The sequence below is a fragment of the Bradysia coprophila genome, unplaced genomic scaffold, assembly GCF_014529535.1.
Source record: "Bradysia coprophila strain Holo2 unplaced genomic scaffold, BU_Bcop_v1 contig_87, whole genome shotgun sequence".
In the NCBI taxonomy this organism is placed as follows: domain Eukaryota; kingdom Metazoa; phylum Arthropoda; class Insecta; order Diptera; family Sciaridae; genus Bradysia; species Bradysia coprophila.
The window spans coordinates 1680239-1824417 of NW_023504014.1; the positions used below are offsets into that span (position 1 = coordinate 1680239).

Genomic DNA, 144179 nt, shown 5'->3' on the forward strand with positions numbered 1-144179 from the left:
AAATTTCATCCGTTTTTCGTAATTTTTGTTTCATTTGGGAGGTAATCAAAGGCCGAATAGAATGTAGTTGAGAAAAAATTAAATTTGGGTCCTTGGACTAAGGCCACTACTAGGGCCCTATGTGTATTTTACATATAACTCGAGCAAATTTCATCCGTTTTTCGTAATTTTTGTTTCATTTGGGAGGTAATCAAAGGCCGAATAGAATGTATTTGAAAAAAAATTTAAATTTGGGTCCTCGGACTGAGGCCGATACTAGGCCCTTCAAAAAAATAAAATTTTAGGGCGATTTGAAATTTTTGTTTCATTTGAAAGGAACGTCGTACGGGGCTTCGTAATTGCGCTATGCGCAATTTGTAAGATGTACACATTACATAATAATTTTACTTTAACTACATTAACCGGCGCAATAGGCTTACGGTCAAAGTAGGGTGACAGACGCACTAGGGTCACGTACGCAATAGATATACGGGTTTGTACGGGGCTCAGTCGCAGCAAACGCTCCGACTGTTCTGATGGCTCGTTTGCACTCGATTTACTCGACTTTACTTAATTGACTCGGTAATGAAAACGTGATTAGGTAAAGTATTTGTTACGACGGACCCAATTAGCAGAACAGACCATTTTTTGTGGATATAATTTTACCAACTACTGCTAAACATTTATTTAAACGGTAAAGCGGATAGCAACAAACGTAATAGAAGCCACGGAATGGGCTCATAAAACTAAATGAAAGAAATGGCATTGTAACGTAATCTGTGCTTACGAGCTGAGATAAAAGGTAAAAACAAATTAAAAATAAGAAACACTCGTTTCGGGTGAATACAACCTTCTCATTACTGTTGTCGTAAAGCATTATGGGCAAATTGTTAAACAAACCTTTGCGACATTAAATATAGGAATCATCATTTCTAAACGTTCTCAGATAAAGAAAAACTCGAAATATAAATAACGAATAAGAAAAATTTACGTGTGCCACAAAAACAGGAATTAATATCCCTAAGAACATTTTTTCCGTAAAACATTAGCAATTAATTCCACCTGATGTTAGATTTCTCAAGAACGGTAGAACGGAAGAAAAAAAAAGTGTCCAGCATCTTTCTGGGCGCGTTGATTTATCGTCTCTCTTTTTTTCGCCAATAAACGTTTAGACAATTGTTTTGCGAGCTATGTAAAGATACTGATATATATTACATATAACCAGTGGTGTCAGTCAGCCAGCAGCCAACCGGTCGGCACGTTTTTAATTTTACCAAAATATTTTTTTTAATAACAAAATTAAAAGATTTTTTTAATTAAGTGCCAAATCAAGTGTTTGAAATTCTTTTTTAATTTTAATTGTCTCAAAGCGCCACTGATACTGTTGTAATTACACGCGCTAGCATTACAGAATGTCTCTCCCAGCAAACTCATTATTATCCTTAGGGTATTAAACGAACATATAATACTATACCAACCGCACTATGGAAACCGTATATAAACTGGCAGAGCTCATAAATAAGAGTAAACGAACAACCGAAGGAGGACACCAACAAGAAAATATTTTCGCTTTTCGCACAGTGTCATTTTCATTCTGAAGAGTGTTTTCAGAATATTTTACTCATCCTTCTTACGGCATAGAAGTGAAAACGCACACAGTCACATATAATATACCAACCATCCACATGGCACTTCAAGGATATATAAAATATACGAACGAATGTAATATCGCTATGTATGTAGTTTCTGTTGTTTTTATCAAAATTTATTGTTCAGAGGAAGCATTAAAAATTGTCCTGTATTATTTAAGATAAATGGCGGTTGTTATTGTTCATTAAATAACTTTTTAAAATTAGGCGCACCCAGCAAAACAAAATAATTTTAAGCGAAGACGAAACGGACGACTACATTTCGTTTAATTTTCTTCACTTTTTATTTACATTATGATATGATATCTGGGTCACAATTAAAATTAAATGAATATCACAGCTACCAGTTCGGTATGATGGTTATTTATTAAGTCTATTTAAATTAAGCTAAACGATATGGCTGGAAATTGTTATAACAAAAATAGGTGACGCAGCTATGCTTTAAATAAAAACTGTCATTCGAAGAAGATCCGTGAACAACGAGGGGGAAACTACCCGAGCGAATACTGGGACAGGTGCTATTTGCTATTGGTACCAAAATATTGACGTCTAATGGTGACTGTTCCGAGGAGAGAATTACGCGGGAAAATACTGGGAATGCGGGTGGTATTTCCTATACAGTGTTTAAGCAGAGAGTTTTTTGACCAATTAAGTGTAAGTGATCTCGGGGTATAGCAAGAGGCAAAATTTGATATGTTTGAATATGTCAAAGCAAGAGGCAAAATTTGAATTTGTTTTGTATTTTGCAAACAAAATTAAATTAAAATTTGGGAAAGACAAATTCAACCGAATGAAAGATTATAATTTACTATTCAATTGTTTTGAAGTCAAACACACTACATCTACATGCAATTAAAACGACGAAAACTCAAAATTGTTTTCACATGAAAACATACTGCCACGCAAATTCAAATTTTCAGCTCACTTTATTGTGACAGCTATACCCCGAGATCCTCTATTTCCTCTACTTAAACACCGTATAGACTGTTATGATCAGAGCGAGAAAACCGAAGACTAGTTATTATAACTTGCCTTGGGGTACTTGTCAAAGTATTTGCTTCTCTTTCAACGTGGTACGTTGAGAGCGAGAGAACAGAAGACCAGTTTTGTTTAACTTGCCTTGGGGTACATATCAAACTATCTTCTTCTCTTTCATCATAACACTCTATTGATGCCAATCATGCCAATATACACCAATAGACGTCAATAGTTACCAATAGACGCCAACAGCTACCAATAAACACTAAATACGTTTACTTCTGCTTTACTTTTCTGATTACCACACTCGACTGAAGCAACTGAACTTACAATCACTCGAAACGCGTCGACTACAGTTCGATGAATTTTTGCTCCATCGACTCAACCCTGAGCTCTGCACTCAACTTTAATCGCCCATCTCGAGTCACCCGCAACCAGCAAACTTTTTACCTACCGTTCAACAAAAATTCAAACATTCAGCGGAATTCCCCTTTGTATAGACTTCAGAGCAACCACAATGAATACTATTCTTCGATTGACATACTGGAACCGAATTTTTCTGTGTTTAAGAACCGAGTTAAGTCTCTCTATGAGATTTAAGAGTTACAGTTTGATCAATAGATTTAAGATCTTTTTCGCTTTATTTTTTTCTTTTCTTTGATTTTCGCACTAATCTCCTTTTGAGACTACGAATTTAATGATTTAATAACGACAACTTATATGTAAATCAACGGTTAATATGTAATTAGGGTAGTGGCCTGCATATTAATCGGAATAAACAAACAAACAAACAAACGCATGACATGTATACTTCACTTCGTACATGTACAACATAAAATCCTACGTGCTATTCGTGACTATAGGTCTGTTCCAAGTGCAACATCGAAATGTCAAACGTCATCCATACACAACATAACCAAACAATGTTGTTGACAAAATGTACGTGAAATCGTTGAAATCGTCTGTGGAAGACATTTGGAAGTAAACTGCACTTTGCACCTGCACTTGGAACAGATGTATTCGTGTGACTCGAAAGTTTATATGTCAGACACGTACGACACTTATGTCATAAGTGTCACACGTGGTGGATTTTTTTAGCAAGTGTATGTCGTGTATATAGGGTTAGGACTGATCAATATTCAATTATCGAAAAATACGAAAGAAATTCTGTCTCCTTCCAGCGCTAAAAATTGATGTCCTCTTCTTCATTTTAAAATTTCTTCCAATCGATTCAAACGCAATCTCAAGCTCAAGTCAGGCATCATTAGTATCACGTAGATATCCAACTTCAAATTATAATACGTAACAATATACCACCCTGGCGATCGGATTCGGCTTCGTTTGACGGTTATTTATCGCACTAGATGTCGATTGGCAACCCGACGCGAAGGCAATTTTCTCTAAAAAGCCAACGAAAGTTCTACTTTTCGTCACTGCGTTGAGAAAATAACTATTCAAATCAGGTCGAAATAAGTTGAATAAATAAACATTCGTGAATAAGGTATATGTTTATGTACCAGTCGTTATTCATACCAAAAATTCATCAGATTTTAGGCGATTTTAGTCTGCAAACCGCAAACCAACTTTTGGGAATGAAATACTGAATGCCTGTTAGCCACAATCTATTTTGCTGTGTATCTGAGTCTCTTTCTAACTTTATTTCGATCAATAAATGCCGAGACGATGTAACATGTTTTTGTTTTCAACTACGTTTTCATTTGAGGCCTACCAATATGGGCTTAATAATCTGGTTTATTGATCATTGAGGAAATAGCGATTTCGTTTATTTAATCCTCAGACAAACTCATTTTTCATTTAAATTTCACCTAATCTATCGAGTTCAACAAATGAATAAACGCATAGCACTGATGCAGAACGTAACCTCACATGCAGAAAATTGGAAATTGTAAACATATTTTTAATTAGCGCAACATTTTGACTTAAATCAATAATGCGTATGCTGGAGGTGGAGACAATGAGCTGAGAAACAGCATTATTTACGTATCTGTAGTGAACGGTGTATTTTAGATAATTTCGTGGGTTGTAGCCCGAACGAAGTGAGCAAAAATGCCTAAAATAAACCGTCTACAACAGATCCGTATACAACGTTTCATGCTGAAACCCTTGATTTCCACTTACTCTGTTTACGCTCCGTTTACTCTTCAAGCAATTAAAAGGGGGCGTGGTTAGCTAAGCAAAATGGTGTAAGTGGAAACCAAGCATAAATTTCGAGAAAAATTCCGAAAGTTATGCCTTAGGCATGAAAATTTATTTGGAAGTACAATCCACTGATGAATAAAAAGAAAATCCGTAACGAGAAATTTGTTTACATCTCCACTCTACATACAACCAATTTAGCCAATAGCGCACTGTAGCGAGATCGCTATTTCCTCCGCATCTGCTTCATACAAATTTTGATATTAGACCATACCTTATTTACAGTTCCATTGGTATACATATACTTCCTCGGTAAACACCACGATTAGTGATGAGAAATTCAGACAAAACCAATTTGAAAATTTCGCTCCCTACGTTCTATTGCGAAGTATGCCATCTGTTATCGAATTTTACACATTCGAAATTTGTCCATCTGTAAAATCGCATGCGCCGAAAATTCAAATCGAAAAACGCCATCTGATGATTTGACGAAACGATAGCCCTGCCACACTCGATACTGTTCGTTCTGTCAGAATCAGAATCCATTTTAATTTTCCGTGTATAAAAATTAGTTATTGCTGATAAAAAGTCTGAAAAAATTAGTTTATCTGGATGATAACGAACAATAATTTGTCATAAATTTGATGATAATAGGTTCCCACTACTTATTGTCGGGCAAATGCGTCAGATTTGTTATTACCATTGTGTTATTTGTATGATGAAGATCTCGTGATATCGGCTCTGAGGTCTAGGTTTTTAATGTGTGAGCAATTTTTAGAAAAGTGAAAGAAAAAAAAAATTTCTCGTTTTCATTTTGGTTTAAAAAGAAATCGAATTAAAAAAAAAAGTTTTTTCAAACCAAAAATTGCCCGTTTGTGTTCAAATTCGTATGATATTGCGGAATTAAATGTTTTTTTCTCGATTGTTGTTGATGTGAATTTTTTTTTTGTACGAAAGTCGTGAACAAATTTTTCCGATAAGAAAAATTCTTCTGTGAAAACCGAATTTTATTCGATATTGTGAGGACTTCACGGACACACACATACACACACTACACCACCAGCACCACCACCAGTCAGCCATTCTGCATGAAAGATAAAATTTATCGATAACCAAAATGGAGGAGCACAACTTCAAATTGATTCCAATTCTGCGATACTTTTCGCTTATTTTGCTATTTTTAGCTGCAACAGCACAATCAGGTATGTTACAATTGAGTATTTATTGCATTCGAATTCGATCCGTTTGTGTAAAATGAGTAAAACAAAACAAATTCTTTTTTTTTCTTCCAAATTTGATTGATTGTTCAATGGGAATTGATAACAAAATATTGATTTCGTTTTACTTGTAATTTTTTTGTCTGGTCACCTAAATCAAATTTAGAAGGACATATTGTCTTCTCGACTTGCATAGTTATTTACAATCGGATGATCGTAGTATGAAACACCTTAATGTATGAATGACCTCGACATTTTCTTTCCTCGGGAACCTATCCGTTACTCAGACATTTCGATGGGATATTTCTCACACTCAGAATTTTGTTTTTTTTTTCTATTTTCGTAAATCTATAAATTGAAACGCTCAGACTGTAGTCTCAAATTGATCGGCGATTTGATATTTGGTTGAATTAACATGCATTGTGTCACCGATTTTTCATCTAGACTGTCGTGATTTGGACACAACAACTTAGAACATATTTTATTGGTGCCGATTAGTACATTTTTTGGATTTTTTTTACCAGCCCTCTGTTCAAATGTCGTTCAAAACGAACCACTCGTTTTTTTGAATTTTTTAAGAAATCCAAATTTAGACAACGATTTATGATAAAATACTTCTATTGCCCAAAATCGCTTTTGTCTTTTACGACATTAGAACATTTTTCATGTTGAAGTGTTATACCAGTGGACACACATAAAAAAAAAATCATTTTCTCTATGACAGAGAGCGTGGCAATGATTTCATTCGACATTATATGACGTCATCGTGTATGAATGAATATTCGGAAACAAGGTTGAGATTCACTTCGCACTTTTTTTTTGTCTTTGAAACATTCAACTTTCTTTCTTCTATGTATTGCGATACTTTTCTACAAAAAAAATCTTTTGTTTGTTACAACACTTATATACACAATCAAACTGCCTCTGATGTGTCCGCAATTTTTGCCCTAATGTCGTTTTATTGTGCTATTATCGTGTGTTTTCAATTAATGGATTCAGCTTTTATGTTTGAAAGTCATTAACCCTTTGCACAATGTTAAAATAATGTGGTATCGCTGGCTCGTACGTGTGCCACATAAAAATAGGGATGAGTCACACCAGGCAAGAAAACTGTTTCTGGTTGAAACCAGATTTCTTTTTCATTGTCTATTCTAAAATGTCTGCTAAGAAAACAATCGAAAATGATTCATTTCGACTTTGAATACAGCAAATTCAATCAGTCCAGAACACCATAGGTTCAGCATGAACAAATTTAATTAAAATGAAAAATGGAATGATAATCAACGGGAGCCGGTTTTCACTTTTTCACTTGGTGTTGCTCAGTATATGAGCATTAAACGTGCTGGCTTTACGATTTAACAGATGGTGCAATTATTGTCTTCGCCCTAACATTAAATTCTGCAATGTTCTATGCTGAGATAAGGATTGAAAGGAAATGAAAGGTAAAATAGAAGCATCGAACATCGTTGTGCTTGTATGCCAATTACTTTTAATTGTTTGTATATGTACAGTGACGTCATACTTGAGCACACCTATTTCGTTATGTCTTTCCTCACGAATAAATGTATTTCTGGGTAGGTGTGCGTGCTAGCACTGTAATAGTTATGAATTGCTCATTGGTTTACAGAAAACAAATAGAGAATTAAAAACTGTGACGAAGACGCATATGTTCGGGAATTTCGTTTCTGAAATATTTTTCGATTATCGATATTTTGAAATTTCTGCTAATCGCAATACTCTATAGTCACCTGGTGATATTTTGTATCAAAAATACATTCCACTAGCCGATACCTTCACTTCCAGACACAAAACTTTTTCAATACTTCGGGATCACCATAATGTCGGGAATCGGCACCAGTTATGATTAAAAGGAAAAACGTACATATCCGACGTATAGTCATACGTATTGATCGTGACTACTAGTGTCACTCATATGTTTACACGTCGGACGTTAGCAGCATACGTGTCTGAAGTAAGAGAGAAGTGAAGCTGTCTGCCAGCCATTTTATACATACCTGACGTCTGTTGTTTTATCGGTGAATTCTTAAATATTTTGTAAAAGAGTTCAGCTACTGTTATGGAATATTATGTGCACTAACTGGCCAAGGTTACCTCGACTCAGCAACACCGGTTACAGTGTCTGCAATGGCTTCGTGGGCGACGTGGGTACACTTAAAAAGTCCATTCAAAAATGTTGAAAAAGTGGTTTCGGATGGATCGCCGACCGGGACAATGCCTAGTGTACTGGTAGTACTCGACCTCCTCTACAACCTCATGCCAAAAGCTAAAGTTAATAATTTGTCTGTCAGGAAATAAAAGTCAAAAACCAAAATGTCGAACTTTCGATGTTAGAAAACCTCGACAGACACACCTTTTGGACCATCGGTTTCTTTGGCAGTTTTGTAGAGTTTTTAACGCTCTACATCCTGCTAGAACATTGTTTTCAGAAATACTCTCTACTTTCCGAGTTATGACCATTTGAAAGTTAAAGTCGTCCGGTGGGACTTCTTCCCGGGCACCTTCGGATCCATCAACCATATGTCTGGACTTAGTTTTCAATGATCTACGTTTTCCGCACACAGGCTATCGCGACCCTTAAAATTCTCAAAATTCGATACGCCCTATGGCAGAGGCTGAGGCTCTCAAAGTATTTCGTCTTTATCAGATGAAAAACCTCAAAAGGTTAAAGACATTCTAACGGGCCACTGTTCGCTAAGTTATCATTTGAAACTCTGTTAGGTTTCAAGGATTGACCGAACTGTGAAGCAGAAGACTACCTCTGTCAGTGCCCTAGCATTCGTGATGAACCGTAAAACATTCCTGCAAATGACGTTCCACATGGAGCGTATATCCAAAGTATATTCTTAGTTACAGGAACAGGAAATATTCTTTTTTTAATTATTTATGAAAATCTGTTTAACAATTCTTCAATATTACAATTCTGCTGATAAACCCAAGATAGAACAACCAACTAATTTCCAAATCTCTTATCGAGCGTTGAAGAAGCGAAAGCATTTTCTTGTGCTTGGATCATCAAACCATAAACGGTTTATCGAAACATCGTCAATATGAAGAAAATATTGTCGATATATTGACACTCCACCGCCCGTCTTAAAAGGTAAATGAGCACAGGCAATTTCTCACGTTTTCTACCAAAATCGATAGAAAACAAAGATAAAAAAAATTTCTTTATCGGAAAATAGCTTGAAATTGAAAATTTTTACTACGAAATATAACAATTTCGAGTATATTTTGATACACACTTGCACATAGTTACTTACATATTGAATGGCATGGCATTGCCAATAACCATAAATTCATGTGACGATGCCACAACCTAATAAAATCGTCTTTTTCCATATTTTCATCTGCTTAAGTTTGTGCGTTTTTTTTTATGTTTAACCATTGAAAATCACCATCACACCCAGGATGTTTGTATGCCCCAATACATATTCTAACACAAAGTAATAAAAACATTGGTCTCAAGCATGACAGGCTAGTAAGTAATAAAAAAAAGCATTTTATTTTTCACGACAAGATTATATTGACGGGTGAACGTGCATTATCTAAAAAGGAGTTACGAGAGAGAGAAGAAAAAAAAATGTCGTAAAATAGATAAATTGTAAATATGGAGCTGGTTGGGTTTGTTATGTAACTTAATGGTCCGTTCCAGATAGAAAGTCGATACGAGATAAGAGAAATGAGCTTTTTTTCGGGCGGGTTTTATATTACAATTTGACTTAAAAACGTTTGTATACCATGAACACAAAAGGGCCAAAAATGTTAACGATAAAAAAAAGAACATTTTCGATGAGGCTTTCCATTTCGTTGATAGATTGGCGTTATTTTTTGCTATTCACAAAATTTCTATTGATTTCGACCGAACAATCGACGGACGGTTTGTTTTAAAATGACTTAAACAGTAAGCTCATAAAATTCTATATATTTTGGAATATACTCCACCCCCACTCAGCACCATGCTCTTCCGCAACACAATCAATCAAAAAAAAAAGTTCCCATAATTGTATTAAGATATTAACAATAAAAGTATCGGAATTTTGATACCATAATTCGCAAAACATTTTCATCTTCTCACCGCACAGACAATAAATATGGTATGTGAAAAGACATCCAAGCCAAAGTATTCCGAGACAAAACTAATAAATTTGAAAATGTATTTATACAAGCCTGATAAATTGCGGCAGGGAATTGTTATTGAAAACTTGAAATTGATGTTTAGTTTATACTTTCGGGTGATATATTTATATATATTGTGCTGTGTGGATATGTGTGTATTTATATCCAGATTTATACACCCAGAGCCGGGGAGAGTTTGCATTGTGTTGAAGGTAAATGGGAAACTTTTTAAACAATTTCAATTTAGCATTAAGAATTGAAATTGTAATGTATAACTTTTAATAGATTTGGAACAATGAATAAAACAGGTCGTATACCTTGTATGCCGCCTGTATACACAATATCGACTTTATGTTTATTTTATGTATTGGTTTTTATGGGGAAATCTGTGCTGTTTCAATTGAAGTTGATTGGAATTGGTATACTAAAAGTGTCTTTATTATATTATCGATTTTCCGATTTTCCGTTCCGAATAAAAGAGGAATCATCTACTTGCCAATTTGTTGTGTCAGCAGTCAGTTGAGTTAATAAATTTCTTGAATATCACCAATGTGTCATCCCCGTCCGTTGGCTGGGAAATTTAAATTTCCCGATGTCTAGGAAAAATCATTTTGTTTTATTGTTAATCATATCCGAGGGGCAGATAATCGTGTATTTTGAGTGCTAAAAAATTTTCGAAAGGAAATCGTCAAACAATTTTCTGATGATTTTCTGGGATTTTCTTTAATTTTCTCTTATTTTCGAGGATTGTTTTTTTGTCAATTTCGAAGGATTTTCAAACATTTTTACACCATTTTCTAAGACATTTCTTTGATTTTACAGGATTTTCTAATTGCCTTGACGAAAAGTCATGGGTCTTACGGATGACACTCAAAAATGTATGTCACACAATTTTCACTGCTATGATCACATGAAAATACATGACCAAAAAGCTTAAATACAGAAAATGTTTGTTCATTCCTTGATAACACGATAACTTGAGTAATCCGCCACGGATTTCCAAAAACTTTCCTCTTTTTTTGACGAAGAATTAAATTCCTGAGGTTAGGTTCGAAGGTGGGATATAACGGACGGACGCGAGATCTCTGAGATATTCTAAAAATATTCTTTAAAAAAATGTTCGTCTCGTAGCACGACAACTTGAGTAATCCTCAACAGATTTCCAGAAAAAATAACCACATTATCTGTCTATAATAGTCTCCTTATCATACGGAGTAATTTTCAACAGCTTTCCCAAAACTTTTTTATTCGATAAGAACCGAAATAACTTGGGTTAAGTTCGTAATGGAAAATACTGGAATAAGAATCTGTCGTTTATTCCGAAAAGACTTTTATGTGTGATTTATTTCTGTCTACGCTAGTGCTAGAGACAAAAAACAACGAGTGTGAACTTTGCGACCAGCAATCAAATAAAATGAGTGAACAATTTATGACAAACCGAGACAAAGATATTTTTGTCACAATTACAGAAATCTATTGAGAAAAAATCAGTCAGTCAGTGTTGAGTGTTTCCTGCCATTCCTAAGATTTTCTTTTGTATATAAAAAGATTAAAATTCTATATTAATCTATCCGTCGAACATAAGGAAACATACAACCAAGAAACATATATACCACATCATCTACTGGTTATCATGCTTCACATTCATGCATCGGTTTTCTTGCCATATTTTTCCTTTTTCTTAAAATATAAAAGCCATCATACTACACATCATCTGGTCGATACTCACGCTCTTGCTTATGAAAACACCAACCCCCTGCTTCAAAATAGCTGAAAGCTAAATTGCTCCATATACTTCAACATCTTTTTCAGTGATGCCTGCCTATACTTAAACTCATGTGTGTAGATCGTTGTTGCATGGAAAGGATGGAAAGTGGTGAACCTTTTCCATAGCGGAAAATACCTTCCATACACCAATTTTATAACGGTAAAGTCGCAGTGTGTAAACCAATTTTAATACTCAACTGGGCCAATACGTTGCCCGTGGCATAGTTAGGTATTTTCGTTAAAATTGAGACAATTTTGATGAAGCAAAGTTTGGTTTACCTCAAGATAATATAAATCATTACGTGCTTCTGTGCAATGTTTTGTGTTCATTTTTGCATTTACCGACCAGAAGCATGTAAAGTTTTGTACGTACGTCGTTCAAAATTTTTATTTTGACAATTGGAAATACCGTCCTTCCCTTCGGATGATTCTGTTCGTAATTTCCTGTCTAGATATGATTAGTCTAAGGTTTCAATAAACTGTCAAGTGAATTAAGATCTAAACGGCGCGGCGTTAGTGTATACTGTGTAGAGGCCTGTACAAATCATTCTGTTTAAATTTAAACAAATTTAAGTTCATTGTAATTGCCTGTACTAACACAATAAAACTCAGACTCAGATAATGAGTAAAAACCAAAAATAGAAGACGACAAATCGAAACAAACGCAAAATTACCATTTTTTCCTTGCAAATTTTTTTATGAATCATCCCCTATGGCAGTTCAACAGATGTACCTAATACTCCGTTGACGAAGCGCTGTTAAAAGTGCATTGCTGCCCACTGTAGCAAACAAATTCTCATTAACAAAGTCATTGTCATTTTATATTGTTCTAGCACATTAAATGTAGTCTCTCCAGACATTCAGGAAAACAAAATTCTGAGGACTGTCGCCATTAAGACGGTAGTTGTTCGACAAAATAAAAAAAAACCTTTGCTTCGTTGCACACTCCACAGAAGTCCTCTTATGTGAACCGAAAGTCAATTCAATCCGTGTTTTATCTTGAGTGAGGAAACGTCGAATGGAAACGATTTTTTTTTTTAATCGACTAATGTACACAGATCACGCAAGCTAAGCTGGAAACTCAAAACAAGAAACAAGAAATCGGAGCATACCATATCCTGGAACAAAATGTTGAACAGTTGAACAACTGAAATTGAAAATTTTTAATGGGAATATATGTTCCATTTACGACGGTCTATTTGCACATAATGGGGAAAAACAGAAAAGAAAAATGACAGAAGTGGTCGATTCGATGGTAGTTTTCTTTTATTTATTTCGTTTCTTTTTCCCAACAATGCGGTAATGTTTAGCAACACACCCACTTGTACGAGACATTATTTCTTTCATAGTTTTATGGCGTTTTTTGTTCTTCTCTCGTATTTTTGGAAATGTTGTCAGAAAATGATTTATTTGTTGGTGTGCAAGTTTTGTAAATGGTTTGTATTATGCCGTTTGATATGATTTGTTTAAGTGGACAGACTTGATGACGTCATTCAATTCAGCATGTGGAAATATACTTTGAACAGAAGAGTTTCACATTTTCGGTATTATTGCGTGTTGGCTTCGTGGCTGTGTAGTAAAGTTCATCGATCAAATATTTTTGTTTTTTATCCATTCATTCAACGCTATGTTAATGATGCTGCCATTTTCCATTTTTTCTAATTTTATTTTGAAGGTGTAGACAGAACGGTCTGATTTTTATCAAATTTATTCAATATTTCAACAGGTTTTGATATACCGAGCGCTACAGTTACTTTTTCATTTATGAGATAGTCAGACACAAGTTTCCTTGATGTTGCAGAACTTTGAATAAAAACTAAAATAGGTATAAAAAGTCAGAGTACGCGTGTTTAAAACGGAACAGATGAGATTTCTCGGAAATTAAGTCTAGTCTGTAACTGTACGAAATCATGGGATTGGATTCCAAAATTCATTACAGAGACAACACATTGTACCACTTGAGGGGCAAATAGTAAATAATTTGTCATTGTCAATCAAAGGACAATCCTTAAAGAATCCTTCAAAATTCTACCGAAGAAAATCATCAAATTCATAGAAAATTCTCAGGAAAATTCGCAAAATCTTTGAAAATTAAGGGCCCAGGAAAATCAAATAAAAAGAAGAAAATCCTTGAAATTTGAACAAATCCTTTGGAAATTCATCCGAAATAAGTAACAAATCATCTGAAAATCCTTGGAAAACAATAGGAAAATCCTTGAAAATCCCCAGAGAATTGTCTTTATAGAAAATCCTACTTCAACGAAAACGATAACTTTCTATTTTTCAACGAAACGAGTTTGGCCTGTCGAGATGAACTACACTCACTTAAAATCTTTTATCAATAAAACTGCCCAAGTCACTTTCCTATTGTTTTGTATTGTTTCAAACTCGAACATAAGTTAGTCGTTGTCTGCTCCAAGCTGCAAGAGTTTTTTTTTGTAGTTCTCTTTTCAGAGGAGGTGACATTTCTACATAGTCAATATATTCATGATCGATATTATCCTTAAAAAATCAATATCGTAATAATATCGTAATCCTGACGATACTGACTGGGTAGAAATGGCCCGCCACCTTTCATAAGAGGCTGTGCATAAGCGACGTCTACCGTATTTCGTAATTTTTTTTCGTTTAAAAAGCCAACACGAGTATGTGCAAAGAAAGCTTAGTATTTGAAAGAAACTATCGGATATTTCTAGAAAACTATTTTTTGTTTGTTACAAACTCGAACATAAGTTATTCGTTGTCTGCTTTAAGTGTTTATTGGTTGTTCTCTTTTCTTATCGAAAGCATTGGTTCTCGTAACCGTACTCAATTCGTTAATTTGTGTTCAATGACATCAAACTATATATTTATTTAAGGCTGAACGTATCGTGTTTAAAAATCGAAATTATCGATTTCTTTCACCGAATACAATAACCCAACATTATTTTCGAACGTTGTCCACCGACAAAGCACTACTATACAAAGAAAATGTGATACAAAACAAGCGAAAAAAGAAAGAAAGAAAATAAATTGGAAAATAGCCAAGCATTTCGTGTTCAGTTATAACTGAAGAGTTTTATGGCATGAAGTTGTTGGCCACGACATAGGTCATTTAATTAACAAAATCGAAATTGTGCATGTTTGTATGAAGTCGATTCATTAAATCGATGGTGTTGTACAATGAATGTGCACTTGTAGTACATCGGAGTAATGTTGAAATAAACTTGAATTTTGTCGCTGCATTGACAGAGTATGTAGGTGTACGTGCACTAACATCAAATAATCGTTTGTAACAACAAATTCAAATTTGGTCAAGGACATTGACGAAGCTGTTTTATCTTGAAATATCCTTATCTGATTCATTCATCTTCACAAATATTTATGAGTGGTCGTGATTGGGTCCCTGCTTAAAATCGAGTTATTCATTCTATCGATCCAACAGCAAACAATCCTTCCAAATACACAACTCAAAATCGGTTTTCTAATATCAAACAGCTTCTATGTCCAATTAGTTTGTTTGTACACGTCAATGATGAAATGAGTAATCAAATTCGTAATTCTACTAACATTGTGCTCATCATTTTGTCAAACTACCGCGCTTCACATGCAGTGCAATAGTTTTTTGTGGCATGACCTTCACCGCATGTGTTGAATTCGTCTCATAATTTCATTTTTCGAGTAAAATGGTAACCGACAAAAATCAATGGATGACATGTCGTTTAACTCACACGAAGGAGTTCTATTATTACCACCATGACCATTTATAAAAAATTATAGAATTCGAAACATGGAATTTAAATACGGTTCTGTGACGTTAATAGCAATTTGAAATTATTCATAATTATGGTATTGATGTATATTGATTATTGCATGGCAACGGCAGCACTCGAAATCAAGTAATTCTAAAAATAGTATTTACAATGACCGACCATACCTATATCTCTTTGCACGTATATAATGTTCGAACACATTAAATATTAGTCAGATAAAAACACACGTGAGGCTTAATGAGCAAGAAGCAAATATTCCTCAATGTCATTTTAATTATCACCTAATCAAGTGTAGCCAGCGAGACAAAAGTCGATGAAATGAAGCAAAAAATGGAAATATCTTCCTAGCAACTTCACTTATGATGTGCGAACTCATGACCTATTTTTGGTGAATATTCTTTTCTTGCATTCACCTCTCTCTTTCTCGACGGGTGCACCTATGTTCCATAAAATGATTACGTCATCAAACTATACTTCAGATACAGAAACCAGATACAGTATGCACATGCACCGGAAACAGCGCAACCGTGGTGTAAAAAGGATTTCACTTTGATCTGGAGATGTGTGCCCACATTCGGATAACAGGGGTTTTATTATGCACACAGACTTGCACACAGAAACGTGACATCGTTATGATTTTTAATTGTTTATCAACGGATGCGATTAGAAATGAACCGTAAAGTCGCTCGAATATTGTTTTATGTTGCGATTTTATCGTGTTCACCTTCGGTTACGGAGATTTTTTTTTATATTTTTTATATGGAACTGACCGTATAGAATCTACATTTTTTCCACTCAATGCAAAATATTTCTAACAAGCTGTTGTCGTAGGGTACGATTTGAACTACTTTTCATGGTATAAAAAGGAAATAATACCTAACACACGTTTCCAAGAATTTTGTATGTTAATTCCCTTTATTGGTATAAATCAGAAACTAATCTTGTATCTCCAGTTGACTCGCACCATATTTCCCATGGCCCGTTGAAACAGCCATGGGAGAATCACTCGAATCCCCCTGCCTAATACAAATTGAAAGCCAAATTTTAAAACACGAAATAGCAGTAGTTGGATCAGTGGGATTGTCTATTGTGATATTTTTAAAGGTTCTTGACGTTGAACTGTTATGTTAACTCTGCATTTTACACGACCCTACAATTCCCCGGCAATTTGCCACACAGACCGTTTGATTCAGAAATGATGAATGTATTCCGGGCTTTCGGATTTGAGCACAGCACATGTTGCCTGTGTGACATTAGGCGATATCTTGAGCTTATCTATGGCTTAAGCAATATCCATATGTAAGAGGTCTTCATAACCGTAAAATAGTCCATAAAACCAACATAGGTTTTTTATTATTTATGTGCGTGGTGAGTAAGGCACCTCAGATAAAATGTTAACGTAGGAAAGTACGTGTGCTTTCTGCGGGTAACTTTATGCAAATAAAAAAAAAATATTAAACTTCGAAATTGATCATAGTTTATGAAGTAGTTTTATGGAAAACAGCGAGGGTAAATAAAGAGATGCAATTTGTTATACAAACAGAAACGTTTTGTTACGCGAAATTGTTGTCTTCTAATATTGCATGCGATGCAATCAAGTCGTTAAACGTAAATCGAATGAAATTATGACTTGGATTGCTTAATAAGGAAAATTACGTCCTCAAACATCGACTGATTTTTTTCTTGAACTTTTGTACAGTAGACGTCAGCTTCAGCAGTTTTTCATTTGGTTCACTCATACAAAAAAAAGTGCTCTTTTAAACGATTTTACCACGAACGTTCGTGTAACTATTTCACCCGTATGAACAGTTTTCTTTGTATGTACGGACCATCTGAAGGCCAGCTGAGCCCAATTCATGTCTAAATTTCAATGACATCGGCTGTAGATAAATGGTGACTCATTTTAAATGCTGGTCACATTCTGTACCCGAACTGCAGTGAACATACAATCTCAACGAAAAATCACATAGTGATAGATGACTGATGCATTGTTATCTATTTGTTGTGATTTTTGGAACCGTCAGTATCTAAATTTTATATTTGCTGTCTAGTCTATCCCTGACTACTTTCCATTAACTAGAACAAGAATAATCTAGAAAAAACAAACTGAAAGTGATAATCATTTACGCATACAACCATGAAGATTTGAGTTACTTCTCGAAATGTAATGTGAGACGATTGGGTTTTATGTCAAACAAAGAAAATGTCGACGTCAACAATCGAGGACAAACAATTGAATGTTATGTGTTTTCTCAGACAAATAACAATGATGATGACGTTGATTTATTTATAATTTTGTTATCACATTGCACAACTCGATTTTATTTCATTCATTTTGTGTGTGTGTGTGTCGATTTCTGCTTATGATTTATTTTTTATCGTTTTAAGTTATGGTTTCTCCACATAGCTACAGTTAAACAAGACATTTTGATACTCATGACATAAACATTTTATTTTTCAATTTAATTTAATGTAATAATCAATTTAGTGTCCCATGCCAAAGGGGAAGAAGACAACAACAATTTTGAAATGAATTTCAAAAGACAAAAATAAATAAATTGTTAATCTAATCAGCACTAATCTTTAACCAACCATACTAAAATTGAATATATTCTAACCATTCGATAGCCCATAAAGCTAATAATATATACTCGGCAATATACTATGGCGATGCTGATGTTGATGTGGGTGAACCATTTTCAATCACATGCATAATATCAATATCCGACCCGATACAATGGCTGAAAGACGGCACTCCAATTAATATTCAAAGTAATCAACGTCATGTGAAAGATTATGTATTCATAGAGTCTGATAGTGACATCGAAGGTACATGCACATCAAAAACCATATTTTATAAAATATTTATTGATAAACGATCTCGTATGTACAGTAGTCATGTACACGGTAAATGTTCTGACTATAATGTTTGACATACGATGAACTTTACAATATTATGTTATGTCTGTTCGGCATGTTGTTAGCGCAGACAGTGGTGGAAGGTTTACGAAAATTATTTATTGAATTTATGGTAATCATTGCATAAATTGACTCGAATTTACACGAAAATTATTCATTTGTTATGGACTTATCGACTGATAAATCAAAATGTTTAAAATGTATTTACACCTTCCATCATCAGAATGCCGGTTGAGATCATCCGTACAGTACTGGTCGTTTGTTGAAATTGAAATTGTTTTATGATGGAAACAAAGAGCGGATTCTACGTCAATTTTAATTATTTTGTTTTAAACGAAAACAAAAAGCCCATGCCATTATCGCCGAAAAAAAAACCAAGCATCAACCACGGGTTCAATAATTTTCCGAACATTTTTCCCCTTGTTCCAATTGTTTGCTTTCATCCTCATTGTAAAAATGTGGCTATTTGAAAAACTAAAAGCATCGAACTAAAAGCTTTTCACATAAAATTCAAAAATGGGTTTTAACAATAGCATTTTTATTAAAATAGTTTCGATGTTGCTGCTACGTACAATAAAATTGTTGGGCAGTGAGTGGGAAAAAATCGGCTATAAAATATGCTTGAGATTGATGAAAACTGAAATGGCGGTTTTTTGCAACGGGTTTTTTTTAAACATCGATACACATTTCACCGGCCATTTTTTTATTTTTCCAAGCGAATATGTTTTTGTTTTTTTTGTCGGTTACATTCGGAAACGCATTCACTTAAATGTACACCATTTTCGAATATCCATTCGAGTTTTGTATGGCTTTACTTTCGGTTCCCATTCTAAACTATTAACCGGCGATTGGCAATTCTGAAACCCTAAATCATTTCTTACTGCTTTGCACACGTAAAAAGTGTCACTTTCGTATCCATAAGATGTTCTTTCTGTTATTCTCGGTTTCTCTGATTCTTCCTGTTTCGTAGGTTATGTTAAACGGCAAATAAGAGAAATCAGGGAATCAGAAAATAACAACAAGAACATCTTAGATACGATTTGTATCATACGAATTTGGCACATTTTACATGTACAAAACAGTATTCGATAGGGCGTATCGAATTTTGAGAATTTTAAGGGTCGCGATAGCCTGTGTGCGGAAAACGTAGATCATTGAAAACTAAGTCCAGGCATATGGTTGATGGATCCGAAGGTGCCCGGGAAGAAGTCCCACCGGACGACTTTAACTTTCAAATGGTCATAACTCGGAAAGTTAAGAGTATTTTTGAAAACAATGTTCTAGCAGGATGTAGAGCGTTGAAAACTCTACAAAACTGCCAAAGAAACCGATGGTCCAAAAGGTGTGTCTGTCGAGGTTTTCTAACATCGAAGGTTCGACATTTTGGTTTTTGACTTTTATTTCCTGAGAGACAAATTATTAACTTTAGCTTTTGGCATGAGGTTGTAGAGGAGGTCGAGTACTACCAGTACACTAGGCATTGTCCCGGTCGGCGATCCATCCGAAACCACTTTTTCAACATTTTTGAATGGACTTTTTAAGTGTACCCACGTCGCCCACGAAGCCATTGCAGACAATGTAACCGGTGTTGCTGAGTCGAGGTAACCTTGGCCAGTAAGTGCACATAATATTCCATAACAGTAGCTGAACTCTTTTACAAAATATTTAAGAATTCGATTTTTCGACATTTTTCGATATTTTTACAAAAGGTTGAACTTCGTGGTATACCGTGTCAATATAATGTGCTACATCGAGATCCCAAATATTTTGTAAAAGAGTTCAGCTACTGTTATGGAATATTATGTGCACTTACTGGCCAAGGTTACCTCGACTCAGCAACACCGGTTACATTGTCTGCAATGGCTTCGTGGGCGACGTGGGTACACTTAAAAAGTCCATTCAAAAATGTTGAAAAAGTGGTTTCGGATGGATCGCCGACCGGGACAATGCCTAGTGTACTGGTAGTACTCGACCTCCTCTACAACCTCATGCCAAAAGCTAAACTTAATAATTTGTCTCTCAGGAAATAAAAGTCAAAAACGAAAATGTCGAACCTTCGATGTTAGAAAACCTCGACAGACACACCTTTTGGACCATCGGTTTCTTTGGCAGTTTTGTAGAGTTTTTAACGCTCTACATCCTGCTAGAACATTGTTTTCAGAAATACTCTCAACTTTCCGAGTTATGACCATTTGAAAGTTAAAGTCGTCCGGGGGGACTTCTTCCCGGGCACCTTCGGATCCATCAACCATATGCCTGGAATTAGTTTTCAATGATCTGCGCCTGTGTGCGGAGGCTATCGCGGCCCTTAAAATTCTAAAAATTCGATACGCCCTAGTATTCGATTCAATTGAGAGTTTGCGCAAATGACGTCTAAATCATAAGTAAGTCAGTTATACATATGTCAAGTGGTTATAAGTCAACCACCTCTAAAGTGAAAGTTATTTATAAGTTCATATGATTATAGGTCAAAAGTATGAAAATCAAAAGTTTAGGTAAACTTTAGAAACCAACCTACAGTGACATCAACAATCCCAAAAATTTTGAAGACTAACCACAAAGACATGTAAAATCCAATGAAAGTCTAGAACACTTTCATTGGTAAAATCCATCAAAATTTTGACGTTCTTGGGTTGAGAAGAGTTGGAAATGGTCAACGAGGGAAAATCTTTTACTCATTGTGATTATTTTGACCTTAGGAATAAACTTGCTGACCACACTTTTTTATAATAGATATTCATCATGAAGAGCTTCAACTAACGACAGAGTCAGGACCATCATTTTTAGATGGAATTTTTCAGATCTTCTACATGAGCTGTGTTTCTGAGTTTAAATTAGGAAATTTGATGCAAAATTTGCTCCTCCTCCTCCTCCTTCTCAAGAACTTCAAGATTTTCATGGATTTTACATGTTTTTGTGGGTTATCTTCAATTGGGATTATTGATGTATTGATGGCACAGTAGGTTGGTTCCTAAAGTTTAATTGCTCTCCATGATCCACAATCTTCCAATCTCTATAGCTTTCGACTTTCATACTTTTAACCTATAAACTTATGTACTTACAACTTACACTTTACAGGTGGTTGACTTATAACCACCTACAGGTGGTTGACTTATAACCACCTACAGGTGGTTGACTTATAACCACCTGACCTATAACTTTGCACAAACTCTCTAACGTAATTTGATTTCATTGAACAAAAAAATGGAGTAATTTAGCCGTGTTGTCGAATGTGTTGATTCAATTTCATAGAACGAAAACACACAAACAAATGTAAACGTATCACATTTATGGTAGCTATGTTCTTCCTGGTGACATCTATTTAACATCTCGGTATAAACACCCTTTACTTCGATTGAACAAAAGTTGTTAATGTAACAAACTGCATTGGATGTAATAGACGCATTTAATGTCAAATGAAAGAAAAAGGAAGACAATCTTCGGTTTAGAGAAACTGATTCCAATGTTATTTCGACAAACCGTCCAACTGAGAAAAATTATTGAATTTAGACGAGTGCCGAAGGTAACAATTAAACGATTTCTTAATCGGCTGATATTTTCCTGATTAAGAGTAAATTGCTTAAAGTGTGTCACCAAATTTAAGTTTAAAATGTTTACGAAAATGAGTTGATGACAACACACCAACGATTAGCTAATAGTTCTACTCAATCAGCCTAACAGACTAGTAAATAGAAGTTTAACATTCAACAGAAACAAATCAATGAATTCATACCAATTTCGGAAATATCTCCGAACTTAGTCCAAGTCCAAAATTTAGAACCCGCCTCCTGTATGATAATGAACCCGCCTCTTTTCAATTGAAGTTCATACCTTCAACGGTAAAGGCGTGTCTAACCAAAGTGGAATGGGCATGTCTTTAAAATAGGCAGTACTCGACTCTTAATTCTGGACTGTCCAACTTTTTTCTACGACTCTTAATTCTGGACTGTCCAACTTTTTCCTACGACTCTTAATTCTGGACAGTCCAATTTATTTCTACGACTCTTAATTCTGGACTGTCCAACTTTTTTCTACGACTCTTAATTCTGGACTGTCCAACTTTTTTCTACGACTCTTAATTCTGGACTGTCCAACTTTTTCCTTCGACTCTTAATTCTGGACTGTCCAACTTTTTTCTACGACTCTTAATTCTGGACAGTCCAATTTATTTCGTACGAATCAATTCTGGACTGTCCAACTTTTTCCTTCGACTCTTAATTCTGGACAGTCCAACTTTTTCCTGTAGATTCTTTAGGCTAGTAACGCTAGTAACACAGTTCGCGAAAAATATCTGAAATATCGACACTATGCAAAATGTTTGGAAAGATGCGGCGCGAAGTTTTAAATGTTAAACTAAAAATTTTTGCTTTATGTGATTTATTGATTAGTAATCAGTTGAAGGTTAATATTTCTGGTTAATCTGGGAGTAGTGGTGCTCTTTCAAGTAAAACTGGAAAGATGTAGTGGTGCTCATCATTCGAGTAGTGGTGCCCGAGCCTCGCTTGTCCTTAGAAGTCGGCGCCCCTGCGTTACACAAAAGTGTCACACTTGCCAGCCAAAACATTAGTTCCCAAATAGTGATGTAACATTCTTCAGCTTCTTGTTTATCTTCGTTCCATACGTTCTAGGTTCTACCAGAATTAAGAGTCGTAGAAAAAAGTCGGACTGTCCAGAATTAAGAGTCGAAGGAAAAAGTCGGACTGTCCAGAATTAAGAGTCGTAGAAAAAAGTTGGACAGTCCAGAATTGATTCGTACGAAATAAGTTGGACAGTCCAGAATTAAGAGTCGTAGAAAAAAGTTGGACTGTCCAGAATTAAGAGTCGAGTACTACCTATTTTTAAGACACGCCCATTTAACTTTGGTTAGACACGCCTTTACCGTTGAAGGTATGAACTTCAATTGAAAAGAGGCGGGTTCATTATCATACAGGAGGCGGGTTCTAAATTTTGGACTTGGACTATCTTCGGACATGTATTTCGGAATCTCGACTCGACACATCTGTTTACTATGTTGAAATTCTATTTTCTCACTTTGGGTTTCGATGTTAACATTTTAATGCCAACTAATTTGATTTTCATTTACATTGTCTTATTTCTATTAAATCGAATCGTTGAACAAACTAAATGCTGACGTATAATTGATGTGCTGCTGAGCAAACATCATTCTACAAGAGAAGAAAGAACCTCGACGCTAATCAATCAATCTGAACGTTTATTAATTTGAATTTTGTGTGTTCATAGAAGTTATGGATTGATTTGTGCGAAATTATTGAAGGAAACGATTTGATGCATTAGTATCGAGTGAGTCCTTCGTGTTGTTGAAGAGGGAATTTATTTGTAAATAAAAATCCCTTACAACACTGTCGATCAATTTCAGTATCTCATAGCCTTTCTATTCCTCGTTCTATTCACTTTTCAACGGTTCACATTAGCAACCTATTTATGTCACCAGCGACACTAACCAGTAATTTCAAATTTGCAATATCTGCAATGAATAAATACAATTTTAACATAATCAGCGACCAGTACTGTGCTTCGATGTAATTTTAGTTTGTACATTGCTCATGGAAGTATATTTTCCTAAAACGAAATAAATCTAACTTAAAGGCTATGATAATAAAATTGAGGCAACAATAAGCGTTAAACGAGCCCAGCCAAGTCATGACGGTCGGTACCAATGTAATTCAATGCATTCCAACTATCATACATTGCGTGTGAATAAAAATCATAAATCAATGGCACCCGGAACATCGCATCATAACAAAGCACTTGTGGGCTTTAACAATACCAATGATTTACTAACAGACAGCATGGACAGTGACCAATCATTATTTCACACAACCACAAATCTACACCATCATCATCAGCATCATACAGTTCATCGTCAGTCCACAAATTTAAAACATCATTTGAACAAAGAGACTGATGATACAACAAAAAATGACAATAATTTAAGTGAATTTCCACCATATCCATTAACGTCTCCAACTGATTCGTATTCAAATATAAATCAGGACGAACACGATTCGGATAAATTCCACGCATTTACTAAATTTCGCAATAATGATGATGGCGTCACTGATAAAAGCTATAGCGCGACTGTAGATTCAAACGGTGATGATGTTTTTCACGGTACAACCGTATCCGAAGACGATTTCATCAAAGTAACAGATAAAAATGCGTCAATTAATCTAGACAATTTGTTCGATATAAATAAAAAATCGGTTTTAGCTAACGATTCTATCGATCTAGCTAACACTCGGCTGTTAACGGTTGACGAATTGGCTACTTTAAACAGCAACGATAAATCGTTTAGTCACGAAGATTTATTGAAAAAGGATTTTCGAAATGATGTTCAAACAAAAACTGATGAGAAAGATGAATGTATGGAATGTGTGATTAGTGGCGTTGTAGACGGACGAAATTTATCTCATAAATATGAAAATTATGATAATAAGGAGATGGATACGGTACCCGATACTGAACTACATATTCAAATGGGAAACAGTGAAACTACGAGTAATAGCTTGAATCACAACATTAATGGCGACATTCGCAAAATGGATAACGATATTTCTTCCACCACAGCTAGAGCCACGATGGGTGAGACAAGAACATAATTTGTTAGCAAACCTTTTGTCATGTTCCTGCTGCAAAAAAATTTGTTCTTTCATTTTTACAAACATTTTGAGTGATTTATAGGTAGTTGAGAGAGCTCGACTGTGTTGTATACACCATTTTCATCAAAAAATTGGAAATTTTTTTGCATTTTTCATTGATTTTATAGTTGGAAGAAACCAATCATTTACTCATCCCTATTGGATATTCACACTCATACATAACGTTGAAAATTCAATCTAAAATTTAAAATGGCTATTCTCTCTCTCATATAACTAAATAAAGTTACCATTGGTCCCCAAAGAATACTCATAACCCATTCACACATCCACATTATTATACATACTCCACAAACATTAGTAACACATTTTCTTTTACAATACAAAATGCTTACGTTAACAGTTATCGTAGAATATTGATTGGATGAAAAGCATTGTGTATCGTATGCAGTATGCATTGCCACAAATTCCGTTGAGATTTTGAATATATATAAAAGCATGTAAAACTAATTTTAAGTATAAGCTAGTGAATTGTTGGTTTTGGTATAGACTGCAAGTTGCAAATCCTCTGTGTTTTAAATGTGTAAACAAATCTGGTTCCTTAATTCGATTTGTCATTTGAATATTTACTTAAGCTGTTCGTGTACATTTTATTTACGCTTTTAATTTATTCGTGACGTTCCACATTCGTCTTTGTCTACTCCCTACACGCTACAAACATGTTCAAGTAAAAAGAAAACTTTTTAAATTGTAAATTGCATCGCTCTGGAGAAATAGGAGGGAAAATTGTCTGACTTTGTAAGGAGACTCCAAACAGAGTGACAATACAATACTACTACCACCTCTAATTTGCATATTCAAAACTAAAATTAGTTTATCCACAATTGAGGTGATGTCAGTCACTCCGAATTTTTCGTTCAGTTTTTTTTTTTGATTTTGTTGATTTAATTTGAAGGACTAGATTCTATACATTTACTTAGAATAACCCAATCTTGGTTGAATAAAATGTTTGGTTGATTTTATTGTTGGTAATAGTGTACCGACAGATTTTCGAAGAATGTCGTTGAACAGTCATTTGTGCGCTCTACTTTCTTGTATATCGACATCACAATTATTTTGTGAAAGAGTTCAGCTACTGTCATGGAATATTATGTATACTTATTGGCCAAGGTGTCCTCGACTCAACAGCACCGGTTGCAGTGTCTGCACTTGCTTCGTGGGCGACGTGGCCACTCTTAAAAATTCCATTCTAAAATGTAAAAAAGTGATTTCAAGTGTATATCCGATCGGGACATGCCTAGTGTACTGGCAGTGCTCGACCTCCTCTACCACCTCATACCTCAGGCTAAACAAAATCATTTGTCTCTCAGGAAATATAAGTTAAAAACCAAAAGGTCACATTTTCGATGTTAGACAATCTTGGCAGTGGCACCTTTTGGACCATCGGTTTCTTCGGTAGTTTTGTAGAGTTTTCAAAGCTCTACATTTCACTAGAACATTGTTTTCAAAAATGCTTTCAATTTTCCGAGTTATGACCATCGGAAACTTAAAGTCGTCCGGGGGGACTTCTTCCCGGGCTCCATCGGATCCATCAACCACATGCCCGGACACAGTTTTCGATGATCTACGTTTTCCGCACACAGGCTATGGCGGTCCTTAAAATTTGCAAAATTCGATACGCCCTATCGCAGAATGTTCTGTTCCGTTTGGTTTAAGAAAAAATCACACATTTTGTCACGACACATATCATATAAAGTAAAAAATCAGTCAGTGTCAGGAAGTGAATAAGTAAACGATAACACCTCTGCTGAAGTAGTTAAGAGAAAAATTCAGAAAAAAATCCATAAAGTCAGTTGAACATGGTAGAGAGAACCTACGACTGCAAATTTGATATAATATGAAAAGATTTTCTTTAGAAAGAAAACAGAAACGAAATATATTACCCGAAGAACATGAAAAGCTCATTAAAATGAGTATCTCATAATGTATGGATTTCTTGTACCATACAATATGCATAACAGAATGAAAAACAGTTCGGTTTATTCATTAAAAAAATATGAAACTTTTTCACAGTTCTGTTTGAACATTTTTTTGTGTTTGTCTTTGAACATATATATCCTTTCGTCGTCATTCCTAATTGGAATATGATGCAGCATGTCACTGATTGTGTTGCATGGAAACGAAATTAAAGTTTTGCCTACTTTAAAGTGAAATATTAAATTCTCGGCAAGTAATTAAGTCTTGGTGGAGGAAGTAGATGAAACATTTCAATAACTTATCATTTGCTCAGGAGCAATTTCACTTGTTTCACTTTCTACGTAATTGGGTCGTCATTTCAATAATTAAAAAGAAAATAATTACATTTCTGTTCAAATGGGGATTTTTTTAATAAACTTTTTAATTAGAAGAAAATGTGTATTCTAGTCGCTATACTTATTTAAACTAGCACAACGGACAATGTTACTGCACAGCATAACACTATACATAAGGGCCTATTTTAAAGATTTTTTTTTTAATTTTAGAAATTTGTTTAATTCTAGAATTTTTTTAGAATTCTCAAGAAAATTTTCTAAAATTTTCCACAGATTTCTTCTTCTTACTCGGTCTATTTTTGCTTACTTCTAGAAATCGTCGAAAATCTTAGAAAGAGTAGATCATAGACTTTTGAACTTCAACTACCAGCAAAAATAAAAATAAATTAAATTAATTATTGATTCCAAGGGCTCTCTAGGCATATAAACAAAACCTCACTAAAAATAGCTTTGAACGAACCTGGTCCAAAAAATCCCTCAAAACGTTTTCTTGAAAATAGGCTCTGCTTTCCATAGTCATTCACAGCACAACATCACGTTAGCTGTTGTTGCTGTAATTAAAAACTTTGATAGACAAGACAAGACAAGATGAACTTCTTAATTGTATAAAAGTGGAGAACATTAGTTTCTAACATCCTTATGTGAAGTAGAGGCGAACGTAAAGAAATCTCATTATAATTATTTGTCAAACTATAGATACAACTACTGCTTCGTTATATAGGTGTAGGTCGTTGAATAACGTTATTTGATCAAACCAATTTTCTATTATCCTATTCTCATAATAACGTTTGTTTCTACTGACTGGACATATTACCAAAACCGCTTTCATGGATATAACATTTCAACGTTACCACACAGCTGAAACAAACGATAATTAATATGCTCCAAATACTAAACCGTACCCTCCCATTGTGTTAAAACATAACATATCTAATTTTACATGCTCACTTCTGGTTATTACATCACATTTTCTTTAATATAATTGTCCGTTTTTTCGGCTGGTAAACGTACACACAAATATAATAATAATTGTGCGGATGCCTGTTTTTCGTTGTAAATGACATACACATAAATGCTTAGTTCGGGGTAAAATGCTATACCACATTCACGCAAATGAAGCATAACGCTTTGAATACCGAATATATATTAAAATATTTTCGTTGTATTGCCGTGTTTTTAAAGTCAACATTTTATAGCCAAACAAATAAAAAGGAATATTAAGCAAATACCGTTTAAACATGGATCCAATTTCGTTTATAGCGGTACTTTCGTGGAAAATTGATGTATTTTTGCCGGATTTTATCTTAGCATTTTATTGTTTAGATATTCTTCCATACATATGATTCCTGTACATAATGTAAACTTTGATACACGTGAATAACTTAGCATTCGTTCATTGGATCACAATAAAATAATTCCTGGAAACTGTAAATAATTGCACGAATTAGGCTTCATGCTAGTGACATTTAGCTCTTCTCTGCTTTATTATCCAGTATTGATGATAACTTCCCTTATTTCCATTATTTTTCGCCCCAACAAAAAACGTGGCTAGTTCTATTAACAATTTTTGTGTGTAGGAATCTAATAAAACACTGCTATTCCGTCATGTACGTGATCTAACCGCAGTTAGGCAACTTCAGTCGAATAAAGACTTTGAGGACGACGTTTTTTTTTCTCATACACATGTTTTATGAAAGGGGAAGACCGTCCACAAAACAAGGTGTCTCTTCACAAAATAAAAGAGAAACTTAACTTATGAACAACCAATTTTAAATACAACAGCTTAGTAACAAATTCTGAATTTTGTTTCATACATTCATTTAGGTCCTGCCACTTGGGTGCAGTGTCTATATTCGCGAAAATATTTTCAAAAATTTTCATACATTTTCTCAAAATTTCGTCATTTTCTCAAATTTCCACAGAAAACTTTTAGCGAAAATTCGCGAAAATTTGAGAAAATCACGAAAATTTGAGAAAATATTTTCGCGAATATAGGCAATGCTTGGGTCGGTCAGGTCACTCGACTGAAAAAGGATGTTCAATAGATTTTCGTATTTTTAATAATAATTCCATTCCCACACATAATCCCACACATATAAAGAGTAGCGACTCTCTTTACACGCATTCCGTTGTATATTCTGAATTGGGTCCTTAAAATTTAAAAAGCTAAAGGGCGCCGAGACCAGAGCCTAATATTTGGGAATTAATTCTCTAAATTCCCAAAATTCCCTAAAATTCTCAAAAATTCCCAAAAATTCCCTAAATTCCCAAAAATTCCCTAAATTCCCAAAAAATCCCTAAAATTCCCAAAAATTCCCAAAAAAAACAAGAAATATTTCAGAACATATTGAATATAATATATTCAGTAAATTGAGCTTAAGCGGCATATCGCCAAAACTGGAGGTGATGGTGATAGGGGAACAAGTGGTCTCCGATTTTAATGAGTGATAGATTCGTCTTCAATTCTAGAGAATCGTATCTTTCATTTTTTTCGAACATTTTTTTAAATTTTCGGTTAAAGTGTTCAAAGGTGAAAGCATGTCAGAGGGTACCGAAAACCTTTTTGCAGCTATAACTCAAAAATAATTATTTTAAGAGCAGTCTACACTCCGACCTTCTATGAAAATCATTTTCGATGATAACTTCTAATTAGAATATTTTTTGAAAAAAGTGGTTTCATCGTTTGGTGCCACAACATAGCCACCAGAATAAACCGTGAGCCTTTTTTAATAAAAGTTTAGTTTTGTTATAAAAACTTTTTCAATTTTTTTATAGAAATTAATTAAAAAAATCACTGCCATGATGAACTCACGTACGGAAACTCTAAAGAATCGAAATGTGATATTAGGTATCTGTCAGCTGATAGGAATATTTTATTTGTTAGTGTTGGTTTTTTGGTTATCTCGGTGATCACAATTAAAACAAACTGTCAACAAATAAAACATCCCAATTTGTTAAGTCACGAAATTGTTTTTTTTTCAAGCGAGAGATTTTTTGAAAATTGGAGCGGCTTTTTAAACTGAAATTAAGAATTTCAAATTCCACTTTTCCAATATCAATATACATTTTCAGTGTGTTTTTGATGTGTTCATTGAAATAAAAATAATATGGACAAAGGCTCGCGGTTTATTGTCAAAATTGATGCAGTCTACGCCGAGAAAACTCAAAAGTCCAAAAAATATCACAAAAAACACAAATTTTAGGAGTTTTGAGTTTTTTCTCAGTACAGTACATCAATCTGGACAATTCCAGTGGCTATCGAAACCTTATATGTTCTGGCACCAAACGATGAGGCCACTTTTTTCAAAAATAATTCGAATAAAAAGTTATCATCAAAAATGTATTTCATAGGGGGTCGGAGTGTAGATTGCTCTTAAATTATTGTAGTGTTGTACTAATGTCGGCTTTGGAGAGACCTACAAGTAGAGTATACGCCCTGGCTGGTGCAAGTACATCGACAAGAATTATATCTTTCAGAGCATAATATTTGGGAACCAAGTCTCAAAAGTTCACTAAAATTTAAAAAAAATCCAATTTTTTTTTTGCTTGTACAGTGAACGACATCTCAAATGTCTCACTGTCAAATTTTTCTGAGAATTTTATTGTGTCATTGCAAATTCACAATGACATTCTCTGAAAAAAATGACAGTGAGACATTTGAGATGTCGTTCACTGTACATAGTTTTTAAAGGTTTTTGAACTTTTTTTGATCTTTTACGAGCATTTAATTATAAAAATGCAAAGAAAAGAATTTTTTGGGAATTTTAGGGAATTTTTGGGAATTAATTCCCAAAATTCCCAAAATTCCCAAAAATTCCCAAAAATTCCCAAAAATTCCCTAAATTCCCAAAAATTCCCTAAAATTCCCTAAATTCCCAAAAATTCTCAAAAACGATTGCCAAATATTAGGCTCTGGCCGAGACCATAAAGAATTTTTACTAATTGTAAAAGAAATATGTGCTACCTTCGCTCTGGTCGCAAACTTGCTACTCATCTTCAGCTCGTGTTGGAGGCTGGAAACCTCTATTTTTCAATATTACTCAAAGAGGTAACAAGGAAGATATTTCATGAAAAAAAACTCCCCATTTTGCCACTACAATGGGATCCAACCACAAACGTAACGGTTGCGTCGCAACCTCAAAATTTTAATCCTTCCTTTTAAAAATACGGTAAGAATTACTCAAGTCAAGTTTAACTTGATAACAAGGAAAGAATGTCTATATAGACCCGAGTAAAAATGAAAGTCTCAAAGGTTCGAAAAGAGACGTCTCACGGTCTCAAATCCTTTGTGTTGTGAGACGTGAGACGTCTCTTTTCGAATCTTTGAGACTTTTATTTTTACTCGGGGAAGTACTCCCATCGTGCTGCTCCAATATTATTCATCATTATTTTCCGAATATAGAGCACACCCTGCCGAGCAGTAAAATACTTTTCGCAAAATCAAATCAACTCTCAATATTGACAAAAATGAGTACCTACTGATTGTCTAATTGGGTTATCTTTATTTTGATAAGCATCCACATTTATTACCATCATCATCAAACAAAATACATTTTATCAGTTTATACACAGATTAGGCTATGTGTACATAAGTTGTCATTTTTGAAATAAAATCTTAGCTCGTTTATTTGTCATCTGCAATAATATTTTACTTTAAACAAATTTAAGCTTCCATTATGTTTGCTGTTTGCATCTAGTAGCAGACGGAAAAGATATTTGTTTTCATGAAATCGTTTTTCCAAGATTATTTTATCATTTCAAAATTGCTCATTTGAATACATTTTGTACTTTTGATTTAAATAATAACAATTTAGAGAATTTTAGTCTTATCTTGATTGCTTGAAACCCGAAAACAAAATCGACATTTTTATTCTGATTGAAAATCTAATTCATTTTAAATTGTTTTTCGTTTCAGGTGCTGCAGACCTGATACCAAATTATGATAATGAACAATACAAACTTAAAGTATTTGACGAAACTAAAACAAAACCACTTATACTTAGCTGTAATATAACAACGCCAGGCAAACATAAATTAAGTTGGTGAGTATGTATTTGTGTAATGAATATTGTTGTTATTCGAGTTTTTTTTTTGTGTATACGTCACGTGCCTGTAAAGTGCCAAAGTCTCAGAATTTTAATTATCGCGATGAAAAACGAATGGGAAACGACAAATCAAATTCAATTAAATTTGTTTCATGTTTACAAGACCATCTAGGCTTTCTGATAGCACTGTTCTGCTGTTCTGCTGAGGAGCAGAAAACAATAATAAAGAATCATAAAACTTACTGACATATATTTCTGGCCAAGATATTCTTAAAATCGATACTTCACCATGAAGCCGTGATTGCTCATTTTTGGTCAAATGGAGAAAAATGTTGATCTGGTTGTGGTTGTTGCAAATTTCGAAGAAGAAAACAACAACAAAATATAGCCTTAATTAAGACAACACGAATATTACGGATAATATTCAGCTTTAGAAATACTAGAATCGAATTGGATTTGAAACAAAATTTGGTTAGAGCATCAGCCCGGCAAGTTGAAGGTTGTGAGTTCGTGTCTCACCCGTGCTCATCAAAATTTTTATTTCAAAATCCAATTCGATTCTAGTATTTCTAAAGCTGAAAATTAAAACGAATTCTTTTTCTAAATCCTTTGTCAACGAAATTCACAAACATATAACTCACAATTAACCAGCAGGGAGTAGCATACGGTATGGTTAGGGGTAACTTTATCATTTAGTTCTACGCTTGTAATGAATCCTTGAGAGTTCTAAATTTAATAAATCTTTTATTTTGTTACAAATCTTTTAGAGTTTACTTAGGCGAATAATTATAGATCCTTGGGTACAAGATATTGACAATTAAACGACTGCAATAAAAATGAAAGTTGAACTCGTCAACAAGAATATGTTACCTAGGATAAAAGTACCCTCTGTGCGAGACGGTATAAATTGTTGTGCAACAATGTTTGGTTCAAAATCGTCCCAAAAAAGGCAATCAAAATAAAACGAAATTCTCATCTAACTCCAACACTTATTTTCACAATTGCGACATCTTCATTTAAATAGCCGAAATACTCTTTTCACTCCAAATAAAAATTAAAAGAAAGTTTCTCCCGTTGAAGACTTACAGTCAACAATATCTCAAATGTCTCATATCTTATGATTTCCACGTTTTCAATGAATTCCACACATTCCACACAGCTCACACTCTGTATCAGTATGATCCGCTGTGGTTGCCAATGTTGTATATTATTAGGAGGTTGCGCGTGGTGACAAAAAATCAAAAAAAATGGTCGGGCAATTTGACAATTTTACAATTTGAAGACAAAAAGTGGTCGTTTTATTTACATGCGAAAAGACGACCAAGACATTGATTGTTGATGTTTTTGTAAACAACAATGCAAAGTCTTGGCTTACGTATTTTCTGCATACACATTTACACTTGTCTCCAAGTTGAATTTTCGACGATGTTCACGCGAATTAAGTTAAATTTGAACTCACAAAATTAAATTTGAAGAAAATTCAAAACTACATTAGAATCACAACACAACTGACTGACAGTTGCACAATGAAAAAAAAACTCATGTACCAAGGCATGTCCATTGAAAGGTGAGGGTAGATCCGTTTGCCAAATTCTTGTTGGAAGACAAGTTTAAATAAATGCATCTCTATTTTATCTGACAAAAATTTCACAACATTTTCATAGTGACAGTCATTAAAAGATTTCATTTGCACCATCCATAAGTTTTGTCAATTTCTAAAACAACACAGTTTTTACATTACGTTCTGCTTTCTTTGAAAATTCATAATGATAAAATAGCTTTGTTCCAAATAACTGTAAACACGAATTTTTTTCTGGCCGAACGAGCACGATTTCATCCATAGAGATCGGTTTTTATATTGATAAGGTTGTATCTCTATGGATGAAATTCGACAATCATATGGCCTTGGAATAAATCTATAGGATTGTCGTGTGACGTCTAATGAAACCAAATAAATTACCGCATCGACTTAGATTTTTACAGTGCCGCTTTTAGCTTTTGGGCGCCATCGGGCAATTGGAAAAATAGGCGCCAATTTAGTAAAGCTAAATTTTTTTAAGGACCTCGGGCGCCATTTTCTTCGGCTCCACTTCGGGCGCCACGGGCATTTACCCATTTGACCCATATGGAAAAGGCGGCACTGGATTTTTAATTAGATGGTCGAGCGCGATTCACTGTCACAGTAAACGAGAAAAAGAAATGACCGCAACTGTGGTATTATTTAAATTTAGGTGAATTCCTCGCAACTGTCACTTCTTTTTGCGTTAATGTCACAACAAAGAATTCAACTTACTTAAAACACACCAGCGAACATTTTTTTTTTGATTTAATGTCTTCCCTTCGCAACCTCCTAATAATATACAACCCTGGCAACCACAGCGGATCATACTGATACTGAGTGTGAGCTATGTGTAATATGTGGAATTCATTGAAAACATGGAAATCATAAAATATGAGACTTTTGAGATGTTGTGGACTGTAGGCGCCCAGGAAAGATTCCTTGTCTATTCTAAAAAGCAATTTCAATTATTCTATCAATCAGTTTTATCACTATTCCATAAAATTAACTAATTAGTTCGGCTTCATAAAGAAAATAACTTTTAAAAATAATATGGTGGAATTTCCACGACTTCACATCTATACCGTGTGATTATTATAATGAAAAAACGTGTCAGTTATTATCTTAACAAATCGGAACACTTTTCTCACTCAACTATCCCATTGCGCTAAAAATAATTTCCTCCTCTATAAATAAATGACGTATAGCTTTATGTTTATATACGGTTTATACATTACGAAAAACCACACTGAACAGAATATTGTCAGTTTTAGCAAGTGTTCATCGTTTATGTTACCTCAGCAGTAACCTAGACCAAACATTTACGTTGAATTGTGCTATATACTGCCGTGTGTGTATCATTGAAAAATTAATATAATGCTTGTTCCGTCATTAGACTGCTCTCGTATTGGGCTGATGGGGTAAACAGAATCTAAACAGAATCTTTCGTCTACCTACACATGCGATAAATAATGGCATTTATCGTGATGCCAGTCACCGTATGTAGTGTAGAATGTACACCAACTCTATGCGGAAATTTTAAATTTAATAACTTTGTGTTGCCAATGTGCACCAGTTATAGATTTTCATTTCATTTTAGACTTTACGAGCAAATTGATAAATTGAAATTCAATTAACATGCACTAAAGTATTAGCTGCCACAGTTTCAGGACTTTATTTATAGTGTGTGCCATAATGGACAGAATCTGTCGCACACACTCAGAGAGAGAGAGAGAGATGGAGAGAGCATGAATTTTTGAATTTAATTGGTTTTGGAAAAGATTGATGTGGACTGTTACATATCCTATAGTATGCGATAGGGACAGCGACAACGTTTGACGTTCAATTTGTCGATAAAAATAAAATTCACCCGATTTTCGCTGCAAAACTTCGATAAACTTTTCCAGGCCATAATAAATTCTCTCTACACGTCATTTCGTTTACATAATGATGGTCGATTTGATAGATTTATTTTGTAATAATCGTTTTCGTCGAATAATTCAGCCGCTTGAGGTTGTAAATAGACGTATTTATCGGAACCGCTATTTTAATCCAAAAAAAAACATAAGCTATCGCCGACCCGTACGAAACACCTATCCGTATCAAAAGCCTATAATATGCAACTCATCATCTCTATCACTTCATTCTCTTCTCTGATGAAAAACCATGAACCCTTAAAAAAAGATTTTTTAAACTCGGATTCGTTCTACTCAAGTTAGAGAACCCACAAACGGATAGACTGGTTTTTTTCGCTGATGTGGCATCTTACTCAGAGACACCAATTCGACGTGTTACAAACGTATGCGTAAACCTATATGACCCCAGTACTTGCTACGGGTCTAATAAAACGTTTGCTCTCATAGAAAACTGAATACTGAGAAAATATTAAAATCGTTTTTGCCCATGAATAACATCTCAACATCTTCCCGAAATCAGTTTGTTCAACATGATTATCATAACGTATAACATACCACTCATTATTGTCGACCAAATCATAATATTTGTCTTTGCTTTGCTCTAATATTCCTGCTCCAAAAAGCCCCTTAAGTTCAACCTTTTTAAATGCGAGATTAGCTTTTTTCCATTTACCTTTCATTCCACATGTTGAATTTGTAGACTAATTTCGGGAGATTTTGAATAATATTTCTTTTTTGTTATTTACATCCATAAACAACCGTTCATTTGCATTATTAGCAAGGAACAACATAATTAGAAACTGAAGAGTCCAACAATTTAATAACGTAACAACATACGCATTTTCTACTATACCTTTACTGGCTATGCTGATAAGCCAAAAGGTTAATGGCACACAGTACAAATAACGAAACCTTTACTTTAAGATAACCTTTACCCGTCCGAAGATATCCTTCCTTTAACAAACCAAACCCCGTACAAAATTTTCAAACTCTGTGAACATGGCAACATTTATGTAGATGTGTGTTGTATATTCAACCATCATTGCTTGAGGAACAGACCAAAAATATCCTAAATAAACGTTGTAGAACAAAGCGAAGGCATATTGTTATACTTACATCACAAAATGAATAGAGAGAGGCCTTGTTCGCTTGTATCATTATTTGTAAAAAAGCGAGGCAGATACAAAAAAAAAGCCATTTTCATGTAAAGAAGATGGAACATTGAAAGAGATTTTACCGGAAGAGTAAAACCTTGAACGGAATAGCGTATAGCAACTGAAAAGAAATGGTACTCGTTATGTATAATGTTCAAAAGTACAGTAACTTTGTAATTTATCACTATACTTCCCGCACAATGTATATAGCAAGGCTCAGGTGCTTGATTAAACAACAATTGACAAAAGATTTTATCCGGCTTAGATTTTCGGCTGATAGATAAAAGAACGTCTAAAGAACCAATCGCCGAAGACTCTAACTTTCTTTGCATTTTCCACTAAATTCAATTACTTCTGTCCTTCACGTTCGGGATTTGATTATCTTGACATAAAAGTGGGAACGAATCGAGGACAATTCGTTCGAACAGCACTTTATGATTCAGATCATACAAGTTTAAAATGGAGAATGTTAACTTTATTGGCTTGGAGCTATCCAATGAAGCTGTATGCTGCAACACCAGCATTGTTTTATGTATTATATGGCCAATTCCATGTCCTGTCCCGTTTTAAAATATCTCGAAATTTGGTATTGACACTTTGATCTCAAGTGAACTGAATTCAAAATTACCCAAGATGCTCCAAGGAAAATCAACTAGATTTCGAACTATTTTGGTTTGAAGTATCCGTTCGTCGCGGGACAGCTCGTGGATTGCTTCATATTATGTTCTATACACATCATCATTACAGACGAAAATTGAACTTTTCTTCATTTTATGTTTATTTGGATTTTTTATTGGATGCAACACCGTTTTGCTGGCTTCACTTCAGCTATGGTTTTCGAAATTGAAATGGCAATGTCGTTATAAACGATCCAGAAGCGATGTCAATTCGAACCGACAAGATATAGGAGATGCATGGCATGTGATGGATATATAATGTATGAATGTTGCAGGAGATCACATTGGAAAATTTTTGTGAAATTGGTTATTTGGTGGATTTGAAATAGAAAAATTGTGGATTTAAAGTGCAATAAGGGAACGTAATTGAAGTGAAGGTATTACATCGATGAGTCTGTCGGTGTCGGTGCAATTGATAGTGTAATAGCAAGCATTTCAAATTATATTCATTCAGTGAACGTGACCTATCTTCCATACACCATTCCGTAATATATTCAACCAATCATCAGTAGCTCGGTAACAACACGCAGCTAAACCTAAATAAACAGCAATGTATTACAGTTGAGTCAATCATCTTTTTTAGTATATTTATACACGTTATTCCGTTGGATTCGTATAGATAATAAAACAATTTGTTTTTAGGAAGATAAAGATCTCTGACATACATTCGCCGCATTTTCATTTTCTCTCTTTTTTTTCTGAATGACAATATTACCAAGGATAACGTAATTATCATTATGATGAGCAAGCATTTCTGTTATCTTTGTGTTACTCATATCTATCATGTTATTTGCCTAATATTCGAACACATTTTCCATAAAGTTATCCGTTTTCATTTGTTGGCAAAAGTTGATTATGTGTGCTACGTATTTTTGCACTTAACGATGCGGAATCATAGACGAAAAATGCGAGAAAAACTCTCTATTAAGGGGTTTTCTTTTCCATAAAAAATGGAAGATATCATTAAAATGATTTATCCATGCATGGCTAGTTCTTTATTCGTTTCTGAGGCATTACACAAACATATAGCGACTAATTGAAACAAACGAGGTAAAATTTTCCAGTTTATTTCGAATTCAAAGAGCTTTTTTTACAGTTATAACTCTCTGATATTTCAATTATTTCAATTATCACTACCTCTCGTTACTATGTACGTGTTGGATTAATCGGAAAGTAGGTACTCGAGTTTTTGTTACTATTGCAGATAAAGCTTTCGTAACTGAATGGTAGATAGTCTATAGATAAATTATTACAGTCACATTGGCTGGCGTGGCAAATTCAGTTTGCAGGAAAATGAAGTTTACATCGGAAATATCTGGTTTATGGTTAATGCTAACAATGGAATAGCTAACAACTAACTTTACATTTTGAATATTTTGCGAAACTTTTTTGTTCTGAACTAAAATTGAAAACTGTTTTGCTGGGCAAAAAATCTCTGTAATTACTCGAATGAATCTCAAAATATCGTAATCCGTTAAATTTCATATGGGGACTAGATGATATCTTTTTGGTTTTCATGGGTGTAACAACAGAAAATATACCGTACGCAACACGATCACTATTGTCAATCACGTTTGTGCCTTTGATAGCTTTAGTAAATCTCAACCGATTTTCAAAAATTATCTTTTGTAAAGAATTATCCAGTCCAGTATCAGTGGAAATTCAGAGTAAAGCAAAAATAGCGACTGTTATATAAGAAACGTATAATTCGAATGAAGTAAAATATTTGATACAAGATTGAATTGCCAACTAGATTCGTGTAGATCAAATTGATTTCCAACACCATCTCTCAATTTGATAGTCCCAATCTCTCCCGTAACTTGACAAACTGCTTCGGTGGTAATGGCTTCGTCATGATATCGGCCAATTGATCTTCGGACGGTACATATTCAATTCGTGTGTCTCCATCCAACAATGTCTGACGAATGAAATGGTATTTCGTATCTACATGTTTCATTCGCTTGTTATCCTTCGGTGTGTCAGCAATTCGAATGCACGATTGATTATCTTCATACAGTGTAGTGGGCTCATCACATTCGACTCGAATCTCTTTGAAAATGCTCGTTCATTTCATCGCTTTCTTCGTACTTCAAAGTGATCAGCTTCTTTCGTAGATACAACTGTCCAGCTACACTTTTTCGCTCGTAGACTGCCTTCAGTGCATCATACATTTCCTTGGCTCGCTTTTTATCTTGAACATATTCCAAGTGTGTGTCCGCGATACATTGAACCAGAATTGCCTTGCATTTCTTTTCTTCCTTCACACATTTGAGTTCGTCTTCGTCATCAATTGCTTGATGCATAAGCTCAGCCAAGTCATGCTCGATATAATCAGTCAGATTCTTTTCATCCAACAAAACATTTTCCCGAAACTTCCAGCTGTTCCAATTGGTCCAATCAAATTGGACGAATTTTCGGTATATGTTTTCTTCTGCCATTTTAATTTACTCAACTCGTTCTCTGGGCCCATAACCTATAGACTTATCCAGTCCAGTATCAGTGGAAATTCAGAGTAAAGCAAAAATAGCGACTGAGAAACGTATAATTCGAATGAAGTAAAATATTTGATACAAGATTGAATTGCCAACTAGATTCGTGTAGATCAAATTGATTTCCAACATTTTGTAACAGAACAGGAACGATATTATCGTTTTTTAGACGATAGTATCGTTTTTTTTACGATATTATCGTCCAAAAAAATTTCATCCAGGACGATAATATCGTCTAAAATCATAAATTTTAAAATATTTTCAGGACGATATTATCGTTTTCTTGACGATATTATCGTTTAAAAAAACGACGATATCGTTTTTAAACGATAATATCGTTTTTTTGGACGATACTATCGTTTTTTTGATGATACTATCGTCTAAAAAACGATATTATCGTTCAAAAAACGATAATATCGTTTTTTTGACGATAATATCGTCCTGGATGAAAATATCCGCTGGACGATATTATCGTTATTTTCTTTTTCTGAACAAATTTTTCGTTATTTTGGACGATATTATCGTCCTGGGAGATAATTTTTGGGACGATTGGTAATATCGTTTTTAATTAATTTTTTTTTTAATTTGAGACGATAATATCGTCCAGGACGTTTTGGACGATATTATCGTACAGAAAACGAAAATATCCATTAGATTTTCTAGAACGGTAATATCGTCCAGAAAACGATAATATCGTTTTTTGAACGATAATATCGACAATAAAACGATACTATCGTCCAGACAATATTTTAGAATTTTTCAATTTAGACGATATTATCGTCCTGGATGAAAATTTTTTGGGCGATAATATCGTTTTTTTGGACGATAGTATCGTCTAAAAAACGATAATATCGATTTATTATCGTTTTTTAGACGATAGTATCGTTTTTTAGACGATAATATCGTTTTTTAGACGATAATATCGTTCCTGACGATATTGACGGTGTGGAAATGTCCCGCCACCAGGTTTGTTGCCCGAGCCGAAGGCAAGGGCTTCCATTCCTCGTGGCAAAATAACAATCTCCAAACAATTACGTAAGGTATTTTACTTGCAAAACCATGTGAAAATGAAAATTATTGCAAGTGTCAACGGTGTGCCCCCTGCTGAAAGTACTATTTTGTGGTCGTCAGCTTTAGTTTGATGAAAATTCGAGGTGAAAATAGAAATTTTGTCCCCTAAATTGTCACTGTATTTTTGGTTTCAAAATTAATAAGACGAATTGGCGTCCCTTACTCTTTTAGATTTATTGGATTTATTGAAATTTACCTCTTTAATATAAACGAGGATGCTCAAAGTCAGAAAATTCTTTTTCATACCTAGTCGACGAAGTCGCACTTTTTCTCCGTCCAATATGAAAAATACTATTCGTACCACGGACTAAAAGTCTTTTTTAGCGAATTCGATTCCAGACTTCGCCTTCGGCTCTGTCTGGAAACCTCTCACACGCTAAAAAAGACTTTTAGTCCTAGGTACGAAATGTATACTAATTTACTGTTAAATGTAGAAATCAAAACGCGTTTTTTTTCTAATATTAGGATCAATTGATTTTGGTGAATAACTCTTGAAAAACTGACACACAATAACAGATGTTTCTACAATTCGACAATTGTCATATAGATAAAAAATAGTCACAGCCGTCAGTGAGTAAATGCATTAGAAACGTTTCAACGACAAGCTTGCAATAATTTGTTAATGTACCGAAAGTTAACTTTACTAAGACAGTAAACTCCCGAAATATAAACATCGAAATACGTCAGTTGGCGACCTGTCTCGTAATCTTTCAATGTCTTAAATTGTTGTATTGTCGTTTAGCAAATGCGATGACAAAAAAAAACAGTGAAAAAGAAAACCATTTTCCTTATTTAATTCAAGACATCTCGCAAATATATAAACCCATTATTAATCATCTACACAGGGATATGCAGAAAATCCATTTTTATTATACAATAATCTAGCTGAGACATAAAACCAGAAAACAAATGAAAATCTCTTCATATATAATTCGAAATGTACGAAATATTATATCTCTTGAAGCACACACGTAAATATATTTCAATTTCTATTATCCATTTATAACACACATGTACACACAACTGAGCTCATCGTTTCATAATAATATTCTCAAATATGTATTTCTGTTTCAGTTTCATTATAAATAGTACAGGCGTAATCCATCGTTAATGAAATTTCTATGTCATCAATATAATAAGCTTTGTTTTAGTTTTTTGAAACGATTCTTATTTTCTATATTATACACACTACTATGACTGTAATGGATCATATAGAGATGTATATATATATATAACGAACATCTTATACACACAGCTCAACAATATAAATGTTTGTTAGATGCGAGACGAAAATAAATTAATATAAATAACAATTTCTTTCATTGAAACAAATTAAACGTGTCAAAATGCGCTAAAATTATTGTCAAATAAATTTGAACCATTTAACAGTGACATTTTCTTAAACACACAAAAAAACAGAAGCAAAAACTCAGCCACAACATTGTGTATATATGATTCTAATTGAATTTGAAGGGATCTTTTCTCGGGAAAATTTAGTGGAAATGCAACGGAACGCCAGGATACATATCGTCGATGAAATATTCCGAAAGTAATTACAGTCGACGTCAGTGAAATTTAGACATGAATTTGCGTCAGCTGTTTTTCGCAGCTGGTCCACCCATACAAACAAAACTGCTCAAACGTCTTTACACGGTTTTACACGAACGCTCGTATAAGCTCTTTATATGAGTAGACCAGCTGAAGCAAATACAAGCTTCCATTCCTCTCTACTGTTAAGTGCATTTTAATCGAACTTTTAGAAGCTAGAAACTCAATACATACGAAATACCAAGTCGAATAAGAGTCCGGGCTGAGGTCTCGATTAGTCGGTTCCACCCAGTGTCGTCCTTATCATTTCGAAGCCAAGGACAATTTCTAAATGTATTTGTAAAGACGACTCATAAAAAAACCTATTTTGTGGACTCGGGCGCCAGATTTTTAGACGTAAGCGTTAAATGTCGGTGGGTGCCAAGGGCTTGTGTCCTTTTTTTGCGAAAATGGCTCCACCTGAAAAAAGTTTTGATAATTTTTAACATTTTAGAAACGGTGAACGAATTACGGTTGAATCAATTGAATCGGTTCATTGGTTTGCGGCTGTTGGCAGGGCTTACTTTAGAGAATTAAAATTCTGAAAATTCCGAAAATTCTGAAAAAGTTCCGAAAAATTCTGAAAAAATTCCGAAAAATTCTGAAAAAATTCCTAACAATTCCGAAATATTTTTTAGGAATTTTTTCAGAATTTTTCGGAACTTTTTCAGAATTTTCGGAATTTTCAGAATTTTAATTCTCTAAAGTAAGCCCTGGCTGTTGCATGTATTTCCATTCAGTCAGTTAGGCAAAAAGCCCAATGACATGACGGTGTGTTTTGTCTGTTGATACAAGATCTTTTACTTCATTTACAACATATTACCAAGTAAAACATCACACAATGACCAGACCAGACAATCATCATCTCTTTTTTTGGTCATCGTTGTTCAGTAGCGTTAAAAACACTACTTTGTTCGTTTTCTGTTTTTCTATGTAACAACATAGACAGACCGTATCAGGTTGAGCCTCCCGTTAATTAGATAGTCTTTCCGAAAAGTTAAAACCTTTCAATCGACGATCAATGGACTAACACTGCAGCTCGAAAAGTTGTAACACAGTTCGTGAATGTACCATTTTGCAGATTTTTTTGCAATTCAAAATATAATTCGTCTAATTATTGCCGGAAAAGTATTTTTTGTAGAAACCAGCACGCCAATGGTTTTCCAATTTAGTGACCTGCCTAATTTTAGATTTTTGTTTTCTTTCAGGTTACGAAATAATCAAGATGTTAGTAACGACCCCCAGCTAACAAGGCGTTATGAAATCATTGACGCAGAAAATAAACTTATCATTTCAAATCCGAAAGAAGAGGATGCTGGAAAGTTTACCTGTAGACTACCGGATACGGGTGAAGAGAAGGAGTTCAATGTGGCTGGTGAGTAATAAAATCACCACCAATGATTGAAATCGATCAACTGAATAATGAACGCAACAACTTGTTTATTTGCAGCGAAAATGTATTTCAAACAACTGAATCACAATCAAGCTTTTGTTGAAGGTGAAAAGATGAAACTTCATTGTATAGCTTACGGAACAGAACCGGAAATTAAATGGGTTATCGGTGAGTGAATCGTTTTTTTAAGAATAAACTTGTGCGTACCTCCTTCAAAGCGCCAGCTTCTTCTTCACTGATAAACGGAAGTACAATTGGAAATTGCTCTGTCGGAAGTTGTTCCCAAAGCATTACATGCCAATTCGATCTCAACGAAATTTTCGTTAGTTTACTTGTTTTGGTGAACATCAATTTCGTTCCTCATGCATCATGCAAACGCCCACTTTAGATTTACTATTTAGACTTCGCATCCGCCAAAACAATTTCTGACGATTGTGTCTTCAGTTAATGTCTTAACTTAGCAAACGTTTTGAGGGATTCTTTTGAAATCGGACGCATTTTCTAGTGGAATTTTTAATACCTAGAAAGTACTTCTCCCCAAGAAGCCAAAGCCACTTTCAAAAAAAAAATCCGAAGTTTGTTTGGCTGGTTAAAGGTGATCAAAAACCGAAAACTTGCACTTTTCTTACAAAAATTTCTCCAGTTACACGAGCCGTACAGGGTCGTCTAAGGTGTCATTAGAAAGGTAATCATATGTACTATTGAGCCGAATAGGGACTTATTGGCTTTGAAATTCATCCACACCGAAATATGTGCAGTTAAAGTTTTCAACCGAAGACTTACATTGTTCTCACAGAAGTTTCTCGAGGTACACGAAGCGTAAATGGTCGGGTTGGATGTTATTGGAAAGATAATTTTCGGGTCTTATGGGGTTTGGAAGCATCTACGATGAAATATGAGCAATTTATCATGTCAATTTCTATTTCATTGTAGATGGATTCAGACCACATATAACCCTATTTGGTGACGAATTTTGTGTTTAAAGGACCCCAAAGAGTTCTGGTGTATAACTTAGTTGTCACACAGCTTGAAAACGTTTAATTGGCGTCAAAATGAATGTGATAGAGCCAAATGAAGAATGCAAATAAAAATAAGATTTTGTTGGAGGCTCTGGGCTGTCTGGAATTGAAATTTGAATTTTTAACTAGTTAGGTCACAGCACCTTCATTTTGACACCAATTTTGATTTTCTACAACGTGTGACCGTTGTCCGATGTTCACTAGAAATTAACCTTGTTGGGGCCCTTCTAAAAGCTGAAAAACAAAAGTCGCAAAACAAATGTCTTTCACCTTGCATAATCTAACAACATCAGTCTGTACGAAACCCGATGAGACAAGCTACACAGCGTAATTAGTCTCAGGATGGCCCACCGAGTCTACTACCTTACTTTATTAGTAATTAACTGCATTGATGAACCTATCCGGTGGCGGGACATTTCCACACCGTCAATATCGTCAGGAACGATATTATCGTTTTTTTGGACGATACTATCGTCTAAAAAACGATACTATCGTCTAAAAAACGATAATATCGTCTAAAAAACGATAGTATCGTCCAAAAAACGATAATATCGATACTATCGTCCAAAAAAACGATAATATCGTTTTTTGGAAGATAGTATCGTCTCAAAAACGATATTATCGTTTTTTAGACGATACTATCGTCCAAAAAACGATATTATCGGCCAAAAATTTTTCATCCAGGACGATAATATCGTCTAAATTGAAAAATTCTAAAATATTGTCTGGACGATAGTATCGTTTTCTTGTCGATATTATTGTTCAAAAAACGATATTATCGTTTTCTGGACGATATTACCGTTCTAGAAAATCTAATGGATATTTTCGTTTTCTGTACGATAATATCGTCCAAAACGATAATATCGTCCTGGGCGATATTATCGTTTTCTTAAACGATAATATCGTCCAGGACGAGATACTATCGTTTAAAAAACGATAATATCGCCCAGGACGATATTATCGTTTAGTTTTTCGTGGTAATATTGTCCAGGACTCAATTTTACTCAGAGGTGCAGCAAGAACCGCATTCTCTTCCAAAATATCGAAAAACAATTGTCAGAGGAAACCACCTACACATCAGTGTTTAAAAAAGGCGTTTAGTTCGTCCCTAAATAATTCATCTTTTTACGAAATGAATACATAAAAAGCGTTTTAACACGCCGAGCGATCCGGCCCATTGCCCCGGAGCGAAGCGGAGGGCCGCAATGCGAGCCGGGTGCCGGAACAGTGTCGGAACCTAGGAGTTAATTTTTTTTTTCTCGCATCGTCTCATAATTAGTCTGTGTAATTTTTCTGTATAAAATTTAAATTTACGGAACCAAATGAACCAATTTTTAATATATATTTGCCGTCTATAAAAAGGTGTTTATCTACAAGATTTTGTGTTTCGTCTTCAACAACCATCCAGAACGATAATATCGCCCAGGACGATATTATCGTCTAGAATTTTTATTTTAAATAAATTAAAAACGATATTATCGTCCTGGACGATATTATCGTCTCAAATTTAAAAAAATAAATAAATTAAAAACGATATTATCGTTCTGGATGATACTATCGTTCTGGATGATACTATCGTCCAGAACGATATTATCATCCCAAAAATTATCGCACAGGACGATAATATCGTCCAAAATAACGATAAATTTGTTCAGAAAAAGAAAATAACGATAATATCGTCCAGCGGATATTTTCATCCAGGATCCAGGACGATATTATCGTCAAAAAAACGATATTATCGTTTTTTGAACGATAATATCGTTTTTTAGACGATAGTATCATCAAAAAAACGATAGTATCGTCCAAAAAAACGATATTATCGTTTAAAAACGATATTATCGTTTTTTTTAAACGATAATATCGTCAAGAAAACGATAATATCGTCCTGAAAATATTTTAAAATTTATAATTTTAGACGATATTATCGTCCTGGATGAAATTTTTTTGGACGATACTATCGTTTTTTAGACGATAGTATCGTCTAAAAAACGATACTATCGTTCCTGACGATATTGACCGTGTAGTTATGTCGCCTCATCACCTATCCAACAACATCATTTCACGCAAATGGAAAATTGTTTTGATCAAACTAAAAATTCTATTTTAGGTAACGAAACATATGATGTATCCCGAGGTCGAATCACTCTCACACCCGATGAGAGAAATATCAAGAATGCGTTTTTATTCATTGATCAGGTAGAGCTCGATGATCGCAAGACGTACAATTGCACCGGAACTAATGTAGCAATTAAGTATGGCAACGCTAATTATACCGAAGCGCACGAATACATCTACGTTCGGGTTAAGGGTAACATTTTTGAATAAACATTTGTTTGGCTGTGAATGGACACATTTTTAAAAACGTTTTTTTTTTGTACATTTTAGGAAAGCTTGCAGCTTTATGGCCTTTCTTGGGTATTTGTGCTGAGGTGTTTGTGTTATGTGCCATTATCTTAATTTATGAAAAGAGACGTAATAAGGCCGAATTAGACGAAAGCGATACAGATCAAAGTCCTGAACAGTGAGTACAAGCAAATTTGTGCTACAGAAACTTTAATTTCGTTTGTTTTTTGGGTAACATTTTACGAATTGCCTTTCTTCGGTTCAGTACAGCGTAATCAATTTAGTTCGATCGAAATATTCAAAATTCTGGGTGTCGCTACAGTCGCTGTACTAGCTGAAGATAGCAATTAGCTTGTGGGATTTTTCTTGCACCTCTTACGGATTTTAGCCTTTTTCCATTTGTTGTTTGTGCTAGACGCTATGAATTGACAGTTTTCTTCCATAGCATTCATTCTTCAACTATCGCTATTTTGTCAGACTAAATGCTCTTTTCTACACTAATATGTCTAAGAAAGTCCTTTAGTCAGTCGATGAACTGTTTTACGTCATGCAACCTTATATCACAGAGTATTTTTAACAACTACTTTTGAACTTAAATTTGTGATGACATTTCAAATCAAATTTCATCTAATATAATGCTCCCGCTCACTTCAATGATCGTTTTAATGTTTAAATATTGGAACGAGAGATGCAACATGATTCGGACTCCTATAAAAAATCAGTGAATTTCGAACGTACCAAAAACTATAATTTTATCAACGATTAACGATTGTTCGTTGATGATAACAGCAAGCCTCCAACAATGCGTCTTCCGATCGAAAATTGAAATGGAACCCTAAATTTTCGGAAGTGCACGGGTTGACTCAGTGGTTACGTACTAGCCTTCCACCTGAATAATCCAGCTTCGATTCCTTTGTGGTGGTTATTGTCGTCTAACATTTTTGAAAAAGGATTCCGGGGAAAAGATATGAGTGAAAATACAGGACTTAAAAAACACCCCACTGTATGCTTTTCAACAAAGCGAATAAGCAAGTCAAAACATTCAACAAAACATTCATCCTTCTTAAGAGGCATCGATGCTTTGCTGAAGAGTATACATTTGGGCGTTTTTTAAATACTTGATTTTAGTTCACTTTTGATGATATCTTTTCACCAGAATTCATTTTCAAAAATATAGGACCGCAATAACGACCACGAATGTATTAGCTTTCAAAAGAAAATAGATTTGGCTGAGAAAAACTGAGGCATCGATACTTAGCTAAAATTTGCATAAACTGCTCACGTTTCTCAGAGCCAGTCAAACTGATACAACCAAATGTATTTTCTGTTGAAAGCTACCACATTCGTGGTCGGAATCATCAAAAATGAAATACGAGACACGCAAATGTAGGCTAGAATTTTAGCTAAGTATTGATGCCTTTCTCAAGACTGCACTTGTAATTGGCCGTAAAAGGCTGTTTGTGACGTCTCTACACAAATCAAATCAAAATATAGTAAAATGGAACAAACGTAAAGAGATTCGCTACGCTTGATGTATGTGAATGAAACTCCTAACCGAGACTGATTTCGCTAAAAACTAACAATTCACTACATCCATCGTTTCTCCACAACACTTCTTACTAGGGCGTATCGAATTTTGAGAATTTTAAGGGTCGCGATAGCCTGTGTGCGGAAAACGTAGATCATTGAAAACTAAGTCCAGGCATATGGTTGATGGATCCGAAGGTGCCCGGGAAGAAGTCCCACCGGACGACTTTAACTTTCAAATGGTCATAACTCGGAAAGTTAAGAGTATTTTTGAAAACAATGTTCTAGCAGGATGTAGAGCGTTAAAAACTCTACAAAACTGCCAAAGAAACCGATGGTCCAAAAGGTGTGTCTGTCGAGGTTTTCTAACATCGAAAGTTCGACATTTTGGTTTTTGACTTTTATTTCCTGAGAGACAAATTATTAACTTTAGCTTTTGGCATGAGGTTGTAGAGGAGGTCGAGTACTACCAGTACACTAGGCATTGTCCCGGTCGGCGATCCATCCGAAACCACTTTTTCAACATTTTTGAATGGACTTTTTAAGTGTACCCACGTCGCCCACGAAGCCATTGCAGACACTGTAACCGGTGTTGCTGAGTCGAGGTAACCTTGGCCAGTAAGGGCACATAATATTCCATAACAGTAGCTGAACTCTTTTACAAAATATTTAAGAATTCGATTTTTCGACATTTTTCGATATTTTTACAAAAGGTTGAACTTCGTGGTATACCGTGTCAATATAATGTGCTACATCGAGATCCCAAATATTTTGTAAAAGAGTTCAGCTACTGTTATGGAATATTATGTGCACTTACTGGCCAAGGTTACCTCGACTCAGCAACACCGGTTACAGTGTCTGCACTGGCTTCGTGGGCGACGTGGGTACACTTAAAAAGTTCATTCATTAATGTTGAAAAAGCGGTTTCGGATGGATCGCCGACCGGGACAATGCCTAGTGTACTGGTAGTACTCGACCTCCTCTACAACCTCATGCCAAAAGCTAAACTTAATAATTTGTCTCTCAGGAAATAAAAGTCAAAAACGAAAATGTCGAACTTTCGATGTTAGAAAACCTCGACAGACACACCTTTTGGACCATCGGTTTCTTTGGCAGTTTTGTAGAGCTTTTAACGCTCTACATCCTGCTAGAACATTGTTTTCAGAAATACTCTCAACTTTCCGAGTTATGACCATTTGAAAGTTAAAGTCGTCCGGGGGGACTTCTTCCCGGGCACCTTCGGATCCATCAACCATATGCCTGGAATCAAGCCTGGAATTAGTTTTCAATGATCTACGTTTTCCGCACACAGGCTATCGCGGCCCTTAAAATTCTAAAAATTCGATACGCCCTACTTCTTACTAACAACAACAAAATGTGATACTGTGAACTGTCTATCAGTATATTGGATTGTTCCACTGTTTGTTTAGTCTGACTGATAGTATTTTAACGGCCAAATCATCCAGCAGCATGTTTTATTTTTTGCTTTCAGAAAAAATGATCAACGCGGCAAAGAAACCGAAATAAGACAGAGAAAATAAGTGAATTGATCGAAATAATAAAAAAATAAATAATTCAAATTGAACATAAGAAATGTGAACATAACAAACACGCAAATTTGTATAAATAAAGTAAAAAAGAAATGGAGATTAAAAGAAGAATTTAGAACGATTTTTTAAGGATGATGGAGAGGAAACGGAAAGAGTTCTAAAAATGAAAAGAAAAGAATATTTAATTTGTAAATTAAACTGAAAATGATTCACAAATTATGCGCCAAAACAAAACTTCAGTACTTAATAAAGAAACAGAATAGAAATTAATGATTAAAAACAAAACAAACAAAATATAATTAAATTTAGACACATACTCGGTCGGGCATTTGTTCTAAATGATGTTCAAATCAAAGATGTTATGCAATAGTTTGTCGATCAAATTTTCAGCCAATAAAAACAGCAAAAATCGGAAAACAAATTAACAATTCATCCCATAATGGAGTGTCCCTTACCCCAAATAAAAATTTTAATTTCAATTGCCACACTATGGATGTACCGAAAACCGGCACAGTTCAATCATATATGTTGCATTGTACTACACATCTTAATTCTTAGAATATAATTAGTGATTCGACGATGGGCGGTCAGACGGAAATGATTCCCTTTTTTTTAAAATAATTTAACCAACAACCATCAAAAACAATCAGATCGCTCATTATGCGGTCTGTACAGATTAAAAAAAAATCCAATCGTCCAAAAAACAAAACAACACAAACTGCGTTCACTTTGATTGAACTAAAGACTGCCTCTCGGTGTCTCGATGTCTCAATTTTCCATTCGGTTTCTCATTTTTCCATTCGTTTGGATTGTCAATTGTCAATAAATTGTAATTGAAATAGAGTCATTGGTACCTGTTCGGATGCACACCTGTGACAAATAGTTTATAACTATTCTAAACCAAATTCTTTGTAATTCGTTTAAAACTGCTTGGAACAGTAGAAGAAAAAAAAAACATTTATGCTTCATGCGTCGGAAAAAAAGAGTTTTCACATTTCAATCACTACTTTCGACGCCCTCAGCATCTAAAATCCATTACATAACTCTTGCGATAAAAATGAAAAGTCTCGTTTTCGTTTGTTTATTGATCTCGGCTACGCCTTGGATCGACAAAATTCACACGAAAACTCTACTTTTCATCTTTTTATTCCCAGTTTTATGTAAAAGACTATTCTACTATCGATGGTTCTAAATATTCATTATTGTAGTCTATCGTTCATTGAACTATTGTAACTTATAACCGTGAATCTTGTCTATTGAATCAGAAAATTGTGGCCCGAAACCAAATTTATTTCTCTCTAAAACAGCATATTCTATTCAAACGATAATTTCGTAATAATTCTCGAATTTCTATGTGAAAAAAAAACAACACAAAACTCTGTGTAGGCTTACAAAATTTGTTATTAGGATACACAATTTAACAAAAAAAAAAATTAAACAAATTTATGATAGAATGTATACATTAAATTAGTGAACCGCGGAGGAAAAATAATTTTCTAAAATTAAAAAACTTCATTTAAAAGAATTACATTAAAACATTGATTAACTGCAGTTCAACAGTAAGAAATTCTTCGTTAAAAAATTAATAATAATCGCGAATAACCAGCATTCTGGATCTGTTATAGACCGTTGATGATTTTCGATCGCGTCAAAGAAAGGATACCTTGCTTCCGTACATCTGCCTTTATTATTTTATTTTGCATTAAAATAGTCGCTTGAAATTTATAAATATTTTACTTATATCAAAACACAAAGCACATTATTTTATTCAATCCAAAAACCAAATTGTTACGAACTATATTTTCATTTTTCTATTTTAAAAAAGTGAACTAAGTTGAAATTTATAAAAAAAAACCTTTTTAGATCGTTCATTTCATTCTCTTTATTATTATTATTAGTAGCGCTTGGAACGCTGTTAAATTACTCTTTGTTCTATCATTGTTGACGAAATTTTTAGATTAATTTCATTTTGATTAAACATTTTTTTTTCTTCGAAAACGAAGGGATAACAAGTTTTTATTACACTTTTTTTTCGAAAAGAAGAAGAAAAAACCAACACATTGAGTATTATATTAAAAAAAATTGTTAAAACTTTAATTTTAGATATTGAAAAAGTAAAAGAAAAGAAAATTTTGTAATTTAATTTGTTTCGAATAAATTTTACTAAAATCAGAAAGACATTTTTTATTTAATTTAAGAGCAATCATTACTTGTGCCTTGACTCAAAACTCAAACATTTTTACCGTAAAAAGTAAACACAGTCTACGTACCAATACCCTCTCTAGCAAACAAACTTCGTTTTGACACTGTCAAAATACCACCTTATTCCTTTGTTTGTAGAATCATGCACTGTTGCCTAATTTCTAATTTTACATGTAAATGCAAAGGCTACGTTGCATTTTTACCCCCTTAATAAATAAAGTTAGGTTGCTGGAGAGGTATTGATATTACCGAAATTTATGTCACGACACACGGAAATTTGTTAGATGTCGCACATATTTCTTTTCAATTTTTTTCAAATTAGTTGTCAACTTTCATCCAGCTAACCTAAAAAATGTAAAAATTTCAAATAAATTTCTCGAATTTGAGGTTAGTTGGTTAGTTGGTTATTTGACATTAAAAAAGACCCATATTCTAACTGGTTTCAATTTGTCACGTGTTAGTATCAAGAATTCTCAACATGGTTCTAAAATAAAGCATTTTATGCTCAGAACTATCGTACTTTCTAGAAACGTCAAGTGTGTATCACTTACTGTGATAAGCCTTTGGCTTATAGATAATGCCGTTTCATTGCCTTTTTTCTAAAAATTTAACAAACTTATCGTTCACTGCCACAGTTTCAACGACCTTTTACTTTACTAAGTTCATTTCGGGATTAAAATTTCCAAAACAAATCTCTTAAGCTGAAATTGTGCAGTTGAATATTTAAAAAAAACGCGACGTATGGTACTTTCAATAACTTTCAATGAAATATGCTATTTGTGATGATGGATTTACATTAATTGCATTTTATGTAAGTCACAGCGACGGTATTTGTGTTCAAGGTTCAGGCTCAAGAAATCATTGTTCTTAATATATTTTGCTTAATCAACCTAATACCAATCATTCTTGGGTTTCTTTTTGTAAAGAAAATGACAGCTAATAAAACTGCAGTAGAAACATTTTTCATAACAAATCTAGTACTTCGCAGTCAACACATATTAAGTGGTTAAGATTTGAATAATTATTGATTCAGAACAAAAAAGCAGGAAAAAAGTTTCTAAAGTTAGTTTTGGTGGTTGTAACAAAGAAAGAATGCCCAATCAACACATCGACTAACAACTTTTTTGTGTTTCCAGGAAAAAGAAACGGATTGCTAGAAACTATGACTAAAAATGAAAATTACTTAAGTCATTCGACTAAACATTAAATAAATGAATCGTAATAAAAACTTAAATTAAAAGAAAAATAAAGTAAAATACCGTTGTTACCTAGTAATAGAGAAGAAAAACAAACAAACCAAGCTAATGAAAAGATTAAATTAACATTAAAAAATTAATAAACTTGTGTGCTGGCGATTTTTATTTCTTTCATAATATTCAATTGACGCATCTTTGCCACAATTAAGCGGATACTAATTAGAAAGCAAAACACATAAAAAATATATTCAAAGTTATCAAAGTTGGTAAAAACATTTTTTACTGTAAATATACTTGTACTTCTAACAAATTTCTCTGTTTTTTTTTTCTCGAACATAAATGTAATTGAAACAATTAAAAAATTGAATTTTAAATTTTCAGTGTTATCGGATTCGTAGCATTTTTTTAAACAAAATATTTTTACCAAAAAATGGAAGGAAGCTAAGAAAAGAAAATAATTTTGAATTTTCGTAATTTGGAGTTTCTGTTGATTTTTGTTTTAAATTACTTTCGATAACTTAACAAATCGAACAAATGTGTCTATAGAAACTCAAGAACTGATTTAAACATCACTGCCAATAGGATGACTCGGACACAATAAAATTTCATTCTAATGAAACAGTCTCACAATTTTACCCTTATCATTTCCCCGATTGTCATGTTATTTTGCTCGAGTTCATGCTCGATTCGATGAAATGAAGGAAGAGATAACATTGAAAATTTGGTTCTGTAAACGACGAAAAACTCTATCAATTTCCAGTCAATTAGAACATTTAATTAAAATGATATATGCGTCAAAAGCCCTCCATTTCATTATTCAATCACTACTGTCGACGTCCTCAGCATGTAAAATGTATACTCAGAAATACAACCATTTCTTTGACTGAAGTCTACTGGTTTTGTCAATTCGACCATGCATGCCTATGGTAAAAAATTTGATAGAGAAACTTTAAAGTGACATTCAAAGTTGAGGATTTTGTAAACGAAACGTTCAAGCAGGGAATAGGTGTCATTCGTTAGTTTTTGTTGTCCAAATGAAGATCACCTTCACGTAATTAATTTTTACCAATTTTTGAGTATAGTAAAGACATTCAAACGATTCCAGTTCCTAGACAATTTTTTACAGCCCATCGAGTAAAGTCCCCTCAATTCCTAATAGTTCCTGTGTTTTAGTTTTGATAAACTGAATCTATTTTAAACCGCAATATATATATGGATCAGACTAAAAATCAACAGAATCTCCAAAAAAATTTTTTTTTTTTTTACTTTAACCGAATCGTATAAAACTTATCGAAGCTTTGTTAACCAATTGTTATTTCAATATAAAATCATAATAAAATTTATATTTTTTCATAAAATATGATATTTTCTACCCAATATATTTGTATGTTTGTATAAATTATAAAAATTTGTTCTTCAAATGTTATAAAAAATGTAAATAAAAAAAATAATTAATTTAGAAAAGCAAAATGTCATTGATAACACTATCCTATGAAATGAACCTACTTCAAAAAATTTTCTTTAATAAACCAAAAACACATAAAATGCGTAATTGTATGGGCATGGGCGAAGAGAATATATAAAAACTAACTACTGAAATGGAGAATCAATTGAAGTTATACCTAATGAGAACCGAACAAAGCTTTTAAAAGTTTATATTTGTAATGACAAAAAAAAAATATTTAAAAAAAATGAAAATGAACTTGCATTGCAACATTAAATGAAAAGATATAAATTGATTTTAATTAGCCTATTACCCTTCACAACCGGCAATTTAATCATTTTTAAATTTGTTTCTTCTTTTAAGGTATACAAAACACAAAATATTTTACAATTTTTTTTTAACTACAGTTGGTATTAATTATATGAGAAGTTTGTTCCATCGTCGAGTAAAAACGATTTTTGACAAGCTGAAAACGAACGAGAGCATCCACAGACGCATAACGCTTTTGCGAACAATTTGTCAACAAAAACTTTTTGGTTATGTTTCTATGGACCACACTTTGACAGCTCAAATATAACCGTGGAACAGACCTATAATCTGATCGATTTTTAAGATATCTTGATGTGAAAATAAATGTACATCTAAATGCAAAAAGGTTACGTGTCGCATTAGCAAATTATACGAAAAATGAAGCTTAAATATACGAATTTTCGTATCGAGCATTTTAACCATTTGTATTCGTAATGTTTATATCGTACAATCGAGCGTACGCAGGCGCATTTGACATGTTAAGAAAATTGATCAAATTATGTATGACATACCGAATTATTTGGTAATGTAGCCGCGTCAGTTGCTAGTCTGAACATAATATTGATGTGGTCTTAATGATCATTGAGATTTAGTTTTATTGAAATTAAATTTTATTTTCAATTCCTGTTCGTAAATTCACGCTCACACGTGTAAAACGTAAAACAGAATTATCTTACCATAGACTTAGCTCACTCCATAACTGTACTGTAAGCTATATTTAACGTGGCTGTAAGAAAAAAAAATTACTTCAACATTGAATTGCTTGCTTCATACAGCAAAATTCAAGGTACATTGCTTTGTTCAGGGCCTTTTTTTGGTAAATTTTTTTGGAAAACTTTACCAAAATTTACCAATTTTTTGGAAAAGTTTACCAAAGCTTTTCTAAATTTACCAAATTTGCCAAAATTTACCAAATAAATTTTTGGTAAATTTTGGAAAATTTGGTAAATTTTACCAAAAAAAATTACCAAAAATAGGCCCTGGCTTTGTTACCTACTTTAAATCACATTCTATTCCGAATTTGAAGATTTATCGACTTTCAAACTTTCATTTGAAAACTCTTACTATCATCAGAAAACAACAAAATCTATTGACAGCATTCCAATAAACTCAAAACAAATGGAAAGTGGAAATGCCCGTACGTTAAGAATGGTGTTTAATTTCCTCTCCGGTGAAGCTGCAGTCCTCAGTCACCTGGGAATTTGATTAGATTTTTAATATAAATAGGCACATAACGTCATCTGCTGTAGACCGATTCATACATTGCATTATGCTAAAACTATGACGAAATACAGACTATGAGCAAAGATAGTGTGTGAGTACAGTGTACACTCCTGAAATAATTTACCTATGCAACTCTATCAACAGCTGGTTGTTCTTCAACATTGTACGTTTGTCACTAATCAATGCTTTTCGAGGTGTTTTCTTTATATCCGTGATAAATGAAGATCGTACTAAAGAGAGAAGGGAAACCAGTCTGCTAAACAGTATAGGCCTGTAACTAAAAATGCAGAGATTTCACAATCAGCAAATGTACACAAATTGAAGTGATCAGCATCATTATTGTGAAAATCTGAAAACTATCGCGAACAATTATTGAAAAGTCAGAACGTTTTATTTAAAGGGCACCGATACTGAACTGTAATCAACAGAAAGGAAAGACATTATTAATCCAGAGAGTGTTGGTTCAGGGCTCATTGGAAGGCAGTAATCTTCGGATGGATAAGATTTTGTGAGATCGATATATGAAGATTCTTCTTGAGACGTCGATAAAGATGTACTTGAACAGTTCAATATTAAATTAAGTCTAACCGTTTTGTTTTTCGTTTATTAATTTTGCTTTAAGTGTTTTTATGTTAAAATAAGAACATACATTACTGAAAGCAATGCATTTTAATTAGAATCATTTCAAACATAAATGTTTAAATTATGTGATAACAAAAAAAAAGTTCGCATTAAAAATAATATTAAAAAAATATTTAAAAAAAAAACATTAAAAAAATATATAATATTTAAGTGCCTACAAAACGTTCATGTCACATGTCTCTAATTTAATTTTGGTTCTTTTGTGTTTAATTTTGGTTGAATTTTACAAAAATAAATAAAATATTTGAAAAGAGAACTAGTAACTCCAAACCAAAATTTAACTATTAAAAGATGAAAATTTAAAAAAGAAAATGGATGATCTAACAAAATAAAATATATAAAACACATTGCCGATCGATTAAGTAAGCTCGATTTTAAAATTAAAAAATTACGATAAAACTTGTACAGAATTTAAAAAAAATTAATAAAAAAGAAGAAGAAAACGTAAAAAAAAATAATTTAAAAAAATGAAAGAAAAAACAAACAACAGGCGATAAAAAACTTATAAATTATGAAATAAAAAATGATTATGCACATAAAAGCCACCACAACCCAGTTAAAATTTAGAGAAAAAAATAAATCAGCAACAAAATTTCGAATAAAGAAAACAAACTGAGAAAAGTTTTTTGATGCAATCTTCTAAAATTAAGACATTCAGTAAAAGAGTAGCATAAATTAACAAGAATAAAACAATTAGTTTAACTTCTCTTGTTTCTTAGAAATGCAAAGAAAAATAAGGAGAATAAAAAATTAAAACAAAAAAAAATGGAAACTAGTAACTAATAAAATTCGGCACTTATTTACTCTCTAAAACTCTCTACAAAATTATTATAATGAAAAAACAAAAATAATGGTAAGTGCACCCTCCTTTTTTCCCCCACACTCAAAACACACACGCAGACATTACATATTTAAATTAATGAAATTTAAATTAACATAAAATTAAAGTGTAGTTATTAAATAAAAATTATTGAAGAAGATAATTAAAGTATAAAAAAAAAGAAAAACTAAATTGGAAAAATGAAATAAAATTTTGAAGAAAAAACAAAAATCTAGACAAAAAATAACTGATAATATTGTTACTATGTATAATGTTTGACCAATAAAAACAGTTGATTTAAATATTTAATTCATTTTTTGTTTAAGCGAAGACGTTCAAATTATCAAAAACTATAATCGACAATTTCAACCAAATATTTTCTTTTTACAAATGAAAATTGATTACTTTCATAATCAGCTGCAAAATTAGAAACTTGCAACAACAATCTACTGTGCAAGCGTCTCGAATGCAGGAAGGGTGGAGAGTATTGGACGAGTGCCTAGAATTAAAATTAGAGTAACAATTGTTACGCGGAAACTCACATATTTCGCTATATTAAAAGATAACGGTGGCTACGTAACAGGTTATGGAATTGTGTTTTTTGTATGTGCAGATGGGCGCAGACTTCATTCGCATGAAGTTTTGTGTGATTCTCTAAAATAACAATAGATCGAAGTGCCTCCGTTGCTTTTACGGCCCTTTCAGTTGTTTTTTTTAAATATATTTTTGAGACAAATCTATTACATTTAGATGGTATTTAAGACAAATCAGAATTTAGTAATTTTCAGGACTTTAATTACCTGAGGTGGAAAACACACGAGCAATTTTGCGTTGATGGGATCGACAATTATGCTGCGTTTTCCATTGTAATTCCATATTCACCACAGGCACGAAACGCTACATTGTCGATCCTATCAACGCTCGTGTGTTTTCGACCTAAAACAGGCTCTGCTTTTCATCTACGAAAAGAAAATTATTTCAAAAATATTGCTACCTGTAGGAGAAAATATACGAAAATCATACGAAAATGGCTAGTAGATAAACACTGGCGACGAGCAAAACAACAGCGTTGTTTATACAGCTGTTCTGGTTTCCACTGGACCGCTCTGAAAACTGATATGTGGTCGTTCAAAGTCTAGAATTCGTTATTGTCTCATCTTTGTTGTGTTCATTTTCTCATTCAAGCATATCACGGTATTAAATCTATCACATTTCTGGTTTAATGTTGATTCATTTATTTGATCTTCTACTTCTATAACACACGATTAGTCAATTCTGTACGGTTTTTGTACTATTTTGCATTAACATCTAAATGATTCATCTAACTGTTTATACCTACTAATATCAGTTCATCGTTGAATTTTATTTAAACACATTTGCTCTTTCTAACACTTGTATACCCTACTAATTATTGCTGTTTTCAAAAAGCTTCAAGAACAAAATAAATTTGAGCTGGTGTCGGTTTCTTTTGTGTACTGTCTTTCAACACTGTAAAAGTATGATGAATTAAAACACGAAAACGCTAAATTTTTCATTTCAGAGAGAAATTGAAATCACACAAGAAGTAAAATCCCAATAGCGTTATCATGTCGGCGAAATGCCCATCATCATCAAAAGACGAACTACATCGTTTATTATGATCATTATTTTAATGTTAAGTTTGAATAATATAAAAATGAATTTATTTAATTTTTCCTTTTTTTATAATTTAATTTAAAAATTAATTTTTTTCTAATTTTCTTAATTCGTTTTTTTTCATTTTCGATATTTTTGTTAAATTAATTTTTTTATGTATTATGCTCGATTCTTTGTACTTATGAAACCTTCGTATTTTGATTTTAATTTCAATAAAGAGAAATAATGTTAATTAATGAGTTTACACAGTAAAAACGTCACAAAATTAACAGTTTCGTAACGTTTCGTACACAAGGATACTACATGATTACATCGGGATATAACATTGTAATTCCAGTCGCAGTCAGTAATTGTTATGTCCGATAATAACCCTAGACGCCCAAACGTTAACACTTAACAATCAATAGAAAAATGATTGACGATGTTTTCTATTAAAAAATTTAAAACATTGAAATTTTTTAACTCTATATGCCTGTATAGCTCAATATAGCTGTATATAGGTATATATAGATGTCCGTATATGGAATCCCTGAAACCCCACACACATAACAAATTATTTCCATGTTAACAGAAACTCTCTAAGTATCATTTTTCCCAAGATATTTCTATTTTACTAAAATCCAATATGGCCGCCGGCAGCCATTTTGTTAGGAGACCGGAAATAGTACCGACGCTTTACATTCGTTAATACCTTTCAAACAAAAAAAAATTCATGAAATTCGGTCAAAATTTACTCGAGATATTGTCAAAATACACCACGTTCACTGTACTTCCGAGTAGCCAGATAAGAGCTCACTCCAAGAGACCTAGCTCACGCTCCGGAGAACATAATTTCATAATTTTTTTTTCCCTGAATGGTACGGTCAATACCTATCTAATAAAGCTAAAACAGACGAAATATGTTCAAATGTGGCCGACCTACAAGCAAAAACTGCTTGCCGCCCTGTGCCTGTTCCACACCAAGGGGTCTAACTCACGAGTCGGTCATCCGATTTCCATAAACTTTTTTCTTGTCGATCGGTATTGTAAATACCTTTTATTTGACGTATCACTTACAAGTGTAACGTTTGAATGTCCGGAGATATCTTCGAAAAACCGTAAAGCACTTATTGGGCCACAGCTCGGGAGGGGTTGATCCAAAATCACTCATCTTCGAACTTAGCCTGTCTTTTGACATTACCAAACGGGAAAAAAAAAATTTTCAAAATCGGATGCGTTTTACTCAAGTTATCGTGCAGACGGACAGACGGACAGACGGACATTTTTTTTTCGCGGATTTGGCACCTCTAGACAACCACAATAGGTTTCCCCTTACTCAGGGAGTCCAATTCGACGTGTTACAAACGTATGCGTAAACCTATAAGACCCCAGTACTTCGTACGGGTCTAAAAACGAAAGAAAACTTTGTTTGAAATTTATATTTCTTCCCATTGTTTTACCATTTTTTCATCAAGACCGACTACAGGTTTCATTAATTTATAAAGTTCGTCGATCGCGTATTTTAAATGTCGGTTTTAATTTTCGTGACTAGTTTGACGAACTCCAATCCGATCAAGGATGACTCTTTACGGATCTTCCGCTAAAACATTAGGAACAACATAAGATTTTCTTTGGAATGTCTGGCGTGCCTGACAAGTAAAATTTGTGAATTTTTGAACGAGCAGACCTGTCAAGAAAAAATTTTAGTTTTCAATTGCATTCTTTCTTTAGCTCCAATACTAGGCCCACCTTCGTTAGGCCACTTCTAGCGCTAAAAAAATAAGAGTCATATCGGCTAATGCAACAATTTGGCGTATGTCTCGAACCATGAGAACCTTATGAGAAAGTATACATGCCGGCTCTCGGTCTATATGTGACTGTATACATAACACATTTTACTCGTACCTCTAACCACAAAGATACAGGTCTTCAAAATGGTAAGTTGACATTTAGTAAAACCCAATGTATGAAAGTAATCCTCTAAGCGATTAGCACATAATGCGACTTATACATTGATAAAAAGTCGTGGGGCCTTCGTATCACAGTCCTATTTTCCATTTTCGAGAAGGTGCACGCAAACAGGAGAAGGATTCACGCAAACTCGAGAAAACGTTTTAGGCCCTGCTCAGTACGGCAAGACGAATTTATAATTTCCAATTTGTAAAACGAGTTTGATCTGTCTTTTTAGAACATCCAACACTCAAAAAAGCAACCGAAAAAATTAGAAGCAGCGACTGTAAGCATACCAATTGTGAGTAAATGTTTTGGTAACTGGTAAGTGAATGATATAATTGAGGGTTCCATTTCGGAAGTTTTTCACTTTAATGCTGCGGAGACACCAATAGAAGAAATTAGTTTCGTACTCACTTTCGCAATTTTCAATTTTTTTTGCGAGGACAAATTTGTTCGAAATGTTTTCGAAATTCGAACTGTAGCAAATTCCAAGGGCCCATATATTTACCATGGCACATTCGAATCGTAAGTCTTGATTTCCACTTATACGAAAAAAACACTTCATTTTCACTCCGTTTTTACTTTAAACAATGAAAAACAGGTGTGGTTTAGCTAAACGGAGGCAAGACGAGTGGTTTTTTTGTAAGTGGAAATCAGTCATAAGTATGACGACGATGATATTGATGCAATGATGAAATTTTCTACTTCTCTCCATCTCCGACATTAATACAAAATCTTTTTTTTTATGAAAAAGAAACTTTTATTTCACGGAATTCCGAAATCTACACGAGATGCGTGCAGTAAAATCTACTTTCTAATTCCTTAAATCTGTCCACAATTTGCAATAACGATCTTCGCCGAGGTATCACCATCTTCGCTGCCATACGATTCAACCTATAAAAGAGGCCACAGCGTTTCAGTCATGAAAGTTAACCAAAACCGTAGCTAGAATGCTCACCTTCTTAACAACATCCATTCCTTCGACCACTGTGCCAAATACTACATGCTTGCCATCGAGCCAAGACGTCTTAACAGTGGTGAGGAAAAATTGACTTCCGTTTGTTCCGGGACCGGCGTTAGCCATGGACAAAACTCCTGTCATCAAACCAAACATTTCAGTTTTACTGCTGCGATAAATTCGTAAAGACATTGTTCAGTCAATGCCACTTACCTGGTCCGGTATGCTTCAACACGAAATTTTCATCTTCGAATTCGTTTCCGTAGATCGATTTGCCACCTGTACCATCTCCTCTCTAGAAATGGAAATTGAATTGAAAAAGTGGAAACCGGTAAATTGGCAGCGTTGTTGTTACCGTGAAATCGCCTCCTTGACACATGAAATCGGTGATGACGCGATGGAATGTACTATTCTTGTACCCGAATCCCTTTTCTCCAGTGCACAAAGCACGGAAATTTTCAGCTGTTTTTGGAACAACATCAGCTCGAAGCTACAAATTAAAATCACTTTCAATCGAGTGTATACAATGGAGAGCACGCGTGATACTAAATTTTCATTCGGAATTCTAAAGAAAAAAAAACTTGGAAAAATGTCCATAGAAATACCTCAATAATTATACGGCCGAGTGCTCTTCCATTGGCAGTAATATCCATAAATACTCTAGGCTTCGACATTTTCGTAGAAATAGAATTTACTTCGGTTAAGTGCTGATGATAGACTGGCTAAACGAGTTTCTTTAAATTACTGACACTTGCAACAAAATGCCGGCAAATCGATCAAATCGGGCAAACCATTTATACAACACTGAAGACTGAACCTGAACCATCTGGACTGAACTGACAACATAAATTCTTTTCAGGCAACCCTAATAATGAAATTGGTCATTGTTTGAGCGCGAATTTTAGTTTTCTCATCATATGCAGCAAAAGGAGTTCGTTAATTTTTACCGATTCCATGTTCCATTTCCAATTTCCATTGATAATGGCATAGTCATCTTCACAACGGCGGCAAGAAAACAGTCATTTTCTACCCTCCGATGAAAATTTGGAAGTCTTGGTTGTGAAACACGTTGTGTTTTCCCGGGAAAAAAGTGGGAAATTGCTGGGTGACTTGTAAACCTTGCTACGCTCTGGCCAAAAACAACACCACCCCCAAAATGCAATTTTCAAACGTTTCTTTCCTCGTTGAACAAATAGCTATTTCCCAACGCATGCATGTTAAAATGCGAATAAGAACCGGAGGCGAGTTATGGAATCGAATTCGCTAAAAAAAGCCTTTCACCATAAGTTAGGAGCACTATTCTATTGAAGGACTGCGTCAAATCTTATGCCTTGTGTAATGAACAAATGTCATTCGTAAAAATGACGGGGTTTCGAAATGGTGATAGATGTGTAGCTGAAACAATAAAAGGATAGAGGGTTTTGGTTTTCCTCGATATTCCGGCCGGAGAAAAACCAAAACCCTAATTCATTGTTTCCACGGTCAAGGAAAACACAACCAGTTTTTAATAAAAGGAAAGTCGGCAGCAGATCAATACTATATGATAGCACACTCGTACGTGCCAATGAAAGTCTAGAACAGGTATGGTCGATCGGCGAATTCGTCTTAAACGCACTCACATTTTATGTCAAAATAATATGAAAATGAGTGCGTTTAAGTATTTTTATGTCCTCTGAGCGGACAATAGACCATACCTGTTTTACACTTTGATTGGTACGTGCGACGTCGAAAAGCCTCCAAACATTGATACATGTACGCATAAGTACACTTGCATGTGTTGTCTACACGAAACAAATGAAAAGCCTGTACTGATACCATCAGCCTCTAAATATGTTCTATGTTAATGCTAGGATCAGTGCTCTGACACTATGAGATTGTAATACGTCAAATTAATTATATTTGAAACGCTCGATAAACAAAATATCATTCATAAATGTTGGACAAAGGATTTGAAGGACTCAATCGAAATGTTTCCTTCAAGCAGCCAACAGCCGTGTAAGAAAATCAAATAATCAACTCAATAATGAGCTTCTCAGTCGCAACAGTCATAAGAAGTGTTTACACGATAGCATAATTTCAATTTAACGGTTTGATAACATCGTAAAATGAGAATCCTACTGCGATCATTAAATGGTTTCATTTTAATAGTAGATTACATGAATGTTCTGAAAGAACCAGGTTAAGGAAACTCTGAGTTGATCACGAAGGCGGTGACACACAAATTGAGTTCAGCGGCTACGAAGTTTATATGAAAAAGGCAACGTAACAAAAACAAAATTCCGAATTTCCTAAAAAAACATTTTCTTCAAGTTGATTTCACACACAATCTGTACTGAGTGCGTTTATCGATTTCGGTGTCACCCGCCTTCGTGGGTGTCTTAACCTGTTCTTTCAGAACCTTGGATTACATGCCTAATTGCAATGTTCTGAAATAACAGGTTAATGCCTTTGCCCAACGCACTTCAAGCCAAGGTTCTGAAAGAACAGGTTAAGACACCCACGAGGGCGGCTGACACACAAATTTTGACAAATAGATGCTATTTATTGAACATACTCATTACAGATTGTTTGAAATGTCAACTTGAAGAAAAAAAAAAGTTTTTATCAGGTTGACATTACAAACAATCTGTAATGAGTATGTTCAATAAATAGCATCTATTTGTCAAAATTTGTGTGTCACCGCCTTCGTGATCAACTCATATGTGTCTTAACCTGTTCTTTAAGAACCTTGCTTCAAGCAAAGCCGCTTCGAGTTACAACTGCCAAATAGAGTATTATTTTGTGTGAAAAATTGTTCCAAATTTTTGACAGTGCCAAAATTTGAGTGATACACCGTCCAATTTCAGTACTCTATTTAGAGTACTACTCATGCTTGAAGCGCCTTGGTTTGTCATTTTCGTCTACAATCGTTACACGATATTGCCAATATTTTCACTTTTCGCAATATCTGCTTGACATTTTAACTGTCAAATTGGAAATATATTGAAGATAGCACTCACATTGTGTGGCAAAGGCATAACAATGAATGTATACATACCAGGTTATGGCCGATTCTTCAAAATCATATTCAATATTTCTGTCAAGACCAAGGTATCACGAACCAGAAACCAATGAGTTAAAGCACACATTATGTCCCGTAGTGAAGTAAAAGGCAATCATACATTCGACAACGCATTGCAATGATATTATGATCTGTGTGTGTATGTAGATGTATATGTTTTAACGCACTCTAGTTTATTCAGTCTATGCTTGCCTCTCCGTCGTGTCGGTTGGTGCTTATATTCATCTTTCATAAATTACATTCTCTCTCATAGTGGTTATGTGTTTCGTGTATTCGAAAGAACCAATTTTCCGTGTTAATTATAGTGTAATGATTGTTTAATTCGTTTATTATCGTTCATACAAAATTAGTGTTTGACGAAAAAGTGATGAATTTAGGAAATAAGTGACACTTTGAATCTAAAAAGTAACTAGAAACTCTTGGATTACCCGCATTTCGCCACCAAAAAAAGTGGTTAACACTCATACAGGTGAGTTTAAAAACGAAAACAATTTAAAGCGTTAAGATTCTTGGGCGTTGACCGCTTCATTTGTTTATTAGTTACTAAAGTTAACTGGCGAAAAATAACTAATTTGCTGTTACCATTGAACTAGTCCTCGGTGATATTGATTTTTTAATGACAATTTCGTGAATACACCTGTGGAATGCACGCACTCAAATGTTCTGACAAAATTCAAAAAATTTTGTGGAATGGGGCGTGGATACTGTCGGCAGTCAGTGGTTGTTTTGATGAATGAATGTGGATTGTCTTTTAGCAATAAACAAAATGTGTATGCATTCTCCGAATAGACAAGACCGGACTATTGTTTGAAGCGGTCTCCTTTTATTGTCGGTCATTAGTAAAATGTCATTTAATTGTTAACATTTGAATCATTGGTCGTCCATGTTTTTTGTTGAACATACAACTTTGATCATCAATGTATTGTTTACGTCACCCACCTTAGAGGCTTTAAATGTATTGGTTTGTTGTTAAAGAAGTGAGTTACTATAGTGAAGTCTTTTAACATTATTCTGAATTAGTGCACGTACCAAATAAACTCGATTGACATTAAGAACACCGAATAATACAAACTACTAACTGACAGAATGGATAATTATGAAGATCATCATCGTAAAAATTGATGCAAATCTTTCTCTAGGTTTTAGTCGTTGTAGTGAATCATCGCCACAATATTGTTTCGATTTGCTTCCATTCAGTCAGTGTTTATAGTGAGTGTACACACATCGCTGAATGATAGTTTAGTTCATTGACTATATTTTGATGAATTACATTGCTTCGCTGAACCTTAGAAGTAAAAGTAAGTAGTTTTGTCTGTGATATTGTCGGGTCGATCGACTTACTTTTACAATATGCAATAATAAGTGAGTGTCATCAGGCATGAGCGCCGACGGAGAAACCTCGGCGGCGGCTAGCCGAAAAAAATTTCTCGGCGGCGGCGAAGAAGTCGGCTTGAGCCGGCTTAAAACGGCTCGGCTGGAGGTTCCTTTTAACTTTTTTTCAAAATAAAAACGTTTAGATAAATTCATGGAAAATGAACTAGTAAGCATGAAAATGAAATTGTACGGAAAGCTAAAATGTAGGTAGATTAGGTTGTTCAAAGTGCAAGTGGAACTGGTCTTGTTACAAGCAAGTCTCTAAGTGTAAGGTTCACTAACACGTCAAGTTTTATTGCCTCAAAACTTGAACTAAATGGAAAATCATGCTCCGGTACACTCATTTAACTCATTAAGAAAATGGTTTTCGAGAAGAAATCGAAAGCTCACGAAAATCAAGTAAAAATTGAAAAGAAAAAAAAATCGAGAAAATTCGCAAAGATCGATAAAGTTTTCTCAAATTTGTGAATTAACTGATTGTGCGCCTTCGGCTCGTTCCGCAAAGGTCATACTCGCCAAAACAACAACTTTAGAAGCGAGGACGTAATATACCATTCTGGAAAATTCATGAAAATTCAAGAAAATTTTCAAAATTTTCTTAATTTTGAAAAAAAAAAATCAAAAAGTACTTGAGCTGCTTAGGATCAACAGGAATCTCGGTTTTCAAAATTATTTCACCCATTCACCTTTCGAAATCTTTATTGCATTTTCCAGCCGTTTCAAGCCGGCTTGAGCCGTGTTTTTGGCACCGGCTCGGCTGCGGCGCGTCTTGCTCAAAAATGGCCGGCGGCGGCTTGATCGGCGGCTTATTTTCGGCGGCGCTCATGCCTGATGAAGCATAGTTTTGCCCAATCTATCAGTATTCAGTGGTGCTTCAAATTTGCACATTTTTAATTGCAATAAAGGTAAGAGGTGAGCTATCTCACATGCCAGTGAATTTAGTCTTTTCTATTCAATTGAGACAAACTTAGCAGTAAAGGCCGCGTGACTCTCCTAACCTCTGGAATTGTACACACATTTCTACAGATTGCTTTTCCTCTTCTGTAAAATTTTAATTCGCTCAGCTTCAGCGAAGGTGAGAGGACATTATTGTAAACATGTTAATTTTCTAGATTGAAGTCCGAATAACTTTGCTCCCACTCATTCTAATGACCTTCTAATATCTTAATTTTCAGTCAGCTCTTTCTCCCTTCCTCAATACTCGAAGAATATTCTTCCCGTATGCCGTTTGAGCTCAACAGAAAGGGAAATTTATCTCCGTAATTTACAAACTGCTTACGTTGAACAAGACTGAAGTCCTCACAGAGCGTTTACACTTTTAAATTCTCATTGTTTATGGAAAGTTTCCGGTTGTAATTTTACATTGTTGTCCTGTACATCATTCACTTCTAGCTCACTAACATTTTAATCGGAAGTCGTGTACCGTAGCGCAATCATTCGTCGACAGTAATCGTTTTTAAATCACCTTAACTGAATATGACTTATTTCTTACGGAACGCTGCAAAACGTCGGTAAACGTGAAGTAGTCGAATTACCAGTACCACCATTCTGAAAACAATGTAACCTTTGTCTTCTTAGAACATTGACAAGACAAAGTGTTCATCATATTACATTCCGAATGATTCGTACAAAGTAATAAGTAACTCAGAATAAACGCGATTTTATGATGTTCATTTCAAATACAATCATCAACATCTATTGCACAGCATTTATAAAAAACATAGCTAACGCCGACCCGTACGAAACACCTATTCGTATCAAAAGCCTTTAATGTGAAACTCTTCATTTCTCTTACTTCATTTTCTTCTCTGCTGAAAAACTATTCTCCCTTTAAAATCACTTACATTATCCACTCTTTGCCTTGTTATCATATACAACTAAATTGCCGGAGGCAATATAGACAGCCCCGTACGAAGTCAAATTTCATAAATTCCTATTTAAACAGCTATATACCGCTATATTTAACTATATTTCACTATAAATAAACATTTCACAGATAAATATATGCTATTATATAGCTCTATATGCCTGTATATAGCTCAATATAGCTGTATATAGGTATATATAGATGTCCGTATATGGAATCCCCGAAACCCCACACACATAACAAATTATTTCCATGTTAACAGAAACTCTCTAAGCATCATTTTTCCCACTTTATATCGTTTTACTAAAATCCAATATGGCCGCCGGCAGCCATTTTGTTAGGAGACCGGAAATAGTACCGACGCTTTACATTCGTTAATACCTTTCAAACAAAAAAAAATCGTGAAATTCGGTCAAAATTTACTCGAGATATTGTCAAAATACTCCACGTTCACTGTACGGCCGAGTAGCCAGATAAGAGCTCACTCCAAGAGACCTAGCTCACGCTCCGGAGAACATAATTTCATAAAAAAAATTTCCCTGATTGGTACGGTCAATACCTATCTAATAAAGCTAAAACAGACGAAATATGTTCAAATGTGGCCGACCTACAAGCAAAAACTGCTTGCCGCCCTGTGCCTGTTCCACACCAAGGGGTCTAACTCACGAGTCGGTCATCCGATTTCCATAAACTTTTTTTTTGTCGATCGGTATTGTAAATACCTTTTATTTGACGTACCACTTACAAGTTTAACGTTTAAATGTCCGGAGATATCTTCGAAAAACCGTAAAGCACTTATTGGGCCACAGCTCGGGAGGGGTCGATCTAAAATCACTCATCTTCGAACTTAGCCTGTCTTTTGACATTACCAAACGGGAAAAAAAAGAATTTTCAAAATCGGATGCGTTTTACTCAAGTTATCGTGCAGACAGACAGACGGACAGACGGACAGACAGACGGACATTTTTTTTTTTCGCGGATTTGGCATCTCTAGACAACCACAATAGGTTTCCCCTTACTCAGGGAGTCCAATTCGACGTGTTACAAACGTATGCGTAAACCTATAAGACCCCAGTACTTCGTACGGGTCTAAAAAGTATTTTCTTGAGGCTCTTTGTCCGGAATCCGGATTAATGCAAATCCTAACAACATCAGTGAGTAATTACAATTTTCGGAGAAAAAACTTCGTCTGTAATGTCAATGGTAAATGTAGCACATCTGAATGAACCCAGTAAAATCATTCATCGCAACAATTTTCCACAAAGTACCACATAATGCGAATATATAAACGAGTCTGTTTTGTTTAAAAAATAAATGAAATTAGTCGCTTTGTTCTAAAAATAGAGGCCGAGAAACAAAAATTAATAATCTCCAATTATAAATGTTTTGAACTGAATATGTTTTACTACTCCCGGTCCCGCCACATGCCAATGGTAGATAAACAAATCAAAGGCATACACACATATCGACTGGAAACTGATTCATTCATTCCCTGCAGGCATTCCGACCTTTTTCTTCAATATTTATTCAGTCGGTCTGAATATATCCCTTTAATGAGATAACACGTGCCACACATCGATACATATGCACAGTGTTCAACCAGATGTAAACTAATAATCCGTTCAATAATGGCACCAATAATGTGTCAAAATCAGTTCCTGAAATCCTTGTTGATGGTGCAATGTAGTTATATTTTGTAGTTGTTGTTACACGCATTATAATAATGTGCAGAGGCGAGCATTTACTGGCATCAACATTGCTGTTGACATTGAACAAACATATTTATTTGATTGTTTGGCTTTGCTCTTATTGTGTCGTACTCAGTAATTCAACCCTTGAGTTGTCGGCATTGGGTCTAAATGTTTCCTTCTTTCCTAGAAATTACTTGGAAAGAAAATTTATTTTCGTTCGACTTCTTCGTTTATTTTTATTTGTCTGAATAGTTATTTGTAAATGGATTCGAATTTTCGTTCTTTGAAACATTATTTAAAAAGTCATCGGAAGTTATTCATTCTAATCAACGAATTTGTTTTTAAAAAAATCGAGGAAATAGCGAACGTAGCCCCATTGAAACTCAGTTTCTGTGAACTCAGTGCAAAACTCAACCACACCTCCTCAATCGAGTAATCAAGTACACCTCATTCACTCAAAATCCCCTTTAAAATATCTAAAGTTGTCCAATTAAAGCTCCAAAGTCATTGCCATTGTCAACAACTCATTCCAAACCGTAACGTCGCGACATTACATTAGTATTAGACTTTAGCAATTTCCACTACAGTATCATCTGGACTGTGGTGTTAACCACTCCTAACACCACTGATACCGGCATACAATCCCTTATTCCACTTAAATGTTCTGTTCCCTTCCGAACGTTATGTTCCTATGTCTTGCATTCCATGTTCTATCTTCAACTCTCCCATGCATTCGATTCAGCCGTGGTCACTTTGGTTTCCATCACCAATTCGTTTCTGTCATGATTCACTTTCAGATACCAGATTCCACCATAATTTCATATTCCATTACCGCTGATCCCATGATTAATTCTTGTCTGCCGTGACCATGATATCGTTGTGTACTTCCATATATAAATAAATTCATCAAAAAATTATACCAGTTTTCTCCCGCACCATCTCCGCTGGGCCCATAACCTGTTGGTTTTCTAGATTATGTGAGCGGTAATTACCACAGAGTCTACAAATTGAAAAAGTGAATTTATTTTCACCTTTTCAATCCATTGTTTCTAAAATTGTGGTATATAATGGAATACTTCAATGTATAGCTAGATTGATTTTGCAAGAGTGTTCCGGTTCTGCGCATGAAGCAACACATATTAATAAACAACTATTACTAATGAGGCATCGATTTTCAAATTACAATTACTTGAACGAACCGACTAATTTTTTCACCAATTTTCTGAAACCTGATACAACAACCACCACCCCTTAAATTAGTCTTGACTTGACGCCGGTAACACAAGTCGTGTAGCATACAAAGTAGATAACTGAATAAATTTTTGTCGACGAGTACGTCTTGCCCACCTTTTAAATTTGACTATTTTTTTGTGTGTACTGCACCATTTCAACTCAAATGAACCATAAAATATCCAAAACATTCACACTGCACGCATGCAGGCATATTTGAAACTGGATATTTTACTCAACAACAAAATAGTTTTTGATATTTATTACAAGGAAATGCAATATGATGATAAACATTGAAGTCTATTAATCAACATATGCTCTCCGTCCGTATACATTCGGAATTTGTGGGTTCATTTTCTTTTGTTTGTTTACTTTTTAAGCGACGCGCACCAATATTGATGTGTGAAAATTCACTTTTATTGGCTGGAAAGTGTTGAAGGATTCTTGTTTATTTAGAGTCGTTGTTTATGCTTGAAATAATTATTACGATGATGAGTTTACACTAAATTGCCAATAAAGTCGTGTAACATGTAACCAGTTACACTATACAATATATCGATTTTGAAGCATAATTTTAGTTCATACGGCTTATGAACTGTGAAGTTATGGACAGTTACTCTATTTATGATTTTTGGTAAATAGGAAATGTAGGAAATTGTGCACACATTGTTGATGAGACACGAGGTCAATGAATTTTTAATTTTCTTTCAAATTTAGATAGAAAAAAACGAGAGAATTTTGTTTATTCTCCGCGTATACGATTTTACTTCACTTTGCTCAATCACTACTGAATCATTACTTTTAATGGGCTCAGTGGGAACATCATCGTCATTTCTCTTCCCATGTTATCTTAATCTCTATTCTAAATTTACTTTTCACAAAGTTTTTCTAAAATATTTTTCTTCGGATATCATAATCTGCCAAACGAAATTTTCAAATTATTCGGTTATATTAAGTGTATATCAATCTTTGAGTCTGAATAGATCTTCTGTTTTTATTACAATTAACTTTTTCTGTTTTTTAGAGGGTTTAATGTTGGTTTGTCCGTGCCACCGAATGTTCAAAGTTTTTTGAAAAAATGCCAACATCAACAGATTTGTTTTTGTTTAGTTAGCAAGCACCAAGCACCATACATTATTCATACAAACGCGTTATGGATTATTGTTCTTAACCTGTCACAGACGGCAAGCATATTAACAGTTTTTCTATTCAAACTATTACTTTATTTGATCGAAGATTTTCAGAAATTTCAGAAATCTTTTACTTCATTTGTTTTGCACATGCTTTTTGCTATAAAGACCTCATTAGTCAGAGATTGTCGTTTATTTTTGCTGTAGTTGTCGATAACAGATGACAGCTGTATGTAACAGGTTAAATTGATACTAAAGTGTCGTAATGGTTATTTGGATCGCAAGGGACGAAAGTAAAAAAATTCAACCGTGTGCGAAGTTTGCAGCCAGTGGCAAGAATTAAGGGTCCACAAACCATGTTTCCATGATTTTCGTTTGTTTCGTTCGTTTTAAGTATTCCATTACATAGGAGAAGCCACTCTATTTTCTGAATACACGGAATTTCTGAATTTTTACACGGAATTTTGAAAGCCGACTTTTATGAATTTTGCATTTTGCATTTAGGGTTTATACAAGGAGGAAACCAAGGGTGATACGACGGAGGTAATGCCATCACGGCTTATTGTTGGGAATTTTAATTTTAAAACATTCTGAAAAAGTTTCTCAATAATAAGCGATAGAATAATTGCAATAGAATAAATAGAATAAATTCCCAGAAAATGTGTAAAAATTGGGAATTTTCTAGCTGGTCCCATTTGGAATTAATTGTATGTGACCAGCTGGTGCAAAATAACGTATGCACACCAGTTCGTTTTAGCGATTGTATGTAAAATTCCCAGAAAATGTGTAAAAAATGGGAATTTTCTAGCGGCCATAGATAAAATTCCCAGAAAATGTGTAAAAATTGGGAATTTTCTAGTAGCCATAGATAAAATTCCCAGAAACTGTGTAAAAAATGGGAGTTTTCTAGCGGCCATAGATAAAATTCCCAGAAAATGTGTAAAAAAAATGGGAGTTTTCTAGCGGCCATAGATAAAATTTCCAGAAAATGTTTAAAAAAGTGGGAATTTTCTAGTAGCCATAGGTTAAATTCCCAGAAACTGTGTAAAAAATGGGAGTTTTCTAGCGGCCATAGATAAAATTCCCAGAAAATGTTTTAAAAAAATGGGAGTTTTCTAGTAGCCATAGACAAAATTCCCAGAAACTGTGTAAAAAATGGGAGTTTTCTAGTAGCCATAGATAAAATTCCCAGAAACTGTGTAAAAAATGGGAGTTTTCTAGCGGCCATAGATAAAATTCCCAGAAAATGTTTTAAAAAAATGGGAGTTTTCTAGTATCCATAGATAAAATTCCCAGAAACTGTGTAAAAAATGGGAGTTTTCTAGCGGCCATAGATAAAATTCCCAGAAAATGTTTTAAAAAAATGGGAGTTTTCTAGTAGCCATAGATAAAATTCCCAGAAACTGTGTAAAAAATGGGAGTTTTCTAGCGGCCATAGATAAAATTCCCAGAAAATGTGTAAAAAAAATGGGAGTTTTCTAGCGGCCATAGATAAAATTTCCAGAAAATGTTTAAAAAAGTGGGAATTTTCTAGTAGCCATAGGTTAAATTCCCAGAAACTGTGTAAAAAATGGGAGTTTTCTAGCGGCCATAGATAAAATTCCCAGAAAATGTTTTAAAAAAATGGGAGTTTTCTAGTATCCATAGATAAAATTCCCAGAAACTGTGTAAAAAATGGGAGTTTTCTAGCGGCCATAGATAAAATTCCCAGAAAATGTTTTAAAAAAATGGGAGTTTTCTAGTAGCCATAGATAAAATTCCCAGAAACTGTGTAAAAAATGGGAGTTTTCTAGCGGCCATAGATAAAATTCCCAGAAAATGTTTTAAAAAAATGGGAGTTTTCTAGTATCCATAGATAAAATTCCCAGAAACTGTGTAAAAAATGGGAGTTTTCTAGCGGCCATAGATAAAATTCCCAGAAAATGTTTTAAAAAAATGGGAGTTTTCTAGCGGCCATAGATAAAATTCCCAGAAAATGTTTAAAAAAGTGGGAATTTTCTAGTAGCCATAGGTTAAATTCCCAGAAAATGTGTAAAAAAATGGGATTTTTTTTACCATACAGAAACTACACAAGAAACGCTCAAATAATGAGAAAAAAGACAGCAATAGCGAAACTTTAAATAATGAAAAGACAAAAGTCCCAGAAAATGTGCAAAAAATTGGAGTGTTCTAGCGATCATAGAACCGGGCTTATTATTGGAAATTTTAATTATTGGATAATTACGAAAAAATAACTCTGAAAAACAATTCTCAATAATAACCGAAAGTTAACTATAAACGTCATTTCTCCCTTTTTTTTAAAACATAAAATTGCTTAGAAACCTGAGCCATCTGCTTTGTGATAGGCACAACATAAGTAAATCATAGTCAAATATTCTAAAAAATGGTGTCTAACCAAAATTCAGAAAGTAAAGCTCTCTAGGCTTTCATTTGTTCAACGAAATTCATGTGGAATTATTTACAAGCCACAACAACACTTAAATTAGAAAACATGTTGAATTTCCCTGTTTTCTCAGGACCCTGAATTTCAGTCAAAGGAATTATTCAAAGAAAATTATACCAGAGCAGACCGGGTGAGCAGACGAATTCTCTTTTATATGAAAGACCTCAAAGATCATTCTTTCAATTTATTTACCCATCCATGCCAAGTTTTCATTACATTCATCCATTATGTCCGTAGAAAAGAGGGGATTGTAAATTACAAGTTTACATCAAAATCATGTGCGTCTAATAACATTCTTTGTAATTAGAATAATTTGCCGTTGTTCTGTTTTAGTTTTCTAATATCTCTGCATACACTTCATCAATACAGCAATAAATGCGTTAATTTACGTCTATCTTTCAATGGACGAATCGCTCGTGTAATGTGGATATTTATTTATACAATTTTGCCACACAACATCATTCAGTATAACTGAAAATAAAAATCTGCTTGCTCTCAAACAGAATGAAATTGAATATACATTTTCGACAAGACGTGTGCTTGAGTCATGTTGTTTTTTAGATGCGTTTCGTGTTTTTTTTAATGACGAAACATTCAGTACTTTTTGTGAGGTGGTACTATTTTAGTTGTGAAATCTTTAGTCAATTACGACAGAAGTTTTGTAAATTGTTTCTTGGAAAAATGACAAGACAATTACACGGCGAAAATGTCTGTCTGGGCGACCTTAGCGTGTCAAAAATGCCATACTTCATTTTTATTCTTTTTATGCTTCAGTTTCAGTTTTCCCTGAGTAGATGAAAGTTTCTTGCTCCGAAACAAAAACGTCCCCAAGACTCCGTTGATGTCAACCACAAACGTAGACACACTGTCAATTAAGTTGATTTATAATAAAAATTCTAGTTTCATGCATCGTTGCATCGATTAATCAAAAAGAATTTAAATTTTGAAATCGACCGTCTGAAATGTGAAACAGCATCATGCACGAAACAATGTGCAATAACTTGCAGTTGTATACACTCATATCCTAAACAAACAGTTCCTCAAAGCAGTCATCCAAAGATACACGTGAACAATACAAATGGTTGATTCTGCAGACTTCACGGTAAAAATTAATGCGTACAAAATGCAACCACCATTGGCTCGAATAAAATAGCAAAATTTTATCAAATGAGTATGAGTCGAGTACATTATGCATTTCCAAAACACATTTGGGCCCCTTTTCGCAATTAAAATGCGAACACATGTTTATAGCGGAGGATAAATTGTATTATGCGAATGGCAACAAAAGGGCGAAGGGATGATATTCTCATAGTGATGATACAGAACGTATACACTGCACCACCGGTGATTTAACAATTCAAAATGGGTTCTAAATTCTATTCTGTTTACGACTACAACGTAAAAGGAATATCGAATGCGTGAATATTTATTCCGAAATGAAATTGAAGTAGACCCCTGGCTTTCATTGAGTTACGAAATAGCGAAAGCTTAGGGATTATCGCAGTTTTTTACCCCCCATTCCACAAAATGTTACAGCACTGACAGAGAAGAGCCGTATATACATCCACGTACAGTACACTTACACACTCACTTGTTTATATTTATCTAGAAATTTATTTCCGATTTATTTTCAATGTCAAATGACATTAAGTCTAATCGAAGTGGAAGGAAATAAATTCGGTTGGATTAAGAAACTTTGTAGTGTTCAGTTGATTAATGGTTTCATCCCCATATCGTATAACATGTATCGGCATTGATTAAACGACGGACTTACCTTTGAGGACATCGATGATTTTTCAGTGGAAATGAACAAGGGGGTTGTCATGTGTTACACTTTGGCTGGTAAGTAAAAGTATGTGACAATGGTAGATCTTGAATTGAAGATGAAGTCGGAACAGAAAATATGCAACTGGCTGGTTGAGAGATTTTTTCGAAAAACATTTACCAAAATTTAAATTTTAAGAGTGATATCGCCAAATCTTCAGGTGATTGGGAAACAAGCGGTCTCCGATTTTAATGAGTGACGCTGTTCTGGCAGTTGGGCCCTCAGACAGAAGGAAAAAATCTACATTTTGGCACCAACTTTTTTTTTCAAGACTTGTTTAGGCTTGCAGCCCAAAAGTACTGGGTTCATTTATATGTGCAACGATAGTGGGTGAGGCCAGCTACAACACCCCATACTCAGCTCCGTGGTACATCGAAGCTGCAGAAAAGGCGGACTCTCCGAACATTCATTATATTTCTAGTCATAACTCTAGTGGATCAACTAGCACCAAGCGGTGCGTATACTCCACCTGTAGGTCTTTTCAAGGCCGACAATCGTACAACATTACAACAATTTAAAATAATTTTTTCTTGAGTTATTGCCGAAAAACTGTTTTCGGTACCCTCTGACATGTCTTCACTTTTGAGCGATTTTCACAGAAAACAATTTTTTTTAAGAAAAAGTGAAAGACGTGTTTCCTAGAATTGAAAGACGAATCGAGAATGTGGGAAAATCAACTTTTGCAACACTTGGCCAGGAAAGGTTTAAACGAAGCTTGAGTAATAGTTCCCAAATTTATGTCCAAGGTATGAATAGTTATTTGCTAACCAAGGGTAGAAAATAGGAAATTCCACCGAGACCGAAAGTTTGCGGCCCGAGCAAAGCGAAAAAATATTTTTCGTTATGATACGTAGATAACTATGGCTCATTTTTAGCCCCGTACGAAGTACAAAGGGGCTTATAGATAGTCAAAATAGTGAGGCTAAGTTCGAAGATGGGCATATTTAGGTCGGCCCTTCGTGAGTTAGGGCCGCCTAAGTGCTTTAAGGTCTTTTGGGGATATTTACGGCAAAAAAAATGTAAATGAAACGGCAAAAGATAGGTAATGTTGATACCGATCCAGAAAAAAAAAGTTTATTAAAATCGGGTGAATGGCCCGTGAGTTAGGGCCCTAGAAGTGAAAGGCTACTCGGCCCTAAGTGTATTTTGCATATAACTCGAGTAAATTTCATCCTTTTTTCGTGATTTTTGTTTCATTTGAAAGGTAATCGAAGCCCGAATATAATGTGGCGAAGAACGTTTGAAATTTGGGTCCTTGGACAGAGGCCGCTCCTCGGCCCTAAGTGTATTTTGCATATAAATCGAGTAAATCTCATCCAATTTTGCTAGTTTTTGTCTAATATGAAAGGTAATTGAATACCGAATAGAATGTGGTGAGAAAAATGTTTGAAAATTAGGTCCTTGGACTGAGGCCGCTCCTCGGCCCTTAGTGTATTTTGCATATAACTCGAGTAAATTTGATCCGATTTTCCTAATTTTTGTTTCATTTGAAAAGTAATCGAACGAGGAATAGAATGTTGTTGGAAAAAAAAAATTAAATTTGGGTCCTTGGACTAAGGCCGCTACTCGGCCCTAAGTGTATTTTGCATATATCTCGAGTAAATTTCGGCCGATTTTCCTAATTTTTGTTTCATTTGGAAGGTAATCGAAGGCCGAATATAATGATGTTGAAAAAAATTAAATTTGGGTCGTTGGACTAAGGCCGTAACTAGGCCTTAGGCCTCTCAATAAATTAAAATTTTAGGTCAACTTGAAATTTGTATTACATTTGAAAGGAACGTCGTACGGGGCTTCGTAATTGCGCTATGCGCAATTTATAAGATGTACACATCTCATAATAATTTGACTTCAACTAGGGTGACAGACGCACTAGGGTCACGTGCGCAATAGATGTACGGGTTAGTACGGGGCTCAGTCGCAGCAAACGCTCCGACTGTTCTGACGGCTCGTTTAAATCCAACAAACTCTGAACAAGCTAACAAAACTGCTCTGCCAGATAATATATGTGTAAATAGACACAAAAAATTGAATAAAGTGCCGTTCGTTGTTGGACAAATATTTTTTTTTGGTTCAAAATAATTGAATCAGTTTGGTGTGACTCTTCGTTTACTTTTGTTGTCATTTGTCATTTTTCACAGTTACAATTACTCTGCAACTCTTTTCTATTTCTCTAAAATAAGACAGTCGAGCTTCACTGCAATTGGTAAAAAATAAATTTATTTATTCATTAGAGTCTCGACCACACGCATTTACATCGAATTCGACACGAGTATCCGATATCAATAAATTATTAACTAGCTCGTTACGCTTGTAATGCATGTTCGAAATGTTCGTAGCTATTTAAAAAAAAAATCAAAACTTCAAAGCGCAGTCCTGTACAAATAAATTTTCAATCCGAAATCAAAGAAACGAAATTAAAATTAAGACTCGAGAACTATCGCACAAAATGCATGTTTGTTTTGAAGAGAACGAAAATCATTTTAAAAATAAATTGTTTCCTTCATTTCCCACTCGCTTATTTCCAATTTAAAAACAAACTTCGAACCATGTTGCACTAGTAAAAACAACAAGACACCTCTTTAAAATCATGTCAGATAATTATGGTTATTAAAACAATCAACTTGGGATAATATTGGTATGGCCGTAACAATTCAAAAACTGTTTTTAATCAGCTGTTTCACTGCCTCCATACACAAACAACAAATCAGTCAACAATAAAGTTCATTCAAATTAAATCTCAAATAAATGAACCAGCAATGATGCCTTAAACAATCCATATACTATACATACACTTCAAACGAATTTTCTTTTCTCAACGGCTTTTCTTTTCGGGAATAGGATATTCTGTTTATTTATAAACACACTTCGAAAATGTCAAAACATTAGCTATTGGAACGAACTCTTCTCTTCAAAATAGAATTAAATCGTTTGTAGGATTTTGCTTTATTAGTTATGTATGGAGTGGAGAGATAGTTTGTGAGGAACAATCTTTTACTCAATTAATATGCTAATCGGTTTAGAATTTGATATCCAAATCTATTTCGTAAAAAATACGAGAGACATGATGTAAACCACATTGCATCTTAAAAAGTGAGTTATGTTCACTTTCATTAACTCTTAAATGTTTTGTAGAACCATGGTGACGGTTGCCGTTGATTTAGGGAATCATTTTTTTTTCGTTTAAAATTTATGACACATGGCTGGTAAAAGGTTTAATAAAGAAAGGAAAACAGAAAATGGTTTGTTAGTCTTTGTTATAACACATAACGACAATGTCTGGTTGTAAATGGTGCATGAATATGTGGATCATTATACCGAAATAAAATGTAAACCATTCGTAATATAAACAACAATTTTAATATGTTTTGCATGTTTGTTTGTTATTTTTTATATTTATTTCGAATGGTTTGGACAGGTACTTTTCTGAACACCCTCGATATATAAGCACCGACCACCTTTTAGCCATTAACACTTTATTGGAAATAAATTGTGATAATTACTTCCGAAAAAAATATTTTAGAATTTATTGGACATTGTTTATTACCGTACGATTTGTCTAGTGCAGGACATGGAGGGTCTCACTTCTCGATAAATGATGCACACACAAAAAAAAACAAATTTTCCAAATTTGAAACATTTCATCATCATTCTTTCTGCACTCCGACATTAATGTTAGTTTCATTCCATTTTAAATACAAAATTACTTTTCGGTTCGGTATTGTATACGATCATTCAAAAACAAATTTCCATTAGGGAAACTGAACTGCAATTTTAGGGATTGATAGTTTTTCGATTATTATTTTGAAAATGAAAAAAAAGAAGGAATCGTAACGCACCTGGAACTCTGTTTCAAATTCTCATTTTGTTTTGTTCCACAAAAGTGAAAATATAGATGAGTGGTATCACATTGATGGGGTGATTTAATTTATTATGCAATTTAGGGCATTCAATGGATAAATGCATTTGAATTTTATATATTTATGTTGCCATTGTAGTACCAAGGGTGACGATCACACATTTTATTTGGATATATTTGTTCACGCACATGAGCAGTTTATTTAATAGCAATATCCGATTCCGGAGAGTGGTTAATAATTAACCAATAAATCAATTGACAATTTAGAATTTTAAACAAACGTTGTAATGTTCAAAAGAAATATATTCATGGCACGTTGTTCACTTCAATCTTTAACTTTCGCTTAAAATACTGAAACATTCGTTCATTAAGTTTATTCAAATCTTTCCGTCCTTCACGAATCATAACTAAAACCGTGCCATGTGTCGCCAATTCTGAATTTCATTTCATTGTAGGGAAGAGTGAATCCACTGGGACACATTTATCATGTTCACCTTCAGTTTTATCTTTCTCATATTCAGCTCTCGTTTGAAATGTGTATACGAACGGTGGAGCGGAGCAATATTTTATTTATTAAGAAGTAAATTCCGATTTATTAAATTTTTATGGTGTGTGAGATAAGGGTGAATAAATATCCAGAATATTGTTTACAAAAGATTTCGTTGAATCATAATGCCATTTTGAGTGGCTCGGTTGGAATAATACATTGGCGGTATTGTGAGGTCTTTTTCATATCATGTCAGATTATGCGAGAATAGATTTTGTATCATCTGATGGTATGCTTGTCACTCTCTGCAATATGGGAAATAGTCTTATTCCACATGAATACGCTTGGATTCATGCTTTGTGTATACGTAATATGAAAGTTGCAGTCCAAGCTGTCGACAAAAAACTGTTTTTAATTTCCAAAAAGGATGTTCCCTTTATGGCTTTTTATGTTGATGTCGTAAAGTGGGTGGCGGGACATTTCCACACCGTCAATATCGTCAGGAACGATATTATCGTTTTTTTGGACGATACTATCGTCTAAAAAACGATACTATCGTCTAAAAAATTTTCATTCAGGACGATAATATCGTCTAAATTGAAAAATTCTAAAATATTGTCTGGACGATAGTATCGTTTTCTTGTCGATATTATCGTTCAAAAAACGATATTATCGTTTTCTGGACGATATTACCGTTATAGAAAATCTAATGGATATTTTCGTTTTCTGTACGATAATATCGTCCAAAACGATAATATCGCCCAGGACGATATTATCGTTTAGTTTTGGGTGGTAATATTGACCAGGAATCAATTTTACTCAGAGGTGCAGCAAGAATCGAATTCTCTTCCAAAATATCGAAAAACAATTGTCAGAGGAAATCACCTACACATCAGTGTTTAAAAAAGGCGTTTAGTTCGTCCCTAAATAATTCATCTTTTTACGAAATGAATACCAACTTTGATCGTACATAAAAGGCGTTTTAACACGCCGAGCGATCCGGCCCATTGCCCCGGAGCGAAGCGGAGGGCCGCAATGCGAGCCGGGCGCCGGAACTGTGTCGGAACTTAGGAGTTAATTTTTTTTTTCTCGCATCGTCTCATAATTAGTCTGTGTAATTTTTCTATATAAAATTTAAATTTACGGAACCAAATAAACCAATTTTTAATATATATTTGCCGTCTAAAAAAAGGTGTTTATCTACAAGATTTTGTGTTTCGTCTTCAACAACCATCCAGAACGATAATATCGCCCAGGACGATATTATCGTCTAGAATTTTTATTTTAAATTAATTAAAAACGATATTATCGTCCTGGTCGATATTATCGTCTCAAATTTAAAAAAAAAAATTAATTAAAAACGATATTATCGTCCCAAAAATTATCGCCCAGGACGATAATATCTTCCAAAATAACGATAAATTTGTTCAGAAAAAGAAAATAACGATAATATCGTCCAGCGGATATTTTCATCCAGGACGATATTATCGTCAAAAAAACGATATTATCGTTTTTTGAACGATAATATCGTTTTTAGACGATAGTATCATCAAAAAAACGATAGTATCGTCCAAAAAAACGATATTATCGTTTAAAAACGATATTATCGTTTTTTTAAACGATAATATCGTCAAGAAAACGATAATATCGTCCTGAAAATATTTTAAAATTTATAATTTTAGACGATATTATCGTCCTGGATGAAATTTTTTGGACGATAATATCGTTTTTTGGACGATACTATCGTCTAAAAAACGATACTATCGTCCAAAAAACGATAATATCGTTCCTGACGATATTGACCGTGTAGTTATGTCGCCTCATCGTAAAGTGAAGGCTTATGCGCTTTTTTCGTTTATAAAGTAGTTGTAAACGGGTTGCCGGAATTTGAAATGGCTTTAATATAAAGAATTCGAGGGTGATTCTTTGTTTCGGTGGAAGTTGAGGGGGAAAACTGTTGTGGTTTTCATGGAACGCATTCAGTGCGTGACCGATTTTTAATGGTTTTTATAAGCAATGATCAAAGTTTATCTCGATTACATTTTCAATGCATTCCCTTCTGGGAGTTTCGTTTTGTGTAATCGTTAATAATCGAGAAACTGACCATGTCGCATTGTTATTATTTCGCCAACCCCACCCTATTATCGCTCCGAAAATCGTTTTAGTTCGTTAACGTAAACATTGTTTACAAAAACGGCAATGTCTTCAACAAATTTTATGGCTAAAGTTTTCCAAGTTGAATGCCATCAACACTTCCATTAAATATCTCAGTTATGTAACAGTTCCCAGGAAATGAATTCGATTTTTTTAATTAAAGCAAAAAACAAAATCCCGAACAAGTTTGAAAACTCAATGGATTCAATTCAAGTTACAAGCAACACTCAGCAGGATATCCCCGAAAAAAGTACTTCACCAAACCAACCCTCATTATACGAGTGAATACATTTAATTTGTGATGTTAAATTTTCAGCCGAATGAGATGAAAAAATCGATTTAAGTTTCCCCTTTTCGCGAGTCTGTGTACACAAGGCAGTCGAATATTTTATGCCGAATGTTTGTATTGAAATCCCTTATTCTCTAATCTAATTTTACGATTTGTGACGATTGTATTAAACATTGTCGACGGAGTCGTCAAGTCACGTGCTTCGGTTATACTTTGAGATTGTACCGTGCAGATTTTCAGATGCAATGATCTATGCTATAAAGTTTAATGTTTGTTTGTTGGTTTCTCTATGGGAGCCCAAACGCAGAGACTTGAAACTTGGCTAACTGAGGGAAAGTTAGGAGGAACGCTCGAAATGTTTTTAGCTTTATGCGTTAGTTTATGTGAGAAATTTTTTCACCTGTTTATGTCGTGAATGCGTGCGTTCTTTCTACGGGGAAACATTTTTGTAACGCGTGAAATTTTTTAACGCATGCAAATTTTTGACGGATGAAATTTTTTGACGCGTGAAACAATTTTTTGACGCTTGAAGATATTCTGTCATATCGGGCAAAGGGTGAGGCGACATAACTACACGGTCAATATCGTGAGGAACGGCGCGTGTTAAAACGCTTTTTATGTATTCATTTCGTAAAAAGATGAATTATTTAGGGACGAACTAAACGCCTTTTTTAAACACTGATGTGTAGGTGATTTCCTCTGACAATTGTTTTTCGATATTTTGGAAGAGAATTCGGTTCTTGCTGCACTTCTGAGTAAAATTGAGTCCTGGACAATATTACCACCCAAAACTAAACGATAATATCGTCCTGGGCGATATTATCGTTTTTTAAACTATAGACCCCCCACAACAAGACCTGTCGGAAGACCACCAGAGAGATGGACAAACGGAATAAAGAAATACATCAAAGGTACATATGGACACACGAACTGGCGACAAGTGGCAATGGATCGTACAACATGGAAAAATTTAGGGGAGGCCTACATCCAGCAGTGGATACAAACAGGCTAAAGAAGAAGAAGAAGAAAACGATAATATCGCCCAGGACGATATTATCGTTTTGGACGATATTATCGTTTTGGACGATATTATCGTACAGAAAACGAAAATATCCATTAGATTTTCTAGAACGGTAATATCATCCAGAAAACGATAATATCGTTTTTTGAACGATAATATCGACAATAAAACGATACTATCAGACAATATTTTAGAATTTTTCAATTTAGACGATATTATCGTCCTGTATGAAAATTTTTTGGGCGATAATATCGTTTTTTGGACGATAGTATCGTCTAAAAAACGATATTATCGTTTTTGAGACGATACTATCTTCCAAAAAACGATATTATCGTTTTTTTGGACGATACAAAAAAACGATAATACCGTTCCTGACAATATTGACGGTGTGGAAATGTCCCGCCACCGGGCAAAGTCGGGTACTGCACTAGTGTTATAAACACACAGTCACGTTATCGGAGGGATTATAAATATATTTCGCTCGCCTAATCTTTTTTATAAAAAAACATTTCGAGTGCGTGTGCATTGGCGTAATACCAGAAGCACAGAGAGGATGTTTAGTTGCGGAAAAATTAACAAAGAACGGATATTACCGGAATTCATTATTTAAAAAAATTCGTTTCCATTTCAATTTACCTAAAAATACCTTACCTTGTTCCATTGTGACGATTTACACACTTTTTTTTAATATTGTCGATGCATGTCTCTAATAATGTCTCTTCGGCTTCTTGTCCCCATTGAATTTTGGTAAATCGTATACATGTGACATTATGCGGTGTAATAATTTAAATGTCAATTGTCCACCAAGCCCTTCCGCTTTGTTCCCGAAAATGTATGTAGAATGTGCATTTAAGTGGCTTTAAATGTACGCTAAAAATCAATTTGAACATAATAGCGATAATAGCTCAATTGGAAACCTTAAACAATGCCACTTACAATAATATTAACCCCCATCAATAACATCCAGTGCTGATTGGTGCTTCATAACCAATAATTTATTGTTCACTCAACGGGACAGTTTCAGTTTAGCGTAACAATCTGAAAGTGGGCATCACAGTTTCTAATTCCATCGTTGTCAATTCATGATGAATTTGCGCTGCATTTAATAAAAACGCATTCGCAGCTGTTAATCGCTGGCTATTACAATTTACAAGACATTTTTTATCTGATTATCCAATTTGCAGTCAGTACATTTATACGGACAATTGCACATAATTTAAATTTTTAATTTAAAACAATAATGTTCATGACAATGACTTACGACCATCATAAAATTTCAGTGGACGATACGCATAAGTGAATGTAACCGATAGAATGAGAAAAAAAAATTGGAAAATATTTATGGCACTTGAACGTATTGCAACCAACAAACCTATTGTTTCTGGAATTTGTAAGGTTTCCATTCGTGTTTCCCTATACGTTGGATTCAGTTTGCATAGTACAATGGTGCAGGGTTAAATGTAAACAACCCCTAAAAGTGTATTTTTTTGGTCGAATCGTTCTCATGTTTGTTGAATTGGATTCAGTTGAACGTTTTATGGTAAAAAAAATAAATAGAAAATTTCTGGTTTTTTATTGTTGGTCTCGGTGAAAGGACCAAACTCTGGTTAAATGATTATTATTGTATGTCGGGTACAAACGCGGTAGAACCGACTCCAACGATGTAAGATGACACAATGAACACACATTGCACCTTCATTAAACAAATAAATACGAATTTAACATCAGTTGAATGAATTTCCTATTACACTGTCGACGCACGACAATGGTCCTCATTTTGTTTGAAGCGTGCTACACATTTTTTTTTCCAAACTTCCTCCATTTATCACCTTATTTTTGCTGCTGGATTTTTATTATTTATTCTCTGAAAACAAGAATCTAACAACAACAACGAAAAAAACCTTTAAAACTAAATGCGGATACAGTACAAAACATCTGCATCGTCTATAGAAAATGAAATTTCAAATTCAACCCTCTATTGTTGAATTTGTCGGCAAAATATTTGTTAATGATAATTTGGTGTGACATTAATGCAGCCGCTCTTCAAATATTTTTCGGCGTTGCTCTTAAAATGTTAGCAACAGTCAGGATGTATTTACGCTAAGAAATTAGGAAGTGTAGTGCAAGGCGTAGTACTAGAAATGTTTTTATGATGGAAAGGATATTCGAACTTCGTGCATATAATAGAATCTATTCACACAAAAAATGTGGATGACAGGGCCTATTTTAGAGAGTTTCTTGGTTTTCTCGAAGTTTGTTTTAAGAGTGATATCGCCAAATCTTCAGGTGATTGGGAAACAAGCGGTCTCCGATTTTAATGAGTGATAGCTCGTTGGATTCGTCTTTCAATTCTAGGAAACACGTGTTTTTCACTTTTTCTTAAAGAAATTTGTTTTCTGTGAAAAGCGCTCAAAAGTGAAGACATGTCAGAGGGTACCGAAAACAGTTTTTCGGCAATAAGTCAAGAAAAAATTATTTTAAATGGTTGTAATGTAGGACGATTGTCGGCCTTGAAAAGACCTACAGGTGGAGTATACGCACCGCTTGGTGCTAGTTGATCCACTAGAGTTATGACTAGAAATATAGTGAATGTTCGGAGAGTCCGCCTTCTCTGCAGCTTCGATGTACCACGGAACTGAGTACGGGGTGTTGTAGCTGGCCTCACCCACTATCGTTGCACATATAAATGAACCCAATACTTTTGGGCTGCAAGCCTACAGAAGTCTTGAAAAAAAAGTTGGTGCCAAAATGTAGATTTTTTCCTTCTTTCTGAGGGCCCAACTGCCAGAAGAGCATCTGGAACGGTACTACGGCAATCATTTTTTATTGTCTACTATTCTTTCACCTTATCAATAGAAAAACGCTTCGCTATGTCGCGAATATATTAGATCCACTATTAGTAATATCAAGAGAAAAATCAATAAAGTTTTCTCCGAGGATTTTAGTCAATTGGACCAATATTTGCTACGTGACAGGAGTTTGGAAAACCGTTTGCTCCCACTTGATCGTATCGTTTTTCCAAACTCCTGTCGCGTAGCAAATATGGGTCCAATTGAAAAACTAATTACTGTTCCGGACTCCTGAGATCATTTGCTATACGCTAACACTTTATTTGACTAAAATCCTCCGAGAAAAATTTAATAATTTTTCACAAGAATTACTAACACTGGATATGTTGTAACGACCTATATTCGAGTCAAAGTGAAGCGTATACGGTAAGGGAATAGTAGACGATACAAAATTACTCACGTAGAACCGTTCCAGACGCTGTTCTGGCAGTTGGGCCCTCAGACAGAAGGAAAAATCTACATTTTGGCACCAACTTTTTTTTCAAGACTTCTGTAGGCTTGCAGCCCAAAAGTACTGGGTTCATTTATATGTGCAACGACAGTGGGTGAGGCCAGCTACAACACCCCATACTCAGCTCCGTGGTACATTGAAGCTGCAGAAAAGGCGGACTCTACGAACATTCACTATATTTCTAGTCATAACCCTAGTGGATCAACTAGCACCAAGCGGTGCGTATACTTCACCTGTAGGTCTTTTCAAGGCCGACAATCGTACAACATTACAACAATTTAAAATAATTTTTTCTTGAGTTATTGCCGAAAAACTGTTTTCGGTACCCTCTGACATGTCTTCACTTTTGAGCGCTTTTCAAAGAAAACAATTTTTTTTAAGAAAAAGTGAAAGACACGTGTTTCCTAGAATTGAAAGACGAATCCAACGAGCTATATCACTCATTAAAATCGGAGACCTTAAAATTTCTGGAATCTTTTACTTCATTTGTTTTACTATATAAAACTTTATTCGCTCATTTTTGCACCTATCACGATGAGTACCTAATTCCTGCTTTTTTTTACCTTTTCAGACACTTCAAAATTTAGCACCATGTGGCGAAAATGGCCCCCGATAATGTCGGGAGCTGTTTGGTTACTTCTCATTAATATCGTATGGGCACAGCAAGATTTCGACAACGATGTCAACGTAAGGTACAATCCGCAAGATACGTATTCAACATTCAGTAGCACTGCATCGCCAAACCGAGACTTTAACGATGTATACAATCGCGATTCATTTGGTGATCCGGCGAATCGTGATTTCGGTGTAACTCCGGGCGATCCGTTCAATCGTGACTATACAGCTGGAAATCGTGATTACGGAAGCGCTAATCGGGATTTTTCGAATCCGAATCGTGATTTAAACAATCCGGATTACACGACAGGCAATCGGGATTTTAGTGCAGGTGATCAAAATTTTGGCTTTGGCAATCGGAATAGATTCGATGGTACCAATCGCAACACATTTGAAAGCACAATAAATTCGAATCGAGGACGAGTGTCGAATCGGGTTAGCTTCCTGGAAACGTTGGCTAACAACTTATTCAACGAACCAACTTACTTTATCGTTGCATCGCGAATGGTTCGACCTGGCCAAGTGTACAGAGTGGCTGTTCAAGTGATATCGACACCACTACCCATTACCGTCAGAGCTAGTGTGTCTCGTGATGGTGTTGAAATGAGTGCTGATGCCAAAGACGTCAAAGAGGGTATACCGGAAACGCTATTGATGCGCGTACCGACAACTAGTGTACCCGGCAATTACAAACTTCGAGTAGAAGGTCTCTTCAATCAGGCTTTGGGTGGAATTGCATTTATAAACGAAACGAAATTGACATTCTCCCAACGATCGATGACAATATTCGTTCAAACGGACAAACCAACTTATATGCAAGGCGAAACGGTTAAGTTTCGAACAATACCCATTACCACTGCTCTTCGGGGTTTCGATAATGCTATCGATGTTTACATGATCGATCCACACAAGCACATTTTACGGCGTTGGTTATCACGACAGTCAAATTTAGGCACAGTCAGTTTGGATTACAAACTGTCCGATCAACCGGTTTTCGGAGAATGGACGATTCGTATTGTTGCGCAGGGACAGATCGAAGAGCATCGTTTTCAGGTAGAGGAATACTACCAAACTCGATTCGAAGTTAATGTTACAATGCCGGCCTTTTTCTTCAACTCGGATCCGTACATCTACGGAAGGATTATGGCTAATTTTACCAGCGGTGCACCAGTTAATGGAAACCTAACGATCAAGGCAACAGTTCGGCCATTAGGTTGGTTTAATGCAAAAGTAATAAATCAACGATACAGAGTCGGTAACACCGGATCCAGAAATTTGCCCGACTATCACATCAACGAAAACTTCCTCAACAATCCCAACTTAGGACCCATTTTAACGTATGGCCCCAATCCAGATCCGAATTTGGATCCATTGTCTCAATATCCGCAGAACAATATTCTGAACAATCAGTACAATTCCGATCAATATGCCAGCGAACGACACTTCAATTTCGACGAAGAGTGGCCCTTCTGGGTGAAACGTTACGAATCTCAACAAACCTACGACCCATGGTCGAAAACCTATCGAAATCAATTGCCCTACCTTCGTTTCTTCAATGGAACCTACGAGTTTAAGTATCCAATGTCAGAGATAGCACAGATCTATCCCGCAGCGTCCGGAATGGAGGTGATGATAACGGCTACTGTTGGTGAACGATTTTATGACGAAGTCATCGTGGGCTATTCCATTGCCCGAGTGTACAATTCATCCATAAAAGTGTCATTCCTCGGTGGAACACCGCAAGTGTTTAAGCCGACAATGCCAATCATGTGTTACATCGTAGCTGAATATCACGACGGATCTCCGATTCCTTTCGACGATTACTATCAGGGTGAATTGGAAGTGTCCGGTTTTGTCGAAAGCAGATCTGGTGGAAGGCGAGAGTATCCTATACGACGGTTGAAAATGTCTGAGACGAAAGGTATTTGGGAACTGAAAGTTGACCTGCGCAATGAATTGAATCTTGGTGATGATCGCGCCGGAAGAGAATTCCTGCAAGATGTGCAGCAAATGAGGATTAGTGCTAATTTTATGGATGGACGCGGAGAACGAGCTAACAGTGAGCTGTTACTGCTGTCACATTACTCGCCACAAAATCGACACATCAAAGTTACGACCAGTACGCAACAAGCTAAAGTAGGAGAATACATTGTGCTGCACGTGCAAACCAACTTCTTTATGGAGTCCTTCAATTACATTCTGATGTCAAAAGGCATTGTACTGTTGAATGGACAGGAGAACATGCAAGAAGGAATCCGAACAATGGCTTTGACTTTGTCTGCTGAAATGGCACCCGTTGCCACCGTTGTCGTATGGCATATTGCTCAACATGGCCTCATCGTAGCGGACAGTTTAACATTCCCGGTGAACGGCATTTCTCGCAACAATTTCACCGTTTACATCAACAATCGTAAGGCTCGTACCGGAGAAAGAGTGGAAGTGGCTGTCTACGGCGAGCCTGGTGCATACGTTGGTTTGAGTGGTATTGATAATGCATTCTATACGATGCAGGCTGGCAACGAACTGACCTACGCTAAGGTCATTACGAAAATGTCGACATTCGATGAACAAACTAATGGAACTCACAAACACACATGGTATTCTCACGAAGGTAACCCTGACGATTTGGTGTATTATCCGTCGTCGTCGTACGGTATCGATGCGAATCGTACATTCGAATACTCCGGCCTGATAATATTCACAGATGGCATTGTCCCACGAAGACATGAATTCTGTAACCGATCGCTAGGTCTTGGCGAATGTCTCAACGGACGTTGCTACCGATTGGACAAAAAGTGTGACGGATTTTTCGATTGTGAGGATGGAACGGATGAAATCGGTTGTCAATACACAAACTTTACCAGCGTCGCCGAATTCAGGAAGTACCGGTTCAATCGCATTCGCCGTCACTACGAGAATGTGTGGCTGTGGAAGGACATAAACATTGGGCCGCATGGACGTTTTATATTCTCATTGGATGTACCAGAAATACCAGCGCAGTGGATGGTATCGGCATTCAGTGTTAGTCCGACCATGGGCTTCGGAATGATTCCTCGAGCAATCGAATATGTGGGCGTTCAGCCGTTCTTCATCAATGTCGAAATGCCCACAGAATGCCGGCAAGGTGAACAAGTTGGCATTCGCGTCACAGTTTTCAATTATCAAACAACAGCCATCGAAGCAACGGTCGTACTGCACGGATCGCCCGATTTCAAATTCGTGCACGTTGGCGAAAATGGCATCGTGAGGTCATATAATCCGGAAACGTCGTTCGGAGAACATCAGTTCTTCATATACTTAGAAGCGCAAGGCACATCAATCGTTTACTTGCCAATCGTACCGACCAGACTTGGTGATATCGAAATTACTGTACATGGATCGACCTTACTCGGTGCAGACACAATCACACGTAAACTTCATGTAGAAGCTGACGGTCTTCCACAATATCGCCATCAATCCATTTTACTCGATCTCCGCAATCGTGCTTACGTCTTCCAGTACATGCACGTTAACGTTACCGAGGTAAGACACTGGTGTTATTACGGAAATTTCGAAGAAATTTTCTTTTTATAAAAAATATTTATTTTTCGTTCGTTGTTCACGAACCACATCTCTTAGTAATGCATTCATTGACACAGTCCAGCTGAATCTAGTACTTGACTTGAATTCCTGGTGGTTGGAGTTGTTTGACGAATTTCTCTGTGCTACCATTTCGGTTATTTCATCCTTCCAGCTGTCATAATCCTTATTGAGGTATTCTGTTCGTCTTAGTCTACATTGTAGTTGGTCAAATGTTATGTCCTCTCCGGTCAACTTCATAAATTCTTTCCAAATTATGTCACTGTCTAAGGGAGCGGGCCGCTTTAAACCGACAGTCATGAACTGATCCACACGCTGCTCTTTGATCAATCCCAGGAGGACATCCACTAATGTCTGATTCCATCGGTACTGTTTTTTTTTTAAAACACCTTTATTGGTATGAATAGTACAATCTTAACTATTTGTTAATTTATTACTAGGGTTGAGTTGTACTATCTTCCTTTTACTTGCGTAATTAGAAGAAAGTAAGACTTGTGTGGGTTTTACGACCCAATGGTCGAGTCCCTATGCGGTGTGCTGTTTTCATCCTTCATGTCAGTTCGTGGGGTTTAACACGTTTCAGCATCCTTATTTCATTTGTAATATCTAGTAATAAGATGGCTTCTACGTTGGTGTGGTGAAGCAGTCTTTTTTCGTGTTTGATGGCGTTTTCCCGAATTACATCGGCCACCCATTGTATTTTTAAATCTTTGTGAATTTCTTTGTTTGACAAGTAACGATATGCGTTAGTGATCATGCGAAGAAAGTTGTTTTGACTTGTTTGGATGATATCTGTGTTTGATTTTTTAGCACAGCCCCAAAGAGTAGAGCTGTACGTACATCCAGATAGGTGCGAAAATTGATTTGTAAATCAATCTTTTACAATACAGGTTAAGTTTAGAGTTGTATCCGACTAACCAGTACATTTGTCTCGTTTTGTGTTTGATTTGCTCAGCTTTTTGCTTCACATGATGTTTCCAGTTTAGTTTGTTGTCCAGGTTTAATCCTAGATATTTAGCTGACTCTGCCTGCGGAATGGGAATCCCATTGAGGTAAATGCGGAGATTGCTGTTTATGTGACGCAATGCGAAAGTGACGTGATTAGATTTTGACTCATTGAGTTTTATTTTCCAATCGATGGTCCACTGATTTATTTTATCCAAAGCATTTTGTAAATGTTTAACTGCCTCCGACTGCGATGTATCTGTTGCCATGATCACTGTGTCGTCTGCGAAGGTTCCAATGAAAGAGTTTGTGGTTACAGGTATGTCAGCAGTATATATAGTGTATAAGAAAGGTGCCAATACATTTCCTTGTGGTACTCCTGCTAGTATTGGATAGAAGTTTGAATAGGTTTCTTCGTCTTTTACTCTGAACGTTCTCTCCGATAGGTATGATTCAAGCAGTTGACAGTAGTTGCCTGGAAAGAGTGTACTCATTTTATATGTGAGTCCTTCGTGTCACACTTTATCAAATGCCTGTGATACATCCAGGAATGCTTTCGGGCAGTACTCCTTTTTTTCGAATGCACTCTCAATTTTAGTGGTGAGTCTATGAATTTGTTCAATTGTTGAATGGTTTTTTCTAAAACCGAATTGAAAATCGGGGATTTTCACCAAAGGTTTTAGTCGTTTTATCAGCAACTTCTCGAATATTTTTGAGATTGTGGGTAGCAGTGAGATCGGCCTGTACGAGGTTACTTTTTCTGGCGGTTTATCTGGTTTTCTTAGCATAATTACTTGCGCAATTTTGAAGCTTTTTGGTACATATTTGAATTTAAGGCATGCATTGAACAGATATGTAATCATGTACACCGCATGTGCTGGCAGTTCTTTCAATACTCCTGGTGCTAATTCATCTATACCTGGAGCCTTTTTCTTGTTTAGTTTATCTATTTCTGTTGCAATTTCATATGGAGTGAATTTTTTGAACTTTTTGTCAGGTCGGTAGGTTGGTGTTGTGTCTACATTTGATTGTATGTCATTGTGAGGTTGAAAGACTTCTGCAAGATGTTTTGCAAAGAATTCCGTTTTTTCAGTATCCTTTCGTAACCAAATACCTCTGGAGTCTTTTATGGGAGAGATTTGGACGCATGGGCGTTTGAATCGTCTCGTCGCTTTCCATAGAGAGTAGTCTCTATCTTTACTCGAACTTAAATTGCTTAGGTAGTTTTCAAAACCTTCTTGTCTATACTGCTTTGTAACTTTTGTCACTTTGGTTTCCGCTCCTATGCCAAAGTCTTCTCGCTTTTCTCCTTTCCTTGATAAGCTCTCTTATTTCGGCTGGATAATTGATTTCGTGAATAAGTTTTTCTTTTGGTTCCGGAGTTGCTGTTCTTGCCGCAATTTGCAGAAGACTGATAAAATTTTCCGTTTGTAGATCAAGCTCCTGTTTTGATTTCAGGCTAGCGTTGAGGTTGATTGACTCTTCTACTAAATTTCTGAAGAGTTCCCAGTCGGTGCATTTGTTAGTAAGATTTTCTTTTTTTCTTTTTTAGTATGACTGTAGCATTGAGATTAAGAATCACTGGTGTATGATCTGATGTCAGGTCCACCATGTTTACTACTTCCATGTTGTTGTGTGATATTCCTCTTGAAATGAAGAAATCCAATAGATCTGGTACCTTTTTCTGGTCTGTAGGCCAGTACGTTGGCTTACGGCCGGAGTGGTAACTACAGTTTTCTTTTTTGATTGCGTTTAGAAGACCGTTACCTTTAACCGGAGTTATCAGCCTCGCTCCCCATGCTGTGTGTTTCGTGTTGAAGTCACCTCCAATGATGAACCTTTGGCCCAATATTCCGAAAATTTCCATCCATTCTGAATATATTGGAGTAGATTTTGGTGGGCAATATGCGGCAGCTATATTTACATCTTGATTGTTGAACTGAATTGTAATTACAGTCGCTTGTATAAACTCTTTCTGTATGCTGTTTTGTGTATGATATTTTATATTTTTTTAATGATTATCGCTGAGCCACCCCTGGCTCTTTCGTTCGGATGATTTGTCCAGTGGACTTCAAAACCTTTAATTGTTATGTGACTTTTACGGTGAAATGTGTTTCAGATATAAAAGCAATATGTTGTTTATTCGTAGGAAAATTTCCAACTCTTGAGCCCTAGCGTTGAGCCCATTTGCGTTCCAGTTCATGATGCGCAGGAACTTGCTTATCATTTTTTGTTTTTGTTGACTTTAGTTTTTTGGGCAGTCGGTTTGTTTTCCAAATTTCTGTTCTCAAAATTCTAAAAATTCTTAATTTTTCTTTTAAAACTTCCCAGTAATAGGCCCTGCCACAAATTTCGAAGAAATTTTTTTTTTAATAAAAAATGTTTATTTTTGTCTCCTACAGACCCCAATTATTCCATACGACGTCGATCGTTATTTCGTATTCGGATCGAACAAGGCAAGAATTTCAGTGGTGGGTGATGTGGTCGGTCCCATTTTCCCAACAATGCCCGTCAATGCAACCAGCATGATCTATTTGCCGATGGACTCAGCCGAACAAAATATGTTCAGTTTTGCAGCCAACTTGTACACGGTGATGTACATGAGATTAATCAACCAACGTAACCGCATCACCGAGAAAAATGCCTTCTATCACATGAACATCGGCTACCAGCGCCAATTAAGTTTCATGATGCCCGATGGATCATTCTCGCTGTTCCGTTCCGATTGGAATACGTCTGCCTCGTCCACCTGGTTGACAGCGTACTGTGCCCGAATCTTCCAAGAGGCATCGTTCTATGAATGGGAAAATTACATTTACATCGATCCGCTGGTGATCCAGAAGTCAATCCGTTGGTTATTGAGACATCAAACGCACGATGGTGCGTTCTACGAAGTAACATGGTCGCCAGATCGTAAGGCCAACGGGTCGTTACATTTGGAACACGACGATTACATTCGACACAGGAATATTTCACTGACCGCTCATGTATTGATCACATTGGCTCAAGCTAAAGACTTGGCAGGGGTAAGTCAAATTCGAAATTCATTGAAAGGCGGTTGGCTGATGAGATAATTTTCTTCTAAATTTTACAGAGCCTTGGCGCAAGAGTTGCTATAGCTCAGCAGAGGGCGATACAGTGGCTGGACCGAAATTTGAATCTAATCAAAGAAAGGGGCGAACCTTATGAAGTGGCCTTAGTAGCGTACGCATTGAAATTAACACAGGCACCGATAGCAGAACAGGCTTTCGGCATTCTAGCCGACCATGCACGAACGATCGGCGAGTATATGTATTGGGGCAACATCGAAGTTCCGTTGCCGCCGAGCAAATTGGAAAATCAGAAATACTTTTCATTGCCGCGATTGCCATACGAATACGATTCGATAAATATTGAAACAACTGCCTACGCCCTGTTAACTTATGTATCCCGACACGAAATAATGGTCGATGCTATTGTTCGATGGTTGACGTCGCAGCGTTTAAATGACGGTGGATGGGCGTCGACAAGTGATACCAGTGTGGCAATGAAAGCGCTTATCGAGTATACAATGCATACACGTATCCGTGATGTGTCCCAATTGTCAATTACCGTTGAAGCGACATCACTTCCTGGACAAACCAAGACGCTCTACATCACCGACCAGAATTTGGCTAAACTTCAAACAATCGAGGTGAGACGGAAACCTCTATACTGTCGGGTGTCAGCCTTTAATACGTTTTTACTTTCAAGATTCCGAATGCCTGGGGTACCGTAAAAGTACAGGCGAAAGGTGCCGGCTATGCCATTTTACAGATGCACGTTCAATACAATGTTGACATCGATAAATTCCAAACGAAGCCGCCAATACCGGCCTTTGATCTCAATACCAAAGCTACGTTCCACGGTAGAAATCAGTCTCACATAACTTATGTGTCATGCCAACGGTACGTTGAAACATCTTTTTGGTGTGAACGAATTCGATTTGTTTTTTAATCGATTTAATTTAGGTGGACCAATCTAAACGAATCGATACGATCTGGTATGGCTGTACTTGATGTTGCCATTCCTACCGGCTATTGGATTCAACAACAACGACTGGACTCTTACATTTTGAGTCGAAGAGTTCGTAACCTTCAACGAGCTCGTTATCAGGAGAAGAAAGTTCTTTTCTACTTTGATTTTGTGAGTAGAACCTAATACCAATGTCGGCGACAACGGTTGCTAACTCTTTTTTTCTCAATAATTTGGCTATAGCTGGATCAAGAAGACATTTGTGTGAATTTCACAATTGAACGATGGTATCCGGTCGCTAATATGTCACGATATCTGCCTATCAGAGTATACGATTACTACGCCCCAGGTGAGTGTAATGTGTTCAATTCGTGAGAATTTATTGTAGTCTTCACGGTGCTCTTGAACGAATTTTTAACTGCGGCTAAGCTGATGTCATCGTTGACTAAGATGTGTAACTCGTTGACAGTCGTGTCGCCTAACAAAGATAGTGTAGAAGATATTGCGTTCTAGCGTTGGGAAGACGTAGAACCTTCAGGAGTGATGGAATTTTAGTAGCTGATTGAGTAGAGATCTTCATCTTTTCCCAAATCCAACTGATTAAATTACCTATTATCCTTGAGTACGAGCTTTGGGATGCATGTGGGAACCGAAGTCATTCCACAAACAGTCACAAAGTATCAGATCAAAGGCTCCTCCAAGTTCTCGAAATCAGTCAAACTCTTCATTGAATCTCCCATTTTCCTAGTAAAAAACGGTTTTTGATCTAACGATGCTTCTAAGGTATGCGGCTCCCTTTGATCTATCAGAGCTCGGTCAGCTAGAGTTCAAAGTACATGCTACTACTTTTCCAAAAGAGCCAATTTGTCAAAGAGCCATTTGGCCAGTGGAAAGACCATCAAGGCAAACTGTTTTTTCGACACACTTTTCGGTAATATTCCAGGATTTCATCAATTCTGGTACTCTGACATAAAAATTGTTCTACCGAATTTTAGTATCAACCTTGTAGAACCGGGTGGGAGCATCAGAAAATAATTCAATTTAACTGAGATTTACGAACTTTGAAGTTTTTCACAAAAACCGATTTTTACCGGTTTCAAAAAAAAAAACATAGCTAACGCCGACCCGTACGAAACACCTATTCGTATCAAAAGCCTTTAATGTGAAACTCTTCATTTCTCTTACTTCATTTTCTTCTCTGCTGAAAAACTATTCTCCCTTTAAAATCACTTACATTATCCACTCTTTGCCTTGTTAGCATATACAACTAAATTGCCGGAGGCAATATAGACAGCCCCGTACGAAGTCAAATTTCAAAAATTCCTATTTAAACAGCTATGTACCGCTATATTTAACTATATTTCACTATAAATAAACATTTCACAGATAAATATATGCTATTATATAGCTCTATATGCCTGTATATAGCTCAATATAGCTGTATATAGGTATATATAGATGTCCGTATATGGAATCCCTGAAACCCCACACACATAACAAATTATTTCCATGTTAACAGAAACTCTCTAAGTATCATTTTTCCCAAGATATTTCTATTTTACTAAAATCCAATATGGCCGCCGGCAGCCATTTTGTTAGGAGACCGGAAATAGTACCGACGCTTTACATTCGTTAATACCTTTCAAACAAAAAAAAATCATGAAATTCGGTCAAAATTTACTCGAGATATTGACAAAATACTCCACGTTCACTGTACGGCCGAGTAGCCAGATAAGAGCTCACTCCAAGAGACCTAGCTCACGCTCCGGAGAACATAATTTCATAAACTTTTTTTCCCCTGGTACGGTCAATACCTATCTAATAAAGCTAAAACAGACGAAATATGTTCAAATGTGGCCGACCTAAGCAAAAACTGCTTGCCGCCCTGTGCCTGTTCCACACCAAGGGGTCGAACTCACGAGTCGGTCATCCGATTTCCATAAACTTTTTTTTTGTCGATCGGTATTGTAAATACCTTTTATTTGACGTATCAGTTACAAGTGTAACGTTTGAATGTCCGGAGATATCTTCGAAAAACCGTAAAGCACTTATTGGGCCACAGCTCGGGAGGGGTCGATGCAAAATCACTCATCTTCGAACTTAGCCTGTCTATTGACATTACCAAACGGGAAAAAAAAGAATTTTCAAAATCGGATGCGTTTTACTCAAGTTATCGTGCAGACGGACAGACGGACAGACGGACATTTTTTTTCACTGATTTGGCATCTCTAGACAACCACAATAGGTTTCCCCTTACTCAGGGAGTCCAATTCGACGTGTTACGGACGTATGCGTAAACGCATAAGACCCCAGTACTTCGTACGGGTCTAAAAATAGTTCGGTTTTTAAACCGGCATGGAAATAATGTTTTCTTCCCAGTCAAATTCCAAGAAACCAAAAATGTAAAATTGACCTCACGGACATACATTTTCCGTTGCGTTCGTTCTGCAATGGCTCAATTTACCGATAACCAAATTTTTTCGAAAATGATATCCCGGTAACTACATGACCAGTTTCCCGATGAGTTCGACTGGGATACCTGTTATCCCAGCTTGCATCCCTTGCATCTTTTCTGCATCTTTCACAAGATTTTGCATCCCAAATAAATTTTTTAAATAGAAATGAATTTATAGGGATACCGTATTATTTCTATTCCCGTTCGGAAATTTGACCGCTTACGATATCCAGTAGCCGAAACTCATTCAACTTACTAATGTTGCAGCGCTTTGCCACTCGTAAGCGGTTTTTATTTTTAAAAAAATATTTGATGTTTTGCGAAGAATATTTTGAAAATATGACATTTGAAGAACGTTCAGCTCACACGGTCCGATCACCGCGAAAATGAAGGCGTTGTTGAAATCATAAAATAATTTTTTTTCTCCTTATCTTCTAGAACGATTCAACGAGACAATTTTCGATGCACTTCCCACCTATCTATTGAACATTTGCGAGGTGTGCGGAAGTTCCCAATGTCCATACTGTTCCATTTACAATGCAGCAGTCAAATCGCCCGTGTCTGCCATGTTAATAATTGCAATGATTGTAGTCGTTAGTTTAAGACATTTTAGAATAACAAGACCGAATGCCAGTTGGTTCGTATGGAATGAGTAGCAGCTTCACTAGTAATACAAAAAGAAAACGTTTGCGTAAGGCATAGACAAAAGGAATTTGTTGATTACGAATTTGTTCAGGTAAATTTTTTCCTTTTTTTGATTTTTTATTATTTGCCAAATGGAAAGTTTTATGTTCCATTTGAATGACGAAATATTTTGTAATTTTATATGGATGATAAATTTGAAAAGCAATCTCGGTAGTTTAAGATAGAGGAGAGAAGAATGGGTGTTAATTGTTATGCGTTTTTTTTTGTCCTTATACTCTTATCTGAGAGAGGACTCGGTTCAAAATTGATGAGTTTCTGATTTAGTAAAAAAGTTAATTAAAATTGTGTTACAATGGGAGTGTTTTTTTAGAGATAAATATTGTAGAAACTGTACAAAGAAAAACATTTTTTTTAGTGCGTTGCAGTTAAAGTAGTTTAAACAAAAAAATGGAATCTCGTCAAATCTCCACCAAAGTAATACACACACGATATTCCCGAAAATTTCCCGGGAAATTTCATGTAGTTGCTACACACTCTTACAAATCGATAAATCATTTACTCAACACCAGCCTAACTATTTAAGCGAAGCAAATTTATTTTATTAGAAACATGAAATGTACAAAAGAAGAAAACCTGAGCAAACAAAAAAATATTTACGAGAAGTATAAATATTATGAATCAAGGCCGTCCAATTTACTTTCTGGTCAAATAATTTTTTTTTTTTAGATTTTTTGTCATCTTTTTTTAGTTTTAAATGAATTATTTGAAATAATTTTGTTTAACAATTAAAATTTTGCTCTTTAATTTCGTCAGATTTGGAAGATCCTCTAAAAGAGAATAATGCGTTTTTGAACAGCAAAATCGCGTCGTTAGTTCTTTAGTATTTTAATTTTTGATATTTCGTTTTTTTTTTAAGAAAACTGTGTTTCTGGATGTTTCTTTCCTAATCGATTTTTTATGTTGTAATGTGTCTGCCAATGAAAGTCCGTCAATGTAAGTACTTCACAGGCTAAAAGCGGTCTGAAACGTACACTGACAAAAAAGATTTTAGAATGGTTACCGTCAGCAGGTAATTTGTATTCAGGTCTCTTCAGTTTGCATATAAATTAAGAGTGATATCGCCAAATCTTCAGGTGATTGGGAAACAAGCGGTCTCCGATTTTAATGAGTGATAGCTCGTTGGATTCGTCTTTCAATTCTAGGAAACACGTCTTTCACTTTTTCTTAAAAAAAATTGTTTTCTGCTCAAAAGTGAAGACATGCCAGAGGGTATCGAAAACAGTTTTTCGGCAATAACTCAAGAAAAAATTATTTTAAATTGTTGTAATGTTGTACGATTGTCGGCCTTGAAAAGACCTACAGGTGGAGTATACGCACCGCTTGGTGCTAGTTGATCCACTAGAGTTATGACTAGAAATATAGTGAATGTTCGGAGAGTCCGCCTTCTCTGCAGCTTCGATGTACCACGGAACTGAGCATGGGGTGTTGTAGCTGGCCTCACCCACTATCGTTGCACATATAAATGAACCCAGTAGTTTTGGGCTGCAAGCCTACAGAAGTCTTGAAAAAAAAAGTTGGTGCCAAAATGTAGATTGTTTCCTTCTTTCTGAGGGCTTAACTGCCAGAAGAGCATCTGGAACGGTACTATGGCAATCATTTTTTCAAGATTTGGCGATATCACTCTTAAAGTTACCTGCAGCAGGTATTCATATATGACAGTTAAGATTACCTGGCGACAAGTTACCTGCAACAGGTAATATTTTAAAATATTTTTTTGTCAGTGTACGTCATGTTGTCACACTGTCTTACACGAAAATTATTCGTTCGCGAACTTAAATTTTTGAACACAGCAAAACTTTTATGTCAGCCAAGTCGGGTGCATAAAAAGTTAAATTTAAAATTTTTCATAAAAAGGTTCGACGTGGGTCGTGGTTGATCGAATTTTCAATGAAATTTGTATTCGATATGTACTGACTCACGTATGCACTTACCACTTACGTTTAGTCTTTCTCAGTGCTGTAAAATCGAAGTTCTCGAAGAAACATTTTCGTCTTGGGTAGAGTAACAATCGTGGGCAGATAATCGTGTATTTTGTGTGAAAAACGATGTTTTGAAGAAATGCCGAAACGATTTTTCTCGTCGATTTCGAAGGATTTTCAAACATTTTCACACGATTTTCCTTTGATTTTCATGGATTTTTATAGCAAAGGAATTTTCTATGTTTATCTGCCCCTCGATAATCATATTGCATAGGTTACAATCTGTGGCGTTATGTGGGGTACTATGCACGGAGACTCCTAAACTATTACAATAATCATATCAATTCATCACTAAGCAATGAAATAAATGAAAAATCATGTTGGAATTCCATTATTTTATTTATTACTTCCACAAATTACAAACAAATGCGGAAATTCATTCTTGCCTCGAAATTTCAGTTTTCCTTCGATTTTGTGTGTTGGAGATGATTTTTCCTGAATTACCGAAAACAATAATAAAAAAACATATTTTTAGTCAATCTGATGGTGCCTTAAAATCAAGATAAGATTTTTTTTTAAATTAAACCGAAAAAAGCAAATCTCCAATTTATACCATAAAAAAGATTCAGGCAAAACACACCCAATGCATACGAAACGAATCATGACAATGAAAATATTTATGTAACAAAAACAGAGCCACACATAGTTTAATGGAAGATACTTTAATCATATAAATATCAGACCCGTCCTTAGAAAGCTGATAAAAAGTTATTTTTAATAAATTGCAAGAATTTTTAAGTAAAATTCGTATAGTGAACGTCGAGAAGACGGATTGTAAGTATGTTCTATTCTGTAGTCAACCAAAACAATATTTTTAAATTTAAAGAAGAGAAAAAATGATATTTAAAGATGAGAAAATAAGAAAACTTTTCGTTTTTGTATAATCAAATGAAAATTAGTAAAAGAATTAAGGAATTTAGAATTGTATTTTCTGTGTGGATGCTGAGTATCTACCGAATAATTGATTTTTATATTTTTTAAGAAAAAAAATGAATTTTTTGACATAATGTAGCAAAGAATATTCTAGATTTTTTAATAAAACCCTGAATCAAAAATACGATTGATGTTTAATTTGTCTAACAAAGAATGGGAAATGGATGCTCGCTCCTAATATATACATCATTCCATATCCTCGAATGAGAACTTCGAGTATGCCAACAATGAACCACAATTTTGTACTGACTCCGAATACGTGATCCACTACTAAATGTTCACTGAAGAACTCGTTTTCTTTTCCATACAACTTAGGAAATTCTATTCCAATCTCTTTGAGACACCTCTCAGCATAACCCATTTTACTTTGCGCAAATCAAATTCGTCAGCATTAGAAAGGAGTTGAACATATTTGATGTAGACGTTGTGGAGTACAATATCGAGTCAAGCTGCTCCATAATGCAGCCAGTACAGTTCTTCACTTGCCTTATAAAAAAAATCGTTCACCAATCGGTCTGGGGCGTCTTTCGAGGCCGAATCATTTTCAGACGTTCATCACTTTCATCACTTTCATCACTTTCTCGATCTGCGTTGGTCGGCCAATGTGAAACTTTTCGTTGTGGTTTACTTGGTCGAATCAAAACCTCATAAATTTCCCAATTATCACACGAAGCAACGCGTGTCTATAGAAACACCTTTAATTACATCCAGCTCTGGAAGCAATAGTAACGGTGTTGGTCCCTTTGTACTACGCATACCGTCACTGTGTTCTTCTTTTTCTCTCGCTCTTAACACAACCAAAGCACCCGTCACGACAATTTTTTTTTTTTATTTAACTCGGTGATTTCTTCAATGAACATGCTACAATCCGGATCTCTTTGGGAATTTCGTTGACCACCATCAATAACGGTAAGAGCGACGACTTTTTCTTAGACTTAAAATTTTGCAATGAAAGTAAATGGATAGGTATGGCCAAACGTTCAAATTTGTTCTAGCCGGAGCACATACGGATTTGCATGGCGCCACCTCAAACGAACTCATTTCTAGTTTAAATTTCCACTAGAAATGAGTTCGTTTGAGGTGGCGCCATGCAAATCCGTATGTGCTCCGACTTGTATGGACTGGCCATACCTACTTATCTACTTTCATTGAAATTTTGGACGCCATCCGTGTTGAAAGTCAGTTTCTTGATGGATTTATAGTACTTTTCTGCAATGAAAGTCGATAAGTATGGATTTGGACATACGGATTTGCATGGCGCCACCTCAAACGAACTCATTTCTAGTGGAAATTTGCAAGGTTTTGAAAGAACAGGTTAAGACACATATGAGTTGATTACGAAGGCGGTGACACACAAATTTTGACAAATAGATGTTATTTATTGAACATACTCATTACAGATTGTTTGAAATGTCAACCTGATAAAAACTTTTTTTTTCTTCAAGTTGACATTTCAAACAATCTGTAATGAGTATGTTCAATAAATAGCATCTATTTGTCAAAATTTGTGTGTCAGCCGCCCTCGTGGGTGTCTTAACCTGTTCTTTCAGAACCTTGGAAATTTGCACTAGAAATGAGTTCGTTTGAGGTGGCGCCGTGCAAATCCGTATGTGCTCCGGCTAGAACAAATTTGAACGTTTGGCCATACCTATCTATTTACTTTCATTGCTTTTATGATGTTACGTTCCCTTGTCATCGATAGATTCGGTGAAATTTAAATAAAAAATGAGTTCGTCTGAGGATGAAATCGCTATTTCTTCCAGTTTGTATGGACAGACGTGTACCTGGTTTATACATGCATTGCTGTTTTATATTTTCAGGCTTGAGTCCATTTTCAATATTCAAGTCTCGCGCTAAAACCAAAACCAACGTTTTGATGTTGTCACCTTTTATTCTGAACATTAAACGCTCCTTTTGTTACTGTCAAGTACGTCACATTCTTGCAATCATCATGATTGAAATCATCGTTTTATTTTTGTATATCGGTTCGGGGATAACACATACACACTGCGACTGATAAATCATCAAATTTAAACGTGTAAAATCTTTTGATTAAGGTCTCGCTGGTGTGGTCATGTAAAATTTAATTATTTTACCTCAGTGGATCGTGAACCGTTGACTTAAACAATCTCTCTTTGGTTATGTAGTGCGATAAACAGTTGATGTTTAGGTTTGCGTATTAGAATCGGGAAAAGTTTTCGAGTTTTTTTTTTTAATTTTTAGTTTTGCTTCTATTTACTATCGTAAATTGATAATTCATTGACTTCGGTGCCGAAAAGTTTATGTATAAACTCATTGAATTTCTGAAAATGATGGGAAATCCACAGGATGAATTACACGCTGATAAACATGCCAAGTATTTCGTCAGATTTCTGAAGTTATTGCCTGCTAGACTGTCATCGCACGATTCAACAAGGTAAATGTTAACAATCGTTTTTTTTTACTCCGATCACCTTGATGGCAAAGTTGTCCGGAAGGTCAATGACAAATACTAACATTGATTCGTCTGTTTCCTTTTCACCTCTTGCCACAAAAATCAATTCAACCAACCATCAAACAAACAACATGCAGAGTGACGATAGCATTTTTCGCTGTATGCGGTCTAGATGTATTGGAACGCTTGCATTTACTGTCCGATGACACCAAAAAGGAAATAATCGACTGGGTATACAGTTACCAAATAGTGCCATCCGAATCGGGACCAAAGAACGGGGGCTTTGTTGGTTCAAGTACGTTGAATATTGCCAATTCGGACGAGAATTGCGGAACGAACAAGTACAAATGGGGTCATCTAGCTATGACCTACACGGGAATAGCCATTCTGGTGACGTTAGGCGACGATTTGAGTCGACTGAATCGTAAGGCGATTGTTGAAGGTGTTGCAGCGGTGCAGCGACCCGATGGAAGTTTCAGCGCAACCATTGAAGGTAGCGAACATGATATGAGATTCGTATATTGTGCAGCGGCAATATGTTCCATGATCGATGACTGGGGTACGGTAAACAAGAAGACGTTGGCGGAATACATTCGAAATAGTTTGGTAAGGCTTGCTCAGTCATTTTCCCGTTACTTGCGAACACTCTACGACCGTTCACATTTCAGCGTTACGATTATGGGGTCAGTCAACACCTAGAAATGGAATCTCATGGCGGAACAACCTATTGTGCTATTGCAGCACTCTGTCTAACCAATCAGTTGAACATTTTGTCGTACAAAGAAATTGAGAAAATTAAGCGGTGGCTGGTGTTCCGTCAAGACGTTCAAGATGGTGGCGGATTTAACGGCCGGCCGAATAAGCGTGTGGACACTTGCTATTCGTTTTGGATTGGAGCGACTCTGAAAATATTGGGCGCCTTTGATTTGACGGATTACAAGGAAAATAGAAGGTGAGCACTTATTCCACTCATAAGGGAGCGTTCTGGGTTGAGCGTTGTAGTCAGTTAACGGAATAATTGAGATGTTTTGCCTGAGTTTTTAAAATTCTTCACGAAAAAACATTTAATTGAACTATGCATTAGTCACTGATGACTGCTACACTTCTACGAAATTAACCGATAAGGCAATGTGAGCGTGTGAATCGAATTCGATTTTCTTTATTTGGTGATGCATGTGGTGGCTGTGTACCAAAAACTGTATTAAGATAACGGAAGGCCAGAAGAGCCAATTCAAAAAATAAAATCGTGTGGAGTTGAGATCAGCATTGCCAATACCTATGCGATGTACGTATGAGATGTAATCAAATTTGCCACTCAAACCTTTTTGCCTTATCTCACATTTTGTAATTAGAATTTTATCAAAACTAATCCAAATTGTTATTTGAGACTTTCCGTCGAATTTTTATCGAATGTAAATTCAATGTTACACGATTTTCTAATTAATTTAAAAAGAAGAAACGGTTCACGCTCGCTATAGGTCTGGTCGAAGGTTGAAAATGTAAATTTCTTGCAGAAAACGATATTGTCGTTCAGAAAACGATGTTGTCGTTCAGAAAACGATATTGTCGTTCAGAAAACGATGTTGTCGTTCAGAAAACGATATCGTCGTTCAGAAAACGATATCGTCGTTCAGAAAACGTTGTTGTCGTTCAGAAAACGATGTTGTCGTTCAGAAAACGATGTTGTCGTTCAGAAAACGATATCGTCGTTCAGAAAACGATATCGTCGTTCAGAAAACGTTGTTGTCGTTCAGAAAACGATGTTGTCGTTCAGAAAACGATGTTGTCGTTCAGAAAACGATATCGTCGTTCAGAAAACGATATTGTCGTTCAGAAAACGATGTTGTCGTTCAGAAAACGATATCGTCGTTCAGAAAACGATATTGTCGTTCAGAAAACGATATCGTCGTTCAGAAAACGATATTGTCGTTCAGAAAACGATATTGTCGTTCAGAAAACGATGTTGTCGTTCAGAAAACGATATCGTCGTTCAGAAAACGATATTGTCGTTTAGAAAACGATATTGTCATTCAGAAAACGATGTTGTCGTTCAGAAAATGACCGTGTAGAAAGGTCGTCTTTCCTAGAACCACAGTCTCGCCATAATTAGTCATTCCCCTGCCTTTCTAATCCACATTATGTGTGTGTGTGTGAGTTAGATTGATTGAATGCCCGAATATCGGTTTCCGTCTGGTACATTGAACACATTTTCTCGTTCCAGATACGTCATGTCCGCCCAGAATGTAACTGTGGGCGGTTTCAGTAAATGGACAGGAACGTCAGCTGATCCCTTCCACACCTATTTCAGTTTGTGCGGTCTAAGCTTTATCAACGAACCCGGTCTCGGCGAAATAATGCCCAGCCTTAACATATCAATGCGTGCATACAACCAATTGAAGGCGCGCCATAAGACTTGGCAATTAGAGAATAGTTTCAATGAAACCCGATTGAATATCGATTAGATATTGATGGAGGGACGATTGTTAATTTTGTACATAAAATCCATTTTTCGTTTAATTAAAATATTAAAAAAATTAAATGGAAAATCGTTTTGTTTCATGATTGGATAAATATTCAGTGAATTAGAATAAAGACCGCGCTTTTTAATTTTAATTGAAGAGTTTGATGTTGTTATCTTGTGCAGAACGAAAACGTGATGGAATGCAAAGCAAAAATGTCGACTGGATTGTAACCAGAAACAAGAGAATAATTACGGAGAGGTAAGTGTTAGAACATTACATGATTTCCCTAGGTCAGTAGACCGTCGATAAAATCGAGCTGACTCAGATTGCGACTATTGAAATGAAAATATATTTTGTCTGAACAGAATGTTTGTCCACATTCGAATTTTATCTTGTTTATGATGATAGCAAACATATGGTTTTGCCATACACACAAATGAGGCAATTTAAATATGGTTTTGTCAAAATAAACAACTTCTGTTTGTTTAGAATTTTACATTGTAACTGGATCTCTCTGAAACGGAGCACGTAGCACATTTTATGGTTTTGTCTTTATCTCAAATTCATTTATCATTCAAATAATCAACATCAGCATTCATTACAATTTGATTATATTGTGGGGCTGATGAATACAAATTTAGCATATTTACACAAATAATGTGACAGTCTTTCGATAAGGCAGAAATCCAACCTTATATGAAAGTAAGCAAACATTACAAATTCTTCGTAAGAGTACAACAGTAATTATTTGGATACTAATAAACGACCGATAAATTAATTCAAAACTACCGATAAAAAGTAATAAATGACCGATAAATATGGTACCGATAGAAAATAATAAATGATCGATAGGAAATCCACAAGTACCGATAAAAATATTCAAAACTACCGATAATTTTTTACCGATAAAAAGTACTAAAATACCGATAAGTTGGGATCTTTATCGATCGTTAATCACTCTTTATCGGTAATCTATTATTTTCTATCGTTCATTCATTATATTCTATATTCTATCGGTAATTTATTATTTGTTATCTGTAGCCTATTATATTCCATCGGTAATTTATTATTTTTTACCGGTATTTCCGTTTTTTCTACCGGTAGTTTATTATTCTTAATGACCAAATACCGTTCTGTCTCGCCGGGATTTTTTTTTGTTTATGGGAAATATTCATTGAAATATTCGGCTCGAAATAAAACCATCTCAATAAAAAAATATTTTAGCCAGACAATAATATACTCGTACGGCTCTTACAGCCAAGAAGAAATATTAACAAAAAAGAAACAGAAAGGTCACGATCCCACAATAATAGAGGAATGATACGAATGTGGTAATAGTGTGGTGATGGTGAGGCTCCCAGTCTATAATTTTCAACGGCCCTTTATATATTGCTAGAAGGATTGCGAAAGTGACTTATCTCACTCATAAATCTGATTTTATAAGTTATAAGTCAGATAAGTCATAAGTCGTAAGTTATAAGTCGACTACGTACGAAATCATAGGTATAAGTCAAAGTTATAAGTCATAAGTTGGTAAGTATGGAAATTCTGGAAAATTCGTGGAAATTTGTGGGAAATCAGAGAAAGTTAGGAAAATTAGTGGAAAATCAGGAAAATTTGTGGAAAATTAGGGAAATTTGTGGAAAATCAGGGAAATTCGTGGAAATTTGCAGAAAATGAGGAAAATTGGGAAGATTCGTGGAAAATTAGATAAATTTGTTTAAATTTGAGGGAAATCGGGAAAAATCCCTTGACTAAAAGTCAAGAGTCTTACGTCAGAATGGGCGATAATCGGTAACCAATCGGATAAAATCTGATAATTCGGGGAGACCTGATGTGGTGGGTATAAAAATGGAAAATCAAAAATTTCATGAAAAGTTTGTCACTGCGATAAGTCGAGTGAATGTCGTCCAAAGCCTATTTTTGGGAATGTTTTATAGAATTTTCAAGAATTTTCAGGAATTTTAAGAATTCTGAGAAATTTTTGTGGATTTTACGGAATTTTGATGAATTTCTAGGAATTTTCATGAATTTGACTGCAAGAAACAAGCGAATGAATTGGTTTCATTGTACGTGTAAGGAATCATCATGATGAAAAAAACGTAATTTAAACTTTTCACGCCGTTAAATGGTTTTCCTCGCCGATGCTTCTTCGATAACACCTCTATTTTTGGTCTACACACCTATGTCGTCCGATCTTCTTGATTTATGTACCAGTAGAGGCGCGTCCTAACTAAAAATCCTAACTTTTGTCACTGCAATATGTTCACTGATTCGAGTTATTTATAAATCAGTTGATGTATTTCAGCGCAAACATGTACCCTACTTATAATGATCTCCGTAGGGTATATGGTTGTTTAGGGCCGAACTCTAATAATTAAAATTTTGTCTATTATAAGAAGAGTCAAACATGACTTGCTTACTTCCAATCTCAATGTTATTTCAAAATTATAGATGGGGATAATAATTCTCTATTATTGTGGGATCGTGATTTTTCTGTTTTTTTTTATATTTCTTCTTGGCTATAATAATCCAGAGCCGTAAAAGTACATTATTTTCTGGCTCGAATATATTTTAATGAGTTAGAAAAAACGGAAGTACCGATAAAAAATAATAAATTACCGATGGAATATAATAGACTACCGATAACAAGTAATAAATTACCGATAAAAAGTGATTAACGATCGATAAAGATCCCAACTTATCGGTATTTTAGTACTTTTTATCGGTAAAAAATTATCGGTAGTTTTGAATATTTTTATCGGTACTTGTGGATTTCCTATCGATCATTTATTATTTTCTATCGGTACCATATTTATCGGTCATTTATTACTTTTTATCGGTAGTATTGAATTAATTTATCGGTCGAATATAATATCCCTAATTATTTTAGTGTTGTCTCCAAACCTATGCCACACCGTAAGCTTTTATAGCAGTCTCTTCTTTCGTAAATCAACTGCTAAGCCTCGCGCTAAAGTGGGGAATGAAATCCTGGTAATACTACAGTAAAGAGCCAATACCGAATACCGCAAAATAGATGGACAAGATCTTTAAGTTCAGCTCAGTGTAAAAATTACACGTAAACCATTTTAAATATTTAAAGGCTTAGGCATTCGAACTACTGAGTTATATAGCACCGCAGTGACACCACTCGCGAAGTTCTACCTAATGATTTTTTATGTTTCATGCCAAAAACAAAAGAAATTTTAGGTGAAGCCTTGGTATTTGTTACGTCGCCATCTATATATGATCAATCGCTCTGGACAAAAAGAATATGAAAAATGCAGAAGGATCCACAGTGCAGAGAACTTTTCGAAATCTTTCTAAAGATTTCTAAATTGTTGAACTCAGAAGTTGGAGACCAGTTCAGGAAGAGCAGTTCCTCAGAGGTGAAGTTGTCTATTGTGTATTGTATGCTGTCTGAGCTTCCAATAGGTCCCTTTCGGAAAAACTTTCTTTTTGTTGAGGAGGGGTGTGAGAGCGGAAAAGAGAGAATTATTCAACTGAGCTCGATGTCAATTCGTATGTAAAAGCCCAGTTCACTGGAAACGAACCAGTTAATTTAACTGAGCTTGATTGGGACACACTATTTTTGGCATTCTCTTTTAACATTATGTATTCACTATTCAGTCAGGAACGATTTTTGGGAAAACATTTTTCTATAATTTTCCACATTTTCCTACACAAAATGATTTTCCCAAAATAATTTTTTGTACAACAACAACATTCACAGCGGGATTTTCACAAACCTCATTAAAAGCAATACGATTATCCTCCTGAAAAAAGCTTCTATATACGTATGGGCGATATATTTTGCGATTCAAAAATGTTTCGTTTATTGAATATATATAAATAACCGATCGTACACGCAATTTTACACACAGTAACAACAATAAACAACAAACTTAACAAGAATATTAAAAGCGCAACAAATTTCCCTGCTTTTCGTTTGGTTTTCTTCCTTTCTAAAGCATTGGCGTAAATATGTAGGATTGTAGCATTTGGTAGTATGCAACAATATCTATGCATTAGAGCGAGTAACGTAGAACGGATCATTTTCTTTTTCGAGGAAATCAATGTCCCATTTTCAATAAACTGTTGGTTTTCAACTATTTGTGCTATGAACAGAATTCTACTCCTCTGTCTTAATATATGACAAGCTTGCATGTGAAACGAATATACCGTCAAAAATGATTTAAAAAAAAAAAAACTTTTGTGAGTAAGTATATAAAACAAAAATTGTGTTCCTCATTTGTTTCAGTTCATAAACAGAATGTATTGAATTGGAATTCGGTTATAAAATTTGTGCTTTTCGCAAAACGTTTGGAAAACCTTCAATCGATATTTGTCCTGTGTCAAGCAAACTTATAACATCGAACAACAGTACAGAGTTGAGCGAAATAAAAATTCAGTTTGAAATCGTTACGGTGAAGAGACACATCTTGTTTTCCCAGATAGAGTCCGATTTATTCCATTTCTGATATAATGAATATCTGGTCCGGCAAGCTTCTGAGTGAGGTTCAGTTCGGTCATGTAATCATTATCGGCGGGATGGTTAAAGCAAATCCTATAAAGTACGTATGTCTGAGCGGAAAGTATTTAAAAAGCATATTGGTTAAGGACAGGGTCATTTGAATTATGATCGGAAAATGAGTTTTTCTTTACCATTGGAATGATTGGTACTTATCGATTTGGGTTTCTATTTTTAACCAATGGTGAATTTGCAAAAAAAAAAACTTACCAGCATTGATTACGGGCTTGGTTATAAGTCATCGCTTAATTCTATAGACAAATAGTGTGCTATTGGAAAAGCGTGACGATCCCAACAGTTTGCTATTCAATTTAATAAATACAAAGTGGGAGTTAATCGTTCGGATGTTTGAAATATGAAGGAATGTGGAAACCAAGGGGGTAACCAGTGGAAAAAAATCTATCTTAAAAATTCGAATTTAAAAATTCCAATTCCATAAACTTCACTAAATTCCATTGAATTCCAAAAATTGTGTGCTAATAATGCGGATACAAGGTCAGCCAAGTATTCGTCAACGCAACAATCCTAAATATTCAATTATATTTCCACTCGAAATAACAATATTTCGATGCCCCATGCGAAAGTTGATCATTACACGGCATTAAATGAAGAATATTTTCGGTTAATTTTACGTGAATTCCTCTGTGATAAAGATAGTAAACTTTTGCATGGAACTGGGCAGGATATAAACCAGAATTTATTTTGTGTGGTTTCGAGCACCTTTTTCCGGTAACTGTATGTTCAACAAATGTAGTGCCTTCGGCCCGGATATACAGACTGTACTTTACTTGAAAAGACATATTTGTTGCTCAAGAAAAACACTTGTGAGATTGCTTTTTTTCACAAAATTGTAACCTTCCTTATGTCATGAATTACTTTCGCTGCGTCAAATGTGATCTACTATTAATTTTAATTTGAGAATGACTTTTAACCTGTTAGAGACGACCAGCGTATGACCAGTATTATTATCGGGTCTATCGCTTCCATCGATCAAAGTATTTTTGTTCTGTTGATTTCAAATCTTGTACTTCAATTGCATTTTACTATAAAGTGCCATATTATCCAGTGTGACAGGCTAATGCGCCTGCAGCAGAAACTCCATCATTAGATATTTGCAACTCGCTCCTTTGAGTAATTTTCCCTTTTATTTATCGTCTGAAAAACGTCAAGAGAAAGGAAAGTGTCGATGGCTGTATTGTTGATACCACGCTCAATCATGATATTTTGCTTAGAGTGTTTAGACAGACTAAATAGAAGATCCCATAAATCAACATTATGGTTTGCGTGATGCACTGTCGTGACCCTACCCTACATGCACTTACTTCGAGAAAATCATCTGCACACAACCACTTTAATTTCACCGCAAACTAAATGTTCACAAAATATTCAGAATATCGATAGATTTCGCTGAAAATGCCAATGACACATACATGCCGACCGACAACATCATGCTGCATCTGAGTGTACGATTCCTCGAAAAACAAATCATTCGTAGTTCTCACTTTCCGAATGTTGGCTGGTCGGATGAACAAATTTCAAATAATCTCATTGGAAAGGCTCTGAAAAATCCACTGAAACCAGGTATTTGATGAGCAAGGAAAAGGATCGGTAAAAAATCTAAAATTTCGAATTTATTTTAGGAAAACCTTTCAGCATACGCCTGACCGTCTTACAAGTTATCTTCCAAATTCACATCAATGACGAACTCTACTGCACGTATGACCACAATCGACCTCTTAACGAGATTAAGTTTGTTCGGGTCAAACATGATTTCGAAAAGATTACACAATTTGATCATCGACTTTTGTTTCCACAAACATTTCCGGTGCAATTTGATTATCCCGAATGCAATTACGTGTTTACGAGCGACGTTCCGGTTCCAATGGATATTGGTAATTTGCATGTTGGCGTAGATCGATTTTCGTCGTTTTGAACATGGCAAGCATGTCGTCGTTATACTTCTATCGGCTAGACTATGACGAGAAATCTCTTACTTCATTTGTTAGTTTCACAAAATGTTGACTTTAAAGCAGAATCTTTTACTTCATTCGTTAGTTCACGAATTTTTTTTTGCTTGGCCAGCAGAGGCATACAGTTAAAATGCTAGAGACTTTGTGTGGACGTAGTCTACTCGACTATGATCGTTTTTGAGGGTAGATTTGTCCTTCGCAGGTACAACGTTTGTGATCAGCGGCATCGCTTCAGGGTGTCGGGACGGTGAATTTGCAATCGATTTATACACAAATGAGTCAACCCAAATCATAATGAGATTAAATGTGAAATTTGGTGAAAAAGTGGTGGTTCGAACGTCGCAAAGAATTGATTGCAAGTAAGTACTGCAGCACCACAAGGGTTGGTGCTTGTAATTTGTGTCTTACTATCGATTCAACAGCCACAGCACCGATCATTTAACGAAAAATGAAACTCTTATGCTTCCCGCAGATTCTACGAAGAAGACGAAGAGAGATCGGGAATATTTCCCTTCAAGCGAGGTCAGCAATTCAAAATCGGTATCGCTGTGACACGCGAATGTTTTCAAATATTCATCAACGGTGACCATTACACGTATTTCAATCATCGCTGTCCCAACCATCAAGTGGCCGTTTTGAAGTGTTGTGTAATCAACGGCGGAGAAATGAACGTCTCGGCCATGAAATATTTTGATGGACCGCAACATTTGGGAGAATTGACTTCAATGTAAAAGAAGCCTGACGAACGCTACACAATTTATTCATTAATTGCTGGTACAGCACCAATTATTTTCATTTCAATAAAGAGGAGACAGGTGACGTTCTCAGTACCAAAACGTTTTTCCTGGTATTCTGTCCTCCGTAATACCCATTTCCTTCATGATTTCCATTTCGAATGTCATTATTTTCGGTTCGAATGTGACTGCTGATGCAACAGCGGCAGGAGTATCCTTTTCCCGTTCGACGTAAGCTTTTTTCGACTTGTAGTCAACTGTTTCTTCCATCGACTTCGGTAACGGAATTATTCGCCCTGTTCTCGATGACACTCGCACCTTTTCGCCTTCTTCCGTGTACCGCCATTCAAACGGAGTCGATTGCAGATCGGATGGATCAACCAAAGCGATTTGATTTGTCACCTGAGGACAGATTACAAATCATTTCAGTTGGAAAACGTGACAACCATCAATCGCTTCACTCACGAGTAGGGGTGCTTCTGATTTGATCAGAATTCCCGGAAAGTCTTTGTCCTGTCCGACTCTCCGATGATGACAGTTCATTCCTTCTACGATTACCCAATTGCGTTCCTGAATTACCTGTGTAACGATCCCTTGCTTTCCCTTGTCACGACCTACCAACACTTCGACACGATCTCCTTTGAAGTAAGACCATTCCTCTGCAATATGGGAGGACATTTAGCATTTTCCATTTATGAACACATAAACCATTGGTTACCGATTGGTTCTACGAACACTGGCTTTCGATGCGTTCCGGGTAAATTCTGCTGATAAAATTGACTCGTCCATGGACGATTTGTTGTAAAACGGAATCGCAGTCTTTGCACTGTTCTATTTAGATATCTGTGATCTCTAGGGGTTCGCCAGTAAACCTACGGTGTTATTGCACGAATTATCAATCGGCTATTTCGACTATGCCTCGACGATTTCCTTACCTGTTCTGTGGCACGCTTAATGTATGAATCGGGCAAGTTGGAGTATCGCTTGGTAAGGTCACCAATTTTATTGAGGACATTGAAGTGCTTGAAAGATGGAATTGTTATCCTCATGATGATGATGAGCCGGGAAAAATATTGTTGATAAAAATTTTATTCACAGCATTCACAGTATACCAGCCGTCAGGCTTTACATAACCTCGCAGACAAGATTGACAGTTTTAATGTCATTCAACAATCGACTCACAAGCAGATGTCGCATAGGATGGGATGGATTTCATTTTATTTGAATTGAAGTGCCAGTGTTAAGGAAGAGCCAAGATTAACACTATCAGTAGTCATTCGGTGACCAGAAGTACTCAATGATCTATAGATCTATAGACCTGAACTTTGTCAAGAAATATCATAATGTATCACCTTGCGTGTAAACTTCATGAAATGAGTCCACCTTATTTGACATAATTTGTAGCTTTATTTCGGTTAAAATTGGAAATAAAAAACTGTCTCAAAAATCTTTCGAGTAGGTCGACTTACCCATATATTTGACATCGTCAATATGGTATTTTTGGAAAGGTGAGATCCTCGGCTATGAGATGTAGTAGCAATTGAAGCTCTACTCAGCAGTGGATGAGTTAGACATGACCAGAAAGCTTCCCGATGGTGAAAAAATTAATTGAAAGTTGTCCACACTCACAAAGTAAAAATGTTAAATTTCTTGTTAGTGCATATAATTGTTTGGTAGACCAGAGACAACCAGTATCATGGCCCTACGTTAGTGAAGTCCGTTCACACTGAAAAATTTGACAAAAAAAATTTTCCGCAGGACTGAGGAACATATATACACGAACTTTTCGACTTTTCCCCCTTTGCTCCTACTACCCCCAAAGTATTTTATTCGTAATCTGGGCGTCCATACGAGTTCAACGAGCTATCACACGCCTCATAAGGTTAAAATTTGGCCGAGATATTAAATTTCAAAACTTGGAAATTTGCAGAAATTTGTATGAAGAAATTCATTTTCATACATTTTGAAATTGATGAATTTTACCAACCTTTGTCACTTTGTCACTCTGTTAACCGAAACTTTTGAATTTACCGGCGGATTTGGCTGAAATTTTCAGGGTATGTTAAGGACGTAATTCTAAGAAACTAATTTGAAGGAATTTTTATAAAAGCTGATAATTTCGGAGTTATGAGCGTGTTAAGCTATTGAGCTATGGAACCTATAACTCGGAAAATATGGCAGATAGAAAGTTCGTTTAAAAGACAAATTTATAGAGTTTCAGATTTCATTCGACACGTGTTTCATGGTTTTCCTAAAAAGTCTTCTATTTGGGAGCTATGAGCGTTTTAAGTGCGAACTATGTCATCCATAACTCGGAAAATACGGCAGGCAAAGTTGGATCGGTTATCCGAAAAACCGAAAATTTCGGTTCGGATTGAACCGAACCGAGAATTTCGGTTCGGATTGAACCGAACCGAAATTTTCGGTTCGGTTTGAACCGAACCGAAAACTTTGGTTTTGTCGTAAAACAATATGAAATGAAGGCAGACTCGTCAAAATTGATCGATTTCATTATGAACTAAACAAAAAGAAGTAAATGGAGCAATTGCATGCGATTTTTGTGAGAAAACGAATTTGACAAGAGCTTATGAGATTTTCAATTCTTAATAAAAGTATCATGCAATTGCTCCATTTACTTCTTTTTGGTTAGTTCATAATGAAATCAATCAATTTTGACGAGTCTGCCTTCATTTCATATTGTTTTTCGATAAAACCAAAGTTTTCGGTTCGGTTCAATCCGAACCGAAATTTTCGGTTCGGTTCAATCCGAACCGAAATTCTCGGTTCGGTTCAATCCGAACCGAAATTCTCGGTTTTTCGGATAACCGATCCAACTCTGACGGCAGGTGGAAACTTCGTGTAAAAGACAAAGTTATAGAGTTTTAGATTCTAGTCGATGCGTGTTTCATGGTTTCCCTAAAAAGTCGCTTATTTTGGAGATATGGGCGTTTTAAGTGCGAGCTATGTCAGCCATAACTCGGAAAATACTGCAGATAGAAGGTTCGTTTAAAAGACAAATTGATAGAGTTTTACATTCTAGTCGACACGTGTTTCATGGTTTTCTTAAAAAGTCGCTTATTTGGGAGCTATGAGCGTTTTAAGTGCCTCAAATTTTCGATTTTGGTCAAATTTTCGATATTCGTGAATTTTTCGATTTTAGACTTTTCGATTTTCATCAAATTTTTGAATTCCGTAAAATTTTCGATTTTCGTCAAATGAAAGCTGGAAGGTTGAGATCAAAGAGAAAGTGATATAGTTTTGTAAGAAGAATATTTTCGTTCAAACTGCATAGTATAATTGTCTATTATCTTCGACCCAATTCTAAAAAATCACAACTTACAAAGGAGCTGATATCGCCCAAAACCACTTGCAGTGGAGGTTTTCTACACGCAAAAAGATATGCGTCACAAATGGCAGCTGATGAGCAAAGTACGCGAAAGTTTTATCAACAAAAATCTTACCAGAAAAATTTTAGGAAGAAAATTATAATAAAAAAGTTTGCGTCAAAAAGTGGCAGATGATTCGGCTTTCTTCCGTTTGAAATCCATTCTTTAAAGCAATATATTTCATAATTATAAAAATTTTCCTTCCTCAACATCTGCCACTTTTTGACTCAAACTTTTTTATTATAATTTTCTTCCTAAAATTTTTCTGGTAAGATTTTTGTTGATAAAACTTTCGCGTACTTTGCTCATCAGCTGCCATTTGTGACGCATATCTTTTTGCGTGTAGAATCTGTAAGCGTCACCTACACCGATATCAGTTCTTTTGTAAGTGGATAACAGGACTTGCGTCACACCTCCACTGCAAGTGGTTTTGGGCGATACAGCAATCAATTTCATTTTTAGTTGAACTTTTCATACACTTCCATTAAAAAATCTCAGGAATGTGGGCTCACATAAGAAAGTTTTTTAAGATTTTTTGAAAAAATTGAAAACCCCCCTCCCAATTGTTTGATATGTTAAATGGGATGTGCTAGCCTTCATTTTAAGCCAATAAAATGAAAAATCGGTTGGGGTGCTCATTGACAAAACCATAAAATTGGACTTTGATGGGTGTCGGGGAATCTCGCACACGCGATCATAGTATGCGTCCTTTTACGACATGTAACGAAAAGTCATGACTGTGCGAGATTCACCACTTAGAGGTGAATCTCGCACACCATGAATTTGTGTGGTGTGCGAGATTACCCTACCCCCTTTGATGCCTCACCTTGACTCACAGCTACAACCTTTCGACCCGACGATACTTTTATTAGAATCGTCTGATCAAAACCGGCCGGGTCGTTTCATTTCGGGGAAAAATTTTCTGAAATTTTCAAATTTTCTTACGGTCGCCCTGTGCCGAAGAGGTCGTTTAAAAAAAAAACGTCTTCTACGAAATAATCACCTTGAAATCCCCTATCGATAGCACCATAAACGCCCGGAAACAAAAAATGGTGTGTCCGACTCAAATCATTTTTCACCAATTGAAGAATAAGAACCTAATGCTGAAAATTTCGCAATAAAATTAAATTTTTATTAATTCTATGGTTGTACACGAGTCGATAGCATAAAACCCCCATTTCACGACAGAGTAAACTTATTTTACTCTGCCGTGCCCATCTCTATACATTTACGTCATTGTTTTTGATTTCAATCTTCAATCTTAGCGTATTCATTCAGATTAGATTCCATTATTTTTGCTACAACTCCATTTATATGCAGCGATCTAAAGCATCCCTCAAAACCGTTGCGAATTTCAACTTCTGACAATAGCTTGAAAACCGGATGGTGACCTATGTACAACGGAGCGGTGAAATTCAACATTAACGCATAATTGTTACTGTTCGACGTGTTGTCTGTAATTTTGAAAAAAAAATATTTGTTTTGTCGGCTGACACTATGCGGCAAACATTAACACTAACCAGCAATAATCCTAATATCGCGGCCTTGTTGAAGCACGGCAACTGTGCGTACAAAATGTGAAAATGTTGGAAAATTTGTCCGTAACGATATCAAATAACAAAGGAATATTTACTTTGATGCCATTTTCCGTCACACAACGTCGAGTCGAAAATTGAAGTCAGCTTCACAACACGATCTCCGTTCTGTGATCTCACCTTCAGATACAAATTATTTTCGACAATTTCTAGAATGAAATACGAATCATCGGATATGGCCGACAGTAGAATGGCAGATTTGGAACAGCAATCAGGACATTGCGCTATTTTCATTTCAAAAAATATTCGAAAATTGTCGTTGAAGGTAACGTTTTCACTCAGCAGTGCCGCTCCCTGGTTTTTTGAGAAGATCAACTCTTTCGGGCAATGCATCGCTTGAAGTGTTCCGTTTAATCTGCCGTCATCAGGTGGAGGCTGTCCGAAACGATTGAATTTGATATTTCGGATGAAACCGTTGAATGGTTTCCCAATATTTCTGGCGCCCCAACTATTATTGTGCCTGTGGATTCCAACGTAAACAGGGTTCATGTGAAATGCGTTGACAAGTTCATTCAAGTCATAGCCACGAACATCGTGATACGATGCACGATCGCCTAAATTAAAAGAGTTTTCATCTAAAACACTTTGTTTCATTCGCACCGATTGACTCACCAAAGAAAAGAAGAGGTTGCTGTTCCGTCAACTCGACCCTAACTTAAAACGAAATGAAAATTCATAGAGACATAGTATTTAGCAGTTAGGTGGCGGGACATTTCCACACCGTCAATATCGTCAGGAACGATATTATCGTTTTTTGGACGATAGTATCGTCCAAAAAAACGATATTATCGTCTAAAAAAATTTCATCCAGGACGATTATCGTTTTTTAGACGATAGTATCATCTAAAAAAACGATAGTATCGTCCAGAAAAACGATATTATCGTTTAAAAACAATAGTATCGTTTTTTTAAACGATAATATCGTCAAGAAAACGATAATATCGTCCTGAAAATATTTTAGAATTTATAATTTTAGACGATATTATCGTCATGGATGAAAATTTTTGGGACGATACTACCGTTTTTTAGACGATACTATCGTCTAGAAAACGATAATATCGTTCCTGACGATATTGACCGTGTAGTTATGTCGCCTCTCCTAGCAGTTAAATTACCTTCATGCCACAACCCATTACAAGTATTAGATATTTCAAATCGGTCTACGCTTCCATCGTCTCTATCGAACATAAATTCATTCCTCAAGGTCAACACATAACTTTTGCCATTATGAATTGTGAACGAAATTTCATCGCAATTGTTTGCAATCACTTCCATGCTGATAACCATGTCTCTGGTAACAACTGGGGTCGGTGACAATTTAATGAATCCACTTCCATTCTCGAAATGGATACAGTCTGGGAGTAGGTGATTCGTTGCGACACTAACAATTAACGTTATTATTTGGGCGAAATTTCGTAATAACATTTTGCTTGTTGTAACGTTCCAGTTCAACTGATAGATGATATAATGAAATATACGGCTAGCAGCATGTTTCGGGTGAGCTGATAGCATTTGTTTTTGTGAAATTGATTACCCTTTGACTTAAAAAAAAAATGTTTCCTATAAAGTCCATGTCCAATGTCTACTCGCAACGCACTTCAAGCAAGTATTTTGTATGAAAAATGTTCAAAAAATTTTTACAGGGCCAAAATTTGTTCAACACTCTGTCCCGTTTCAGAACTCTATTAAGAAAAAGACAAAAATTCGATTACTCTATTTAGAGTACCACTCATGCTCGAAGTGCGTTGCTACTCGGTTTAATGGAGCATTGATCAAATTTGATCTGTCAGACTCTCGCTTCGCTGGTTTTATAACATCACATCTAGTGACAAAAACTACCACTTTTCACTGCTAGTTGTATAAATTACTCATTTCTAATCGAGGTGCACAGTACTTTATTAGGCTTGTAAATGAGCCTAATAAAGAACTTTGCATCGAGTTGAATACAACGTTTTATGCCACAGAGGCATCTAAAGTTTGCAAATTTTGCATATTATGATCAGACGTCCCACATGTACGATTTGTCCGACCTTTTCAACATTTGTCCGACTTTGTACAATTTGTCCGACTTGTCCGACTTTTTCATTAAAAATTGTCCAACTTTGTCCGACTTCTCTTCAAAAATAAAAATTTATGAGACTTTTTCTTCAAGATAAAATTTGTTAGTAACATTAAATGCTTCTGATGCAAACTCGAAAAAATTCGCTCGCTCCGCTCGCATTTAGTTGTTTACACATTTTCACATTGACAAATATGTCATTGCATTGTACATGTAACTATAAAATTAAGGCAATAAATATATTACTGTATTGTCTTGTTATGTTGACTACATAGAGAGGGATTCTTTTAAAAACAGCCTACCGAAATCGGACGCATTTTCCAGTGGACTCTTTTATATGTGCCTAGAAAGGTTTTTGACCCTAGAAGCCAAAACCACTTTCAAAAAAATTCTTCGAAGCTTGTGTGGCTGGTGAAAGGTGATCAAAAATCGAAAACTTGCACATTTCTTACAAAAAATTTTCCAGTTACACGAGCCGTACGGGGTCGTGTGGGGTGTCATTAGAAAGGTAATCACACGTACTATTGAGCCGAATAGGGACTTATTGGTTTTAAAATTCATCCACTGAAATATGTGCAGGTTACGTTTTCAACCGAAGACTTACACTGTTCTTACAGAAAATTCTCCATTTACACGAACCGTACAGTGTCGTGTGGGGTGTCATTAGAAAGGTAATTTTATGTGCTTTCGGGCCAAATAGGGTCCTTATGTGGTTTGGATGCATGTACGATGAAATAGAAGTTGAAATGTTTAAGTGTCCATATTTCATCGTAGATGCATCCAAACCACATAAACCCTGTACTGCTCGTGCAACTGGAGAAATTTTTGTAAGAAAAGCGCAAGTTTTCGATTTTTGATCACCTTCCACCAGCCACACAAACTTCGAAGAATTTTTTCGAAACAGGTTTTGGCTTCTAGGATCGAATACCTTTCTAGGCATATATAAAAGAGTCCACTGGAAAATGCGTCCGATTTCGGTAGGCTGTTTTTCAAAAGAATCCCTCAGAGGTACCATAGAGGTTGACTCACATATTTACAATTTTGTACACGTTAACTTACAATCAACAGACAATCGAATTTATAAGTTATTTATATTCCTTTTGACTTATAACATCTAAGTTGTAAGTTGTAGGACGACAGGGAGGTTGTTGAACCATGATTGAGTGATAAGACTTCAGGAAGTGACATGCATCTAAATGTCCATAAAGTTCAGACAGAAATCCAAAATAGAAGCAAACTCGCTAGAGGTGTTTTTTATCTTTTAGATGAACTTCATTCCTGACGCCTCTAAATTCAATTTATAAGTACGATTTATCCAAAGTACTGAAGGTACTTAATGCAAATCCACAAAAACTCACGGAACCCTACTTTCGGGTGAATATAATTTTTACAATGTTGGCCCCAGGCTGCATCTTTATACTCAACACAAAAACTCCAAACGTCACGCAAGCAACAGAACGCGTCCTATATCTTATATTCACCCGAAACTTAGGTTCCGTAAAATTTGTGATCCGCTGAGCATTTGCTTCAGTCAAATCACCTAGCAGGGTAATAGAAAAAAATAAAGTAGTTAATATTTCCATACCTTTTTTTTTCATAATGTCATTGCAAAATTACCATTAAGGCTGCTAATGGTATTATTGGTATCAAACTACTCTATTTGACGTGTAACAACCTCTATTACCCTGCTGGGTGCTTTGCTTCAGTATGTTTATATATTTTGCGATTTATCGACGAGGAATTGTCCGATTTTGTACTTTATTGAAAAAATACAGGTACTTTTCCTTAGAAAATGTCCGATTTAGTCCGACTTTTTAGCGAAAATATGTCCGATTTAGTCCGACTTTTTCAAGAGAAATGTCCGAAAATCAGTGGGACGTCTGATTATGATGCTGAGTTGCATAAGGTAAAAAATAGGATACTCTAACGTAGAGCTGTCCATGGTATGCACACAAAATCAGTTTTATAAAAAAAACACATTTTTCCGGCTTAAATAGGATATCATCCAACGATTCTAATTGAAAATTTGAAACTTGGATTTGCATCGACCAAATCTTCGAAATTCAGTTGATTCTGTTAGCTTTTGTAGCATTTTAATAATTTACCTTACCAAAGGTTACCATATAAGACGACGAATGTTACTCATGAAAGTTCCCAAATTGATTCGATTGTATGTCTGTTGTTGCTGTAGTGCTAACCATCGTCGTCGTCACAGAATTCTCGTTCGAACCGAAAAAAATTAAAATTCTCACCCGCACAACAACTCGACTTATAAAATGCATTTAGGCATTTAAGTGATAAATGAAAATGAATTAAGTGGATAATGATGGAAACCACTTCAGAGAAACTAGTGATAATTCAAGTAGTTATGTATTTACACATCAGTATGTACACATTTTGAGAAACATGATCCACTTGAATAGTGACTGTTCAACACAGCCATCATTTTTAGGAGAAAAAAAATGTAAAAGAAATTAAATCAGGGAGTAAAGTAGTTCCCTTATTTAAATTCTGTTCTAGTGCTTGGGCGTTCTAGTCCTCTTCGACTTTTGAGGAATTAAAGTTACAAGCCTATAGTATTGGTATGCCACTAATCCTTTGGCTGCACATTGTACGAACAATGTATTAAAGACCAAAAACAAACCTTTGGGACACTACATTACGAAACGTTTTAAGAGTAAAAAAAGGACTGTAATTTGTAAAAAGTCAGCAGGTGTTATTCACGCCGTAAGTGTGCCTAAAATTTGAATTTTAAATGAACGAGTCGATAAAAAAGTGAACCAAAAAACACATTTCAACGCTTCCTTGTATGAAAATGACGCAGCGTTTGAAAGACTTGTGTGAGAAAGATTTTGAATTTCGATCGAATTTCGTGTGAATTGCTTCAAAATAGATTTGTTTCATCTTTGCAGTACATAAGAGATTCTTATAGTAGAGTGAGTCCTGTATTCACTTGCAAAGCTGAGACACGTAGTAACGAAGACTACAATTTAGCGTTGTGTCGACTCATCTTAAATAATGGTTGACGCTGGATTCGATTCCCGAATCAGACTATTTAACATGGAATTTTTCTAGTGATGATATCGCATTGGTAACGTCCTAAAGTTCACTCAAGCTTTATAATCTGGGTAGTTGCAGTATATTTAGTGGATCTACACACTGCATGATTCGTATGACGTAACCAAATACTATTAATTATTATTCACAAGTCTAGCCTACATTTAGGCGACGTATCAATTAGCACATAACTTTTCAAATGCAGAGATTATTTGCATACTTCGAGGCGCGGATCGATAATAAAGTTAAGCTGGTAGTCGAGGTTGCGTTTGTTATTAGCGGTTAAAGGATGTTAGTGATGTCTCGAAACAAATCAAATCAAAGTCTGAGTATCAAGGCCACCAAGACCCGTTTTCAACAGTAAAACATTATCAAATTCTTAAAACAAAACTATTTATTCATGATACTCGCCGTGGCACCGAAAACATCTCAATCAACTTATCCCACAAGGATTGTTGTTTAATACAACCCACGAATCAACCGAAATCCAAAAATTCATTTGAAAACGAAAAAAAATTTATTCATTGCATTTGTGTCTCGATAGTTTTTGGCAACATTTATTATACTGCATTGTTATAATCTTGATTGTCGCCGAGCAATAAATTCAATATGGTTGGGGTGAGGGTGCAACCTTCTGAATAGGCTTTTAATGTAGCCCTAGAGAAATAAATGTACTTATCTAATCCTTGAAAATATTCTCGAAAAGTCGTATTAAACATATAAAAAAGAAAAAAATATTTCAAATTACATTATGGATGAATAGAAAATGGAAGCACAAGTTGTCGTATAGTACAACACTCTTGAATGCAAGCGGATGAATATTATAGGGGAAATTGAATAAGATTCAATGGATGATAAAACAAGGATGCATATTCTAAATGTATCGTTTTGTTGGTCGGTGTATGAGGAAGATACGACCAGTAATTCCAGCAGAATGGTTTATTTGTTTAAGCAAAGATAAGCGACAATTTTCATGTTAATTATGATGTTGGGCTTTAAGTGATAAATGAAGTTAAAGATGACAAATGTTACCAATTGTTGCGATAACTCTCGTCGTATATAAATTACACTCCGCATTAGTTCTTAGTTGGGAATTGTCTCTCAATCATTCATCTTTCTTTATTTTATTGTTGATGATGAAAAATGTGCTACTCACAACATCCTGCAACTATTTCTATATAATATTGAATGCGCTGAACTTTATACCTGAACCAAATTGATGTACTCTCTCAATATGAATAGGTACAATTATTATTTTGAAATAAAATCATTTGCCACCCACTGTTATGTCTACATAAAAGGACTGAAATATACAAAATAATAAACCTTACCATCAGGCTCATTGTGTATTTCTACATATTCTGCAATAAATTGAGGCACATCCATCCATATAACACATAGTTGTTACGACACACCGAACAGAAAAACTGTCAAAATTATTTTGGGGAATAAATATCTATCTATGGTACGGTGTCAAATGGAAAGTACTTACAGAGTTGAAGTGAATATCGTTTGAATGCTCGGAAGAGGGTGCCTGGAGTTGTGATGATGGGGGAGAAAAAATAGGAAAATTTTTATTTGATTTTGACAAATCTCAATTCCCATGCTTATGACAAATTATTTTCAAGATTATATTGGTGACGGTGATGGAGGAGGCAAATTTCAAGTTGTTTAAACTGTTCGAACGCTACTGTATAAGGGTTCTTCTGTTTTAAATGATATTTTCGATCTGAAGTTGTGCTTGAACACGTTAAGAACGATGACAATTTTTGTTTGGCCCCAATTTCTTTTGTTCAAATTTTGATGCAAAATCTATTACTTCAACAGTTTCAACATTCATTTTGCCCTAATTGTTCTGGTTACCATTGTCTACAGCTAATCACTACACGTTTCTAAATGGTTTCTACTGAACTTAATTGAATGTTTCATTTAAAGTTGTCGATTGTTGCAATGAGCCGTTGATTTTTGTGGATCTGAGGGTACATTAAAAGAGATATTCGCGATGTATTGATGCTGCATTCGATAAATTTCTGATGATTGGAGATACAACATGTAAGAATCGACCAATTTAAAATTTCCACCTATCATGGGCGCGCGTTAGCATAGCGCCCGTGACGCAAGTCCTATTACTAGAAAAAATTTCAAAAAAAAATTTTGGTCGTAGACTGCAGAACCATATATACAGCAAATATTGAAGTTCTACAATTCAAATACAAATGACTCCAAATTACCATTAAAAACGAGCCATCAGAACAGTCGGAGCGTTTGCACAAACCCGTATATCTATTGCGTACGTGACCCTAGTGCGTCTGTCACCCTACTTTGACCGTAAGACTATTGCGCCGGTTAATGTAGTTAAAGTAAAATTATTATGTAATGTGTACATCTTAGAAATTGCGCATAGCGCAATTACGAAGCCCCGTACGACGTTCCTTTCAAATGAAACAAAAATTTCAAATCGCCCTAAAATTTTATTTTTTTGAAGGGCCTAGTATCGGCCTCAGTCCGAGGACCCAAATTTAAAATTTTTTTCAACTACATTCTATTCGGCCTTTGATTACCTCCCAAATGAAACAAAAATTACGAAAAACGGATGAAATTTGCTCGAGTTATATGTAAAATACACATAGGGCCCTAGTAGTGGCCTTAGTCCAAGGACCCAAATTTAATTTTTTTTTCAACAACATTCTATTCGGCCTTTGATTACCTTCCAAATGACACAAAAATTACGAAAAACGAATGAAATTTACTCGAGTTCTATGTAAAATACACATAGGGCCCTAGTAGCTTTTCACTTCTAAGGCCCTAACTCACGGTCCACTAACCCGATTTAAAAAAAAAACTTTTTTTTCCTGGATTGGTATTGACAATACCTAACATTTGCCGTGTCATTTACATTTCCATCGTTAATTTTGCCATAAATATCACCAAAAGACCTTAAATCACTTAGGTGGCCCTAACTCACGAAGGGCCGACCCGAATATGCCCATCTTCGAACTTAGCCTCACTATTTTGACTATCTTCCAGGAAAAAAAAAAATTGAAATCGGATTTGATTTACTCAAGATATCGACGGACAGACGGACAGACGGACAGACGGACAGACAAAATTTTTATTGCAGATTCGTCATCTATGAACATAGGCAAACACTTTGCCCTTACCGTCTGCTTCGAATTCCATCAATTACACACGGCATCGTAATCCTATAAGCCCCTTTGTACTTCGTACGGGGCTAAAAACTAGGCGTCCGTATGAGTTCAACGAGTCATCACACGTTCTTGCAGCTTAAAATTTGGCCACGCAAAAAATCTTCCAAGAAGCCCCATTTCCATACATTTTGGTCAATTTCAGTACTTTAAACGAAATGAAAAAATCCTACGTTACTTTGTTAGTCCGTCCGTCCGTCCGTCCGTCTTTTCAAACTTTTCAAATTTTTCAAATTTTTTAAATTTTTCAAACTTTTCAAATTTCTTAAATTTTTTAAATTTTTTAAATTTTTTAAATTTTTTAAATTTTAAAAAATTTTTAAATTTCTTAAATTTTTCAAATTTTTCAAAATTTTTTAAATTTTTTTAAATTTTTTTAAATTTTCAATCTACTAATTCTTCCAAAATAACTGATATCAGTCGCCACTTTGTGACGCAAAATTTTTTTGGTAAAATTTTGTTTCTAGAATTTCTTTGGTCAAATTTTTCCTGTTACAGTTTTTGCGTACAAGCGCAGAATGCGTCACAACCAGCGATATCAGTTGTTTTGGAAGTATGCACAGGGACTTGCGTCACTTTTACTCTTTTGAGTGTTTTTGACTGATATAACTTGTTGCAGACATCTCATACTAAACAAAATGTTATACGAGATGTTGCGGAATTGCATTTTAATTGAGCTGTGTATTAGCCTTTAACGATTGGCACATCAATGATTGTAGATTCTACACATGTGGATGACCTTGAATTTCAAATTTCAGTTGATTTCAGTTGAGCTAGACCAGTCTGTAAACACACACTGTACGAGACGGACTTATACGAGCTTAATTCTTCATAATTTTGCAAATTGAGATAAGTGGAAATCATTTTTCAATAAACATATCAAAACGTTTTGTTCGGAGAGGTCAGTATAAAACGTATAAACTTAACAGATGAGAACATAGTCTATTAATGATCGGAGTGTGAATTTACGTGTAATTAGTAAATTTTATTCAAAATAATGTGGAAGTGTATGACGGTCACTCTGATGATAGTCAGTTTATTTCGCTTGTATCACTTTATTAAGTATTTTGTTGTGGAAGATGAAATGGTTAGAATCGTTTTTAAAAAAAAACATTTGCGTTTCATTCCAATTTCCAAATGTTCCAGCCAATAATCCCACTAAGAGGTTATCAAAGCTAAATATTTATTTCATTGAATGAAGTTGCGTCTACATTAATAACATAAATTGCGTCATCTCTTCCATTAATCAAAACTTTAATTCTGTACTCTTCATTCAATTTTTAGATAATCTTTGACACCAGCAATGTTGACCTCGCTAAAGATTTCGGTTGTGGTTGTATTTGCATTGACGGTGAATGCTCAGAAAAGTAAGTTGTGCGTGTGCAGTACCTTTTGATAGAGAAACTTATTTTGTTCGTCCGTTCTATCAAGATTTTGGAAGCAACTGCAGAAATGTAAACTGTGCATCATCGCAGCAATGTCTGGGTCTTTATGAACCGTGTAAGGCAGGTCTGGTTGAAGGCTCAACATGTGGCTTCTATGCATCGTGTTTGGATCTGGACGGAGAAGTTAAACAGTCTGAACGAGTCTCTAGTACGTCGAATGTTGGCAATGATCAAAAATCGACTGACGTTGTTTCATCGAATAAGACTAGCAGTAATAGTGGGCAATTGTATCCAAATTTACCACAACCAGATCAACCGTCGGCTCCACAAGGTGGTTATTATCCGCAAAATCCACAAGGAGGCTATTATCCACCGAATCCTCAAGGAGGCTATTATCCACCGAATCCTCAAGGAGGCTATTATCCACCAAACCCTCAAGGAGGCTACTATCCACCGAATCCTCAAGGATATCCAAATAATCCACCTCCACCTGCATCAGATACATCTGGCAGTAAAAAGGAAGGTGAATCTGGACTGGGCAGCTTTCTGAACTTTTTCAGCGGTGGCAATCGTGGATCTTCTGGAAGCTCTGGAGGTCCTGATTTGGGTTCATTGCTGAGCGTTCTGGGAAAAGGAAATTCAAATCCTTCGAGTAGTTCAGGTTCTGGTGGAATCGATTTTTCTGGTTTGTTGAGCGCTTTCACCGGTAGTGGAGGACGTGGAAGTAATCAGAACACTAATACTCGTAATGATTTTGATAATAGAAATCCTACTGGTCAAGTAGGTCCAAATCAACCTTATAACGGTAATGCTGGACCAAATCAAAATCCAAACCAAGCACAAGATAGTGGTCCAAGTTTCTTACAAACATTGGGAAATTTCGCTTCATCACCTCTTGGTCAACAGCTATTAGTTAACGCATTGCGAAGTAGAGATACTGAGGACAACGCACAGCAAAATCGTAGATATGGTGGCTTGTTCTCTGAAAATACTAGCAGAACTACACAAAATGGATCGGAAGCCAGCTCGAAGGGTTATCCAACTCAAGCGCCTTACACGCCCTAAAACAATTTTGATTCATTAAGAGCAACAATTTTATGTTAAAATGGATTATAGGAACTACAATAAACTTGTATGACAAACTATTTTCAAAATTATAAATATTGGTTTCGGTGATAGATAGGGCAGATTTCAAGTTGTTTAAATCTTCGAGCGAATTGTGACAAACAATCTGAGAAGTGACTCGCCGGAAGTAGTTGCAAAATTTGTAAAAAGGAAATATTTTTTGCAACTACTTCAATAGGTTGAGAATTGCCTGAAGTGATTATGTAAAGGTTTGTGTTTTACATGACTTTGGATCTCAATTTGTGCTTGAACATCATGCCTGCACGTTAGTAAGCAGGCGTGACGCAAGTCCACACTACAAAAAATTTAAAAAAAAATTGTAGGGACTAAGGAACATATATACAGCAACATTTTGATTTTTCCCCCTTGGCTCCCACGATAGTATGATAATCGTATTCTGGGCGTTAAAACGAATAGAACAAGCTATCGCACGCCTCATAGGGTTCAAAATTGGCCGAGATATTGCATTTCAAAATCTAGATTTTTATATGGGAAAGGTCAGATTTGACCCATTCTGAAATGATGAATTTTACCAACCTTTGCTTGTTTGTGGAATCTATCTCGAGAACGGCTCCAACGATTTTGCTGAAATTTTGGTAGTAGTATCCGGGCATGATTCTAAGACTTTTGATAAAAAAAAATTTTGGGTCGACATGATCTCGTTTAGGAGCTAGGGCTTTAGGAAGTTCCCATACAAGCCACATATATTTACATGTAAAATGAACGTTTTATGTGTGTGTAAGTATTTGTATGTGTTTCTCGATATGTTATGTTATGAAATTTACATTCACGATACATACTTGACCGAAATAGTTGTAATAGTGGCACGACAATTAATCACTCAGTTAGGAGCACGACAAAAATTGTTTTAAAAAAATTTGTTGTTTGGTTGTCCTCATCATCTGCCATTTGTGACGCAATTTTTTTAATATAAAAAATTGGTGTTAAAGTTAAATTTTTGCGTATCTGAGCCCTGAGCGTCACCCTTTCTGATATCAATACTTTTGTAAGTAAAGGACTTGCGTCACCCTTCCTCTTTTAAGAGGTTTTTGTCTGATATGAACTCTGCAAACGCTCTTCAAGCATGAGTGGCTTAATTTTGCACTGAAGCTGGACAGTGTATCTTACAAATTTTAACAGTGTAAAGTATATTTGAATTTTTTTTTAAATATAAAGTAAGACTACAATCATTCATGCTTGCAGTGCGTTGACAACACACATTAATAAATATATAATTATTTGCGATGGGACTCGTACTCAAACTAATGAAGTAAAAGATTTCGTCGAAATATCTTAAAAATTAAAACCTGGCATATATCCTTATGTAGCGTCGTCCTTTCGTAGAATACGTACAGTGTTGAATTCTTTAGCTTGATTCTAAGTGAATATTTACACTCATTCACATAGCTTTCGTTGAATTAAGTCGTTACCGTTGTACAAACATGAACGAATACGGGTTCGCTGTATACACAATATATCCCTATCCTTTAGTTCAATCAATACTTTTATTTACTCAAACACTTCAAAATAAATCATTTTGTTCCATTGTACTACAAAAATGGTAAATGAATTGGCTGCAATAACACACACCTTATAATGTGACTCATGAAAAATTCGAATCCTCATGGTGTGATAAGTATACATTTGCGTGAACAAAAATGCGCTAACGAAGGGAAGTCATTCGAATTTATGTCGTTTTTGCTTTTGATACGGTAGCAAAATTTATTCTTTTATAGACTTAAAAAGCGTTGCAATGGAAAATCGTTAAGTAATTTCGTTTTTAATTTGCTTGAAATGTCGGTGCCACGATTTCATTCATGACAAATCTAATACAGTTTTGTAGAAATAGAAGATGAATCACATCTGAAACATATAACTAGGATATCCAATATCCATATCCTACAATTACTAGGCTACAAGTAGCTAAATCTTCCTACGAATCTGAATCAGAGGTAATTCAGGATGGATAAATGTAAGAAAAACATTGGACATTGGAAAACCAAGTATAATTTAGGAAAATGTTGGAAAATTGAAGAAAATATGTGAAACAAAATAACTAAACCAAAATTTTCAACGACAGAATTTTCACGTCGTGTCTGCAGCCGAGAAACGAAAAGACTTTTCTACCGTTTTCAATAAACTGTAATCAATTTGGTTGTCAGAGACGACATCCTGCGGGAGTGTCAAATATTTTCACAACGGATATGATTGGAACTGCATGTGCCTGTGAATGTTGAGAAATTACAGTGCGAATGAAAATGCATGATGGATGATGAGGACAGAATATCTCAAACGGCATCAGTTTGACATTACAAAAAAGAAGTAAAAACCAGCACCCTTTTACTCTTGTACATAAAGAGATGCATATGCACTTTTGACTCTTTTATAAAAGAAATTGTAGTGTTTGTACATTCCGCATAATTTCCGATACACGTGGCAGATATTATGTTAAATTTTGAACAGTCTGGTAAATTTAAGTTAAAGTCATAATTCATCGTTAATTTCATTATTTTGAACCATCAGGATTCTGTTTTTCCTATAATTACATTCAAAAAACGTAAAAAAGGTCATGTGTACGCTGTTTTTGTTTGGAAATATTACAATAAATAAATGGCAAAATGTATGGTTAACGTCGAAAAAACATCTCAGAAATAAATTGAGCACGTGGGTGGGTGGTATTGTGTGATTGTTCCCTGTAGTAACTTTTGAAGTTAAATTGTATAAATAAAAATTTTAAGAATGGAAGTATAAAGGGTGCACATCATCAGTTGTCGGCAATGACTACTTCTTCTAGGTAATGCGGTTTTATAACACTGTTAGGTGTGTCATATTGTAGAGGTCTCGTTTTATGTTTGTGCTCACATTAGAGTACTATTGTATTCAATCAAAATCGCTTCGCTCTGGCCGCAAACGTTAATCTATTTTTATATTCGCTTTTGTTAACAAGTCAAATACCCAGAAAAATAAATACTAATGAAATAGATTCAAAAATTAGTTTAGAAACAGCAACTGGATGGTTAGACCAGTATAATCTATCTTGGAATCTAACCTTAGGAATTTCTTTTTCTTAATAGTATCTTAATAGTATGTAATAGTAAACATACACACTTCACATTCACCGTATTATAGTATCTGACTATAGTCATAGAAAAATTCATACAAAACCGATCTCACACGATAAATCGTAAAGAAATGAAATTTTTTCCCGCACGATAGATATATCGTTTGGGAAAACCTGACATTTTATAACAAAAATCATGGCAAAATATGTCGTATTTCAGTTGTCCGGTGCACAAAAGACTTTCTCTATACCGTTGCAGTGTCACTTTGCAATGAATTTCTTTATTTTCCTTTATCCTTTATGACACGAAACCACTCGAAATCCCGCGCCGAGCGTTATTCGAAAGCCTCGTTTTTTAGGATAGTAAATTAACGGTGTTCATAGTACTTGGAAACAGTCCAAGGAGTGAAAACGACCGTTTTGAATTTTTGCATACGAAGGCGAATGTAATTCTTTCACTCTATTTGCTGTTGTTTTGTGTCTTTCGTATCATAATGCGTGTCAAATTGTGTGCATCACAGATACCTCCAAGTGATGCAAATATCTATTTAACAAGGCAGCTTTTCTCGCTTTTCATTAAGACATTTCCATAGCCAGAAAAGTAAGTTGGCTGTAATTATGATAATTATGGTATCTTCAAAACAATTCAAATGTGAAAACATATATTCTTGCATATATTGAAATTGAAAGTCATGTCTGATGCTGCGCAAGTCATCATAAAAACATAAGGCAGCAGTTGTCAGCCTTGTTACCTTTTTTCAGAAATTAGTTATCACTTGCTGACAGCAAAATATCACGATGCAATCATACATTGAACAAAAGAAGTAATAGATTTAGTAATTCCCTTGACTGAAAGTCAAGGGTCTTACGCCAGAAAATACCCTAAAATGTTTGTTACCACACAATGTATGAAATGTTATCAAAAACGTAATTGTTTGCTACCATTTTTCTTTGTCATCACGATAACTTGAGTAATTCTTAACCGATTTTGATGATTTTTTTTTAATCGACGAGGAATGGGATTCCTGAGGTTAAGTTCGAAGTTTTCGTCTTAACAAAAATTTCCATACAAAATTTTTTTTTTAAAGAAACATGCTCCATTTTGGCCAATTTTAAGTTTTCGTCTGCACAAAAATTTCCCTACCAAAATATTTTGTTTTGAAGAAACATGCTCAATTTTGGCCAATTTTAAGTTTTCGTCTTAACAAAAATTTCCGTACAAAATTTTTTTTTGAAGAAACATGCTCCATTTTGTCCAATTTTAAGTTTTCGTCTTCACAAAAATTTTCATACAAATTTTTTTTTGAAGAAACATGCTCCATTTTGGCCAGTTTTAAGTTTTCGTCTTAACAAAAATTTCCATACAAATTTTTTTTTTGAAGAAACATGCTCCATTTTGGCCAATTTTAAGTTTTCGTCTTCACAAAAATTTCCATACAAATTTTTTTTTGAAGAAACATGCTCCATTTTGGCCAATTTTAAGTTTTCGTCTTCACAAAAATTTCCATACAAAAATTTTTTTTTTGAAGAAACATGCTTCATTTTGGCCAATTTTAAGTTTTCGTCTTAACAAAAATTTCCATACAAAAATTTTTTTTTTGAAGAAACATGCTCCATTTTGGCCAATTTTAAGTTTTCGTCTTCACAAAAATTTCCATACAAATTTTTTTTTTGAAGAAACATGCTCCATTTTGGCCAGTTTTAAATTTTCGTCCTAACAAAAATTTCCATACAAATTTTTTTTTTGAAGAAACATGCTCCATTTTGGCCAGTTTTAAGTTTTCGTCCTAACAAAAATTTCCATACAAATTTTTTTTTTGAAGAAACATGCTACATTTTGGCCAATTTTAAGTTTTCGTCTTCACAAAAATTTCCATACAAATTTTTTTTTTGAAGAAACATGCTCCATTTTGGCCAGTTTTAAATTTTCGTCCTAACAAAAATTTCCATACAAATTTTTTTTTTGAAGAAACATGCTCCATTTTGGCCAGTTTTAAGTTTTCGTCTTCACAAAAACTTCCATACAAAATTTTTTTTTTAAGAAACATGCTCCATTTTGGCCAATTTTAAGTTTTCGTCTTCACAAAAATTTCCATACAAAAAATTTTTTTTTGAAGAAACATGCTCCATTTTGGCCAGTTTTAAATTTTCGTCTTCACAAAAATTTCCATACAATTTTTTTTTTTTGAAGAAACATGCTCCATTTTGGCAAATTTTAAGTTTTCGTCTTCACAAAAATTTCCATACAAAATTTTTTTTTTTAAGAAACATGCTCCATTTTGGCCAATTTTAAGTTTTCGTCTTCACAAAAATTTCCATACAAAAAATTTTTTTTTGAAGAAACATGCTCCATTTTGGCCAGTTTTAAATTTTCGTCTTCACAAAAATTTCCATACAATTTTTTTTTTTTGAAGAAACATGCTCCATTTTGGCCAATTTTAAGTTTTCGTCTTTGCAAAATTAGCTGTTACACATCGAAGGGTGACACACTTAGGGCCGTGGAGAGACCTTAGTCCAAGGACCCAAATTTTTTTTCAACAACATTCTATTCGATGTTCAATTACCTTTTAAATGAAACAAAGATTAGGAAAAACGGATGAAATTTACTCGAGTTATATGCAAAATACACTTCGGGCCGAGTAGCGGCCTTAGTCCAAGGACCCAAATTTAATTTTTTTTTCAACAACATTCTATTCCTCGTTCGATTACCTTTCATATTAGACAAAAACTAGCAAAATTGGATGAGATTTACTCGATTTATATGCAAAATACACTTAGGGCCGAGGAGCGGCCTCAGTTCAAGGACCTAAATTTCAAACATTTTTCTCACCACATTCTATTCGGTATTCAATTACCTTTCATATTAGACAAAAACTAGCAAAATTGGATGAGATTTACTCGAGTTATATGCAAAATACACTTAGGGCCGAGGAGCGGCCTCAGTCCAAGGACCTAAATTTAAAACGTTCTTCGCCACATTATATTCGGGCTTCGATTACCTTTCAAATGAAACAAAAATCACGAAAAAAGGATGAAATTTACTCGAGTTATATGCAAAATACACTTAGGGCCGAGTAGCCTTTCACTTCTAGGGCCCTAACTCACGGGCCATTCACCCGATTTTAAAAAACTTTTTTTTCCTGGATCGGTATCAACATTACCTATCGTTTGCCGTTTCTTTTACATTTCCAACGTTTTTTTTGCCGTAAATATCCCCAAAAGACCTTAAAGCACTTAGGCGGCCCTAACTCACGAAGGGCCGACCTAAATATGCCCATCTTCGAACTTAGCCTCACTATTTTGACTATCTTTCAGGGAAAATTTTTGAAATCGGATTTGATTTACTCAAGATATCGACGTGACGGACAGACGGACAGACGGACAGAAGGACAGACGGACAGACAAAATTTTTATTGCGGATTCGTCATCTATGAACATAGGCAAACACTTTGCCCTTACCGTCTGCTTCGAATTCCATCAATTACACACGGCATCGTAATCCTATAAGCCCCTTTGTACTTCGTACGGGGCTAAAAATGTGGCGCCTCTACAGGCCAACCGACTAGGCGAATACATCTGTCGTTTCTAAAAAAAATCAAGTAAAATCAGCTACAATTTGTCACCTACAAGTAGAAAATCAGATGAAGAGAAGCGTGGACAGAATCATCACAAAACATTACTTATTCATGATGTTACAGTATGTGTGACATGTCGATGAATATCTACGCCAAACGTATTAGTACAATTAAGTAACTTTTCATTTCTATTCCTCATAAAAAATGCAGTCATTCACAAATGAAATAAATTCGTTTCGGGAGGATAACACAAACAAAATTTGTCACTGACTATTAATGCGGTAGAAGATCTGTATTCAAATTTACTACAAATATAAAACACCATTCCGCCCAGTGAAACGAAATTAAGTTTTAAAATAAATATTTGATGAGAATTCAAAAAGAAACGGAAAAAAATTGCTAGGGGTGAATAAAATGATTTATTTATGGCAGTGGTAATAATAAATATACAGAGCTACATATAAGCCCAAACTCAGCATAAATGATGCGGATAAAAAGGCATGAAATACCATTTAACATAAAATGTGTAAAATGGCAAACATCTTTTTTATATTATATAAAGGGGAACCGAATCAAATGAGTGTTAATACAGCAAGGTAAGGTTTAATTCAATTTTTCCATTTTAATGTTTACATTTTCTGCACGTTAATGAAAATTCATTGATGCTGGGTTGTAAAATTTTATTAGAATTTCTGTCCAATGTGTTTTTTTTTCTCCTTATAAAAAGGAGATGAAACAAGAACAAAATGCTTTAATCAACTCAGAAAATATCCAAATTTAATTTCTCTAAGTCACCCTTAAATCATAAATATCTGACTGTTGGTAAGAATTACATGCAATTAGGAGATGAGCAAATTAAAAATGAAACCACCGCATAGAAACTGAAATGAAAAGGTTTTGATAATTTAGAATTTATGGACGCTGAAATATAGAAATTATTAAATAAAGTGGGGTGACGATAGTAATTTGGTCTCAATTGGGCTGCGGAGATTGTTATAAAATACTTCTGTTCAAAGCAATAACAATAGGTCTCCCAAAATCAACAGTGGAATTGTTTCAATTCGACTAGTGTTATGGAATATTTTGTGCACTTAGTGCCCAAGGTAACCGGTAGTGCTGGATATCTTCTACAATCACATAGCCACAAGCTAAACATATTTATTTGTTGTCAGGGGAATCTCGTGTACCATCAGTTCCGATAGTAGATGAGGCGACATAACTACACGGTCAATATCGTCAGGAACGATATTATCGTACAAAAAATTTCATCCAGGACGATAATATCGTCTAAAATTATAAATTTTAAAATATTTTCAGGACGATATTATCGTTTTATTGACGATATTATCGTTTAAAAAAACGATAATATCGTTTTTAAACGATAATATCGTTTTTTTGGACGATACTATCGTTTTTTTGATGATACTATCGTCTAAAAAACGATACTATCGTACAGAAAACGAAAATATCCATTAGATTTTCTAGAACGGTAATATCGTCCAGAAAACGATAATATCGTTTTTTGAACGATAATATCGAAAAGAAAACGATACTATCGTCCAGACAATATTTTAGAATTTTTCAATTTAGACGATATTATCGTCCTGGATGAAATTTTTTTGGGCGATAATATCGTTTTTTTGGACGATACTATCGTCTAAAAACGATAGTATCGCTTTTTAGACGATAGTATCGTCCGAAAAAACGATAATATCGTTCCTGACGATATTGACGGTGTCGAAATGTCCCGCCACCATCGGAACTTCACTGTTTTGCATAGTTTTAGATGCTCTGTACTAGAACCCTCAGCTTTCCGGGATATCACTATCGGAAAGATATCACCATGCCCGAACACAGTTTTCTATAATACATATATTCCGCACACATGCTATGGCGCACCTTACAAGTCTCTAAAGTTCGATACTAGATAGATCTTGGTTGCTAGACCTCACAGCTTTTTTGCTTTTTTATGAGGTCCTGCCCTCATACGCTAAAAAAGTACTGTTTCGCTTAAGTACTCCTTACCGAAAGGCAAGTGCAATGCAAATTCGGTAGTGTGCTTCTTTAACAAATATAAATAGCAAACAACGAACTTCAAAGTTTGAATAGTTATGCGGCAACTGCAAATTTATTTCATTTTATATCAAAACACAACATACTTGCGAAGGGCAGTCGACTACTTCGCGCTGAAGAGAAAAACTGCATTTTTCCTGACAAACGCCTCCGTGATGTCTGCAATGAGTTCTGAATTCAGATTTCACCACCGAGCAACATGCAGTTCCCTTTTTCGAGCACATTATGTCCGCATATTTTGAGGGTATTTCACAATGATTTGGTGGGATGCAGTTTTCGGCCGGGCATAGTTTTAATGCTGTTATTGAGACAGTCGAAATCGATTTAAGAAATAATAATTTTGTCGTAAATTAGACGTTACCAGAACTTGATGAAATCGTGACTACGATTACCATTAGAGTCATGACGGTTAGGAATTTTAGTTGTTGCATTTCCAAGCTGTTCGACTCAAGTAATTTTAATTAAATCAAATTTTATAATGCAAAGATAAGGCTTTCACCACTGTCGTTATTTTAATATTAAACTGGAACGATCGGTTCGTGCAGACACACTGAAGTGGTAAGACTTAAGAAATGCTTACTACTTATATAGATAACAAAACTAATCGTCTATTGCCATAATTGTTAATAAGGTGGATAGACTCATTGCTATTTATTTTATTTCTTTTTCATACTTTTGTTTTCCCTAGAGTCGTAAGTGGCGAATTACATCACTAGGGAAAACAAGAAAATTGGTTTAGGTTTCAAAAGCATGTAAAATCCATTACAAAACTCGGGATAAAAGTTGAAAAGTCTCGTTTTCGTGTAGTTGTTGACCTCGGCTTCGCCTCGGATCAACAAAATTCACACGAAAACTCTACTTTTCAACTTTTTATCCCTTGTCATGTAAAATACTATTTCATTATAGCTATATTGCCCTATAGGGCTGTCAGGCTATCAATCGTCTCTGTTTCTTTATGAGCAACCTCAAAAAGTGGAATTGCACTCTGAGTTATGTGATGAAACAGGTATTGTCTGCAATTTTTATTGAACAGAACAAGACAAGCATTGACCCGATGTGTCCCCTTTCTTCCGTCAGTTTTGATCATAAACGGAACGTTAACATTCGGCTCATTTCTTTGTGTACAATTCAATTTCCTAATGTACAAAAAAAAACTCTATTTTGCACACAAAAAGTCCAATTTGCACGATCCATGCACACTTTAAGCGGTATAACGAGTATAGGAAACACAGTCCTACAACAATAGTTCGTTTTTAATAGCGCCGACCTAGTTAAGTAATTATTAGTTATCATTAATTAATGGGTAGCTTTAATTGAGTCAACCCACCGTAGTGCGTTGATTGCGTTTAACTTGTTTCACCATGAATGCAACAATTTATTTAAACAAAAGATTGACTTTGTTTTCGAATTGGAAGCAAAAAAGGATTGTTCCATTATAATGCTTCCAAGCGTCAGGTCTTACATTTTCCTTGCCGGAATTTTGAAACTGTAACAGTTCAACTGTTATAAAAGAAGTTTTTGTACCAACACAGGAACAGTCGATGTTTTTCAGAATGAGTCGTTACGGAGCGAGAGCGAGTATGTAAAATTAGGTCGTACGGCGTACATATTTAATTTGGTCAATCGCACAGCACGATTCTTTTGATGTCCTTACGGTCGAAAGTGGCTCATTCTGTAAATAGGGAAAACAAGATAATTGGTTTGGGAAATCAAAGCCTGTAAAATACATCACAAAACTCAAGATAACTAAAAGGTCAAGCTTTTGTGTATTTGTCGTCTCGGATCAACAAAAGTCATAACTGCTCATAACTTATTTGCAGATCGTTATCATCTGTTATTGATAACGACGCGACATCAGCAATAAACGACAACTTCGGACTAATGTGATCTTAAATATCAAAGAGCATGTTCAACAAACATTAAGTAATATTTTACATGACTGGGGATAAAAAAAAATGAAAAGTAGAGTTTTCGTGTGAATTTTGTTAATTCGAGGCGAAGCCGAGGTCAATAAACACACGAAAACAAGACTTTTCATTTTTATCTCGAGTTATGTAATGGATTTTACATGCTGAGGACGTCGAAAGACGTGCTTCAAAGATAAAAAGTACGGTTTTCGACGCATGTATCATGTAAATGATTTTAAATCAATCAATCTCATAATATATATTATGCACCTGTTGCCAAGATTGGTATTTTGACGTGTAGGATATTATTGCCCTAGCCGAAGGCGTGGGTCATAATGCCTACACGTCAAAATAACAGTCTGGCAATAGGTGTATATCATATTAGAAACACTCTAAGTACCATTTTTCCCAATATATGTCACTTTTATTAAAATCCAATATGGCCACCGGCAGCCATTTTGTTAGGAGACCGGAAATTTTACCGACGCTTAACATTCGTTAATACCTTTCCAACAAAAAAAAAATCATGAAATTCGGTCAACATTTACTCGAGATATTGACAAAATACTCCACGTTCACTGTACGGCCGAGTAGCCAGATAAGAGCTCACTCCAAGAGACCTAGCTCACGCTCCGGAGAACATAATTTCAAAAACTTTTTTTTCCCTGATTGGTACGGTCAATACCTATCTAATAAAGCTAAAACAGACGAAATATGTTCAAATGTGGCCGACCTACAAGCAAAAACTGCTTGCCGCCCTGTGCCTGTTTCACACCAAGGGGTCTAACTCACGAGTCGGTCATCTGATTTCCATTAACTTTTTTTTGTCGATTGGTATTCTAAATACCTTTCATTTGACGTATCACATACAAGTGTAACGTTTAAATGTCCGGAGATATCTTCGAAAAACCGTAAAGCACTTATTGGGCCACAGCTCGGGAAGGGTCGATCCAAAATCACTCATCTTCGAACTTAGCCTGTCTTTTGACATTACCAAACGGGAAAAAAAAGAATTTTCAAAATCGGATGCGTTTTACTCAAGTTATCGTGCAGACGGACAGACGGAGAGACGGACAGACGGACATTTTTTTTCTTCACTGATTTGGCATCTCTAGACAACCACAATAGGTTTCCCCTTACTCAGGGAGTCCAACTCGACGTGTTACGGATGTATGCGTAAACGCATAGGACCCCAGTACTTCGTACGGGTCTAAAAATCTATTTACGCACTATTTTGATCGCACTGATGTACATAAAATTTATTAGCGTTCCTGGCCATTTTGACCGTGTAGAAACACCACTTTTCGTATTGAGTGGTTGGTTTAGCAATCCAATGTACCGAATATTACCTATTTATTTATTTAAATGCCTTTTCATCCATTTTATTTTGCTATTGTAGTCTCCGAACGAGAAAAAAAAATATCGACAAATTCTTTCTGTTCCTATCCTAACATAACTATTGTTGGTTTTGTCAGATTAGGTTATTGATTGTTATAAATTGGTTTTTACCCG

The 144179-nt window shown here is 35.2% G+C and overlaps 8 protein-coding genes and 2 long non-coding RNA genes across 14 annotated transcripts; 5 read left to right on the top strand and 5 right to left on the bottom strand.

Moving 5' to 3' along the window:
• Positions 1-5242: 5242 nt before the first annotated feature.
• On the top strand, positions 5243-60517 carry LOC119084641 (basigin). Of its 4 annotated transcripts, none has more exons than XM_037194708.1 (7): positions 5243-5965; positions 32400-32526; positions 44190-44356; positions 44432-44542; positions 47501-47701; positions 47779-47914; positions 50756-52357. In XM_037194708.1, the coding sequence occupies exons 1-7, from the start codon at positions 5881-5883 to the stop codon at positions 50802-50804; spliced, it is 876 nt and encodes a 291-aa protein (XP_037050603.1). In that variant the 5' UTR covers positions 5243-5880; the 3' UTR covers positions 50805-52357. The 4 variants fall into 4 exon arrangements, 3 of the variants coding, with proteins under 3 accessions (XP_037050603.1, XP_037050604.1, XP_037050605.1); XR_005089105.1 differs by lacking the exon at positions 50756-52357 and adding an exon at positions 48047-48480 and having other exon boundaries at positions 5270-5965; positions 47779-48010; XM_037194709.1 differs by lacking the exon at positions 50756-52357 and adding an exon at positions 54152-54327 and having other exon boundaries at positions 5270-5965.
• LOC119084643 lies at positions 21506-34046 on the bottom strand. Its single transcript, XR_005089106.1, has 4 exons — positions 34034-34046; positions 33415-33417; positions 21682-21713; positions 21506-21625 (listed from the first exon to the last, which is right to left on the bottom strand). It is a non-coding gene; the product is annotated as an uncharacterized LOC119084643 (long non-coding RNA).
• A 2436-nt stretch (positions 60518-62953) lies between the features above and the next one.
• On the bottom strand, positions 62954-63976 carry LOC119084644 (peptidyl-prolyl cis-trans isomerase-like). The gene is made up of 5 exons (XM_037194711.1): positions 63781-63976; positions 63531-63665; positions 63389-63470; positions 63176-63312; positions 62954-63111 (listed from the first exon to the last, which is right to left on the bottom strand). Exons 1-5 carry the CDS (start codon positions 63847-63849, stop codon positions 63040-63042), a joined length of 495 nt encoding a protein of 164 aa, XP_037050606.1. The 5' UTR covers positions 63850-63976; the 3' UTR covers positions 62954-63039.
• Positions 63977-66432: 2456 nt separating this feature from the next.
• LOC119084645 (CD109 antigen) lies at positions 66433-102306 on the top strand. Its single transcript, XM_037194712.1, has 8 exons — positions 66433-66705; positions 89475-93040; positions 96445-97068; positions 97137-97715; positions 97775-97968; positions 98032-98206; positions 98279-98384; positions 100929-102306. Exons 2-8 carry the CDS (start codon positions 89495-89497, stop codon positions 101144-101146), a joined length of 5442 nt encoding a protein of 1813 aa, XP_037050607.1. The 5' UTR covers positions 66433-66705; positions 89475-89494; the 3' UTR covers positions 101147-102306.
• A 3720-nt stretch (positions 102307-106026) lies between these two features.
• On the top strand, positions 106027-109150 carry LOC119084646 (geranylgeranyl transferase type-1 subunit beta). Its single transcript, XM_037194714.1, has 4 exons — positions 106027-106523; positions 106679-107147; positions 107210-107493; positions 108763-109150. Exons 1-4 carry the CDS (start codon positions 106390-106392, stop codon positions 109001-109003), a joined length of 1128 nt encoding a protein of 375 aa, XP_037050609.1. The 5' UTR covers positions 106027-106389; the 3' UTR covers positions 109004-109150.
• Positions 109151-113281: 4131 nt separating this feature from the next.
• LOC119084647 (32 kDa beta-galactoside-binding lectin) lies at positions 113282-116334 on the top strand. Of its 2 annotated transcripts, none has more exons than XM_037194715.1 (5): positions 113282-113577; positions 114925-115115; positions 115175-115426; positions 115707-115863; positions 115977-116334. In XM_037194715.1, the coding sequence occupies exons 1-5, from the start codon at positions 113489-113491 to the stop codon at positions 116233-116235; spliced, it is 948 nt and encodes a 315-aa protein (XP_037050610.1). In that variant the 5' UTR covers positions 113282-113488; the 3' UTR covers positions 116236-116334. The 2 variants fall into 2 exon arrangements, with proteins under 2 accessions (XP_037050610.1, XP_037050611.1); XM_037194716.1 differs by having other exon boundaries at positions 113283-113577; positions 114936-115115.
• Positions 116237-117388, bottom strand: LOC119084648 (probable 39S ribosomal protein L24, mitochondrial). Its single transcript, XM_037194717.1, has 4 exons — positions 117174-117388; positions 116957-117110; positions 116704-116897; positions 116237-116640 (listed from the first exon to the last, which is right to left on the bottom strand). The coding sequence occupies exons 1-4, from the start codon at positions 117285-117287 to the stop codon at positions 116329-116331; spliced, it is 774 nt and encodes a 257-aa protein (XP_037050612.1). The 5' UTR covers positions 117288-117388; the 3' UTR covers positions 116237-116328.
• Positions 117389-120734: 3346 nt separating this feature from the next.
• Positions 120735-122720, bottom strand: LOC119084649 (laminin subunit alpha-like). Its single transcript, XM_037194719.1, has 5 exons — positions 122335-122720; positions 121832-121873; positions 121258-121773; positions 121145-121186; positions 120735-121078 (listed from the first exon to the last, which is right to left on the bottom strand). The coding sequence occupies exons 1-5, from the start codon at positions 122642-122644 to the stop codon at positions 120873-120875; spliced, it is 1116 nt and encodes a 371-aa protein (XP_037050614.1). The 5' UTR covers positions 122645-122720; the 3' UTR covers positions 120735-120872.
• A 199-nt stretch (positions 122721-122919) lies between these two features.
• Positions 122920-141274, bottom strand: LOC119084651. Its single transcript, XR_005089107.1, has 4 exons — positions 141260-141274; positions 141122-141198; positions 140809-141058; positions 122920-122930 (listed from the first exon to the last, which is right to left on the bottom strand). It is a non-coding gene; the product is annotated as an uncharacterized LOC119084651 (long non-coding RNA).
• Positions 130300-132071, top strand: LOC119084650 (annexin A7-like). The gene is made up of 3 exons (XM_037194720.1): positions 130300-130442; positions 130826-130908; positions 130973-132071. The coding sequence occupies exons 2-3, from the start codon at positions 130845-130847 to the stop codon at positions 131989-131991; spliced, it is 1083 nt and encodes a 360-aa protein (XP_037050615.1). The 5' UTR covers positions 130300-130442; positions 130826-130844; the 3' UTR covers positions 131992-132071.
• Positions 141275-144179: the final 2905 nt, after the last annotated feature.

Excerpts from the sequence above, each read along its gene's own strand:
- LOC119084645 (XM_037194712.1), top strand. The coding sequence starts at position 89,495 with ATGTGGCGAAAATGGCCCCCGATAATGTCGGGAGCTGTTTGGTTACTT. Across the intron at positions 97,716-97,774 it reads CTAAACTTCAAACAATCGAG|ATTCCGAATGCCTGGGGTAC; the intron begins GTGAGACGGAAA and ends TTTACTTTCAAG. Across the intron at positions 97,969-98,031 it reads ACTTATGTGTCATGCCAACG|GTGGACCAATCTAAACGAAT; the intron begins GTACGTTGAAAC and ends GATTTAATTTAG.
- LOC119084641 (XM_037194708.1), top strand. The coding sequence starts at position 5,881 with ATGGAGGAGCACAACTTCAAATTGATTCCAATTCTGCGATACTTTTCG. Across the intron at positions 5,966-32,399 it reads AGCTGCAACAGCACAATCAG|GTGCTGCAGACCTGATACCA; the intron begins GTATGTTACAAT and ends TTTTCGTTTCAG. Across the intron at positions 44,357-44,431 it reads GAAGGAGTTCAATGTGGCTG|CGAAAATGTATTTCAAACAA; the intron begins GTGAGTAATAAA and ends GTTTATTTGCAG.
- LOC119084648 (XM_037194717.1), bottom strand. The coding sequence starts at position 117,287 with ATGAGGATAACAATTCCATCTTTCAAGCACTTCAATGTCCTCAATAAA. Across the intron at positions 117,111-117,173 it reads TTAAGCGTGCCACAGAACAG|GTTTACTGGCGAACCCCTAG; the intron begins GTAAGGAAATCG and ends ATAACACCGTAG. Across the intron at positions 116,898-116,956 it reads AGTGTTCGTAGAACCAATCG|AGGAATGGTCTTACTTCAAA; the intron begins GTAACCAATGGT and ends CCCATATTGCAG.
- LOC119084650 (XM_037194720.1), top strand. The coding sequence starts at position 130,845 with ATGTTGACCTCGCTAAAGATTTCGGTTGTGGTTGTATTTGCATTGACG. Across the intron at positions 130,909-130,972 it reads GACGGTGAATGCTCAGAAAA|ATTTTGGAAGCAACTGCAGA; the intron begins GTAAGTTGTGCG and ends CGTTCTATCAAG.
- LOC119084647 (XM_037194715.1), top strand. The coding sequence starts at position 113,489 with ATGAATATCTGGTCCGGCAAGCTTCTGAGTGAGGTTCAGTTCGGTCAT. Across the intron at positions 115,427-115,706 it reads TCCGGTTCCAATGGATATTG|GTACAACGTTTGTGATCAGC; the intron begins GTAATTTGCATG and ends TGTCCTTCGCAG. Across the intron at positions 115,864-115,976 it reads TCGCAAAGAATTGATTGCAA|ATTCTACGAAGAAGACGAAG; the intron begins GTAAGTACTGCA and ends TGCTTCCCGCAG.
- LOC119084646 (XM_037194714.1), top strand. The coding sequence starts at position 106,390 with ATGTATAAACTCATTGAATTTCTGAAAATGATGGGAAATCCACAGGAT. Across the intron at positions 106,524-106,678 it reads TCATCGCACGATTCAACAAG|AGTGACGATAGCATTTTTCG; the intron begins GTAAATGTTAAC and ends AACAACATGCAG. Across the intron at positions 107,494-108,762 it reads GATTACAAGGAAAATAGAAG|ATACGTCATGTCCGCCCAGA; the intron begins GTGAGCACTTAT and ends TTCTCGTTCCAG.
- LOC119084649 (XM_037194719.1), bottom strand. The coding sequence starts at position 122,644 with ATGTTATTACGAAATTTCGCCCAAATAATAACGTTAATTGTTAGTGTC. Across the intron at positions 121,874-122,334 it reads TAATGGGTTGTGGCATGAAG|TTAGGGTCGAGTTGACGGAA; the intron begins GTAATTTAACTG and ends TTTCGTTTTAAG. Across the intron at positions 121,187-121,257 it reads TGACGGAAAATGGCATCAAA|TTGCCGTGCTTCAACAAGGC; the intron begins GTAAATATTCCT and ends TTGTACGCACAG.
- LOC119084644 (XM_037194711.1), bottom strand. The coding sequence starts at position 63,849 with ATGTCGAAGCCTAGAGTATTTATGGATATTACTGCCAATGGAAGAGCA. Across the intron at positions 63,666-63,780 it reads TCGGCCGTATAATTATTGAG|CTTCGAGCTGATGTTGTTCC; the intron begins GTATTTCTATGG and ends TTTAATTTGTAG. Across the intron at positions 63,112-63,175 it reads GAATGGATGTTGTTAAGAAG|GTTGAATCGTATGGCAGCGA; the intron begins GTGAGCATTCTA and ends CCTCTTTTATAG.